Genomic DNA, 144,179 nt, shown 5'->3' on the forward strand with positions numbered 1-144,179 from the left:
CTCTTTATTTATTTGAGAGAGAGAGGAAAAGAGTGTGTGTACACACAAAGCTAGGGTAGAGGAAAAGAATTTCGTGCAGACTCCCCCATGAGCCTCATGTAGGGCTTGAGGCAGAGCTCCATCTCAAGACCCTGAAATCATGACCTAAGCCAAAACAAAGAGTTGGATAGTTACCTGAGTCACTTAGGTGCCCTTATTTGTCATTTTTGAAAATTCATTTTCTCCCTCTTGTTTTCTACTATCATCATATCTCTTCCTTAGCCACTGGAGTTTTATATTCTTATTTTTTTCTTTTACTTTTCTCCTCAAAAAAAAGGGGGGGAGTTAATGTGCCTGGAACATATTTAAGTTCTTAATAATAACAAATATAAGAGTAGAAAATGTTCATTATATTGAGTCTATTTTTTCTCCTTATTAATAAAAATTGTGTTTCTCCTTAACCCACAAACATATTAAATTGCCAGCTGGGTAACTTAATTTTTACTTAGACTTGGATATTATAGCTATCTTTCAATAACTCCTTTCCAGCTTCCCTAATTCCTCTTAATTTACTTTATTACTAGTTTGTTTTTGGAGTTGGATTAAGCTCTGAGATATCAAGCTAGGACAAGTTGGTTCCAATTCTAGTGGTTCTGAAATAGGGGTTCTAGGATTATGAGTCCAGATGTTCAGCTGCCTGATCTGAAGAATGAAAGGGAAAGACCAAACAATCCCCAATGCCACTCACAGTTTCAAAGATTTGTGTGTCAGTGAACTCATTTAAAAAAAATACAACATTGGATGCATGGCAACTTATTTGTGGTTTAGGGACACAGCATTTTATATCATCTATCTATCTATCTATCTATCTATCTATCTATCTATCTATCTATCTATCATCTATCATCACCTGGCTCATAGGCTCTACTTAAATCAATAACCTAAAGTATACCTAAAAAAACACTTCTGATCAGCTTCATGAAATCCTGAGAAACCACCACTAGCCAGAGAGGCAGGGTGGTAAGCTGAAAATCAAGCTGGGCCCAGTGAGTGGCAATTCCTGTTTGATTCTTCTTATTAATATTCCAGTATTATTAACATCCTAATTATCCACAACATATTACTTAAGCTCATCTGTAAAGCAAAGATGACATATAGCTTTCAGGGTTTTTGTAAGACTGAGAGAGATAATGTATGTGACAGCAGAGGCAGCGTTCAATCACTAAGTATTAGCATCCCTTTAGTCTTTTGACAGCTAAAAGTAAAAAGAGCTATGTAACAGACAGATCAAAGTTTTATCGGGGGGGTCTAAAGTTAAAAAGATACTAGTTTTAGTGGAGGTATGACTACTCTTTCCAGAGTCATAAAGAATAACATGAATTAATCGATTTGTTAGTAGACAGTGCAAAGGCTGACTGAGAAGCTGGGAACACACTTTGGTCTGAATGACATGGTAACTCCCTATTATGTGGCACAATGTGGAGCCCTACCTCATGGCTGCCCAGCACATGTCAAAGCACTGGCAAGGTGTCTAAGACTTCCCAAAAGGACTTGAAAATTGGCATGGGGATAGTAAGCTTTAATGTGCCTAAATAAGACTGATATCTATTTTTTAAAGCAGTTCAAGATATGATTATAAGGGCAACTGAAGTTCTTCATCAAAATGAAAGCTAACAGTTTAAGACTTAAGATGCAATTTGTTTTCACTTACTTCACAAATGCAAATAACCTGAAAAAGAAATCTTACAGATTACAAATGAGCATTTGATGAAGGAATGTACTTTGTACTTTACAGATTTCTTTGGAAATGAATAAGTAGCTCATGGATTAAATCTAAATCTGTTGAACAAAAATATTTTTGAAGGGTTTTCAGTTGTCTGATTGATGTTGAATGAAATAATGGCTCAGATGTCTTGAAATAGCAAAGATAAAACACAAGACAAGACAAACATCCTTTTTCTAAAACTCAGTATCATAGTTTGAGAGAACATGCAACAGGAACTTTCCACTGCTATGTGTACAGTACTGCCTAATAAAAAGTATATATGGCTACACCACTTGCCAACCTTTCTGTTGCAATTAACACTCCAGTCAAGTCAACTTGTCTTTACAAATAAGGCAATTCTCTGGCCTATTTTACTAAAAGTCCATAGGCTTCGAATTTGATCTCTTGGCTCAACAGCATCACCAAAAGCCTTGTTTCTCTTTCCTCATTTATCCTCTGATTTCTTGGTGGTGGCTCTGTTCTTAGCCTAGGTCTCCCTTATGGTACAAAGTATCTTCCAGAGTCTTCTAATATTAAGTACTTACTATTCATTTCAGTGGATAATGAGAAAGTTTACTTCTCAGGTACCTCAATCCCAAATCCCAGAATTGTATCATCCTAGCCCTCACTTGCCTGGCTTCTGTTAAAAGCCTATTCATGAATGAATTATAGGTGGATGCGGACTATAAAGGTTGGTCTAACTCAGGAATTGAGAGAATTTGGGATATGGTAAATCCCTAGCAAAACACATGGTTAAGAAACTCAAAGTGAAGTTAGGAAGGGGGGAAGGGGAAAATATGAGGAGAAACAACAAATAAATATCCACCATATTGATTCCCTCAAGCTCCTTACAGTCAGATAAGGACAATGACAGAAAAAACCAAAACAAAACAAAACAAAAAACCCACAAGACAACTAATAACACCACACCCTTTTTCATTGCAAAATGAATAATTCCTTAGCCATCCTGGTTAGAAGACACACTTTGAATTTGGATATTGTTATCATTCAAGTGGAATTTAAGACAAAGATCCCCTGGATCTCCCTTGCTTACTTTATGTATCACAGGTTTCTCAGGCCATGGGATACCTAGGTTCTGACTCTGTACTGCATGACCACCACCCATCCAATTAGTCACCCTGCTGGGGGGACAGCAGGGTGGAAGTAATCACTCAAGTAATTACTTGAGTAATTGAGTAAGTACATTTTGAGTGATATGAACACATTACCTGCAAACTCAAACTTTCACCATGTAGGTGGCCTTTCTGTTATTCATGCACAATAAATAAAAATATAACCTGTGAAGTTCCTTTCCTCATAATTTTAAAAAAGATCTTATTGCACCCTTAAATGTAATTAATTGCTTTTTAGAAAATGACTGATATGATTTACTCACTTTAAACGTTCTTTCATTAATTCACTCAACAGATACTCTGAGTACAGAGGATGCTCCAGTACCAGAATTATACCAAAGTTTATTGCTGCTATATTCTGTTCCTCCGGCCTACCCCCAAAAGAAAGAGTGAGGCACAGAGGGGTTGTGTCTGTTATTAAAGCATTTATACTGTTCAAATCCAGTGGGTTCTAAGGTGAAAAAAATACAAAGAATGTTGAGGGGGTGAGGAGGATGCTTTCAATCAGGCATTTATTTGACCTCAGAGCCAAGTATCTCTTCAGTTCTCTTCATTATTCACTGCAAATACATTACTAAATAAATCAAATTTTTTCATCTTAAAAGCTTTTTTATTATATTTTACAAAAGGTTTCACATTAATATTTTCTGTTCCCATCCTCCCATAGCATTTTAGAGTTTCAGAGAGGAAAGAGGATTATGTAAAGAAATGGCAGTGGATCAATTTATAAAAGTGAGGAAACCACATTTGTTGAGTCAGGCTTGACTTCTTTCTGAAATAATCAGCGAGATGTAAGCTGTGAGTGACACGATTCTCTACGAGACTAGCCAAATTAGTTTCAGAAAATAGCTATGGACTTCTTTTTGTATTCAGTGACATTGTATCTCTCAGTCCATCAAACCTTCCATCCTAGATGATCCTGGGCTAAGCTGCCCATACTATTATTATTAAAGATGTTAAGGAGACAGACAGCAAGATTCAAAATTGACGAATAGACTCCCCTACTAGCTGACCCAACTTGAGCAAGTTACTGCACAATTCTAAACCTTGGTGCTCCGAAGTGACAATGACGATAAAGAGTCCACAGAGGTTTTGTGATGAAAGAATGAAGTAATGCACACAAGGAGCTCAGCATGATGCCCGGTATAGAGGAAGAGCCTACTGACATATTAGCTACTATTGTGAGGTCCTTTTATCTCTAAAGCATTCTTCTAGAGAAGCTCTCCAGTTTCATTTTGGTGGTGAACAAAAGCCCTGCATAACTTAAATCTTGAAAACTCATTAACTATTGTTCCAGAAAAATATGGAGGGTATGATTATGGTCTTTAGCATAATTTGTAACAAATTATGCTGTTTTTTTGTTAATTCTAATACCCCACTGCCTTGTGAGGTCTAAACAGCTATTAAGTGAAGTCAGTATTTGTCTGTGAAGCCTGATAGAGTAATTCAGGACAGCTGGTTGTCTCCACTGGTGCAAGGAAATGAGCAATTGCCAAGTGTCTGCTTAACTTTCTGCAGTATAGACAGAGAATCAATGTTTGCACATCCTAGAAATATGCTGTGTCTAACAGCAGCAAAGCAAGGAATTTTTAGTTAGCTCTTGGAGGGATAGAGGGAATCTTCAAACCCAGAATAGATAGGATTATTTTAGTATGGAAAATTCTGACTAATGTGAATGGACTTCTATTACTCTTTGCTTGTAGAGCTACTAATCTTTTTCCCAACTAATGACATAATTTGGCTGTTAAAGAGGGTTCTTGAGATGCCTTGATATCTTATTTCCTCACACCCAATTCTACTCATCTTTCACACAAGTTGATGATGTTCACAGAGGAAGGGGGGGATGAGTAGGGTGAATGAATTTGTGCCTGTGTCCCCATTCTTATTTTTTCTTAAAGATTTATTTATTCATTTGAGACAGAGGGAGAGAGGGAGAGAATATGAGCGGGGGGAGAGGCAGAGCAAGAGGGAGAAGCAGACTTCCCACTAAGCAGGGAGCCCCATACAGGGCTTGATCCCAGGACCCTGAAATCATGACCTGAGCCAAAGGCAGATGCTTAACAATCTGAGCCACCCAGGCACCCCTGTGTACCCATTCTTAAAAGGAGAGAGAACACGAACTTAAGAACATGAATAGTTCCCAGACTATCACTTTGCAATAATCTATAAAAGGCTGGAAATCCCTTGGAAATATGGTTCTTGCTTCTCCTTTCAAACTGAACTAAAGGAAAGAAGATATAATACTAAGGAAATGGATATAACATTTACTCAAGCCAAACAGCCATTCAGAGTTCACAGCAATTAAAGGTTGTCTGTGGAAGTAGGGGTGTATTTACTCTTTTTAAAGAACCTTTTCTTCTTCTGTTACCTAGGAATTAACTTCCTCAAAAGCACTCAGAATAAGGAAATATAATAGTGTACAAATTATTTAAAGAACATACTTGTTTTGGTTTCTAGGTTTAAATACAAGCTTCCCTTCTGGAATCTTCTAGTATTAAACAGATTTTTTAAAATGATAATTTACTGGCAGCCAGAGACTAATATCATAATGGTGTTAATTAAGAAAATACGATAAAAAGCTGTTGTGGCAGCTGTTTTCAAGATGTCAAAACTTAGAGGATGGTGTCACTTTCCTTTAAAAGTGCATTGATTATCTTTCCTAGTAAATTCTGCCATTCTTAAACATCCTTTATAACAATAAATAGAATATTGAAGGTTTCTGTTTTTAAATATTAGGGCTCACTTAACACCTCCAGAGTTGTGAATTACGGATTTAACCTTCCCTCTGCTACATATTTCATTTCCATTGTGATCACTGTGCTACACATTTTCTGCACCTTAGTAAACTATTGCTCAACCAGACTAGAGATTTCCAAAACCTTAGATGATCCTTCTAGTTAGGAGGTATATTCCGGTTTCTCGCAGTAATTTTCCAATCTTGCCAAGGATGAGGGAGTAGATTGTTCACATGTAAACACTTGTGGAGATGATTTGCAGCTTGAGTGATGATTTAATAACGATCTCTCTCTAATACAGTGCCTCAAGGGGCCCCTTAGCACCTGAAAGAATTCCTGCACCTCTAACACTGACCAGCTTGCATCTGGCAGACGCCCAGGATCTGTGAAGACTCATGTTAGAATACTTAGTGTCATTGAAATTAGTGAGTTTGATTCCTCAATATGGAGGTCTATTGATGGACCTTCATTGCCATGTTAGCTGGGGTTCTTTACTGACCAAGATCTTTCCCAAAATAATATCAGAGTATCATATAATAGCAATCAATATGAATCACATGACATTATAGATGTCTGTGTTTGTTATGACAATTTTCCAACATGTCAGTAAAAGATCTTCTTCTGACATATCACAATATCAAACAATTACCATAATTACATGGCATTGTGACAACTGCCCAACAATGAAATTTAAGTGTTTTACAGTAGATGAGCCTTTTCTTAATTCACACAAAGGAGCCATATAGAGCCACATAGGTTCAAGGTCTTCCTGTTCCTATCCTTCCTATTCACCAAATGCCAGTCCCACAAGTCCCTCCAACACATAAACTCAAGTCTATTCTTGCAAATTTGCCTTACTGTTCACTGTGCTGAGATTGCTGGGATTTTCCAGATTTTTTCCTGGTCCCTTCTCATTATTCATAACTCATCTCAACTGTCACTGCCTAAAAGTGGTATCTCCTGACCAACCCATCCAAAGGAGTCCCTGCTTATATCATTATCCCACTGAATATCTGTCTCAACATTATTACTATCATTCCCTAAGATAAATTTTCTTTGTTTACTTTTTAACTGTTTTCCACATTCTTACTAGGATTTAAGATACACAAAAACAGAGATTTTTGTCTATTTTGTTACATCCTCAGCACCAGGAACAATGGTTGGCACACAGCCAGTGCTTGACATTTTTTTTTCTGTTAAACAAATGCATGAATGGATATTTACAAAGAATTTATCTTAAGGCTAAGCAGTCAGTAAACTACAACATAACCTTGAATTCTGTAAGATCACCAGTGATTTGTGTTCTCAAATAAAATCTTAGGATTCTACTCATGGACCTTTGCTTTGGAGGAACTTCCTGGATCTACTTTAAGGGACATTATTACAACAGTTTTGTGGAGGCCTTTGTTACATTCAAACAAGAATAATATTGAAGATACTGTTCTCATCGTTAATACGTTGTCTTTATGAAGACAAAGAGACAAAAATTCTCATAATTCTCTGTACCGGAATAAGAGATAGTTTTTCCTGAGTTGTTTTCAACATTGAAACTCTCATATGATTAATCCTGTTTCACTTCTTAGCTTGTTTGCTAGGAAATTCAGAGCCAAATTTGTGGCTCACTTCTAGTAAGCATGTAGCACACATTTCATGTATTAAGCTTATTTCTTGTTTTCCAACCCTTATTTTCCATTCAATTTCCATTAAATTTTCTACCCAATTTCTTCTCTCAGAGTTCTTACTTATTTCCTTTATAATAATTGAATGATTCTTTGTAATAATATTGTTTGGAACAAGACAAGGTGGAAATACACTTTAAAGTGAGATTATGTTCCAAAAAAGGACTGTGTTATTTTTGGATCTAATATTTTGAGAATGGAGGTAGAGCTCTGAGTGACACAGAGCCCTTGGGATACGAGCAGGTGTGCTGTAGAGATAAATTGAAGGACTTTCCTTTAGTGACTTGTTTTTTTGGCCTCAGTATTTAAGATGCTCCATATGCTTGGACAAAATCATCTTCCTAAGAAAAACATAAAAGTCCCTTTTTGGACATTCAAGGAGGTGAAAGAAAAATCCAGATTGCTTTGAAGGACGAGCCTGCAGTGCAGAATGGTATAAACACAACCCCAGATACCAGATGTTTGAGCATAGCAATGTGACGAAATACTCCCCTTTCTTTATTTACACATTACAGCAAATATTTTGCAAGGAGAAAGCAAAGAATGTTGATGTACCACCAGTTAAGCTTCAAGCATAACAAAGTCCCAAGTTCCAAAATGCAGCCTTCCTTGTGGTGTCCTTTGAATCTCTGTGTAGTGATAAGCATCTGGCATTCAATTTTCTTGGGTTCAGAAATGATGATTACTAGTACCAAAGAAGAAGAAAAGCCTACAACTTCTAGCCCTTTTCTAAGTTGCAAGGAGCTACATGAAATGACATCATTGTTACTTTGTTTAACCAGGGGAAGGATTTACTAACTTGTGTGCCTGCACACACACACATACACATATACGTATATATACAGATAATAACCACTTTGCCTGCTGGCTGAACACTTAGACTTTTTTTCAACTGGTATTATTAGATCATAGAACCATTTTCAAATTGGGACATAGGTTTGATGCTGAGAAAACACTCTAGGTGGAGGTCTCGCTACTCTGAAAACTAATACATTTAAAACAATTCCTTAAAAGTGACCATTTGGGTTTTGTTACCAACCTAAGGTTCTTCCTTCTTATTCTTGTTAGTAAATCAAAGGAAGACATAGTAAATCATACACTTAATAAAACATCAAAGACAGACACGGCTGGAAGTGACTCCCAGTACCAGTTCCATCACATCCGTCAGGAGGGTCTGATGCTTGGATAGTAAATGTGAATAGGCTGGGAGACACTGGGGGAGAAGGGGGCTTCATGAATCTCATATCATAGAGATTTATTCTCTTGTGTACTCAGCAAGCATGGGAAGATGATATGAGTGGGTTCTCCACACAATTCATGACAGAGATGGATATATTATTTTTTCTTTGAGAACAGATGATCAGACTCAATTATATATTGGAGACCCTGATGCCCTTTGCTCTTAAAAAATTGCCCCCTTCCTTCCCAACTCCAGAAAGTAGGGAATTCGGTTTAATAAAAGACCAAAGAAAAAGTAAGGTGCTGGGTTGTTACAGACCGACTTATCAAAGGAGGACCTTCTAATAAAAGATCAAAGAAATCAAGCCTTAACAGGAATCTGTAGTCCACACAGATGGAAAGATGAGAAGATCCTCTAAGTCACACCAAAGTTTTGTCACTGCCCTCCAGGTGAGAAGATAATCTGATCTTATCTCATGAATAATGAAGGCCATAGCAGGAGTCTAGGGGCCCGACTCTTGAAAAGATTACAGAAATATGAAGCAGGCCCAACAGGAGGTCTTATCTGGAGAAGTAAAGCTAATGAAAACAACTGGAAGAAAGAGGAAGTTCGAATGGGTTTTTGAGATTATTGGAATATTTATCTTCTACTTTGTACTTTGTTTGCAGGGTGTGAAGACGACCCTACAGCAAACTGAGATTAAACCTTTTCAAGTTTGGAGTTTCTCAGTATGCCCCACAAAGCATTTGTGCTTCTGGATGAACACATCATCTTACACCATCTTTTAATCATTAGGCTGATATTTTTGAAGTGATCTACCACCATTAGGACTGATCCTTCACCCCACTTTCTTCCCTAGCACTCACTTCCCTTAACTTTGACCACTGGTCCCGCCAATATCGAGCATTTGCGAGCTGACAACCCAAGTCTCAATTAGGTAAACATGTATTAAAGCAGTTAACAGGCCCACATGAGAACTAACCCAGTACCTTGATTTTATTCCACCAGACTCTAAACAATCCATTAACAAGTCATACGAAGGATAAACACAGAGCCACATGACTTCATTTGCACCTTTACAGTTTTGTTTAGTTTTTTGTTGAGAGATGAGGTAGTTTGACCATCATTAAAACTAGGATGAGATTAAATCCATAACTATAATTAGTAGGTTTTTAAATAACACAGAACTGATAGTTATACCAACTTCACATATCATCTGGATGAATTTTCCTCTACTGGGTTATTCTTATCTTTTTTTATTGTTAAACTTCTGGTTCAAGCATCTGTTTTCAACAGCACAGGTGTTTAGTGAGAAGTAAATGAAGATTAGTGTTCTTTTAGTCTGCCTCTGTCCCTCACAAAAGGGGGGCACAACCCCTACATCAGTCAGGGATTGGCTGACTATGATAATGTCTTTAATATTAAATGCTCCTCTTTCTGAGTAACATCAAGTAGGTGGGAAGAAAACATGGCTTTTAAAGCTGATTCTCGTGGTTACTTTATCTTGTACAATGACTGCTTCCTTTGAGTCTCTATGCCAGCAATGTGTCTTGCTCTTTCAATGATCTCATCTCATTTAATTGTCATTGTACTTATGAGGTAGGTGCTATTATTCTCATTTTACAGATGGGGAAAATGAAGCACAGAGATATTAAGTAACTCACCCAAGATTATGCAACCACAAAGTTGCTTAAATTCTTCCCTACTATTCTTATGGGCTTTGATTAATTCACCCACACCTCTACTCTCCAAATAAAATGCTCCCTAAATATTTGTAATTCAAATAATGAGTTTATCAATTGGCAAAGGTTACTACTCATTATCATCTTATTTGAGTACTTTAAAAAATGCATTCTAAGTAGCCACAATGCTGTGTTAACACATCTCAGGTTATTTATTCTTTTCTGGATTGCTTTGTTCTTGAATTATTTGTTGGATTTATTTTTGGAAAGGTTTGTTATTTACTGGGGAAGAAATAGACAACATTCAATATCTATCCTTCAACACTTTCTACATTTTGTAAAAGAAATCACTTGTAATATATAATATATTCTTATAAATTAGTCACTATCTTTCTTACTCTCATTTCATTTCCATGATGTAAATATATCTCTTCTAGTTAGCTCTTTCTTTTTTACTCTCATGGTCAGAAATTTTGGGGAAAGAAGGTGACCTTCCAATCTCACTATTTAGCAGGTATTTACCTGTCTTTGCCTTTCTTGTTTGTAACAACTTCTACCTATGTTCTGTTTTTATTTTGATCAAACTTTTATTTAAAAAAAAAAGATTTATTTATTTCTTTGAGACAGAGAGGGAGAGGGAGCACAAGCAGGAGGGGCAGAGGGAGAAGGAGAGAGAATCTTAAATTGGACATGAAGCCCAATGCGAGGCTCAATCTCAGGACCCCAGATCATGACCCAAGCCGAAACCAAGAATCGGAGGCCCAACTGATTGTACAACCCAGGCGCCCCTTCATCAAACATTTACCATACTCCATTTTATAATCTGCTAATTGCCACAACTAGACTGATTTGTCCTTTTTTATTCCAAGATTGAATATCTACATTTGTTTGGCCTACCAAATCATAAATCTTACCTGGTAATATTTTCTTTTAGGAGGATTTGTAATCTTTGCTCAGAATATGCTGGACAATATTGCTTATTTTATAACTGTGTTTTCTTGAGGACAGTCCCATGAATTTATTCCTCAGGAGATTAAATTAAGCACATAATTTCAAGAAGGCATGTCATTATTTATAGAATTGAAATTAAAAGTAAGTTTTAGTAGAATAAAAGTTGTTTATATAATATTGTTGGAGCCATGTAAAAAAAGCAAACAGAAACATATTCATTACCCTAAAGACTGGGAAAAATACACCAATTATAATGGAACTAGTGTGTGGTCCCAAGAATAATTTTTTAACTCTTAACTTTTTTGTACTTTCTAGATTCCCTTTAATAAACATAACTAATTTTGTAAGACATTAACTTTACGTTGGGAAATACATATCTTTTATTTTTTTATTTTTTATTTTTTTTAAGATTTTATTTATTTATTCATGAGAGACACACAGAGAGAGGCAGAGACACAGGCCGAGGGGAGAAGCAGGCTCCATGCAGGGAGCCCAATGTGGGACTCATTCCTGGCCCTCCAGGATTAGGCCCTGGGGCTGAAGGCGGCACTAAACCACTGAGCCACCTGGGCTGCCCAATACATATCTTTTAAAGAGCAGATTTAGAAATTTGCATTTCATCTACTGTGTCCCATCATGTGGGCCTGCTCATGACATAGAAATGCATACTCAGAGGTCCTCTCTGCAATTCTTTTTTTTTTTTTTTTTTGTCACTGAGACTTTTCCTACCTAATGCTAGCTCAGCAAACTGAGATTAAATTGCAGCAGAGGCAGGAGCTCACAAGCCACCAGTGTTGACGTTCTTGGGGTCAGTCCAAAAAGGAGAGAATTTCTCCACTTCATTCAGAGCATCTCTGAAATCTAGACTCTGACCTGGAGATGGAAACTCTTTGGAGCTCAGGGGCAGATATCACAGTTGGGGCTGCACAGAATTTTCTACATTTTATAGAATTGTTTTAATGCATTCATAGAGAAGAAGCACTCTTGTTTATATTGGTAGAATTTCAAACACTTTTGTTTCAGGGCCTCTTTATTGTATTTGGAAAGCAATAACCCACTCCCTGGGGTCAGTCATTTAGGAATGACATATCTCAGCCTATTATATGCAGTGATTGTTAATATTGTCCGCATCTGAGACGGGTAAGCATCTTCACAAACTCAAATTGTTTCTATGATTAGAATTACAGAACCAAAGATTAAAGGCTATGTCCACCTTTTTCTGTATTTATGGTAACAAGGGACTGAACACAATGAAGATGATTTGTTCAAAATCAGAATGAGAACCTGAAGCAACTCTGTCATGCCACAAAAGTCAGGCAGACCTGAGCTTCTGTCCCATTTCATCCCTTCCTGGTCACGTGGCTTGGCTTCTTTTTTCTTGCCACTGTTCTCAGGAGCTCTCGTGGGGATTATATGAGATCATGCAGGTTAGGCTCCCCAAGCCCACCTGTGCCCAAAGTTTCTCCCGAGTCCTCTCAGAAACTCTTATTTGTTGGTCCTTCTGTTCCACAAGGAAAAGATGGCTGAATCCAAAATGAAGGGAAAACATGCACACTGACTTCGAATAATGTCAACTTTTGCCCCCCGCCACGATTAAAATTCTTCAGTGTGTCCTTTTGCTAAAACTTGGGTGAAATCCAAGCTCTTGCAGACAGCCCACGAGGAACTCCAGGATTTAGCCTCTGTCTCCTCAAAGACTTCTCTTTCCACTCCCTCCACAAGCCTCATCTCTTGCCATGCTTTTGCGGAGCTTCTGGGAGGAAAAAACCTCCCACCACAAAATCCAGCTCGCAACACGCACTTCATGTCCCCTCCTCTATGAATTCCTCACTGCCCTCATTTCTCCTCCCCATTTTTTTAAATGCCTACATTCTGCAAAAGCAGGGACTCTATTTTATTCACTTTTGTGGCCCCTGACTCGATCCCAGAACCAAAGTGGACACTATTAAATCTGTTTTAAAATTGTTAGGCATTACAGTTTGGCAGTTAGGAACACAGACTCCAGGCCTAGATTCCTTGAGTGTAAATATTGGCTCTACTATTTGCCAGTTTCTGTGGCTTTGGAAAAGTTAATTAAGTTGTTCGCCCATAGTTCCCTCATACATAAAACAGGAATCATCATGATGCCCGCATCGTGAACTGTATTGGGAGTTAATATATTTGAAATAAATAAGACAATGCTTGATACATGGTTAGTACAATGATTACTTATCTATTATTACTAAGTATTATTGCTCTTATTATTTTTATTGTATAAGCTAGTGTGAAATAGGGACATTGTGTTTTCAACATAATTTATTAAACTCTAAATAGCTACTACAGAGGAAGGCATTTTTATATAACACAAGGAAACATAAGCTAATCGAATTCTCATAAAAGATTCTATTCAACAAATATTTAGGCTTCCTGCTAATGTAAAACACACTAGGTTATGTTCTGGGAGATATAGCTGGGAATAAATCAAGAGCCTAGTTTCCAAGTTCACAATGCAATGGAAAACACAGACACAGGACGCCTGGGTGGCTCAGTGGTTGAGCGTCTGCCTTTGGCTCAGGGTGTGATCCCAGGGTCCTGTGGATCGAGTCCCACATCGGGCTCCTGCAGGGAGCCTGCTTCTCCATCTGTCTATGTCTCTGCCTCTCTCTGTGTGTGTCTCTCATGAATAAATAGATAAAAATCTTAGAAAAAAAGAAAAGAAAACACACATACACGCAGAATCCTAACACTTGTGCAACTAAGTGAAACTCAACCAAATGAGAAGAAGCCAAGGATGTTTATTCAGAGCCGAGTAGACCAAGAGGGTCAGCCACTGTCACTTGCATTTGGTAGATATTTAAACGCAGGCAAAGGAGAGGAAGATCTTTAGGGGAAGAAAACAGAAGGTTCTGTGTGCCTTGACTGGAGGTTGTTGGCTGTTGGCATATGGCAATCTGTGGGCTAACCAGAGCTGGTGTCTTCTGTGATTGATTAGGGTTATGTATTTGGCTTTGTCTGACTGGGCCTCAGTTGGAAATGAGGACAGAATTAGGAAAGCTGTCAGTTATTAATCAAGTCCTGGACATTTTGGATTGCTCATTATCATGATTACTGTTTGGCCTCTGGTACTGGTTACTAGAGACAGCAGTCGGACTTGCCACAAGTCTGACCTACTGATGGCCTGCTGCCTCCTATCGCTACATATTGGGTTGGTTTCCTGAGTGGGTGGCTGCAGGTTGGGGTGAAAGTTCTACTTTGATACATGTTTTCACGATTATTTGCTTGTATATTTAGTGTTTCACTCTAATTTCAATAGGGATCATTTTGCTGCTGAAGATGTCGGTAAGTTCAGCTTCAACCCTTCCTCCTGGTTTTGAGGAGTTCATTTCCCAAGATGTATGCCAGTTTCTAAGAGTTGATATTTCTCCCAGCTACTACTGACCCCACTTTCTAGCACTGTCTAAATTCTCTCCTTTGCATTGTGTTTCACCTCTTTAGCTCACAGCACTCTGATGAGGAGTGCAGGCTCTGCTGCCTTGTTTCAAACCCCAGCTCAGCCTTCTAGGAATTGTACAACCTTGGGCAAGTTACTGAAGATTTAATGGCCTCAAGTTCCTCCGCTATGAATATGAATGGATAGCCATACCAACCTGGGATGGAGGCAAAGGCTATTGTGAGGATTTTCCAGGGAAGCTTCTATGAGATTGTAGTGTTCAGTGAATTTTAACCTTTATTTCTCTTTTAATTTCAGTATGGTAAATGCCTCAGAGGTGACAGGGCCTCTCCTTAAATTCCCTGCCACTTTCCCTCTCCCCACCACCCAGATGTGGCCATATACAAGAGAGCTTACACTTGAGTCATTTACAACACACCTGTTCTTAAGAAAAATAACTATAAATATAGGGCATCATAGAATAATTATACAGCTACTCTGCTCACATCTATGCTAATAAATTCAAAGACCTGAATGAACAGATGGATTTCTCAGAAAATCAACATTTCCCAAACTGAAGTCATCCAAAAAGTTAAAAAAAATTAAAATCTATAAATTATCATGCTGGAAATACAAAACATTATTAAGGGAAAATCTCGAGAAAAAAAAGTATGCACCAAGTCTAATTTCAAAGGTAAATTTACTTAGTTGCAAGAAGCAAATAATTTCAAATGCTACTTAAACAATTTTTAAGAGAGACAAATTTCCTCTTTCCTATGCCAACACAACAGAAACTAGTAAGAAGTAACACAGAAAATAAAACACTAGTAGACTCCCTATCAATATCAACACAAAGACCTTTGTATTAATAAATAAAGTCTACCAGAATATTTACAGAATTTTTCACATTGCCTAACTGGTGGTTATCTCAGGAATAAAATGATTGGAAATCATTAATTAAATTCACAAAATTAATAGATCAAATAAGAAAAAGTATATGTTCCTTCTTGTAGATGACAAAAATCATTCATTCATATGAAATGCTCTTGATTAAGTACCATATATGAAAATCTTAACATAATAAATATACCTTACTCAAAAAAGTAGCATAATATTTTGTGTAACATTGTAATCATTCACATTAAAATAAAAAACATGGAAGAATGCTACAATTTAAAGTCTACATTTCACACGTTTCAGTTCCGAAGGAAGTACTGCTATCGAGGGCTTGGAATGTTATTCCCTCAGATTCACCGTGTGGAAAGCACTGGGAAACAGAGCTGGCAGACGTGGACCCTACCCTCCGGCCCAGCCAGCTCTCTGTCTCACACTTTAAGAGCCTGTGTGATGTATACCGAAAAATGTGTGATGAAGACCCACACCTCTTTGCTTACAATTTCAGAGAAGAACTCAAGCAAAATAAAAGCAAAAATCAGGAAGAGGAGGATGACAAGGAGAGAAATGGACTATAAGCAGCATATCAAATGTAGATTTCCACAACGTTGAGCTGCTCAGATGTGTACTTTTGTCTTCTACCGAAGGATAATAAAAATACGATTACCAAAAAAAAAAAAAAAGATTTTTTTTACGATTACCAATACGATTACCAAAAATAAAATAAAATAAAATAAAATAAAATAAAATAAAATAAAATCAAGACAGATAAAATTTCCAAGGGGAAACTTTATCTGTCTTGATCCGTGAACAAATCTCAAGAACTAGAACATAGTGGATTCTCATTAAATATCTGTTGAATGAATGACGTCAACTACTACTAACATAATTTAAAAATGTTCTAGAAGCACCAACCAAATCAAGTAACAAGAAGAAGACATGAAGTGCTGGAAATAAGACAATGATATAGCATTAAAAGAAAGAGGTGATCTGATTTTAGATTCAAAGTCCACAATGACCAACCTAAAAAATTTTTAAAGACTAAGAGTTTAATAAGTTAGATGATCACAAATTAATAAGCAAAAAGTATTTTCCTTCATAATAAAAGAACCAATTATTAGTTTGAATAATAATTGAAATTGCGAAAATTCCTGTTTTTTACAAAATAAAGTTGATTTCATCAACTTTATTAGATTTCATCTAATTCTACTTAATGGAAAATAAAATGGAGAAAAGATCCAACCACAAAGATATACTACCTAAACATGTACAGAACATTTAAGGAAACAGAAAATTTAAGTGATAAATTTTTTTAAAATATTTTATTTATTCACTTTAGAGACCGAGTGAAGAGGGGCTGAGGGGAGGGAGGGAGAGGGAGAATCCTAAGCACACTCTGCATCAAGTCCTGAGCCTGACACAGGGCTCTATCCCATGACCTCAAGATCACTATGGGAACTGAAATCAAGAGCTGGTTGCCCATTGACTGAGCTACCCAGCATCCCAACTGATTAATAATTTAAAAAACACTTGAGTAATGAAAAGTTGTATTCTGTTTTAAATATATATTTTTAATTATTTATTTATTTATGATAGTCACACACAGAGAGAGAGAGAGAGGCAGAGACACAGGCAGAGGGAGAAGTAGGCTCCATGCACTGGGAGCCCGATGTGGAATTCGATCCCGGGTCTCCAGGATCGTGCCCTGGGCCAAAGGCAGGCACTAAACCGCTGTGCCACCCAGAGATCCCATATTCTGTTTTAATTAGGAAGTGCAATGCTATAAAGATACCCATTTTTTTCTTAATCTAAACATAGGATGTAATTTCAACTTTTTTTTTTTTTAATTTTTATTTATTTATGATAGTCACACAGAGAGAGAGAGAGAGGCAGAGACACAGGCAGAGGGAGAAGCAGGCTCCATGCACTGGGAGCCCGACGTGGGATTCGATCCCGGGTCTCCAGGATCGCACCCTGGGCCAAAGGCAGGCGCCAAACTGCTGCGCCACCCAGGGATCCCAATTTCAACTTTTTAAAAAGCAAATGTTTATATTGTTCCTTACATGGAGGTTTCATTTGGACAGTTCATTTCCCCCCTTTAGACAAGTTCATTCTGACATTGGTTCAGAAAAGTAAACATGTAAATATGGCAAAAAAAAAAAAAAAGTCTCAAAAACAAGAGAAACAGATCTTTAAAAACAAGAGAAAGGTAGGAGACTTGCTCACCCAGGTATAAGAATACATATAAAACTGCAGAAAAAGAATGCTTCTAAACCATAGAATCATTAGAGAGGAAGCACAATAGAAGAGATTTTTAAAATACAGAAATAGATCTAGGTAACTAAGCAAATTGAATGTACTCTATCTTTGCAAACTGGTGGATAAAATTTAGTAAATCACATAGGGATAACTGTCCAATCATATACTTAAAAACTTCAATTAAACTTCAACCTGAATTTTAAATATATTACAAATGAGTTCCAAGTTTTAAACATAAAGAATGAAATTTCCAAAAATAATAGAAAAAAATATATGAGTGGTTTTGTTTTCATCTTGGGAAAGGTCTTTTTTTTTTTCCTTCAAGTTTTTATATTTTCATTTGAGAGAGAGAGAGAGCATGAGAGAGCATGAGAGAGAGCATGAGAGAGAGATCACAAGCAGGAGGGAGGTGTAGAGGGAGAAGCAGGCTCTCTGCCAGCAGGGGGCCTGAGGTAGGGCTCAATTCCAGGACCCAGGGATCATGTCCTAAGCAGAAGGCAGACATTTAACCCACTGAGCCACCCAGGTGCCCCAGGGAAAAGTCTTTGTAAGCAAGATATACATTAGGATAACCAAAAAGTAAAGATTGATAAATGACTACACATATTGAGATTTTACACAAGGCCAAAAATTGTCATAAACCAAAAGGTGAGTGAATAATTGGAGAAAAAAAGAACATTTACAACACGTCAGCACTCTATTATTTCACTTAGAGATGAAAGTACTACTTTACTTAGTAAATAAATATACTATTTTAGGTAAAAGTCAATAATGGAGGGATCCCTGGGCGGCGCAGCTGTTTGGCGCCTGCCTTTGGCCCAGGGCGTGATCCTGGAGACCCGGGATCGAATCCCACGTCGGGCTCCCGGTGCATGGAGCCTGCTTCTCTCTCAGCTTGTGTCTCTGCCTCTCACTCTCTCTCTGTGTGTGACTATCATAAATAAATAAAAATTAAAAAAAAAATCAATAATGGAGAGTCGCCTGGGTGACTCAGCAATGAAGTGTCTGCCTTTGGCTGAGGGCGTGATCCTGGAATCCCGGGATCGAGTCCCACATCAGGCTCTCTGCATGGAGCCTGCTTCTTCCTCTGCCTGTGTCTCTGCCTTCCTCTCTCTGTGTCTCTCATGAATAAATAAATAAAATCTTTTAAAAAACCAATAAAGGAAAGCTAACAGCTTAGTAGAAAAATAAGCTCATCAGGAGATAGTTAATATGAAAAAATTACTATGCTTTACAATTATATTAAAAGATGCTCATTTTCACATAGTCAAATATATACAAATTAAAAAGCTAATGATGTAAATATTTTTCACTTTTGCTGAGAAAATTAAAACATTTTTAGAAGTTTGTTGAGATATAATTCACATACCATTCAATTCACCCATTTACAATATGGTCACGAAGTTGAGCAACCATCACATAACCAACTTTAAATGCTTTCATCATTCCAAAAAGAAATTGTGTACTCCTTAGCAATCACCTGATTCCTCTCAACCCTACACATTAGCCCCAGGTAACCATTCATCTAATATCCATCTTGGATGGATTTCCTTGCTCTATACATTTCATATAAATGGAATCACACTCATACAAACGGTCATAAAATGACCCTTGGTGACCAGCTTCTTTCACTCTTAGGGTTCATCCATTTTATAACATCTATCAGTATTTTATTTTATTGTCTTATATTCCATTTTATTTATCTATTCATTAATATATGGACATTTGAGTTGTTTATATTTTTTGGCTATTAGGAGTAGTGATGCTATGAACATTCTTTTTTTTTTCTTTCTTTATTTTTTTTTAATTAATTTTTATTGGTGTTCAATTTACCAACATACAGAAAAACACCCAGTGCTCATACCGTCAAGTGTCCACCTCAGTGCCCGTCACCCATTCCCCTCCAACACCCGCCCTCTGCCCCTTCCACCACCCCTAGTTCGTTTCCCCGAGTTAGGAGTCTTTATGTTCTGTCTCCCTTCCTGATATTTCCCAACATTTCTTTTCCCTTCCTTTATATTCCCTTTCACTATTATTTATATTCCCCAAATGAATGAGAACATACACTGTTTGTCCTTCTCCGATTGACTTATTTCACTCAGCATAATACCCTCCAGTTCCATCCACGTAGAAGCAAATGGTGGGTATTTGTCGTGCTATGAACATTCTTAAACAGTTTTTGAATATATATATTTTATTATAGCTATTTTTGTGAAATGTCTGTTAAAATCCATTGCCATTTTTTTAATTAGACTGTCTTTTTGTTGTTGAGTTTACAGTTATTTATCTTCATGATATAAGCCCCCATCAGATAAATAGTTTGCAAGTATTTCCTATTTTATGAATTGTCTTTCCATGTTCTTTCAAGCACCAAAGTTATTAATAATGGGATGGAATCTTATTTCCTTATTTTTCTTCTATTGTGCTTTTGTGTCTAAGAAAGCTCTGCTTAACACAAGATTACAATGAGATTTACTATGTTTTTGTCTAAGAGTGTATAGTTTACGATCTCTTTGAATTAATTCATGTTTATGGTCTAAGGAAGAAGTCAGATTTCATTATTTTTATGTGAATACTCAGGTTCTCCAGTGCCGTTTTTTGGAAAGACAATCCTTTGTCAATTGAATTGTCTTGGCACCCTTGTTGAAAATCAACTGACCATAAAATGTAAGGGTTTATTTCTAGACTCTAAATTCCATTGCATTGATATATATGTCTACTCTTAAGCCAGTACCATGATGCCTTTATCATTATAGTTTATGGTAGGTTGAAATCAGAAAGTATGGTTTTTCCACCTTTTTTCTTTTCAGGATTGCTTTAGCTATTGTTGGTCCCTTGTATTTCCATATACATTTTAGGATTAGCTCTATTACTACAAATACTCAAATGGGATCTGGAACAGGACTGTGTTAAATCTCTAGATCATTTGTGGGTCATGCCATGAAACAACATAGTTTTCTTATCCATAAGAATTAGATGTCTTTTCATTTAATTACATCTTCTTTAATTTCTTTTCTTACTTTCTTTTTTTTTTTTAAGTCTTCTTTAATTTCTTTCAGCCAGGTGTTGTAGTGTTTGGTTTGTAAATCAGACACTTATTTGATTAAATATACTTCTAAGTATTTTATTCTTTTTGATGACATTGTAAAGTACATAGTCTTTTTAATTTCATTTTTGGAATTTTATTGCTGGTATATAGGAATGCAATGGTTTTTTTGTACATTGGTTTTATATCCTGCAACCTCATTTATTAGTTCTTCTAGGTTCTTTTACTAGACTCCTTAGGATTTTCTCTATATAACATCATGTAATGTGTAAATACAGACAATTTTACTTCTTTCCCTCCAATCTGGAAGCTCTTTAATTTGCTTTCTTGTCTTACTGATCCAGGCTAGGATTCCCAGTCATAAGAGTGGTTATTCTTGTCTTGTTCTTCATCTTATTTTTTTTAAGGTTTTATTTATTTATTCATGAGAGACACACACAGAAAGAGTGAGAGGCAGAGACACAGGCAGAGGAAGAAGCAGGCTCCATGCAGGGAGCCTGATGTGGGACTCGATCCTGGGACTCCAGGATCATGCCGTGGGCTGAAGGCAGGCGCTAAACTTCTGAGCCACCCAGGGATCCCCTTGTTCTTCATCTTAGGAGAGAAAACTTTCCAGCCTTCATCATAAGCTATGATACTAGGATTGGGTTTTTATAAATATCCTTTATCAGGTTGAGGACTTTTCCTTCTATTCCTAGTTTGTGGAGTGTTTATATATATATATATATATATATATATATATATATATATATAATGAAAAGGTGTTGGATTTTAGTCATTTTTTCCCCTTGTCTTTTGAGATGATCCCATGGTCCTTGTCCTTTATAATGTCCTGATACAGTACATTGCATTAATTGATTTTCAGATACAAACCAACCTTACATTCCTGAGATAAATTCCACTTGTTTGCAGTATATAATTCTTTTAAAATGGTGTCTGATTTGGTTTGCTAGCATTGTGTTAAGGATTTTTGCATCTATAATCACAAGAGATATTGATCCATAGATTTTTTTTCTTTCCTTGTAATGTCTTTGTCTGCTTCCGGTATCTGAGTAATACTGACCTTGTAGATTGAATTGAGAAGTTTTCCCTTCCCTGCTATATTTTAGAAGGAATTTTTAAGGAATTTTAAATTCTTCTATAAACATTTAATAAAATTCACCAGTGAAAACATTGGGTGTGAGCATCTCTTTTGAGAAGTTTTAAATTTCCCAATTTATCCCCTTACTTGTTATTGATCTATTGTGATTTTCTATTTCTTCTTGAATCAGTTTTGATAGCTCATGTCTTTTCAGAAATTTGTCCATTCCATCCACATCATCTCAGTTTTCAGCACACAGTTGTTCATAGCATTCTCTTATAGTTCTTTTTATTTCTGTAAGGCTAGAAGAAACGTTCCTGCTAAAGACATTTCTAGGACACAGTGTTGACAGTGCTGCAGAGAAGAGTTTGTGTACTTTATGGTAGGGATTGTGAATTGAAACCTAGTAAAATCTTCTTGAGGACACTTTAGCAGTTCGATTCAAAAGAACATAGTGGGAAATTAAATGTAGGCAATAGTAAGGAGGAATCAAATACAGCCCTGAATTTCTGAGTGTGAGTGAAAGGAGACTACCTTCACATACATAAATAAAGGGAAATTAAGAAGGAAATCAGATTTAAGGGGAAAGCAATGAATTTAATTAATTGTCATTTATGATAGTTATATGGGTTTATAGGTAAAAATGTAACCAGCCAGCCAGAAATTCAGAATTAGCTATCCAGAAGAGAATAATTAGAGTGTCTGTGTTGAAACAATAGCCTCTTAAAACTACAAGAAAAGATGAAGATACTTTTAGTTTTGTTTGGTTTTGGTTTGGTTTTTGAGAATGCACATAAGAGACAGACAGACAAAAAAATGGCAGAATATAAAAGCATATCTAAAATTATGGAGTAAAAATAGAGAAGGAAACTAATACCAGAGGCTGAGCAGGCACGTGCACAGAGATAGACGGGAAAGTAGGAGTGACATTACAGAAACAAAGGAGAGAGACGCTGTAATGGAAGGAAGAAATAAGAGTGCCATGATCTTTGAGATCAGGTAGGGTGATGACTGGGAAGAGGCTACTGGGTTCAACAAATAGGATGTCAATTTGGCTTTTGAAAGAATAGTTGGGTCTACCAGAAATTTGTTAGAATTTTTTCCCTAGAGTTACTTATTTCAAACTATATTGGCTCCTAAAATGGACTAAGCAGAAATATTTTCAACTACTTAAGTGCACAATACTTTTAAGTCCTCACATATCATCATTCTTACATCTCATAAATATAATTTCCATTAACTGTATTTCTGTGCTGAAAGAGAAATCTAATATTTTTTGCAGTAGGTCAAGGAAATTGTTTAGACACTTTGCCAGATATCTATAACTCAACTTAAAGGTTAGTGAACCACTACCAGAAAATATAAGAAAACCAAATGGATCCCTAAAACCAAGATAAAATGTTTCCGACTGAAAGGTAACATTGGGGGCTAAAATTTATCTTGGCCCTGTGAGTAGAGAGTACTAAACTCAGACTCCTACTCTCTCGTGAAAAATTTAAAAAGGCTACATTATCCCCTAAATAGTAACTGTCTGGATGCCTGACCAGAATGTATTCCATCTGGTCCTTGGTTTAGGCAAGTAGAGATGTAATGTAAGTTATAGCAAATTAGGAACATTAAGCCACATAAAAATGTCATTTTGAAACTGTTAGGACATTCTCAGAAAAGCGTGATTCAGTGAAATATGATGTGGAAAGCACTCACTCTGCCCTGTAGGATAAGAGAACCATAGCTTCCTCACTCTGCCCTGGAGGATAAGAGAACCATAGCTTCCTGCTCAGGAGGCATACACACCGACTGCAGTCTTGCTTTGACTCTTTCTGTCTCAGGTTGGGATATGATCACCAACGAGGCAGCCATCTGCCTCTCAGCAGACCCAAGCACCTGGGGATGCTCAGGCAAGGACAGATCCCCATGCAGCCCTTAGCCTGAGCAGGACTTCCCTGTATTACTGAAATTCAATCCTACTGATTGCTTCAAGAGGCCACAGATAGGGTTAACGGCCCTGGTCTTCAGAGATGAATGGGACCTTGAAAAGTCTCAACTGTAAAACAAGTTGTATGCACCAGGAGGTTAACTTTCAAATTCCACTGCAAGTTTAAGCTAGACAACAGAGAAAAGTTTCTTTTGCTAAAAATTAATGAGCACTTTGTTGTTTCATGGTATCTTCATTAGAATTAGCCATGTTTTATGTTTTCCTAAGACTAACTTGCAGGTGAATGACTATAGCCGTTCTAGTCTGACTTGTTTTAATTTTAGAAATGGAAGTTGTGAGCAGCCCGGGTGGCTCTGCAGTTTAGCGCCGCCTTCAGCCCAGGTGGTGGTCCTGGAGACCCAGGATTGAGTCCCACGTCAGGCACCCTGCATGGAGCCTCCTTCTCCCTCTGCCTGTGTCTCTACCTCTCTCTCTCTCTCTCTCTCTCTCTTTCTGTGTGTGTCTCTCATGAATAAATAAATGAAATAAAAAAAAAGAAATGGAAGTTGCAAGGCTCAAAAGCAAAAATAAACTATAAGGACTACATAAAAATAAAAGCTTCTGTACAACTAAAGAAACAATCAATAGAATAAAAGACAATCTACTGAATGGGAGAAGATATTTGCAAAAGACTAACCTGATTAAAAGTTAGTATCCAAAATATATAAAGAACTTACACAACTCAACCCCTCACATACACACAGAAATCAAATTAAAAATGGGCAGAAGACATGAACAGACATTTCTCCAAAGAAGACATACAGATGGCCAGCTGACACATAAAAATGTATTCAACATCACTCATCACCAGGGAAATGCAAATCAAAACCGCAATGAGATATCACCTCACACCTGTCAGAATGGCTAAAACCAAAAATTCAAGGAACAACAAGTATCGGCAAGACAATAAAGAAAAGGTACCATCTTGCACTATTGGTAGGAATGTAAACTGGTATAACCGCTGTGGAAAACAGTGTGGAGGGTTTTCAGAGAACTCAGAATAGAACTACTCTATGATCCAGTAATTATACCACTGGTAATTTACTCAAAGAATAGGAAAACACTGTGCATCCCTATGTTTTCTGCAGCATTATTTACAATAGCCAAACTATGGAAGCAACCCAAGTATCCGATGACTTGTGAATGGATAAAGAATATCCTTATATTATATATACATATATACATATATGTATATACATACACACATATACATGCACACACAGTGGAATATTATTCAGCCATAAAAAATGAAAATTTGCCATTTGCAACAACATGGATGTATCTAGAGAGTATAATGCTAAATAAAATAAGCCAGTCAGAGAAAGACAAAGACCAAACGAGTCCACCCATATGTGGAATTTATAAAGCAAAACAAAAAAGAGAAATTAAAACAGACTCTTAACGATAGAGAACAAACAGATGGTTGCCAGAGGGGAGGTCGGTGGAGGGATCGGGGAAATAAGTGAAGGGGATTAAGAGTACACTTACCTGATGAGCACTGATGTATGGAACTGCTGGATCACTCTATTGTATACCTGAAACTAATGTAACACTGTATGTTTACTAGAATTAAAATTAAACATTAAATTAAATTAAGAAATGAATGTTGTATGGTTAAAAGGGCTGAAGAAGTTCCATTATTTTTGACTGTTTGTTTACCCACCCAGGCAAAGCTTTCCATAATAGAACTGCTTGAGAAAAAAAATTAGGAACATATTTTATACCTCAGGTTAACCCCCTCCATCCAATTGCTCCCAGACTCAGAAAATCGGGTCTATAGCAAAATGAAAGCCTGCTTTTCTGAGCAAACCACAACACTGAAGTCTGGACAGACCCTTCCATCACTTGCCCTCCTCATCATCTCTTCTATACTAAATCATCTTTCTCTCTTCAATCAGAGCAGCTGAGGAGAGTAGGCAGGGACCTGTGAGGGGCGTGGTGTTAATGAAATTTATCAAACCCTGAAACTGGAAAGAAAATTCTAATTTGCTGTTTCTCTTCTAAGCACTAGGCAAGTAATGTCTTGCCTGGAAGGCTTTCTAGTGTAACTGGCAGGACAGACAGCTACGGCCAAATAAGGAAATGGAGAGACAAGGAGAGGATATTCTATGCCTGCTTGAGAAAGAACAATATCATACAAATATTTCTCATTTTGTGCCATTATTGATTAGATCTCCCAAATGTATCATCAGTACCTGAATTTAGTATCTCCTTAACAAGTCATTTTTTTAGTTTCATCAAATTGTCTTTATGGAGTCAGGACAAATCTTTAAAAACAATTTTTAAGCAGTTAGTTTAGATCAAGATCTGAAAGCTTTTAATGTCAATGAAAGCTCAGATTATCATCATCATTTGACTAATAGAGGACATTGCTCATAACTTCTTTATCTCTAGTCCTTAACTACTTGAAACCTCAATTTTGAATTGGAAAAAAGGGACTTCACTACAGGAGCCCTGGAAAAGCAGAAAGAAAAGCCTCTGCACATAAAGTATCTGTTATTCTCCTTCAATTCAAAGAGTAAAATATACTAAGATTTGTTGGACAGCTTTATTGATAATCTATTTTATCCCTATAGACTTAATTGAAAATCCCGAGTCTGCAACTCATCCCAGGTTTGTGGCTTGTGCCTACCTCTAGCTGTTATTCTGGTAAATTTGCATGTTAACAACTTTTTAAATACAATTTGTGCAACTACATTTTTAATTGCATCAGTAGATTCTAGGAAGAACAAGAATTGAAGAATGGTAGGAAATGAGTAAGTAAAGGGAAACTGATTTTGTGCATCTCTTATACTTAGAAATGATCTTTTAAAAGTCATTTCTAGGGATCCCTGGGTGGTGCAGCGGTTTGGCGCCTGCCTTTGGCCCGGGGCGCGATCCTGGAGACCCGGGATCAAGTCCCGCATCGGGCTCCCGGTGCGTGGAGCCTGCTTCTCCCTCTGCCTGTGTCTCTGCCTCTCTCTCTCACTGTGTGCCTATCATAAATAAATAATAAAAAAAATAAATAAAAGTCATTTCTAAATAAATCTGAAGTCTGGCACCATAACTATTGGCCATGTTGAAATGTTAGGCTCTATAAAAGAAAATGTAAAAAGGGTGAGTGTGGGTGGCCATGAATATAATCTTCACTTGTTATTGATTCTTATTATCAGGTAATATATTAATAAGAACTAGCAGTGCCAGTAAAATGGAAGAAAATGTTTCCTTTTCTCTTTCAAAGTGTATAGGAATCAATAGATGAAAATATGTTCTGTGAATATCTAGCCAAAGAAAGAATTTTGTATCTCTTCTAAAATATTTTTCTTTTGGGCTTGCCTACCTACCCCAAGGCCAGGAAGCTTACGAGTATCTTTTCTTTATCTCAGAAAAAATTCTCGAAATTGTTCAAGAAATATTTTTGATATGAGAAATTTAATTAGGAATGTCTTGACTTCTAAGATTTGAATTTGGGGCTTACTCTGTAATACATGAGAAAAGCATTCCGACCTCTTTAAAATGCTGTTTGATGAAAAGATGTTGCTTTCATTTTGTAATCCCAGATCAATTTTAATTCTCTTAGCATATTTGAGAAGTGAGAATATATTAATTATAATTAATATCCCATCTTAAAGAATACAAGGTTAATTCTTCAAGCATTTACAGGACTCTTCAGTTCCTGATCTTAGAGCAAGAAAAATTTAAAGTGACATTAGGTGTCCCCACCTCTGAAGAACAGCAGTAACCTGACAGGTTTAACTGCTTCCTTGTAATCTAGTTGAAAAAACTGAGCAAAAGACCTGAATACATATTTTTCTAAAAATGGCACACGAATGGTGCACAAATACATGAAAAAGATTCCAACATCACTAATTATCAGGGAAATGCAGATCAAAACCACAATGAAATGCCATCTCACACCTGTTAGAATAGCTGTGATCAAAAAGAAAAGAGGTAACAAGTATTGGTGAGGATGTAGAGAAAAGGAAATTCTCCTGTTGGCAAGAATGTAAACTGTGTAGCAACTATAGTAAAGAGTACGGATGTTCCTAAAGAAATTATAAACAGAGCTATCAGATGACCCAGCAATCTCATTTTTGGGTGTATATCCAACAGGGAAAAAAATCATTATTTCAAAGAGGTAGTTGTATTCCCATGATCATTGCAGCATTAGTCACTCAACAGCTAAGGTATGGAAACTACCTAAATATCCATCAGGGGGTGAATAGACAAAGAAAATGTGGTGTAGGGAATCTCTGGGTGGCTCAGCAGTTTAGCGCCTGCCTTTGGCCCAGGGCGCGATCCTGGAGTCCCGGGATCGAGTCCCACGTCGGGCTCCCGGCATGGAGCCTGCTTCTCCCTCTGCCTGTGTCTCTGCCTCTCTCTCTCTCTCTCTCTTTGTCTATCATAAATAAATAAATAAATATTTAAAAAAAGAATATGTGGTGTATATATACAATGGAATATTATACAATATTTAAAAAGAAAGAAATCTTGCCATTCATGGCAACATAGATGGAACTGGAGGGAAATAAGCCATACACAGAGGAAGACAAATACTGCATGGTATCACTTACATGTGCAATCTAAAAAAAAAAAAAAATCAAACTCACAGAAATAGAGAGTAGAATGGTGGTTGCCAGAGGCTAATGGGTGGAGGAAATAGCAAGAGGTTGGTAAAAGGGCACTAAATTTTTGCTGTAAGATGAATAAGGTCTGAGGAACTAATGTATTATATACCAATGTATAATTGAAATTTGTTGAGAGATTAGATCTTAACCATTTTTATAAAAAAATGTAAAAAACTATCCTTGAATTAATCACTGAATTATATTATTAAAATTTTATAACTATTAAATATAATTTAAGACTCAAAATTATCTCTGAGTCTACCACCATTTACAATGTCAATAAATCTATACTACTAGATGTTTTACAACATTTAATTCACATTGCTGTTGGGGTTAAGGATGGCCATCTTTTTTTTTTTTTTTTTTAATTTTTTATCCTGGCATTTTACCCTGACATGTTCAGACTTTCTGTATTTTATTTATAATATTGTCATAATTATAATTCACCATTGCTTATGGTCTTTCTACCATTTAAGCATCATAAGCCCAATTGATCTGAATTCCTCATTTCTCAACCCTCAATCCACCTTGACTCCTGTAATCTCACAGGAGCTTACATTTTCATGATCTTTTGGGAATCTCTGTTTTTTATCCACATTGATGCCCAAATAAGCACAAAGTCTTCTACTAGATAATGTTATGATCATTAGAATCATTCACAATGATGTTTCTAAAAATAACCATACAATAAGAAACAGCTGTTTCAGCCACCAAGAACAGGATTTCGATAGCAATGGTTAGTGAATTTTATATCTGAAGAGCTCCAAATACAGAGATTTCCTTTTTTTTTTTGTTGTTGAATTTATTTTTTTTTAATTAATTTTTATTGGTGTTCAATTTACCAACATACAGAAAAACACCCAGTGCTCATCCCGTCAAGTGTCCACCTCAGTGCCCGTCACCCCTTCCCCTCCAACACCCGCCCTCCTCCCCTTCCACCACCCCTAGTTCGTTTCCCCGAGTTAGGAGTCTTTATGTTCTGTCTCCCTTCCTGATATTTCCCAACATTTCTTCTCCCTTCCTTTATATTCCCTTTCACCATTATTCATATTCCCCAAATGAATGAGAACATACACTGTTTGTCCTTTTCCGATTGACTTATTTCACTCAGCATAATACCCTCCAGTTCCATCCACGTTGAAGCAAATGGTGGGTATTTGTCGTTTCTAATTGCTGAGTAATATTCCATTGTATACATAAACCACATCTTCTTTATCCATTCATCTTTCGATGGACACCGAGGCTCCTTCCACAGTTTGGCTATTGTGGCCATTGCTGCTAGAAACATCGGGGTGCAGGTGTCCCGACGTTTCATTGCATCTGAATCTTTGGGGTAAATCCCCAACAGTGCAATTGCTGGGTCGTAGGGCAGGTCTATTTTTAACTCTTTGAGGAACCTCCACACAGTTTTCCAGAGTGGCTGCACCAGTTCACATTCCCACCAACAGTGTAAGAGGGTTCCCTTTTCTCTGCATCCTCTCCAACATTTGTGGTTTCCTGCCTTGTTAATTTTCCCCATTCTCACTGGTGTGAGGTGGTATCTCATTGTGGTTTTGATTTGTATTTCCCTGATGGCAAGTGATGCAGAGCATTTTCTCATGTGCATGTTGGCCATGTCCATGTCTTCCTCTGTGAGATTTCTCTTCATGTCTTTTGCCCATTTCATGATTGGATTGTTTGTTTCTTTGGTGTTGAGTTTAATAAGTTCTTTATAGATTTTGGAAACTAGCCCTTTATCTGATATGTCATTTGCAAATATCTTCTCCCATTCTGTAGGTTGTCTTTTAGTTTTGTTGACTGTATCCTTTGCTGTGCAAAAGCTTCTTATCTTGATGAAGTCCCAATAGTTCATTTTTGCTTTTGTTTCTTTTGCCTTTGTGGATGTATCTTGCAAGAAGTTACTGTGGCCAAGTTCAAAAAGGGTGTTGCCTGTGTTCTCCTCTAGGATTTTGATGGAATCTTGTCTCACATTTAGATCTTTCATCCATTTTGAGTTTATCTTTGTGTATGGTGAAAGAGAATGGTCCAGTTTCATTCTTCTGCATGTGGATGTCCAATTTTCCCAGCACCATTTATTGAAGAGACTGTCTTTCTTCCAATGGATAGTCTTTCCTCCTTTATCGAATATTAGATGACCGTACATTTCAGGGTCCACTTCTGGGTTCTCTATTCTGTTCCATTGATCTATGTGTCTGTTTTTGTGCCAGTACCACACTGTCTTGATGACCACAGCTTTGTAGTACAACCTGAAATCTGGCATTGTGATGCCCCCAGATATTGTTTTCTTTTTTAAAATTCCCCTGGCTATTCGGGGTCTTTTCTGATTCCACACAAATCTTAAAATAATTTGTTCTAACTCTCTGAAGAAAGTCCATGGTATTTTGATAGGGATTGCATTAAACGTATAAATTGCCCTGGGTAACATTGACATTTTTACAATATTAATTCTGCCAATCCATGAGCATGGAATATTTTTCCATCTCTTTGTGTCTTCCTCAATTTCTTTCAGAAGTGTTCTATAGTTTTTAGGGTATAGATCTTTTACCTCTTTGGTTAGGTTTATTCCTAGGTATCTTATGCTTTTGGGTGCAATTGTAAATGGGATTGACTCCTTAATTTCTCTTTCTTCAGTCTCATTGTTAGTGTATAGAAATGCCATTGATTTCTGGGCATTGATTTTGTATCCTGCCACGCTACCAAATTTCTGTATGAGTTCTAGCAATCTTGGGGTGGAGTCTTTTGGGTTTTCTATGTAGAGTATCATGTCATCGGCGAAGAGGGAGAGTTTGACTTCTTCTTTGCCAATTTGAATGCCTTTAATGTCTTTTTGTTGTCTGATTGCTGAGGCGAGGACTTCCAGAACGATGTTGAACAGCAATGGTGAGAGTGGACATCCCTGTCTTGTTCCTGATCTTAGGGGAAAGGCTCCCAGTGCTTCCCCATTGAGAATGATATTTGCTGTGGGCTTTTCGTAAATGGCTTTTAAGATGTCGAGGAAAGTTCCCTCTATCCCAACACTCTGAAGGGTTTTGATCAGGAATGGATGCTGTATTTTGTCAAATGCTTTCTCTGCATCTAATGAGAGGATCATATGGTTCTTGGTTTTTCTCTTGCTGATATGATGAATCACATTGATGGTTTTACGAGTGTTGAACCAGCCTTGTGTCCCAGGGATAAATCCTACTTGGTCATGGTGAATAATTTTCTTAATGTGTTGTTGGATCCTATTGGCTAGTATCTTGTTGAGAATTTTTGCATCCATGTTCATCAGGGATATTGGTCTGTAATTCTCCTTTTTGGTGGGGTCTTTGTCTGGTTTCAGAATTAAGGTGATGCTGGCCTCATAGAACGAATTTGGAAGTACTCCATCTCTTTCTATCTTTCCAAACAGCTTTAGTAGAATAGGTATGATTTCTTCTTTAAACGTTTGATAGAATTCCCCTGGGAAGCCATCTGGCCCTGGACTCTTGTGTCTTGGGAGGTTTTTGATGACTGCTTCAATTTCCTCCCTGGTTATTGGCCTGTTCAGGTTTTCTATTTCTTCCTGCTCCAGTTTTGGTAGTTTGTGGCTTTCCAGGAATGCGTCCATTTCTTCTAGATTGCCTAATTTATTGGCGTACAGCTGTTCATAATATGTTTTTAAAATCGTTTGTATTTCCTTGGTGTTGGTAGTGATCTCTCCTTTCTCATTCATGATTTTATTAATTTGAGTCTTCTCTCTCTTCTTTTTAATAAGGCTGCCTAATGGTTTATCTATCTTATTAATTCTTTCAAAGAACCAACTCCTGGTTCTGTTGATCTGTTCCACAGTTCTTTTGGTCTCGATATCATTGAGTTCTGCTCGAATTTTAATTAACTCTCTTCTTCTGCTGGGGGTGGGGTCTATTTGTTGCTTTTTCTCTAGTTCCTTTATGTGTAAGGTGAGCTTTTGAATTTGAGTTCTTTCCAGTTTTTGAATGGATGCTTGTATTGCGATGTATTTCCCCCTCAGGACTGCTTTTGCTGCATCCCAAAGATTTTGAACGGTTGTATCTTCATTCTCATTAGTTTCCATGAATCTTTTTAATTCTTCCTTAATTTCCTGGTTGACCTTTTCATCTTTTAGCAGGATGGTCCTTAACCTCCATGTGTTTGTGGTCCTTCCATACTTCTTGTTGTGATTAAGTTCTAATTTCAAGGCATTATGGTCTGAGAATATACAAGGGACTATCCCGATCTTTTGGTATCGGTTCAGACCCGATTTGTGACCCAGTATGTGGTCTATTCTGGAGAAAGTTCCATGTGCACTTGAGAAGAATGTGTATTCAGTTGAGTTTGGATGTAAAGTTCTGTAGATATCTGTGAAATCCATCTGGTCCAGTGTATCATTTAAAGCTCTCGTTTCTTTGGAGATGTTGTGCTTAGAAGACCTATCCAGGGTAGAAAGAGCTAGATTGAAGTCACCAAGTATAAGTGTATTATTATCAAGGTATTTCTTGAGTTTGGTTATTAATTGGTTTAAATATTTGGCAGCTCCCACATTCGGGGCATATATATTGAGGATTGTTAAGTCCTCTTGTTGGATAGATCCTTTGAGTATGAGATAGTGTCCCTCTTCATCTCTCACTATAGTCTTTGGGGTAAATTTTAATTTATCTGATATAAGGATGGCAACCGCTGCTTTCTTTTGAGGACCATTTGAATGGTAAATGGTTCTCCAACCTTTTATTTTCAGGTTGTAGGTGTCCTTCTGTCTAAAATGAGTCTCTTGTAGACAGCAAATAGACGGGTCCTGCTTTTTTATCCAGTCTGAAACCCTGCGCCTTTTGATGGGGTCATTAAGCCCGTTCACGTTCAGAGTTACTATTGATAGATATGAGTTTAGTGTCATCATATCTATTCAGTCCTTGTTTTTGTGGATTGTTCCACTGAACTTCTTCTTAAAGGGGAATTTTAAGAGGCCCCCTTAAAATTTCTTGCAGAGCTGGTTTGGAGGTTACATATTCTTTCAGTTCCTGCCTGTCTTGGAAGCTCTTTATCTCTCCTTCCATTTTGAATGAAAGCCTTGCGGGGTAAAGTATTCTTGGTTGCATGTTCTTTTCATTTAGGACCCTGAATATATCCTGCCAGCCCTTTCTGGCCTGCCAGGTCTCTGTGGAGAGGTCTGCTGTTACCCTAATATTCCTCCCCATAAAAGTCAGGGACTTTTTTTCTCTTGCTGCTTTAAGGATCTTCTCCTTATCTTTGCAATTTGCAAGCTTCACTATTAAATGTCGAGGTGTCGAACGGTTTTTGTTGATTATAGGGGGGGATCTCTCTATTTCCTGGATCTGAATGCCTGTTTCCCTTCCCAGATTAGGAAAGTTTTCAGCTAGGATTTGTTCAAATACATATTCTGGCCCTCTGTCCCTTTCGGCACCCTCAGGAACCCCAATTAAACGTAGGTTTTTCTTCCTCAGGCTGTCATTTATTTCCCTTAATCTATCCTCATGGTCTTTTAATTGCCTGTCTCTTTTTTCCTCAGTTTCCCTCTTTGCCATCAACTTGTCTTCTATGTCAGTCACTCGTTCTTCCACCTCGTTAACCCTCGTCGTTAGGACTTCTAGCTTGGATTGCATCTCATTTAATTGATTTTTAATTTCTGCCTGATTGGATCTAAATTCTGCAGTCATGAAGTCTCTTGAGTCCTTTATGGTTTTTTCTAGAGCCACCAGTAGCTGTAAAATAGTGCTTCTGAATTGGCTTTCTGACATTGAATTGTAATCCATATTTTGTAACTCTGTGGGAGAGTGGGCTGTTTCTGATTCTTTTTTTTGAGGAGAGGTTTTCCTTCTAGTCATTTTGCTCAGTGCAGAGTGGCCAAAAACAAGTTGTATTGGGAAAAGGAGAAAAAGAGAGAGAAGGAAAGAAAAGAGAAAAAGAAAAAAGAGAAAGAAGAAAAAAAAGGGGGGGGGGAAGAGAAGAAAAAGAAAGAAAAAGAAAGAAAGGGGAAAAAAGAAAATAAAAGGGTGGGGTGGGGTGGGGGAAGCAATCAGAAATCAAGAAGAAAGAAAGAAAAAAAAGCACAAAACAAAACAAACAAACAAAAAACACGGGGGAGTATCTTCCGATTCTGTGTACTTTAAGTCCCTTGACTTCCCTTGGAACTGGTCCGTCTCCTTGGTCTTCTGGGGGAGGGGCCTGCTGTGCTGATTCTCAGGTGTTAGCACTTGGGGGAGCTGCTCTGCCCCTGCCTGGTGCAGGGCTCAGTGGGGGGTGTTCACCCCGTGAGGCCCCGGGAGGAAGCCCCAGTGGCGGGGGCAGCTCTGGGACCCTGGAGTCAGCTCCCGCAGTAGCTCCAGGGCTCTCCGTCTGCAGGGCCCGGGGGCTCCCGGGCGGGGCCGCTGATCTGCTCAGCTCCAGGCAGGAGCGTCCTTGCTGTCCTGGGCCCTCCCGGCCTCTGCCTGTCCCGGGGGAGGCCGGATCCTGGGCTGTGTCCCGGCGCCCTGTGCTCCGGCGCCTGCGCTGTTGGATTCGAGCTCCCGCCCCGCAGCCCCCTCCGCGGAGCCACAGACCGAATCACTCCGAGCTGTTCCCGGAGCCGCGCCGCCCCCTCCGTGGAGCTTCTTCCTCCGCCCGAGCCGCCGCCGCCGAGCTGCTCCCAGAGCCCCGCAGCCCCCTCCGCGGAGCCGCCGCCCGAGCCCCTCCGAGCTGTTCCCGGAGCCAGGCCGCCCCCTCCGCGGAGCTTCTTCCTCCGCCCGAGCCCCTCCGAGCTGTTCCCGGAGCCCCGCAGCCCCCTCCGCGGAGCCGCCGCCCGAGCCCCTCCGAGCTGCTCCGGGTCCCGCCGAGCGCTGCAGCCCTTAGGGAGCTCGGCGCATCTCCCGGGCGCAGTTCCTCTGTTACTGTCCCAGGGTGTTACTGTCCCAGGGAGCCCGAGGGCATCCCCGCCTTTCTGGGGATCCTGCTCCAATTCCCCGGGAGGCCTTTCCGCGGGGAAGGTTGGTGCAGCTCCTGCTCCTCCGGGACGGGGCTCTCCTGTCCTGGGGACACTCGCCCCGGCCTCGTCCGGGCTCCTCGCGGGCCCCTCCCCCTCGGAGGCCTTTTGTGTCTTTATTTCTTTTTCCCCGTCTTCCTACCTTGATAGAAGCGCGAACTCTTCTCACTGTAGCATTCCAGCTGGTCTCTCTTTAAATCTCAGGCCGAATTCGTAGGTTTTCAGGATGACTGGATGGTTTTCTAGGTAATTTGTTGAGGACAGGTGACCTGGGGACCCTGCTCTGCCGCCATCTTGCCTCCCTCCCCAATACAGAGATTTCCATTGCAAAACAATCAATGTAATTTATCAAGGCTTAGCTAATGCTATATTCCTTAGGAGCTATGAAATAGCAGAACATACCTCAATGTAAGGCCTCCTATTCTTTTATGATTTGCTTCTTTCACCCAACATTATGTTTTTAATGTTCTATGTTAATGCATATATGTGTTGCTTGTTTATTTCCATTTCTCACTGCTATAAAACATGGATTTTTAAAGACTATACCAAATTTACTTATCCATTCTACTACTGATGAATATTTCAATTTTTTTCAGTGCTTAGCTATTACAGCACAATGCTGCTACTGTATCCTGGTTAATGTAAACCATGCTTATGTGTATTTACTAGATAAATTACCCACTAGTAGAATGACTGGGTTATACTTTATACATATTTTCATATTCATAGGTAACGCCAAACTATCTTTGAGTTAATTATGCCAATTTATATTTTCACATTTTGAGCGTTAAATTTTCTTTGATATTTTTATTCCACTTGTAACATTTATTTCAAGAAATTTCTTTTGGTTATTTTTTTTCCTTTTTTTATGATTTTAGTTATTTGTTCATGAGAGACACGGAGAGAGAGACAGGCAGAGGGACAGGCAGAGAGAGAAGCAGGTTCCATGCAGAAGCCTGATGTGGGACCATGGATCATGCCCTGGGCCGAAGAGAGGTGCTCAACTGCTGACCATCCAGGCGTCCCTGGTTATTTTTCAAAGCTACTTGGTCATTTGTTTTAGTTCCTTATCCTACACATATTTTCAAATATGGCTTTTATTTCTTATAAGAGATCAAACATATTTTGTAAATGGCATCTGATATTTTATTGTCCCCAAAATTCTTGAGAGTCTGTTTCTGCTGGTTCTTCCTCATGGTGTCTGTTTAGTTATTTTTGATTGTAGGCTTCCCAATTGCCTTAGGATTTATTATGGAAATTCACTGAGGACTGGCATGGTGATCGGTTCTTGCAGACATTTGCATTTGCTTCTGCCAGGTGGTCTTTGGCACATCAATAATTTGGGATCACTGTAAATTAAATTCTCAGCTTGAGGTTTTTGACCACCCAAGCGCTGTGTATTTAGGCTTCAAGTGCATGTTAGGATTGGTTTGTGGTTATAAATTCTCAAAAGTTTTGTTTTCCCTCCCATTCAGCACCTACTGGAGAAGGTTGATTTTCCTTTTGTGGGGATGCAATTTTCCCATACTACTTCTGCATTGAGGATGTTGTCATTTAGAGTCTCAGTTATATGGTTATATGGAGAGGGTGAGTTTATCTATCAGACTTCTCACAAGGTAGAATTTTGACTTTGTCTCTTCTAAAGACAAAAAGAAAGACTTCTTAGTCATATAACACCGTGAAAATCAAAGTTCATTTTAATGTAGTTGAACAAATATCCTCAGAGTAAAATCTACCTATCGTGGTCCACAGAGTACTCAGTCTCTACACTGAGAATTCCTTACTCTCTCATCAACTTATTGATCCTTTTAAGAGTATTCTATCTTATCCAAAAAGTTTAGTTGTTTTTAGTACCAGAAACAAAATTGCATTGGTTTTCTTTAATTTCTTTTTTCCTAGTGGGCTTATTCCATATCTGAAGAATTATCTCACCTTATCCATTTCCATGTGGGGATGAATGAATGAATGAATGAAGCACAGCGGTTGTAAGCTAAGGGATGCCATGGATTTCTGGAAAGCCAGCACTTGATCTCAGCTCAAGCCTTGATCTCAGGGTTTTGAGTTCAAGCCATGCATTGGACTCTAGGCTCGGTGTGGATGGAGCATACTCAAAAATAAATAAATAAATAAATAAATAAATAAATAAATAAATAAATAGGTATAGCCTTGGCAGCATTTACTTGAGACCTGAGTTAGATTAGGAATTAACAAGGCAAAAATGGAGAAGGAATTAGAGTAAGAAGTACATTTCAGACAGAAGGACAACATGTGCAAAGGCTCAGTGCATAGGTGGAGCATAGTGCCCTTGAGGAACTGAAGGACGGCCAGGATGTAGAGTATAGAAAGCAAAGGGACTGTGGTGCACAATGAGGCTCAAAGTGGCCAGTTGTAGGGTATCATATGGGGTTTTGCAGAGCATGTTGAGGCAAGACTTTAAAGTGATTTCTATGTATGCCCAGGACAGTTGGAGGTCAGAGGAAAACTCTGGCAGAGCTGCAAGTCTGTGAGTGATCCAAAGATTGTTGGATACAGAATCCAAGGGCTCACCTACCCAGAGCACAAAGACTGAGAAGACAGGAGGTTTGGAGACCAGCAGAAACTGATGCTCAGAGAATTTTAGCAGCTTGACCAATATTACAGACTCATCACACCTCTTAACACATCATCTTTATGACAGGAGGGCCCTGTTTAAAAATGATGCCTGGGTGGCTCAACAGTTGAGTTTCTGCCTTTGGCTCAGGTTGTGATCCCGGAGTCCTGGAATCGAGTCCCTGCAGGGAGCTTGCTTCTCCCTCTGCCTATGTCTCTGCCTCTCTCTCTCTGTGTCTCTCATGAATAAATAAATAAAGCCTTTTTAAAAAAATAAAAACAGTTGTGTTATATTGATACGAAGCCCTGAGTTTTCCACAGAAGAAAAAGCTAGGTCTTTGTTTTTTTGTTGTTGTTTTTGTTTGTTTTCTATATTAATATTATTTATTGAAATATAATAATAATATATAATAATAATAAATTAATATTATTTATTGAAATCATCACATCATACACTATAATGTATACTTGAAAGTAATAAAACACTGTTTTAAATATATGTATTTCTCAAAAGTTAGCTCTTTTTTTTTTTTTTAAAAGAGATTGGAAATCTCAGTTTTTTTTTTTTAATTTTTAATTTATTTATTTATGATAGTCACAGAGAGAGAGAGAGAGAGAGAGGCAGAGACACAGGCGGAGGGAGAAGCAGGCTCCATGCACCGGGAGCCCGATGTGGGATTCGATCCCGGGTCTCCAGGATCGCGCCCTGGGCCAAAGGCAGGCGCCAAACCACTGCGCCACCCAGGGATCCCAAAGTTAGCTCTTTTAATAAGAATTTCCCCCAAGTACAATCAAATGGTATTACAAAGCACAGTAAAGGCCTTTCCTCACAAGAAGAAGAAAGAAATCATCACGGACTGGGTACGCACATCCCTAAGAAGACAAGTAGCATTTTCTGTTGCTGAGTTTGAAAAGTCAAGGTCAAGACTGAAGGTATTGAAGAAAGAAGTCTGGGATGTATTATGCTGTCAGAAGTAGGTAGCTCACAAACAGAAAATGCACTCAATATACCCTCGAGGCAGGATGTGTAAACTAAAAAACTGCCCTCTTGACACCTGAAGGCAGCATGTATCAGCAACTTGCAAAAAACATACTGAGAAGCCAGTATAATTAAATACTGATAAATAGTAGTTGAATTTAATGAGAAGCACATCACAGGTTAAGATAGCCAAAGTCACTCTCTATTTTGTATTACCTTGCCATTCTGTAAACATCATGAATACAGGTACAATTATTTTAATAAATACTGCAAATTTTTAAAAGATTTTATTTATTTATTCATGATAGTCACACAGAGAGAGACAGAGAGGCAGAGACACAGGCAGAGGGAGAAGCAGGCTCCATGCAGGGAGCCCAATGTGGGATTCGATCCCAGGTCTCCAGGATCGTGCCCCGGGCCAAAGGCAGGCGCCAAACCGCTGCACCACCCAGGGATCCCAATACTGCAATTTTTTAATGAAAATTTCCTATTACCAAATTTTGTGCTCTAACTCATCTCTTAAAATTTTTCATACCTGGAACTTACTGACTTCCATAGCTTTTGGCAGGCACTGCCATTCTCTGGGAAGCATCTGTTCCCCAGTCTTTCAGAAAAACTTGCATGAAGGCCACATTCCTCTCCCCCTACAGATCCATTTCTGCTTTTCTATATGGCAAAATGAGAGGACTGCAATCTCTCTGATAACAACCAACCTCCTATTCATTCCTTATCATGCTGCACTCAGGCTTTTGCCCCCACTGCCTTGTTAAATGGGATGTTTTCAAGAACACCAATGACCCAATGATCCCCTTGCTGCTAAATCTAGTAGCCAATTCTCATTTCTGGTCTCACTTGACCTGAGCTGCATTTATCACAGATAATCATACCCTTAAGCCATGTAACACCCTCTCACCTTGACTTCCAGGACACTACACACTTGTGTGTTTTCTTCTCCTTCCCTCACTGGTCAGTTCAACCTCTAAAGTTTAAATGCTTTAATCTTTATCTTGTATTTCTTTTCTCTGTCTTCATTCATCTTCTTGGTGATCTTATCTAATTCTATGACTTTAAATTCTACCTATATGGCTGGACAACTCCTAAATGTATATCTGTACCCAAATATTGCTCCAGAATTTCAGACTCATGTGATCAGCCACTTAGTTTACATCTAAAACAAGAAAGTAGGGATGCTTGGGTGGCTTAGTGGTTGAGCATCTGTCTTTGGCTCAGGTCATGATTTAGGGACCCGGGATTGAGTCCCACATCAGGCTCCCCACAGCAAGTCTGCTTCTCCCTCTGCCTATGTCTCTGCCTCTCTGTGTCTCTCATGAATAAATAAATAAAATCTTTTAAAAATCAATCAATGAGTCAAGAAAGTAGAACACTTGGCAGCTTAAAAGGTGACAGAGGTATTTAAAATTTAACAGTGGACTAGCAGAAAAAATGTAAGATATCACCTAGAAAAGAGAACAAAAAGTCAAAGTGGTAAAAATGTCAAGAAAGTATTAAAAATTTGACAATCTGGACGCTGAGAAGATGGCGGAGGAGTAGGGGTCCTCAACTCACCTGGCCCCACAAATTTACCTAAATTACTTTAAATTTGACAATCTACTCAAGAAAGTCAATATTCTACTATTAAAAATTTTAGGAAAATAATTTGAAGATATAGAGAAGGAGTAATTTACCAAAAGTATATATAATAATTTTCCATAATAAAGAAACTCACCTAGATCTGTATATTTAAAAAAAAAAAACTCTGAATGCATAATAGAACAAATTTTTAAAACATCTCTGCCAATGCACATCTCTTTGCAGTATCACATCTCTGGAGATAAAGAGGAAATCCTAAAAGTTCTAAAAAGAGAAACAGGGTACCATATGAAGGAGTAATCATGAGGATGGCACATGGTGTTGAACTTTTCAAAATAGCAGCATTGTAAGCTAGAAAATAATCCATTAAACAATGATTTGCTGAGTGCTTATTCTCCACTAGGCTCTATGCTCAGTGTTAACCTCAGAGGGATGCCTTTGAAATTGAGAGCAAATTATTTCCAACCTAAAATAAGATACTCTATTCAGGCAGACAAAAGTGCATAAGCATCATCATCAACAACTGTACCTCTTATGAGCTCCTGCTCAACATTCTGGAGCATGTGGACTAGAATAGAGTCTAGAATAGAGTTTGTAAGCCAAGAAAGAGGACTTCAGGATTCAGGGATAGGGGGATGGATGTGAATGCACAGACTTGCCAACGTGACCAGAAAGGATGTCCCAGGACAAAAATTGAGCTCAGACTCACAAAGGGATATTGTGAGGAGGGGGAGAGACAACTCTCTGATTACCTATTGTGCTTTAAATATTTTGAGAAGAGTTTCAGAATCCCATTAATTCTAAAAATCCAAATGAAAAGTTATGCAAGTTGTAGTCTCTGATAGTGAGACTTGAAATGGAGTACTTTTATCACTACAAGTGATATAAAAAATATTTCAATGATCATTCATTACTTACTAAGAATGATAAACACTTTTAAAAGAACTGAACAAAACTACCCTAGTTAAGGCAAAAAGAAAACAGGTTTTTTTTTCTTAAACCTGTTTTAACACACACACACACACACACACACAGTAGAACATTAGCCAGCCACGAAGAAGAATGAAATCTTGCCGTTTGTAATAACATGCATGGATCTAGAGGATATAACGCTAAGTGGAATAAGTCAGTCAGAGAAAGATGAATATGATCTCACTCATATGTGGAATTTAAGAAACAAAACAAATGAGCAAAGGGAAAGAAAACAGAGAGTCAAACAAAGAAACAGATTCTTAAAAAAAATTTTTTTAAGTAGGATCCATGGCCAATATGGGGCTTGAACTCATGACCCTGAGATCAAGACTCAGAGAAACAGACTCTTAATTTTAGAGAACAAACTGATGGTTAATGGAGGAGAGGTGGGTGGGAAATGGGTGAAACAGGTGATGGGGATTAAGGAGTGCCTTTGTCATGATGAGCATCCGGTGAGATATGGGAGCTTTGAGTCACTATAATGTACACCTGAAAGTAATAAAACACTGTTTATTAACTATATTGGAATTAAATTTTAAAAAGCACATTTCTTAATGTGTACACACACACACACACACACACACACGCACACACACAATGAAATTACTCAGCCATAAAAAAGAATGAAATTTTCCATCTGCAACAACATGGGTGGAGCTAGAGATGATAAGTGAAATAAGTCAGAGAAAGATGAATACTATATGATTTCACTCATATGTGGGATTTTGAAAACAAAACAAATGAACAAAGAAAAAAGAGACAAACAACAACAACAAAAAACATATTGTTAAATGCAGAGAACAAACTGGTAGTTACCAGAGAGGAGGTGGGTGGGAGGTGGGTGAAATGGTGAAGGGGATGAAAAATATAGTCACTGTGATGAGCACTGAGTTAGGTATACATTTGTTGAATCACTATATTGTATACCTGAAACTGATACAACACTGCATATTAACTACATCAGCATTTAAAACACAAATTTGTTGCTTTGCTTTCAAATAAATGTGATTCTTTGTTTTCTAGTATCACTGCTTCTGTTCCTCTTAGGATATTTTGAATAGAAGAACATCAGTTTTTCACCAGTTAAAAAAAAGCATATTGTGCAAGGGAAGGACTTAAATGAAGTTTATGGCCTCCATAAACAAGTGCATCATGTTATGCAGCATGTATTTGCTTCAGAAGGAAGACAACCTTCTTTTTTATCAAAGCAAAACAGAACAGGCTATAAATTAGACAATGTCTGTCTCCTGGTTCAGAGGAAACTACAATCCATCTGGAACCAACTAGGAATGGAGTTCCATAAAAAGTTCTCTAAGTCAATGTAAATCTTAGAGAGAAGAATGTTTCCACCTTGGTGCACCCATCGTTCTGGTCAATTCCTTTCTTATACTTTCATATGGATGGCAGCCAACTGGCTACCAGATACTTGGAACATTTTTATATTTACTTGCCAGTAAATAAAATTCAGTGGAAATAATAAGAGCCATGGTGAAAATTGGTGACTTTGATCAATTTTGTTAAAATGCTTCTGCCAGAGTGCAAATTTCCCAGTGTGCATATACTGAAAATCCAGTGTCTGTAACATTAATGTGATGGTAAGAACATAAAAAGTTGGAAGTATTAATATATTCAGAATGTGAATAACCTTTTCACCCCAAGAAACCTGAATTCAAATATGGTTAACCACAGAAGTGAAAATCTCTTGGGTGGTCCTACTCTATACATTTGTTCTTCGTGTATTTGGCCCCAGAACAAAACCACCAAGGAGTCTGGTATGATGGATGGTGTCTTCCTATAAGATGCTTGGGATTAAGCAGGTTGTTTTAAGTCAGACACGGGTGGAGTAATTGTGGCAAGAAGCTAGTGGAGAGGTTTATCATTTGCCAGGTCATAACCAGCCCTTTTTCCTTGAGGATGTCATTAATAGAAGCCAGCCTCCTTCCACATTCTACTTTTCCTTTATTCCTCCTACCAAGTAAAAAAACTAAAACCAAAAATTCTGGACATTATATATAAAACATACTAAGACGAATGTGAAAAGCAGAGACAGGAAAGCAGACCAGCTGGGGACCTGAGGGCACAGTAGCCTTATCTAGCCCAGACTGGGGGCTGAAGGAGATGGCCACCTGCAGACACCAATGGGTACAGACCAGAAAAAAGCTCCAAGAAAAGCTGCCTCTCTCTCCAGACAAAGTACCAGGAAATAGGTAGCGTAGCATGACAGGAGACCTTTCAGTAATAACTGTTCTACTACTGCCAAATGCCACAAGAATAAAAACAAAACAAAACTGTGATTCTATCCTTCCCCACACCCTCAGAGGCTGAGGGGAAAGCTTAGAATTCCATCCTGATCAAGTGGTAACAAGATGTCCCATTCCTGTTCTTCCACAGCTCTAGTGCCAGGGTAGTGACAGAGATAGCTGAGTAGGAAGCTGGGACTTTTTAAAAAATGATTTTATTTGTTAATTCAGGAGGGACACAAAGAGAGAGCCAGAGACATAGGCAGATGGAGAAGCAGGGTCCATGCACGGAGCCCGATGCAGGACTCAATCCTAGGACCCCGGGATCATGACCTGAGCCAAAGGCAGACGCTCAATCACTGAGCCACCCAGGTGCCCCAGGAAGCTGGGACTTTTATATGCCATAGAAGTCCCTTCTCCCCACCCCCCCCCCCCACCACCAGGTGGTGTCAGGAACAGCCAAGTGGGCCGCGGTAGGAGTGGCCTCATCCAACACACTTAAATTTTTCCAGCTAGAAAGCTATCATTGGAGGCCTAATGGGGAGTTGTAACTCCCATTCCTGCCCAGTGGTAATGAGGAGTCCACTACCTTGGGTCTGAAGTAGAGCAAATGGGAATCTGGACTTTTACTCTCACCTAGCTGTAAGAAGGCAGTGTGCCCCACCTCCCATCTCCATTTCCCCTGCTAAAGCTATATTAGAAAATATCAACTAAAATAGAAGGCTTAAATAAGATCTAGAGGCTCATAAAAAGATATCTTAAATATCCAGGTTTCAGTCAAAAATCACTCATCATAGCAAAACTAGAAAGATAGTGAACTAAATGAAAACAGATAATCCAGGAGTATATGCACCAGTCAACAAAGCTACAAAATTTGTGACTCAAAAAGTGGCAGAACTAAAAAGAGACATAGGCAAATGTACAATTATACTTGGAGGCTTCAACCTTATTCTCTTAACATTGATAGAACAACTAGACAGGAAATTAACAAGGATATGTAACTCAACACCATCATCTAATAGGATCTAATCAACATTCATAGATCACTCAACGGCAGAATATTCCTCTTCTTGAGTGCCTATAGAATATATAGCAAGACCATATTCTGAGTCACAAAACAAACCTCAACAAATTTAAAGTAGCTGAAGTTATATGACCTGAGTTCTCCAATCACAATGGGATGGAATTAGAAAAGAAAAATAGAAAGATAAGAGGAAGATCTCCAAATGTTTGGATGCTAAACAACACACCTACAAATAATACATGGGTAAAATTGGAAGTCTGAAGAGAAATTTAAAAATACAATGAACTGCATGAAAATTAAAGTGCAACATATCAAAATTCATGGAACACAGTGAAGGCAGTGCTAAATGGAAATTTATAGCACTAAATGCATACATTAGAAAATAGGAAAAAAAACTCAGATCAATAATAATGACATGATTGTCTATACAGAAAATCCCAACGTAACTCCAAAATACTCTCAGAACTAATAAGTGAATTCAGGAAGGTCACAGGATATAAAATATATGTAAAAAATCAACTGTATCTTTATATACTAGCAATAAGCCACTGGACAAAAAAATTTAAAATACAATGCCATTTATAATTGAGAGAAAGAGACAGAGTGAGAGAGGGAAGGAAAGAGAGAAAGAGAGAGAGAGAATAGCAAGGCACAGAAAAGGACAGACATAGGTATAAATCCAACAAAACATGCAGAAGACTGATAAGCTGAAAACTACCAAATGCCCATAAAATAAATCAAAGATCTAAATGGATGGACACAGTGCTTAGTAAAGATATCAATTTTTATAGGAAAGATATCCAATCAAAAGATTGGAAGTTCACTATACTAAAGATATCAATCCTCCACAAATTGATAAAACAGTTTCAATGCTGTTTCTATGAAAATCTCAGCAAGATTTGTGTAGATATAAATAGAATTAACTTAAAATTTATACTAAAAGGAGCAAGAACTAAAAGAGCTAAAAACGATGTTTAAATAAGAATAAAGTGGTAGAGAGCAATGTATCTATTTCCAAGACTTAGTAAACAGCTACAGGAAACAAAACTGTTCATTGGCAGAGAGGTAAGCATATAAATCAATAAAACAGAACAGAGAACCCGGAAATAGATCCACACAAATGCCCCAGTGGTTTTTGGCAAAGGTGCAGGAATAATTCAATGGAGGAAATAGAGCCTTTTCAACATTAGGCCTCAATGGGGATAAAATGAACTTGGACCTAAGTCTCACAACCTATACAAAAATAGCCTCCACCTGAATCATGGACTTGAACTTAAATGTAAAATGCTACACTATAGAACCTTTAGAAAAAAAAATAAAAAATAAAAAAAGAAAGTCTTCAAAATCTAAGGGTAGGCAAAAAGTTCTTAGATTGACACCAAGAGTATGATCAAAAATGGGAAAAATTGAAAAACTGGACTTCATCAAAATATAATGCTTTCCCTTTGTTTGTTTCCTCATTCCCCACAATCCTCACATTGACTCACGTTTTAGAAGTGATATTAACGTTCAGTGTATATGCTCAGTGGTGTGTGCATTAAACAGGCTCCATTTAAATCATCTTTCTCTCCAGCTATTTATGCCACACTATCCCTCTGTAGTTGGCCTTATAAGACATTGGGCATTTCATCAGGTCATAAATTATTATCCTTCATCTACCGACCTTCAAACCTTCTACCGACAGTACCTTTATCTTTAATAACCCAACTTTTTAAAAAAAATATTTATTTATTCATGAGAGACACACAGAGAGAAAGAGGCAGAGACACAGGCAGAGGGAGAAGCAGGCTCCATGCAGGGAGCCCAACGTGGGACTTGATCCCCAGTCCCCGGGATCACACCCTGGGCCAAAGGCTGTGCTAAACTCCACCCGGGCTGCCCTAACCCAACTTTTCTAACCACAAGTTGTTATTTATTTCCCCTTGTGATTACAGTATTTCTCTTATACTGTGAAACTTCTTCCTCCTTTCTTAAGATTTTTCTAGTTATTTGCAGCATTTAAAAAATTGTACAAGTAATACATGAATAATATTTGTGATACATAATTCAAAGACCATAGAAGTATTCAGAGAAAAATATGGCATTCACAATTGTCTCACCTTCGGTCCCATTCTCCTCCTCAGAAGTAACAATGTCAACATTTGTCACACATCCTTCCTTATTTACTTATATTTACTTAATTCTTACTTATATTTACTTATATTTTTACTTATTTACTTATATTTTTATAAATAAACAAATGTCTTTTATACTCTATAAATAACATTGCACTCAAGATAGTATTCTGAAATTTCCTCTTCTATTATAGTTTTGGGGATATATTCATGTCAATGCCTATAGGTCTACAGCTCTCTTTTTTTTAAACTACATATTACTCCACAGTATGACACTACCATAATTTACTTAACTACTTCCTCATTGTTGGACAATTACAGTGTTTCCTAATTTTTACCCTAATTGTACCCTTATGCTTATGCACAAATGAGTAATTATTTCTTTAAGCTACATTCCCAGAAGTGGAATTGTTGAGGTAAGGATATGTGCACTTTTAATTTGGAGAAATACTGATCAACTGCCTCCCAAAAGGCAAAGAACTGAATAGAAAAATGATTCAAAATATCTCACTCACAAGTTCTGAAGGATTAAGAAATACATCTCTGTTATGTTAACATTTCCTTCATTGTCAATGAAGCTGAGAAGACATTCATATACTTTTGTAACATTTTATGGCTAATGTTTTTAGATTTTCCTATAATAACATTATGGTTTTGATGAGTCATAGCTTATATATAGTCATTTCAGTTTATGTATGGTGTGAAGTATGGGTTAGAATTAATCTTTTTTTCCAGAGAAAGTCAATTTTCCCAGCACATTAAATGAACGACCTGTTGTTCTTTCCTTGCTGATTTAAAAAAAATTATTTATCATAGATTGAATTACTTTATTAATCTCCTTCTCAACTTCATTGTTTTCCATTTTTCCATCTATGCTTGCCTACTCTAATACCAGACTGCATAAAGCACGTCTTTATAATATGCTTTGATTAGAGCATTTGATTAGAGTAATTGTTCATCTTCAGAATTGCTTTTGTTATTTTATTTTATTTTATTTTTGCTTTTGTTTTTATTCATCTTTTTTCCATTTAAACTTAAGAATAAGCTTGTTATCATATATGAAAAATATTGCTGTGATTTTGAGTGATATACATTTTAATTTGATTATTTTCTTAAAAATTAGCATTTTTTAGTCTTTTCATATAAATCATGATATATGTTTTCTCCATTTGTTTAGGTATATATGAAGAAATCCTTTAGAAGCCATTTATAATTTAATTCATACAGTTTAATACAGTTCCTACTATATCTGTGCTTAAGACATTTATGATTTTGTGAACAGGATGTTGTTTTAGCATAAAATTTTCTAATTGGTTATCACTAATGCATAAGAAAGTTAATAGTTTTCATATGTTGGGTCTTTTATTCAATCAATTTACTTACAAATAACTACCAGTTTTGTCTTTCTTTCATCCAGAAATAGATATTGATGTAGATGCATAATGTCTGAAACATACACCTATCTGACATATGTACGCATTCATTATGAAATATAATTGTGTTTTTCTTGACTCATTGAATCATCGAGGACCTCTAGTGCCATATTAGATTGTGATGGTGACAGTGGGTGTTCTTAATGTTCCCAGAGGTACATTTCATTGGACTTCACAGAAAAATATACTGGTTTCACTCACTAATTTATTTTTATACTGTCTATTTGACTAACCTCTATTTTTAATTTTTAAAATTTATTTCTTTTATTTTCATTGTGCATTTTTTCTTTTAAAATTTTATACTTAGTCTAGTCATTTTATTATATTTTTTGTTTTCTAATGTAAAATTTATATATTATTCAGGTATCTTTTAAAGAGCTACATGTTAGAGATTTTTTATGAGGTAAAATTGACATCTAACATTATATTAGTTTCAGGCATACAACATAATGATTCAATACTTGTGTATAACTGCAAAATGGTCACCACAAATCTAGTTAACATCTGTCACCATACATAGTTACAATTTTTTTCTTGTGATAAAGGACTTTCAAAACCTACTTTCCTAACAACTTTCAGATAAGCAATACAGTATAATTTACCATTGTCACCATGTTCTACATCACATTTATTTTATAACTGGAAGAAATATCTTATTTATGGTAGGGTTGTACTATATTGCTTGCTGCTACTTAATGGGGTTATGACTCACATCAAGTTTTGGGGATGGGGAAGATGATCCTGGACAAATTCTGTGATTCAGGGAACCATAGAAATACACATTATTTTCCATGTTAGTCATGAGTCTAAGTCTGATGAGCTTCACAGAACCCAGTGGTGCCCATGGAATGAATGGACAGAACTTACATTAGGAACTGTTGTCCTTAGCTGAGGGAAAACAAAACAAAATAAAAGTCTATTTCCATTCAAGGATTTTATTATGGTTGCCTTATTCCCAAACTGGCTTCATTTCTAGGTCTACCCTCTCATCGTTAGTTTAAAGGTCAGGAAATTCTTTAGGGATCCTTAAAAAAAAAGAATTTTTTTAAATTAATAAACACACACAAAATAAAAACAGGAGGAAAAAGAATATCAACATGTAGACAAACCAGGCTTTTGTCAACTCCTACTTCAGAGAAAACATAAGCCTAGGGATATTTTGTTCCTGCAATAATTAAAGCAGTCCCCTTAGCATTCAGAAACATTGGAAAAGTTGGTCTCTATGCTATGAAGCATGGAATTTAGGTTTAGATTTGCTTTGGTAATGTCATCATTTTAGAGGATGATTCAAAGGGAATTACAAGAACATAACTTCCGAGCATTCCTATCAGGGAGCTTAAGGTAAGATTCTAAAGCCGTTGGATGATGTGGATGGAACTAGAGGATATTATGCTAAGAAATATAGGTCAATCAGAGAAAGACAATTATATAATCTCACTCAGAGGTGGAATCCAAGAAAAAAACAGAGGACCATAGGGGAAGGGAGAGAGAAATAAAACAAGATGAAATCAGAGAGGGAGATAAACCGCAAGAGACTCTTAATCATAGGAAACAAACTGAGGGTCACTGGAGGGGAGGGGGTGGGGGGAATGGGATAACTGGGTGATGGGCTTTAAGGAGGGCACATGATGTAAGGAGCAGTGGGTGTTCCATAAGACTGATGAATCAGTGACCTCTACCTCTGAAACTAATAATATTCTGTATGTTAATTAAGTGAAATTAAAAAATAAAGCCTGTTGGAGAATTCTTGATGTAAAAATTTTCATTGGCAATGGATGACTGTGCAGTACTTCTCTCTTCTTTTACCTACCATTATACTTAGCTGGGTTTTATTGATGCTGTAACAAAGCAAAAGTTATGTAGATGGATTTCAGGTGAAGGTAGTGCATTCTACCAGAAAGGTTTTCAAAACCCTCAACAATAGCACCTAAATGATTACGGGGGACAAATCACAAGTAAAGTAGAATTCTAAGTAACTCTCTGCTAGACTTCTAAATTTTCTTGCAAGGCATCCTATGTATCAAAAAGTGAACCCTGCATGTGAACTGTTCCAGTCTCCACCACCTTTTGCACCTCAATAATTTTGGGGAGCCTAAACATAGGTCTGCTGCTAATGAAGATGGGAAAGCTTGGATCCCAGAAGACTGGTGCAGAGAGGCATGGAGAGAACTTCCATTTACCCAGAGAAAATTTTAGCTGCAATGTCTAGTCCAAGAACAGAGCCGGACAAGGGTCCTCTCCATGGCAGGGGTGGCTAAAGACAATGAACTGAAAATGGTCAGAAGAATTTTTCCACCTGTACTTAGGAATATTTCTTGTTAAGAGATCTTGAAAGCCCAAAGAGTAAGGCTTCAATCTGAGACTGTTCTTCAGATACCAGGCCTCTGCTACCTCAGCATTCTGAGAAGCCAATAACTTCAGGACACATGGCAACATTTATAAACACCTTTCCCTGTCCCCAGGCCTATTTATATGTAAGAATATAATGACAGAGGGACACACGGACTCTGTTTCACAGCATAGCAAAGCCATAAAATAATGTGACTCTTTCCTAATAGCATTATGAGTGAGTCTTCTCTGACCACTGACTTACATACAACAATGCCTCCTTCTATGAAATGCCTATCCCTATGTAGTTAATGAGTAGTCTAGCTTAAAAGTCTGGTAAGAGCCATGACTCCTCTTACCAGTGGAGGCCAGAAAACTGCAAAGACAATAAACCTTGATGTCTGCTCCAGGCTGACTGGCTATGGCCAAGGCACAGTGCTCATATGTCACCTGGGTTCTTGCCAGGCCATTACTCATTATGTATTCTCCCCCAATGGTGCATTTGAAACAGAGTGGACTCTGAATATACTCAGGGGGAAGAAAGAGAAACACTAGTTCATATTTGGTTGGGTTAAAATTTTTTGGCCCTTCCCTTGCTGGGAAAGTTATACTTAAAACAAAAACTGAAACCCTGGTTAGCCAACCTTCAAAGTCACTTTTCCTGTAAAAACTATGCAGTGGTTATTAACAACCGTTCAAGTATGCAGTGGTTATTAACAACAGAAAAAGATGAAAGCCAAAGGAAATGGAATAGTTAAGGACCAAGATGGCAGATGTCACCAGTAGGACAACCACCTCAAATCATCTGCTTACCTTTTTTCCCCTTCTTACTCATCTCTGTACCTTCAAGAGTCTTTTCCATTAGCCCGTATGCCAATCAACACCATAATATGCTGTCCTATATACTATCTACTGGGTAATTGCCCAGAAAATCTTGGGATTGTATTTTTAAGGACAATATCTTTCTCTAAGTAGTAAACCATAGAGATTAACAGCATCTCTACTCCAGACACAATAATAAAAAACAGCTGACCATTTTTTAAAAAAACTATTTGATCTCCAAACAATGGCTTAACTTGCTTAGCAATTGAGTCAATTAGGTTTAGATATCTACGAAGCTAAAAGCATTCAACTGAGTGTATAAATCAACTGTGTTTATACTGATCATTACAATCACTGCTTCATCAGTAAGTAAAACCAACATACAAATAGGAATCTGCAAACATGGTTTGATGTGATTTTTGTTATATGTGGTAAACACCAATTTTTCAGCTACAAATGACACACATTTCAAACTATGTGTTCATGGAAATAGGAATTCCTTTTGCTAAAAATACAGGGTTGTACTAACTTTAAGCAGAGTAGGAACAGGGACCTGAACAATGCCTTAGTCTAGTTTCTATTTGCAGGTTATTCTCTCCAACAGAAGTGAGCTTTTTGTGAATCGAAAAGATAACCACACCCTAAAAAATTGTCTTAATAATATGAATAGTGCCAGAACTAAGAATACCTGATATTGAGAGAACTTATGCACAATTACACTGTCAGTAATTAGTAGAGCTGGAGTAAAGTTTTTTTATACATTATAGTTCAAAAGATATATGCATATGTTATTAGTTCAAAAAATATCTTGAAACTGATTTAAGTGTGTGGTAAGTAGTTCTTTTCTCTTTATTATTTTGTGCTTTTTAACTTCACATTCTGAAACATTATTAAAACCACTCTTATTTGATACAGACATTTTTGCAACAAAATGGATAGCGTGACATATATCAAATGCTAACCTGGATATATCTCTCCCCAGTGAAAACCATTGAGTGGTTCGGCCTCGATCCTAGAAGTAAGACCAAACTGATTACCTTGGTATGCAGGACTTTCCATAATTCAAGCCATAACTATCTGAACTTCCCACTCAGCCAGAATAATCACAAAATAATAAAATAAAAATAGAAGATGGCCACATATATCTCCTGCGTATGTCATTCTTATAAATTTCAATGCTAGGAAAAAAAAAGAGGCATCCTTTAATCTCTAGCATCCATGTAACACGTCTGTGGGAGGATTCTTAATGAATGCTTTGAGTTACATCTCCTCTTTAAACTAATCCCTATGGACAGAGGAATGGCACTGTTGGTTGGTCCAGCCTGGGTGCGTGCCTAGCCATTTGTTTGTGTGGGAGGAGAATACAGAGTACACGCTGACCTGCCTCAGCCAACCAGCACTAATATCTCTGCCAACACCAAGGCCAATTTTAGCGATGTTTTATACTCTCACTACTCTGATTTTAGACAGATCAGCTCAGACCAAAGATATTCTCTTTCTTGTGGAACCAAGGAGGTTTGTCCAGAAGTTAAATTATTGTTCTCAGGTTATAGGTAGTGTGATAAAGGCAGGGACTCAGGAACTAGAGTAGGAGATGATAAAAAGAGTCTGGAAGAATTGGAAAGGAGAGAACCCAAAGCCCCAAGTTCCTCCTGCCTGGTAACCCTTCTTGACACTGGCAATATTTAAATTCCCTGTGAAGAGCTCTCAATTGGCATTCAGACTAGGACAAGGAGCAGAGTGGTAGGGATGGGAACATCATAAATAGGTGGTAAAGCTCTACTCTGTGTACAGGGAGTTATGGGTTGCTCTTAACAGCGGAGTGATGATAACAGAGGGGAGTGATGGCAGTTGTGATAAAATAGGACATACTGATCATAAAAACCAATCATAACAAGCATGACAAGCTTTTTACCTATACAGGAAGAATGTGGTCTTCCTGTAAGAACTGTTTGGGCCTAGATAAGTAAAGCATTTAGTTCAAGTATATATTATTTGCTTTTTATAAAGTGATGTGCTATGGCTACAAAATCTGGTTGAAGATACTGTGCTAGAGATCTAATTTTACCTTTCAGGATTTCATTTTTCCTAATGAATGCCACTAAGTGACCTCAAAACATAAATAAGTGAAGAGAGAATATCCATATAATTGTATACATCACACATTTTATAGATAAATACTTAGCAACAAGGAGACATATTGGGAGAGATCTAATCCTACACATAAATGGCATTGTTCACTTGATAATTTTCATTATATTACAGATCAAGTAAGATTGTTTAGATATCTTTATCTTAAAATTAGTAAGAATTAATCTGTAATGGAAATTTAAAAAATACACCAACATTCTAATTCTAATAACATCAGAACCTAAATCAAATGCTTTCACAATATGAAGCAGATGTTTAAGCCATGAGGCCATTCCATCTGGGGTGTTCAATGTTATTTGAGACACCAGAATCTCCTTAGGTTTTTCTCTGGAAGGCAACTTAAAAGTTGTGAATTGATACTTTAAAATTTAATATATAGTAAACTTAAAAGGAAGGGATAGGACCAATTGTTATATAGTTTAGCAAATGTTATTCCTTCTCAACAGAAAAAAGGAAATTCACTTTCAGTTTTTCATAAAGAAACATATACATTTTTTCTTCTCTTTTATCAAAGGAATTTATAGTGTTTAGCTGATAACCTCAAAAAATAATAAGTGAAAAAAGAAAAAGCCTGAATTTAGTGTTCTCAAAAAATAACAGGCAGTTTTCATGGAATTCAGCCTCATATAAACCACCTCCCCGTCTCACTCCATTACCTCTGCTTGAGCTCACTTTTCTGCATCACTTTCTCCTTCAAGAATTCATGAATCAAAAAAATTAGTAACAGTATGAATTATTTCATAAGGCAAAAGCCCAAGTGAATATATTTTTGTACTTCTATTTCCTCACTTCAGAAATTTATTTTCTCATATTTTTGCTTTTTTTTCATACTATAGAGTAAAACCTGTATGCTGTGTACTGATTTTTAGTGTGGTATATCTGGTATATTTGGGGAAGTGTATCTGGGTAAGAAGAGTAATAAGTAAACAAACAGCATGAATGTGTAGGAATTATGTTTAATCAACTTCATTCCATTTAAAGTAGATGGAGATTGGGGAATATAAAAAATAGTGAAAGGGAATAAAGGGGAAAGAAGAAAAAATGAGTGGGAAATATCGGAAAGAGAGACAGAACATGAAAGACTCCTAACTCTGGGAAATGAACTAGGGGTGGTGGAAGGGGAGGTGGCCGGGGTGTGGGGGTGACTGGGTGACGGGCACTGAGGTGGGCACTTGACGGGATGAGCACTGGGTGTTATTCTGTATGTTGGCAAATTGAACACCAATAAAAAATAAATTTATAAAAAATAAAAAACAATAAAGTGGACGGAGACATATAAGAAATAGTGAAAGGACTTATACGTGAAAGGGGGGGAACTGAGTGGGAAAAATTAGAGCAGGAGACAAACCATGAGAGACTCCTAACTCTGGGAAACAAACAAAGGGTTGCAGAAGGGGAGGTGGGTGGGAGGATGGGATAGCTGGGTGACGGGCACTGAGGGGGGCACTTGATGTTGCACTGGGTGTTATACTAGATGTTGGCAAATTGAATTGAATTTTAAAAAAATAAATAAAGTGGATGGAGACAGCCTATCTTAAGCTACTGAAACATTTTTATGAGAGTGGGAAAAATATTTAGTAAGTATGTTCCAGCACAAAATATAGAGAATAAGAGAAAAAGGAGTAGAAAGGAAGCTAACTACATCAAAAGAACTACAAAAACAAATTTGCAAACTGAAAAGAAATACAACCGATATTCTTTTTTTCAGTCTTCACAGGATCTTGACTGACTTCCACCCTTTCTTTTAGGCCAGGCTTACTTTCTTTCAAACCTTGAGTTTATGAGTTCAAACCGGTTTTCCTAGTTGTATTTGAGTCCTGTCTCTCTATTCCTTTCTTTCTTTCTCTTTCTCTCTCTCTCTTTATTCTTTTCTCATTTTGTCTGCCTATTTGTTCGGAACGTTTATACTTGGAAACAAGGAATTGAATCCACCAAAAATTTCCCAGGATATGAAAAATATTCCCAAACACACAGGTTAAATATAATGACTCAAAGACAGATACAAGACCATAGAGCTAAATGATTAGATTCAAAATATATAAGTTTACGTGCTCCAAAGTATTTTATTTTAAATGTTTCCAATTTTATTTACTACAAATAAGCAAAAGGATCAATCTAGAATTTAATGACTATACAGACACATAGGTTACGACACGCAGAAGATCCTAATTCCTCAATAAACTTTAACCAGGCCTTCTTTTATTTTCTTTTTTTTAAGAAAATATTTTCTTTTTTATTTTGGGGAAGGGGATTTTAATGAATTAAAATCAGCACTCAAGGGTCTCTTATTAACTCTGGACCATTTGTTCAGCTCCTGCCCTCTGTTAGCCTCTACAAGAGCTTTAGTGGCTCTCAGGGAAGTTTATTCAACTGCTTCTCATCACATCCACCCACACAGATTTACATGCAAAGAGCTCAGGATGTCCAGAACGTGGACTTTAAAAGCAAAAAGGAAGAGAGAAAGACGGGGGTGGGAGGGGGGAGAGGCAGGGTGGTGGTGGTGGTGGAGGGGGTGGGGGTGGGGGTGGGGTGGAAGAGCAAAAAAACGTTTGAAAAGTGTGCCTTCCAAGCCATGTTAGTAACTGCAGCCTTTTGCACAGGCCATTTTACAAAATTATTAGCTGTGAGAAATAAGTTGTGTCGTCATACGTCGAGTATGCTGAGCTCACCAGGATACTTCATGCTTTTCAAAGCAAAAGAGAGCCAGGAAATAACTGCTATTCTTTTTTTCCCCTAAATTTCCTGAAATGTGATAATAATTTAAGGAGACTAAAGGTAGAAAGGAGTCCCAAGTGAGACCGGTCTCTTAGGATATTCCTCAGAGTGGCACTTCTGTGTCACCCACCTTGAAGGGATTCTTGGCACCATTTGTTTGCATCCCCATTCATATCTCAGCCTCATCTTAAATCCACCATTCTTTCCTATTTCAGTCTTTTGATATGAGGAGGGAAAAAACCTTAATGAAAATGTAAGAGAAAATGTATAAAATCAAGAGACGCCAGAGCAGAATCTTTTATCCTTGTGGTATCACCTTGCCTATAGATTTCTTTTGATAGAAAGTCTCACTTCCCCAGTTGCTTCCTTTATAAAGGAAGCCCTTGATAAAGTTTCTTATTTTAAATTTTGACTATGTACATAGCCACTCTGGTAGGAATTACTGCACCAGGGCCAGTAGATGATGGAGAGGAAACTCATCTATTAACAGAGAAGCACACTTAAGGTAGCCCAGCATCAGAACTTAATTCACCAGCTGCCACCCCGAACCCTTCTCAGGAATCAGAGTGGGGAACTCAGAGAGAGAGTCTTTGAGTATAGGAACCCAAAAGCAACATAGGAAACTGAACAGGAAAGATATACAGAAAGGAGAGACAGAAAGAATGGCCAAATTCATATTAACTGCTACAAGAAGGTAACAAGAATAATACTGAAAAAGCAGCCCTAGGCTTCTGAATGATCTTTCATTTATTAAAATGTTTTCTGGATGCCAGTCCTCCTTTGAGGACTGAGCAGGCCTATTTACCATGGCTGAGAAATTTATTTTTTTTCTCTGTAAATCCTTATATTAAAGCCTCCCCACCCCCTGACTAGAATGACTTGGAATGGTTGCTGTTATTTGCAACTAAATGATGTCACTAACACCAGGGGTCAGTAAAGATACTGCAGTTTGAATGAGTGAGAATTGGTAAATTTATGTACAGTGAAACGGATGACTAGGAATCCTGTCCACTAAACTATGGGACAACAAACAATTGAACAACATACTCACAGTCTACAATTTCAGTTTTCCTCTTTACTTTTGAGGATTCATCTACCCGCCCTTACTAAAAATCTGAACTTTATTCCTGATCCTCTTTTCCTCTCATTTTTCAGTCACCCAAACCTGACGCCTCTCCTTTCAAATTCTATTGTAAGACCTTCTACAAGACCTGCAATCCTTCAGCTGACACCAGTGATGCTGACTTCAAGGTTGAAAACCACCCTCTGATGTTTCTGACCTGAATTATTTTCACTCTGCAACACACTCATTCAAATCAGTCGTGTGTTTTAGAAGCTTCCAGCGTCATTCCACTTCTTTTAGAAGGGCAAAATCCCCTAGCATAGCCATCCAGACTCAAATAGTTGGTTTCCAGGGCTATCACTCCACCCATTGACAGTAAATTGCCCCGTTTCTACTTCTCAATTATTAAACTGTTCCCTTTTCAACCTGAAGGTCTTTGGTCCCATCTTCTCTCTTCAGATGAAACATTTCCTCCCATCCAACTACCACTACTCCTATCCCATTCACTTGGCAGTTTTAAAGTCCGTGTTCAAAATTCGCTTCTTCAGAGGAATTTTTCTTGACCCTGCATTATAGATCAGGATGAGTTTCTTCTGTTGTATGATTTGAAAACATCCCATGTTATATTCATCGCATCTGCTACATTTGTGACTATGCAGTCATTTAGGACTTCAGCCACTTAGTCTTGTAGGCTCACCTTCCCTTTAATGTCCATAAATAGAATCGAGTTTCTGACTTTTAACATTATGTGAAAATTGTTAGATATATTCTCTCCGAGTCCCAAGTAGCTTTGAGACAGTTGAGTGTAACATATAGGCTATGTAATATCAAAATTGACTTTGTGGGGCTTCTTTCATAATGAATAATTCAATTCTATAGATTTTGTGACATTTGTACGCACTGTAAAATTTGTATTCTTTGAATTTTGTCATAATGTCATGTGTGTAAGGACTGGTCAGGAAAGAGAGAGTTGGCAGGGGGATATTTAAAATGTTCATAAACTTTGGAAGTGTCTGATATTAATACTACGTTTCCTGTAAATATATAGTAAATACTATCTATGTAGAATATGCCACCATGATGACAGATAAATTTTACTTCCCCATTAGTAAGGCCTTAAATAAGCATTTTGAGACAGATTAAAAGATCACTGGAGAGGGACAAGCATTTGATGATAAGGATAAAGAGGCTCACTCAGAGGCCAACAAATAAAAGCTTCACCTAATTAGAAGCACACAGGCATACACTTTTGAAAGGCAAAGTTTAAGTACCCAGAGAAGGTACCATTGTCCAGCATAATCAAGTACAAATGAAAGTTGGGTCTATTTGAGTGCCAGCTTGGAGGGACATGCCTTTTTAAATGCAGCTGACCCAAGTCCAGCCCAATGAGAATTGACTACCAACATGGGAGACAAATGTCATATGCTTTAAAGCAGAACAAGAGTTTAAATGCGTAACCAAAATTGGTCGTACAAAAATAACCAACATCAGTAGGTGTCTGAAGATTGTTACTACAAGTGACCCTTCTTTGGAAAAAGTAAGCCTCATGTTTCAATAGTAAGATCCTTTTCCACGACTTCGTATACTGTGCTCTAGAATTTCTGACTAGCCAATTTTCCTCTTGAGTGTCTCTCAGCATCTCACCATGTTGCGGGCTCTCTCTCTCACTCTGCCTCTTTTGCTCTCTTAGGTCCCTAAGTTTCTGTTTTCCAATCAACCTTGGAAAATTCAAACTTTTTTGAACTTTAAAAAATTAAGCAATTTATTTCTAACTTTGGGTATACGCAGTTTATCCCAGCCAACCTCCTATCGACACTCTCTTTGACACCTAGAAAAGCTATCAAGGCAATTTCCTAAGTTATCTCCCACAGAGTAACAAGCTTTTCATCAACATTTATGTTTTCTTGTTGCTGTATTTGTAGTATTCTTTGTTGTCGTTATTTTCAGATATCTCTTTTCTCCACCTGCTATAAGCTCTGTGAGGGTAGGAGCCATATCTTTTTTTTTTCTTTTCTGAATCTCTAGTAGTTAGCATGCCAAGAAAACAATAAGAGCTCCATACATATTACTTTGATGAATAAATTAATATGTGTTGGTACATACATCTTAGCACAGTTTGAAAGGTATTGATGACAACTTCCTGGAGAATCACCCACCCCCCCATGCATATTTTAGAATATGAACACTAGCATGTGATGATAATGTTCCTTTTGAGTACAGAGTTTATGGGGACAATGTTTAGAAGTAGTCATCCACTCCCTAGACCCCAGGGCAGTGTGAGAAGTAGCTAAGTGATCAGAGCAAAGCTAGATAATCTGAAAAGCTCACAGTAAAGTAGACAAGACCCACAGTGGTGTAAAGAACACTTCCAAATAATGATATATACAGTTGTCCCTGATTTGCAACTACATGTCAGGACTGCTGGATCTCAGGGCACTCCCTCAATGGTCAACTTGTCAACCAACAAAATCAACCAGCACACATGTGAAAATTCAGTAGTATCATCTCTACTTTACATATGAAGAAACATGACTTGGGAGTTAAGAAACTTATCACAGATCTAGTTGACAACAGGGGGAACTGCTGAATCTGAGCCCCAGTGAGTCTGACCCTATTTCCTTCTACTTCATGCTCTAGACCATGTTTCTACCATGGTCAGAAATATGGAAAGGAATAAATCAATGCGTATAAATGAAGACACTGATTTTTTTCTAGCAGCATCTGTTTGATCAAGGAAATATCGTTAAATATTTCCCTTAAATCAGTCTGGACGGTTTTACCGTGAAGAGGTTTTAATCCAAAAGTTTGTTCACAATCGCATGAATGGACAAAACTGTTCGCTAAATGGTTCTATTTGCTTGCTGCTTTATAGTGTTTTGTAAAATAGAACTGCAGCTCCCCTAAGAAGGTTTCTCATCAAGTATCATCTTCACACTGAAGATACCATGAATTTAAAATAAAATGTGCGTTTCTTAAATTAGAAAATTAAAAATCTGACAAGGATTTATTTGGGTTTTGGCCTAGACACTTGAAATAGGCAGTTGAATGCATTCCAAAAATCATTTAAATATAACTTTATATATAACTTCTCAATTTATCTGAATACTAAGGTACAAGTGTTTCTTGTTATTGCTTGGTTTCTTTGTTTTTTGCTATATCTAGAAATTTTCCCAGCCATCCATTTTATTCTTTGGAACTGACAATGCTTCTTAAAAGTAAACCTTAATAAACATGCTTTCAAAACAGAACAAGTGATTAAAATTTAAAAAACTTTGTGGCCAGTGTTATTGTATCTGTTTGTATCCAGACAGTCACGTATGTTTCCCCCATATTAGGAATGACCTCTCAGGTGTATTGTTGTGGTTTGTTTTTAATTCTATCCAAGTTTTCTAAGCATGTTATTTACCTTGTTTCAAATGTCACTGGTATAATGACAGAAAATGTACAATATTGGCAATTACAGGTTAGGTTCAAATATGAATAACACATGACTTCCAACAAGCCTTGTATTTCATTTCACGTGGGCAGTATTTCCTCTCTTCTGTTTTCACTGGACACTTGCCTGCTTTCACAGTACCATACACCACACATCCTGTTTATTAGTTTAAAAGAGTTTAACAAGGGGATTTATTTTATGTTTTTCTCTGTCCACCAAAGTGTAATTTACTACTCTTACAAAATGTGCTTTCCCCAGTGTATTCACATTGGACCTCATTATGAATTCTTCTATAACATTGAATTTGATATTCAAACAGTCACCTTTCTTACCATCTTCCTATGTTAACTTTCTTTTCATGAATATTACCCAGTAGCAATTTACTTGCCAATTTGATTTACAGCTTAAAAAACTGTTCTCTCCACTTCTTGAGAATTCAAAGTATTTTTCAATTGTACATTTTGTTTGTCATGTTCTTCAAAAGAACCCACTTGTAACGAAATTCTATTTGAATGTATTACTTTGTATCCACGGTAAGAACTCTTATTTTGGATTTACATCTCTTAGCAAAATGGAGGGAACACATCTTGCTTTAATGTAATTTCAACATAGTCCCTAGCAGGGCTGCTTGAACAAACTAAATACCATTACACTGATGTTCTATTTACAGAAAAGGTCTTATTATTTAGCATTTATGTAAACTGCTTGCCTAGTTCCCTTAGAGACCTACCAATCCAAACTAAAAATATGCCCTATCATTTCCCCTGATGTTACCACTACCAAGCCTCTCCCTAATGGTCCTGACACATGCCTTGGTGTAAAGAGCAAAGAACTAAAAGTGCCAGCCCTTGTGACAGCGCACATGGCTAATGCACCTCCCTGGAGCTTAGGGGTTTTATTTTTTCTCTCCTGGAGCCAATCATACTCTCTGACATAGTGGCAATACTGTTAAATTTTTCATCCAAGTGTCTTCATCCCTTCAAATGTTTCACAACTATGATTCCTGGCCCAAGACCATGTCCCCAAGAAGCAAATAATCTCTCTTAATCAAAATTAAAAAGCCCTGTCTTCAAACTCTTCAACTTCCCCACTTCATACTAGAAGAATAGCTTCATTTGGCTCGCCACATGGAATGTTGTTTTTCTGGCTCCAAATATCATGAACACTAAATTCAATTACATAATGAACCATATGATGTGGATACTGCTGGAACACTATGTGGGTCAGTGGGACTAAGCACAAATAGAATAATGAAAACCACAGTTAGTGCGCAATGCTCATTTGGGCTTGTTAGGAAGGCAGTCATGGGAGCTGTGGATACTATTAGTTTAAATCACAGTGATCTATTGTGATCCTATAAATGAACTCTTGTAGAGTGTAAAGAATGATGTACTCACTTTCTCTAGGATGCAAAGAATCTATAGGGATGCAAAGAAACAGGAAATCTTGTGCAGAGATCTCCTTCTAGATGTCTGGCCCCTTTGGCACGGGCCCTCACGCTCCTTGAACCAGGTTTTACCAGGAAGTCAAGGTTAAGAGTAACACTTTATGGTGACTATAGAGAGGAGTTTCTGTCAACAGCCTTCCCGAAAGGGGGACATTGTAACACAGAAGCAGTGTGGTGTAGCAGCTGAATAATACAATTTGTTTGCCTGGGTTAAAATCCTACGTTTAGCAATTACTATCTGTGTGATTTTGGGCATATACCTTGCCTGTCTAAACACGACGTTCCTTTTCTGTATAATGAAAGTAAAATTGATACTATAATTCTGTACAATGAAAGTAAAAACAAATTAAAGATTTTATTCATTTATACATAAGAGACACACAGAGAGAGGAGGAGACACAGGCAGAAGGAGAAGCAGGCTCCCTGCAGGGAGCCTGATGTGGGACTGGATCCCAAGACCCTGGGATCACACCCTGAGCCGAAGGCAGACGCTCAACTGCTGAGCCACCCAGGCATCCTGAAAGTAAAAATAATACTACTTCCCTCAAAGTGTTCTTATGAAGACATCGACATAAGGCACTTCATTTGCTGGGTTTTAGACTCAGAAGTAAAGTGCTGTTGTTTTTCCAGTGTCCCTGAATATCCTATTTCTACAGAGGTGCAGAAACCACCTCAGTTGGGACCAATCATACTGGTTTGTCAAGATTAGGAGGTTTCCCGGGCATTGGACTCAGAGGCTGAATCTGAGGATGATGTGGGCAAACCAGAGTGAGTCCTCACTGAAATCAGAAGTAATCACACTGCCATGAAAGTTGCTTTTTTTCCAATGAAAGTACTATCTCTATGACTTGTGTTCTTGGCACTTCCTCGCAAAAAGGGGATTGGGAATGCAGTTGTAAGGAATATCACCAACTGGGAAGAAATTAAAACAAAAGTATTCAAAGAATAGGTTTAAAAATTCCATGGATGCAGAGTCCTTTTTTCAGTGATGAGAACTCTTAAGAAAGAGATAGTGACTGATTTCTTTTTTTTCTGTACTTACTAGATTTTTTGCAATTGTCCTTTTGTTTCACTATTAAGAGAATGGTTGCTAATACAATCCCTCTGATAGAAACAGAAATAAGTGCTGATGGGGCTGCTATTACTCTCTGCTACTCAACCATATCTGCAGGGAAAACCACTCATGAGTGTCTTTCTCCTATAGGTGGCCACAGGAGTAAAAATATGTACATATTATCTGCTCTGGAATGGAAGGTGGGAGTGAGAGAAGGAAGTGCTGCAAAAAACATTTGTCTAAGGCTGATCTTTGGGGAAATTGGGGGAATGTGTTCTCTGTTTCTGTTTTGTTTTTGTTTCCTACCATTGCATTTTATACATTATTAAAGTGTTTGTTAGGATTGCGACACCCACAAAAAGCAATTTCATGAAAAGATTTGGGCATACAATATAAAGAATATCCCTTTCTTTCTGTTTGTCAGAAAGAAAGATTTCCTAGTTTCTCTCTCCAGTCAACCCTTGGCTACTGGAAAGGCCCCTGAATCCCCCACATTCAGCCCTGATAGAGCCTAAGATATAAACCACAACGGTTACCTCTTAATGGTGTGTGAACAGAACTCGCTTACAAAGCTGGAAAGACATTGAGTTCTTTCTTGCAGATGGCCAAATGCCGTTTTTCAGACATTAATAATTCTATTTGTTGTATCATTATGTCAGACATTGATGTGTTAATGAAATTGAAAATAGCTCTTAAGCAAGGAGTTCTCTTTCTTAATGGGCATGCGACATTTTTCACCTTAAAAATATTTAGCAAGTAACTTGTAGTAATAATTTTAACTATGGACTGACCATGTTGCAGACACTGGGAGAATTGCTTTTCATATAGGATCTCATATTACCTCGTGTATTCCTCACAACTATCCAGAAGGTTTTCGAAACTTTTCCAGACAGATGAGAAAACAGGAGCCACAAAGAAAAAGTAATTTGCCCAGGCCTCACTGATGGAAATTGTCAGAATCTGGCTTTGAATTCAAATTTGACTGCTTCTGACACACAAGCTTATCCACACATTATATTTTCCTGCTACTTAAAAGCATCTGTGCTAGATGTAGTCATAGATAACACAAATAACATGTTCTGGGGACACCTAGGTGGCTCACTGCTGGAAAGTCTGCCTTTGGCTCAGGTTGTGATCCCAGAGTCCAGAATCGAGTCTCATATCGGGCTCCTTGCATGGAGCCTGCTTCTCCCTCTGCCTATGTCTTTGCCCCTGTGTGTGTGTGTGTGTGTGTGTGTGTGTGTGTGTGTGTCTCATGAATAGATAAATAAAGTCTTAAAAAAAATAAAAAACAATGACAAAAAGCCATCATGTCCTCTATAAGAGTAAAGCCTTTTACCTAGACAAAACACCATCACTGGAAAATAGATGACTTTGGACAAAGAACTTAATATTACTGCACCTTAATATATTTGTTTATATGTTGAGAATAATAATATCCAACGCACAAACTTGTTGTGTGGATGCAATGAGGATGTAGGCAAATTAAGAGATGTTCAAAGCCTATAATGATGCTATCTGTGCCCCATTGTGCCATCCTGGGTACCTCAATATGATCAGTTCATGCAAGTATAGAGCTTCTTCCCATTATTTCAGTAAACAGGAGTGCTCTTCTTCAACTTTCTGGCTGAGGAACATCCTATGGGAATTAATCTTAAAAACTGGACTATGGCAAAGCAAAGATTCTAGGCAACAAGTAAATGTCTACCCCCAGAAAAAGAAAGTAGATAGAGGAGTGGTGTATTGGTGAGGATGTTGATCCAGAAAGATCTCACTCACATAAAGATGGGGCAGGCAGTTGACTCCTGACCACTCTGATCCCAAACTCTCTGACAGTGCCCTGTCTCCACTTTGACTCACTCTTCTCTTTCCTTGAGCAAGGACCCTGGCCCTAAGCCCCCGTTCCCAGTGTGTGGTCCTACACACATACATTACCTTCTTTTTGGTTTCTGCTTCCATCTTTCTCTGTCACCTGTCCAATCCCATTTACCCCCTATGCTCCTTTCTCTTTCCTTCTCATCTAACTTCCCTCTGAACCCATCAGAATGGCCTCCAAAAGTCCTTAAGACATGGGTTCAGGGATGCCTGGGTGGCTCAGTAGTTGAGCATCTGCCTCGGACTCAGGGCGTGATCCCAGGGTCCTGGGATCGACTCCCACATCGGGCTCTCCACAGGGAGCCTGCTTCTCCCTCTGCCTATGTCTCTGCCTCTCTCTCTGTCTCTCATGAGCAAATAAATAAAATCTTAAAAAAAAGACAGGGGTTTGAATTGTGACTATCAGAAAATTAGTTCCCCTTTCCTTATATCCTACCATATATTTCAATGCCCTTTCCTTTTACTCCACTCTCCTCTATTTATCCAACAGGTATAAAATAAATTACATAAATAGAAATTATATAATCCATATTATATAAATCATCTAAGAATTTCCCAAGTCTACCAAAGCCGAAAAACATCTTTGATCCACTGGGATCTACTAGCCTTTTGCATAAAATTTCCTCACAGCATGTAATACTTTTTACTATAATTATTTGTTTATATGTCTTGATCCTTAAGAGAATATAAATGCCTTAAGGAATAAACGATGCCACAGTTAACTTTGTGTCAGCAGTGTCTGCCAAGGGAAAAGCTGGAGGCCTTTCTTTCTTTCTTTCTTTCTTTCTTTCTTTCTTTCTTTCTTTCATTCAAAGACTTTATTTGCTTATTTGAAAGAGAGAGAGAGAGAGTGGGTGGAAGGATTGAAAGAGAGTATGAGCAGGGGGGAGGGGTAGATGGAGATGGACAAACAGTCTCCCTGCTGAGCAGGGAGCCTGACACAGGGCTTGATCCCAGGACCCTAAGATCATGACCCAAGCTGAAGGCAGATGCTTAACAGACTGAGTCACCCAGGCACCCCTCTCCTTCTTTATTTCCATTTCCTTGTTTCTATATTGATTGGTCTCAGAGTAAAAGTAGAAATGCAAATCGGATAGTCAAGAGTCTCAGATGAAAATTTTGCCTATAGTTACCTAGAAAGTAAAAATCAGCAGTAAGAGAATAAGTAGATAAATAAATCGTGATATATCCTTTCTATGAAATACTATAGCATGGAGTTATTAAGTAGAATAATGCAGATATGTGTATATGTTTTAATGTTAAAAGTTATCATATGTTATTAAGTGGAAAAAGCAATCATAGAATAATTGTTTGATCATGGCATACATTGTATAATTTTTAAAAATCCAGATGGGTGCAAGAATAATCTGAATAACTATCTATGTATGTAAGTTATAGTATAAAAAGAATTTGAGGTACACAGTGGATATAATTTTGTGACATCAACAACCAAAAGAGGTGGGATGGAGCTAAAAAGGAGCAGAGCTTTTGTATGCCACTAAATTTAAGCTAGTATAAATTCAAACTAAAGTGTTATAATTCTTAGGATGCTAAATGTAATCCCTGGAGTAACCACAAAGTAAATAACTATAGGATATACACAAAAGGAAATGAGAAAGGAATTTAAATATTTTCACTATAAAAAACTAAACACAAATGAAGATACTAGGAAATGAAGAACAAAAAAGCTATAAGACAAATGGCAAACAACAGCAAGATGGCAGAAATAAATCCTTATCAGTAATTATTTTTTAAAGGTATATTTATTTATTTTTGAGAGAGAGAGACAGAGAGAGAGAGAGAGAGAGGTGAAGGAGAGAGAGAGAGAGATAGGCTTCCAGCTGTGAGATGAACACATCTTGGAAGCACGAGGCACAGCATAAGGAGTAAAGTGGATGATACTGTCCTAGCAATGTAACGGGACTGCCGGGAGTTACACTTGGGGTGAACACAGCATAATGTATGAACTTGTCAAATCACTAACTTGTATACCTGAAACTAATGTAACAACCTGTGCCAACTATACTCAAATAAAAAGAGATTGGCAGAATACATTAAAATTAAAATTTTAAAAAAGACATGATCCAACGTGTACTGTCTATTAAAAACTCACCTGAGATTCAAAGACACAAATAGGCTGAAAGCAAAAGGTTGGAAAAAGATATCACATGCAAATAATAACCAAAGGAGGGGTGGATGGTTAAACTAATATCAGAGAAAATAAATGTTAAATTAAAAGTGCATACAGGAGGGGACGCCTGGGTGGCTCAGTGGTTTAGCACCTGCCTTCAGCCCAGGGCGTGATCCTGGAGTCCCGGGATCGAGTTCCACGTTGGGCTTCCTGCATGGAGCCTGCATCTCCCTCTGCCTGTGTCTCTGCCTCTCTCTCTGTGTCTCTCATGAATAAATAAATAAAATCTCTTTTTAAAAAGTGCATACAGGAAACATAGAAGGACATTATATATTTTTTAACTTTATTTTAAAAAATATTTTATTTATTTACTTGAGAGGAAGAGAGACAGAGAGAACATGAGTGGGGGGGAGGGGCAGGGTGGAAGGAGAAGCAGACTCCCCACTGAGCAAGGGGCTTGATGTGGAATCATGACCTGAGTCGAAGGCAGATGCTTAACTGACTGAGCCATCTAGGCACCCCAATTTTTAAAAGATTTTTAAAAAATTATTTATTCATGAGAGACCTAGAGAAAGAGGCAGAGACATAGGCAGAGGGAGAAGCAGGCTCCCGGTGGGAAGTTTGATGTAGACCTGATCTCAAACCCTGGGATCACAGCCTGAGTGGAAGGCAGATGCTCAACCACTGAGCCACCCAGGCTTCCCAAGGCCCCCCACTTTTTAAACTTTCAATATAGCAAGAAGATATTACAAATGTAAACATTTTCTATAGCAGGCCATCAAAATATATGAACAAAAATTAACAACACTGAAGGCAGAAATCGACAGTTCTACTATAGTAGATAGAGATTTCAATACTGCATTCTCAATTATAGCTAGAACAACCAGACAGAAGATAAATAATAAAAAAAAGGACCTGACAACACAATAAACCACCTAGATCTAACAGACACAGAATAGCCCAAAACAACACAATATAGTCTTCTCAAGTGCACATGAGACATTTTCCAGGATAGACTGTATGTTAGGCTACAAGTTAAGTTTGAACAGGTTTTGATAGATACTATACAAAGAATCTTTTCTGACCAAGATGCAGTTAGAAGTCATCAACAACAGCAACATTAAACCAAAAAATTCACAAAATTGTGAATATTAAAACAGAAAAATTCACAAAATTGTGGAAATTAAGTAACACACTTTCAAATAACCAATATATCAAAGAAGAAATCACAAGGGAAATTAGAAAATTCTTAGAGCTGAATGAAAACAAAAACAACATACCAAACTATGGAATGCAGTGAAAATGGCGCTAAGCTATACAGCTATAAACACTTACATTAAAAAGCAGAAAAATTCTAGAATCAATAACTTAATTTTACAACTTAAGGAACTAGAGAAAGGGGAAAAACTAAACCAAAGCTACTGGAAGGAAGGAAATGAAAAATCAGAGCAGAAATAAATGAACTGGAGAGGAAAAAACAATAGAGTAAGTCCATAAAACCAAAGGTTGGTTCTTTGAAAAGATCACAAAAATTAATGAACCTTTATTTAGATGGAAGAAGAAGAAGGTGCAAAATATTAAAATCAGAAATGAAAGTGAGGAATTTTTGTTGATTTTGTGGAAATAAAAAGGATTATACAGGAGTGCTAGAAGTAATTGCACACCAACAAACTGGGTCATTTAGAAGAAATAGATAAATTGTTAGAAACACAAAACCTCCCAAGACTAAATCACATATTGAAAACATATACATATACCCATAAGTGATGAGGAGATATAATCAGTAAAAAATATATTTCTCTCAAAATAAATAAATAAATATTTAGAAAAAAATAATTTCTGGTAAGGAATATTTCTGTCATTTTGCTGAAAAAAAATTTTACAACAAGTAAAAGACTCGTACTTGATAGCTTCAGTGTGAATTCTATGAAACAGCTAAAGAACCAATACCAGTTCTTTTCAAACTTTTCCCAAAAAATGAAGAAGAGGGAACATTCTTAACTAATTTTTTGAGGCTGGCATTTCTCTGATACCAACATCAAAGATGCCACTAGGAAACTAGACTATTATCCTTCATGAACACTGATGCAAAAAAAAAAAAAAAAAAAAAAAACCTCTGAACGAAATACTAGTAAACCAAATTCAGCAGCATATTAAAAGGATTATTCACCATGAAAAAGAGGAATTTATACTTAGAACATAAAAATGGTTCAATATACAAAATTCAATCAGTACCCATTAACAGAAGCAAGGAAAAAAGTCATACCATCATTTCAATTGATGTAGAAAAACCATTTAGCAAAATTCAATACCAATGCATGACAAATATATACAGCAGACTAGGAATAAAAAGAACCTATCTCCATTTGTAAAAATGTATGAAAAACCTATAGGAAAGAACTATATTCAATAGTGAAGGACAAAGCTATTCATCTGAGATCGGAACAAGGCAAGGATGCCTGTTTTTGTCACATCTTTTCCACATAATACTAGAAGTTCTAGCCAGAGTAATCAGAGAATAAAAAGAAATAAAAGGCATCCAATTTGGAGACAAAGAAATAAAATTATCTGTTTGCAGATGATATAATCTCATATGTAGAAAATTCAAAAGATTCCTCTTAAAAAAAGTGGCAGGATCCAAAGTCAACACACAAAATCACACATTTCTGTACACTAAAGATAAACAATCTAAAAAGGAAATGAACAAATCAAATCTATTTACAACAGCATCATAAAGAATAAAACACTTGAGGATTAACTAAGGGGTGAAAGCCTTGTACAATGAAAACTACAAAACACTTCTGAAAGAAATCAAACATAACAAATGGAAACACATCCCATGTTCATAAATTGGAAAATAGTACGGTAGTTCCTCATAAAGTTAAACGATGAAAAATTAAATATAATACAGCAATTCCCCTCTGAGTATAGATTCCCCAAAATTGAAAGCAGTGTCTTGAAGAGATATTTATACACAGATGTTCACAGCAGCACCATTCACAAGAGCTAAAATGTGGAAGCAACCAAAATGTCCACCAGTGGATGAATGGGTAAGCAAAATGAGTATATATATTTATAATGGAATGTTATTGAACCTTTCAAAAAAAAAGGAAATTTTACACATGCTAACATAAGGATAAACCTTGAGGATATTATACAAAGTAACATAAGGTAGTCATAAAAAGAAAAATACTGCATGATTCTATTTATATGAAGTACTTAGAGTAGTCAAAATCATAGAGATAGAAAAGAAAATGGTAAAAAAAAAAAAAAAAAGAAAAAGAAAAGAAAATGGTGGTTTCCAGGGGCTAGTAGAAGAGGGGAAGAGGGGGTTTTATGGGTATAGAGTTGCAGTTTTGCTAAATGAAGAGTCCTAGAGACAGATGGTGGTTGATGGTAGCACAGCACTCATGTATTTAATACCACTGAACTGTATACTTAAAAATGATTAAGATGGTAAATTTATGTTTTTGTATTGTATCAAAATAGAATATAGACACTCAAAAATTTAGGATCCACCTTTCTCAAACTGTCACAAATAATTTCTCATACGTCTTTCCATAAATGTGCAGTGAATACAAGCAGATAGTGTAGGTTTCCCATTTTATAAGGGAAATGCAAATTAAATGAACAAATCACATTCTTAACAGTTATCTCACCAATTGGCAATTACCTGTGTATCATCAGAAATTAGAATTTAAAACTATCAATGGATTGGATGTCCCAGTGAGACTAAAGAATTGCTGGATATCTTGTGAACTAGTGTATATTATTTATTGAAATTTAGGAGATAGTGTTGAATAATGAAATGCTAAAACTGAGTTTTAGAGGAGGTATGATTATTTCTAAGAGCAACTTCTAGGATATGATGAGGAAATCCTGGACTTGGGAGTAAGTTGGTAGTTTCGTTTAAGGATCCTGAGGGTATTTTCAGGGGGTATGTGAAGAATTGTGGCTTCGGATAATCGAAGAGAGATTTTATAAGTGAAAAAATATTCATAAAACAGTGATCTGAAGGGTTGAGAGTGCAATGGGGGCCATGGGATCCAGGATTTGGCAGGGGTCAGACTGGGTCAAACTCACTACCAGATCTCGATGGGAAACCTTTTTCTTTTTTAATTTTTATTTATTTATGATAGTCACAGAGAGAGAGAGAGAGAGAGGCAGAGACACAGGCAGAGGGAGAAACAGGCTCCATGCACTGGGAGCCCGATGTGGGATTCCATCCTGGGTCTCCAGGATCGCGCCCTGGGTCAAAGGCAGGCGCCAAACCGCTGCGCCACCCAGGGATCCCGGAAACCTTTTTCAGTATTAGCAACTGAATACTAGGCAAAGGAAAAGATCCAAGATTTGCCATGGCCATTGGTTGTTTTTGTAAATACAGAATCAATACAGTTTTGCAACAGGGACAGCATGAAATAAACAAGAGCATTGATCACCTAAAAGAAGGAAGGCTGCACGCTCTGTGCTAGAAGGAACTTGAAAACTGTTCAAGGCAAATTCTGGCACCATCAGCAATGACAGGGACCTTCCCTATGTTGCAAAGAAGTGCTTCTGGTTGGTGTCTCACACATGGTTGCTAAAGTTTGCAAGTGGGAGTGTTTTTATTTTTGTTTTTTCCTGTAGCTTCTTTCAGCAGTGGTGATCCAAAAGTGATTAATTAGACAACATAATACTGACAATTGTTTACATGTGTCATTCATCAAGCACTAAACAAAAAGCTTAATATTCTTGATGTTGCTTTATTTTTATGGTAGCCAAAGGACATGGAGAGTCTTGTCACTTTCCATTGTACAGAAAGGGAGGCTGAGGTTGAGAGATGCTAAGTGATTTTCTCCATTCATATAACTATTCAGAGGCAGAACTTGAACATGAAATCCAACATATTTGACTCCCATGCTCTTTACCTTCACCTCTGTTCTTTATTGCCAAGCTCTCCAAAAAATAAGGTGAAAGCAACTAGGAAGCCAAAAGACTCACAAAGCCAGAATTGGCGTGTTTATGAAGCAACAATTTACACTTCCTTTGTGCTTAATCAAAATAAAGACCAGGTACCGAGTAGATAAAACAGTCCCTACAAAATTACAAGGCAATAGGTCCTAAAATAACTCTCCCACATTTAAGTCTAGATTTCGAAAAATCAAAATGAACATTCTAAATAGGATTATCTTCTGAGGCAATTTTGGCTGGTCATGTAAGGTGTTACTCTCATTTCTCCTCAGATAGCAGGAACATGTAACCCTTCATCAAGAGCTACACAGGATATATGGCAAAAAGATTTGGATGATTCATTAAATGCAAAGCTTTGGCAGCACATATGGGGAAGTGTTTATAAAGCAGTTTGGGAAACAAGGCTGCAACAAATTCAGGTTAATATTCTTCCCAGAACCTGCTGGTCCCCATCCAGATAGGGTTATAGACAGATACTTTATTTTGGAAATGCTGAAAAGGCAGAGCCGTTACTCTTTGTTACTTCAGCTTGGTTCTGATCTTTACTTAAAGCAGGAAGCCCAATTCCTTTGTATCAACAGTAGGTCTTTGGATGGGTAATTCTAGAACATAGCACGTTATCAACAAAACAATAATACGTATTTTATTTTAAGCTACGCAGCCAGTATTTTGAAGAGGGAATAAATAGTGCCCACCCTCAGGCCATGAAGAAAATTGCCAAGACAGAATTACTGACTGAAGGGGTATGAGGTAGAATTGTTTTTACAAGGCAGAGCCTGGAGTCCTCACTGGTTCTTGACCAATAACGTTTGCCAAAGAATCAACTTTACTTCTCATTTTTCCTCCAAATTTTACCTCATGTTATATGGGAGATTGTTATTTAAATTATACAAGCTACTCCAGATTTGCCAGGAGTTCTTTGCCACTCTCTTCATAGAAGAACTAGCTGAATGTTGGTCAAATTTTAATGGGGAAAAAAGAAAGGGAGAAAAAATACTTATGTCTCTCTAGGTCATTGGGGTAAAGAGAATTTGGGGACGACAGGGAAACACTGGATCTAACACTCACAGGCCGACCAGTCCTGCTTAGTTTTGAACCTCGTTAACTTCTCTTGGTTTGTCCCCTGAACCAGGCTGGCCCAAGTGGGTTCCAGCAAAATCTAAGGAATGTCAGGTGATGCCTCCAGTCAGCAATCAGCAGGAGCCCTGGCGGCCAGCCACACCAACCTACTTTGGCACCGGTGAAGCATCTGGTCATGGGACTAGACATCACTCACAAGGTTCTTGGAAGAAAGAGAAGTTTCTTCTGGCCTCCAAGGTGGCTGCCATGGGAGGCAGAGGGCATTTCTGGGGAAGCCGTTTGCCCCCCTGCCCTTCTAGAATTGGCGGCTACTCTGATTCCAGTCTCGTAGGGATTGTGGTAAGAAACCGCCACCTCTGCTGTCAAGTAAGCTATGCAAGTGCAGAGGGCTACATAGCCCTGCCGCTCTGCTGTCATGTTCCATCCACTCCCTGCGAGGGAATCTGTCCCTGTGTGTCACACGTAATCATGAACCAAGAAGAATAGATGGATTGGAAGGTGAGGGGGGCACCACAGGCATGAGATCTCACAACAGGAACTTTAAAATCGCCACCACCGCAACCCAGTTATTGAGTTCTTAGATTAGGCCAAGCTTTGCGCTAAGTGTTTTGTACCAATTACTTAACCAAAGCCTCATGATAACCTTAAAAGGCAGGTATCATGAGCCACATATGACAGCCCCATTGGTCACGTGTTAAAGTTAGCAGGCTTTTGAAAAACAGCTTGACTTGAATCTGGCTGGTGAGACTGCTCTTCTGTTAACCAAAACTCTATTTGCTGGAGTCCTGCACAGACATTTCAGGATTTCCAGGAGCACAGTCCCTGTGCGAGCCAGCTGGCCCCAGAGGCAGCCAACATTCTTTGGGCTGCACACCCGTGATGGGAAGCTGGAGTCCAGCCTTCTGCACAGCTGGCTTATGAGCAAGCCTCTATTTTCCCCCTGGAACTCCTTCTGTCTGCAGGTTTATGATGCTCAGGCCCTTTGTTAAATCAGGCTGGACTGCAAATGAGAATAATACTTTGCACTTCTATCAGGCCTGTTATCTAAAGTTTTAAAGGACTTTACAAATTATGGCAGTAAACCACCACTTCCCCCTTATACAGACACTTCCACCATTCTTGAAATGAGTAATAAGCAATGCAGATATACTCATCAATTTGAGGGTTTCCCTAATCACTTAATCAATTAACAAATGAAACATTGATGGTTTTTGCTGAGGGGATCCATGGCAGTACCATTCATTTGTAGACATTATACAAGCTTTAACAAAGCAATGTTTCCTTTGTCTACCATGTCAAAATCTGTGGCTCTTGTGCGTTAAGACAGCAATCGTTATTGCCTGTGACCTGAAAAGTTTCCTCTCATCATTCACTTTGCATGAAAATGACTGTATTAGTTTTTCTTCTCACGTGGGTCAGATAACTCTACATGAAAATTCTGTCTTCACATCAACTCCAAGGATGTTAGGAAACAGACTATAGAGCAGAACTACCTGGATTCAAATCTCAACTCTAAAATTTACTATCTTTATGTCTTAGACAAGTTCCTTAATCTCTCTATGCCTCAGTTTCCCCATCCATAAGTAGGGGCAATAAAACAGTTCCTATCTTAGAAGTCTGTCAGTGAGGATCAAATGAATTAATATACTAAAATTTCTGAGAGCTGTACCTGGCATAATAGCAAGCTCTATATAAACGTTGGCTACTATTATAATAATGAATATTAATGTCACAAATCTGTACAAGAAGTAAACCATACTGTAGCTTCAGTACTGTTTGTTCCCTTTCCGCATGATTCCAAGCAAACATTCTATTTCCATGTGGATATTCTCATTTACAACTGAACCAGGGAGAAAATAACTCACCCAAGTGAGCAGATGCACACTCTTATGTTATTTGTATAGATTATCTTCTCAAAATCATGATGTGAATTCACCTTCTGTAGAAAACGTGATTTACCATGGTTACATATACAATTTAATCTTCATTTGTTTGCCTCTTTCTTAGATTGATAAATTTCTCTATCCTCATTTCCCTTACATCTTTTTCTGATTAAAATACCTTTTCAATTTTTCAGACATCTCTTTCTTATGTTCGAGCAGTTTATTTTAGACCAGAATTTCATTTTCTCTGCTTCTCTTCTCAAAGCACACCACTTTATGTTACCATCAGCATTGCATTTTCTCTTGATTCATCCAGCCCCATAGTCACTAACCTTCCCACTTTCCCAAGCTTTGGTTCTTATATCTGGCCTCACAACCCCACTTTCTTTCTCTCTTTTACTTGCCCTTTCTGTGCTCACATTATCTGGCTCCTTTTCACTGAATTTCAGCCCTATTTTGTTTCTCTACCAGAAACATTTTCCCCTGCAAATTCTGACATAAACCCCCAAAACTTTAATTTCTATTAGTGGTCATTCCATACATCCCCACCATCCCCCTCCATCCCGTAAACCTCTGGGGGAAAAAAAGTCTTCATCTTGGCTTCTATTGGATGTGTAACACTCTAAGACCATCTCAGGAAAAAAATCTACATTTTAAGGACAATTCAACCAACAGCACAGCTCTTCCAGCTATCTTAAATACAGCACTGGGAATACTCCCATTTGAGCCATATAAATCCCAATCTTTAATGAGGAGTTTCCTTATTCATTTCAAATAGACACCGACAAGTACAATAAATTCCTCAGAATGAAATGTGACTGACAGATAAATAGTACTCAGGAGGATGAACAAAAAAAAAAAAAAAAGAAAGAAAGAAAGAAAGAAAAGAAAACCCTATGGCCTCCACATATTCTGGCCAACCCATACAACATTTTCTGAACAGTTCTAGCCATCAGTGGGTCAGCACAGTTAGCAGAGCAGGCTGCCAGAGAGCCAGATGTTGCCGTTGGAAATGCATCAGCAACACCTCGTGCACAGAGCCATAGGTCTACAGAGGAGAGACTAGATGGCACATAAACTTTTATCCTTTTAGGACAGTCAGTCAAATGACAATTGCTAGAAAACATCATGCCTTTGAACTTTTTTTTCTCTGGGAGAATCTGCATTAGACAATGGAGGTTAGAAACAAAGAGATGTTCATTCTTGATAAAATGGGAGAGAAAGAGACCAACTTTCACTATACAAGGAACACGCTTTTTGTTCCCTCTGAGAATGAAATACATCGTGTTCCATATTTGAGCTCAGTAATGATCCGGAGCCAATGCAACTCCAGTCTCCATTGGGAACATTTTCCTTGGCATCGGTCTGCACATTTTGGATTAAATACTGTTCTCTCTGAACTGACAAAGAACTTAGGTAATGTCTTTTTTTGTAAGAACTTTACAAATACATTGGCAACAAAGCCAATCACACTTAGAAAGCTCCCTTTTTCTAGTAATCACACAACAACCGATACCATACACAACTGGAAGGAGCACCTTTGCGCTATGGTTTGCTTTACCCACTGTTAAGGTATATCCATCTGTTGAAACCATTTACTGGTACTTGGAAATACAAACTAGCATTTTAGGACATTTAGTGAAGAAACATGATGTGTCTGACTCATAACAAAAGGAGATCTGTCTCAAAGAGGGACTATGCGTGAAATTAGGGACTGGGTCAGCACCAACAGCAGTGAGTTGCCCTTAGGGATGGCAGTGGTGTCTTTTCCACCTTCATCACCTGCCACCACATCAGGCCTCTTCTCCATCATTTGGTAAAAGTCTTTACAGATAATTGGAAATGTCACTGACAAGGAACATTCCCTCCAGTACCATCTCTGTTGACCTCAAGAAGTTTGCTACCATTACCACTACCTGCAGCATCCTCACTATAGCTGTCTACACCATTATCACTACTAGGCCATAGTCACCCTCACCACCACCAGCCCCCAAAACAACAACACCCCTATTACCCCCATCACCATCACCATCACACCCATCACTGCACCACTACCATTATCAGCACCTCTACCCTCACCATCCCATCATCAGCAACACTACATCATGACTACTACAACCAACACCATTCCTGCCACTATCAACACCCTCTACAACCTCTACATCACCACTGCTTCCACTGCCCCCATATCAACATTGTCATGACCACTCTCACCACCAAAATTTCCACCCTTCCCACCATTAACACCATCAAATATTTTTCAGGACTTTGTTTCTCCTTTTTGTTTTATTTTGCAGGTATATGATGTGCTTCTTATGCTCAGTTCCAGTTCTATTTTCTATAATAGTCTAGCTAGCCAGAAATGGTTATGACTTCTTTACTCTTAGCTGCTTTGGTAACTTAATAATAGTACAAGCTCTTGGATATTTTCTTTTACAATATTTTTTTCCTCTCATTGTCCCTTTAGAATATAATCACTTATTTTCTCATCATAGACACTCTATAAAAAGGTGATAAAAATTAAATGAGTAAAATAGAAAAAAAATTACCCTTGTGTCTCTCTTCATCTCCCCACCCCGTTAGAATGCCTAAAATCAATCAAATGGTGAGACAGCTGAGCAATGAAAGAGAAACAAGGCATATGATTATACAACACAAGGACTTTAGCCATGAAATAAGCAAGACTTGATTGTATTTATTTATATATAACTTGTGCATCTTTCCTTATTTTTAAATTCTGTGGACCTCTACCTGAAAAAAAATCTGAAAAATGACATGCACTCTCCAGTAAAAAACACTGCTAACAGATGGGACAGTAGGAGTAAGTGCAAACTGATATCAGCAACAAATTCTTGCTTAGACTTTTGCCACTTGCCCTAGCACCGACTTCCTCACTAGAAGGACCAGAATAGGATTATAATTGCTCGTGTTTCCTTATATAGCATATACCAGATCCCACAGCAAATTAAAAGGAGATTTAGGAAAGTTACAGAGTTGTTTTTCTCAGGGACTCTCTGGCTTTATTTATTATTATTTTTTATTTAGTCTATCGCTCTGTTTATTTTTATAAAACCTTTTCTTTGCATGCAATTTATATGGAATGGGCAAGAATTTGATAATTTCAAAGTCCCTTACTACCCCGCTGCAACACTAGAATTTTCTATCATTTGTGGACAGGATCTGTTTTTACAGATCCCTTGAAATATGAATCACAATTCTAGCTGCAGAAAAGAAACATTCCTGAAAGTACTTCATCTCAGCCATGGCCTCAAGGCTTCCCTTGCAAAGTTTGTGAAATCTAATGGGATTACTGGGGCAAAATGGAGAGACTGTCAGCATCTCTCACATGAGATAATAGCAATAATTCTAAAAATGCTTTTGTCTTGTTGCAACAACTGTCATCAGAGAGGCTCACATTTTCCTCACAGCAGCAGCATCTTTACAGATGAGAATCACTCCAGAGAGCAGGAGGAGAAGGGAGAGGAGAAGGTTTATATGTTGCAGCCTGAATAGCTTAATCACCAAGGACATATAGTTTGATGGTCGCCTGGTTTCGGGGATTAAGGAGGAGGCTATTTGTTCCACTGCCAACTCTTTCCTAATAAACTTCTCCAACTGGGGTCCATCCATCCACTCATTATCTGTTCAAACTGTTAAGATTAATTTCTTAGTCTATGCAATCAGAAAAGAAGTCTTGCAATGTGCTTCTTGGTTAATGTTGTGCCAGAAACATCAGGATCTAATGAATGGAGTTCTGGCCCGAAATGCAAAACTGATCTGATTCTTTTGCCAAGTCCATCCCTGACTGACTCAATCACTATTCTTGATGAAATGGGCTTAGCAGTGAGTGTCTTAGATCCTCGAATAAGTAATTAAACTGCCCTGACCTGAAATTCCTTATCTCTAAAATGAAAGGATTTCTTATGTTATTGTGAAGCTATAAGCTCCCGACAGACCAATCCCTCCCTGGTGGGAATGGAAGAAATCTGTGAGTTAAGTCACCTTGTCCATACCACATATGGTGAAGGCATAATTAGCCTTTTGCCTTGATATACCTTTCATTTATTCAACAAGCATTTTTTAAAAAAGATTTTATTTATTTATTTATTCATGAGAGACACACAGAGAGAGGCAGAGACATAGGTAGAGGGAGAAGCAGGCTCCCTATGGGGAGCCTGATGGGGACTCAATCCTGGGACCCTGGGATCATGACTTGAGCAAAAGGCAGACGCTCAACCACTGAGCCACCCAGTCATCCCTATTAGCAAGTATTGATTGAGTTTCTACATTGTGTTAAGTGCCAAAATACTGTGATGATCAATCACAGATTAATCACAAGGCAAAATACTTGCCTTATGAAATCTATAATCTAAGGTGGGAGCCATATATGAATAAAATGACCACACAAATATACTGTTACAATTTTGATAAATATAAGGAAGAAAAAAATGTGATGCCATGTAGAACCTCTCCTCCCTGACAGACACTCAGGCCAAATGTGACAGTGAGGCTGGTGGAGGTGGAAGGGAATCAGAGAGAGTTTGCCATGACTTGTAGAAGGTCTACAGTAGTCAAGCCACAGTCAATGTTGTGGACACTCAGAGGTATAAAATTGAAACTACAACATCACAGGAACTACAGAATCCTTGCTCATGAACAACGATGTATGACACACAGTATAGTGAACAGATCTCTCAGAAAAGAGGTGGCCGTTGTGTCATCATGTACCAAACAGCCACTAAACATTGTCTCTTGTGTGTCTAACATGCCACCAGGTAGGACTAAAGCCCTGCACATCAAGAACTGAAGGCAGTTTGAGTGAGAACACCAAGGATAGCTGAAGTTTATCCTATTTTCTGTGTGATTTGTGGTGAGTAGAATGTATGAAAAAAAAGTATTGCCTTTACTAGAATTATCTTTATTCAGAATCTAATTTCTGGTTTTTCTTTGCAGTTTCATAATATCTGAATATGGTAAGAGGTGATTTTGTATGAAATTATGGGTTTAATTTGTATGAAATTATGGGTTTTTTTATCAATACCTGTGATGTGTACAACTATTAGTCTCTAAGCTGAAATGCAGACGTCAGACTCCATTAAGCCATCAGTTTGCTTGCCCTCTGTCAGCCGGCAGATGTGGGCATGCCGCTGGGTATAGCCATGGCTCCAGATCATGCATATCACTAAAAATTGGCTTCCCATGTTTCAAATGAGATTAATTTGGTTTATGATCTCACATGTATTATTTTGTCTGGACTTTACACACCCACTTCCCTGTTCCCTTCGCTCCCATCTACCCTCCAAAGAACCAATGACTTGTCCATCAATTCACAGAGGAACAGAAATACAAAAAGAGAATACTAAATGCTTTCTCTGCCCTCATTTCTGAGGATCTGAAGTAATGTGCCAGGAGCAAAAAGTTCTATCACTCTGATTCCCAATGTACTGCCTCTTTGTCCATTCCCCATTTAATGTCTGGCTTGACTCCTATCTACTCCCAACTGCCTCCACTCATGCTTAGTCCACCCCTTCCTGGAATCATTTCTGGCTGCAGCTGTCACATCCAGCTCTGCTGCCATTGGTGAAGGCTGGCTCTGCTTTCCTGGTGTCTGCCTACAGCTCCCTGATCTCATCATGCTCATGCCTTTCTTCTCCCTCTGTCTCAAGGCAGAACATCATTCCACAGCAGTTCAACTTTTTTCCCACACTTTGCAGAGATTCAAAAGATGTTTCTATTTTCTTGCTTCACAGGTTTTCAGCCTCTTAAAAATGTTACATTGTTTATAGAAGAAGGACACTATTAAAACACTAAAATCAGTTGAAAAGATACAAAACAGAACTATACAATAACCCTAAATCATACCACTCAGGATAAAGCAAGGTTTAACATATTGATGAGCATCCTTCAGACATATCTTTCTCTCTGCAAAAGTGCTTCCATGATTTAGGAAAACAGTTTTACATACATCAGACCACACGGAACAGGATGATTGATAATCTACATGCTTCACTGGCCAAATGCCAGTAAATCCAGATCTAATGCCACCTGATAAAAGGGTGTGTAAGACTTCCATTCCCACCCGCCCCATGTGTGTGTATGTGTGTGTGTTTGTTAATTATTTACTGAAAGGCATTTAGACTCTTTGGAACTCCTGAATGTAGCCATCTAGGAAATTGTGGAGGGTAGGTAAATCATTTTGGATTCCCTTTTCTTAAGTAACCCCTTTGTATTCTAAAGCTGCACACTTGTCTGTCTTTCCACTGGAATGGAGCATATGGAATGCGGAATCATGATCCCAGAGGATGTCCATATTCTAATCCCCAAATTCAGACATATGTTACCTTACATGGCAAATGGGACTTTACAGATATGATTAAGGTAAGGATTCTGAGATGTTCCCATCTCAAGATATCCCTATCTCATATGCTGGATTATCTGTGTGTACCCAATGTAATCACAAAAATTCCTTATAAGGCAAAAAGGGAGGCAGGGGACATGATGACAGAAGCACAGGTTAGAGAGGGAAAGAGACTTGGAAATGCACCTTGCTGGCATGGAAGGGGGAGGAGAAATCATGGACCAAGTAATGCAGGTAGTCTCCAGAAGCTGCAAAAGGCAATGCAACAGATTCAACACTAGAACTTCCAGAAAAAAATAACACCTTAATTTTAGAACTCATCATCTCCAAAACTATATAAAATAGTAGCTTTGTCTTGTCTTAATTGCTTAGTGTCTGGTAATTTGTTACAGCAGCAATAAGAAACAAATAGAGAGCCAGTCCCCAACTCTTCCCTTAATACTCTCTAGATTCTGTGAAGCCATTATTACTGATTTGGGGGACTCTGGCCCAAATATAAAGAACTTGATCATGAGCCTGAAATTCTCCTTCACAAACTCTCTTGGAGTTCTGTAGATCATTAACCTGAATCACCTTAAATTCAAGAAAATGTTCTCTCTGAGAGGTTGATAAGGGGGAAAAAAGGGCACCAGCTTCTTAGTTATATCAGGCAAAGCTACCACATCAGCCCATGGCAGATGTAACATCCCCAACTATACTCATATGTAGGGAGTATCGGTGTGCCTCAGTGCTGCCTGACTCCTACCTTCTCTACGGACAGCAGGAAAAACAGACTCTGAACAGTGGCTACGTTGGAACATTACAGCTCTTTTCAAAATCTTGGTACAAATTAAAAACTTTCCAGTGCTAGACTGCACAGATGTCTTTCTTTACAAGGTAAAGCAAGAGTCAAAGGTTCAAACATTTGAAAGAGTAAAAGGAATTAGCAAGCCCAGGGTGCATGCTGGAGTATATCAACTACAACTGTTTGGTTATATAATCCACTCCTTAAATTTAAGAAGATGAGGCAAAACGATCACTCAGCCTGTGAGGAGAATTGCAATCCACTGCCCAGATGAAGACCACAATGAGCCATTGTATTATATCAGCTCGTGGGTTCTTTGGTTGCAAGCAACTAATACAGATGCTGGCTAACTTATGAAAACAGAGATTTTATTGCAAGGGTATGAACCAGCCCTTGAAATCCATGGGAAGCTGAAGATCGAGGCTTGGAAAGGTCAGCAAGCAGGGCAGCTCTGGAGACCCGAGTAGCAGGAACTAACAGACAGACTCATTAGGGCACTGCCCTTGGGATGGCAAAGCTAAAAGATTTAAAGTCTTGGCAAAGAGTCATGTGTCCAGTCCTTAGACAGCTGGGGAGAGGAGATTGACAATCCTTAAAATAGAGCTCCCAAAGGAGAGAAATTATTAAATAATATTAATAATAGTAATAGCAAACAGTTCTGTAGTGTCTCACTATGGGCAGATACCACCACAAGTGCTTTATAGATGTCAACTCACTTAATGCTCAGAGACTCTATCAGGCTGCTTGGTTTCATTGTTGCCACCACTTTACTTGGGAGGAAATTGAGTTACTGAAAAGTGAGTTGTCTTGACCAAAGTCAAAGAACTGTTCAGGGTCGCCTGGTTGGCTCAGTGGTTGAGCATCTGCCTTCAGCTCAGAGTGTGATTCTGGGGTCCTGGAATTGAGTCCCCTATGGGGAGCCTGCTTTTCCCTCTGCCTATGTCTCTGTCTGTCTCTCTCTCTGTATGTCTCTCATGAATAAATAAATAAAATCTTTTTTTTAAAGAGCTGATTAATAGCCACACCAGGATTTCAATGCAGGCAGTCTTGACTGTATAAACTAATACTTCACTGCTATATCATGAGGTCTCTCTGAGCATCTCCCAAGAAAAATTTAGGGTATTGATACCAGGATAATGTGGAAGGGCTGTGAGTGGGGAAAAGCCACAGTGAGGGGCCAGACTACCATTAGCACTTATTGGACATTCATTCACTACATGTCATAATATAAAACAGAAGGAGCCCCTACCCTTGTACAGAAGACTCTATCATAATACTATTATAATATAAAGCAATATAATGAATACAAGCTCCATGAGAACAAAAATTTTGATGTCTTATTCAACACTACATCCTGAGCCCTGAACATGGTCTGGCCACAGAGTTGGGAATACAATAAATATTTGTTGAATAAGAGAATACAACAAATACATCTAAAATGTATCTAAATATTTTTAAAAATAGAGTCACATATGACAATCATAGTATATTTGTGAAAGGGATGCCAAGTCAGGACGGGAAGAGACCAGAAATCATGGGAAACTTCTAGAGTTATGGCTTTGGCCATCAGATGTTAGAATTTGTGATAACTACCAGTATGCAAGTGGTAGGGAGAACAATATAGCAATCTTCACTACTAGTTCATTTGGAAGACTTTTCTAATAGTAATAAAAGATTATTACTTTCATAACGCTTAAAGTAAGGTGGGTAGGATCTGAAAATAAATGTTTGATTGTGTTTTGCATGTGGCTCTAGAATCTGAAGAGATTCCCAAATCTGAACGTGTTGATAGGGGAGGAAGATAATGAAAGAGAAGGAGATAGACAACATAAAAAGTATATTTTAAAATCTGATTTTCTTTTTTGGCTGTGAAATGGGCTAAAGTATGGGGAGAGGGTTATAGTTTTTCCCTTTTATAAAACTGGAGATAGAACTGCATATTTCTAATTTTTCAAAGAGCTGAAAATCAAAGACTCCAGATAAAACCTTCTACAGAAGTCGTGTCCCTTTACTTCATCCTGTGGTTACCCAGTGTGCATGTCAGAGACATTTAGGCCATCCCAGCCATTCAAGGCCATTGTCTGTCTGAAGTGGTAGGTGCCCACATTGCACCAACTGTCAAATATTTTTGAAGAAAGCTCCGTGATGGGTGTTCAATCTAAAGAAGGGGATGGAGCTGAAACCACAGTGGAGATGCTTTTCATGAAGAGGATATTGATTTATGAAGAGAAAGCAAAGGATTGAAATAAATAAATGCTTCCTTGGGTGACTGATGTCTTCAAGGGCAAGTACTGAAACTCATTTCATTTAATTTTCACAGATGACTGACAAGGGGCAATACTTAGGATAATCTCTAAAGTTCTGAACTACACCTACATGTCATAAGTACCCAGCACTCAGACTAATGACTTAAGACCAAAGGGAGTCCTTGGAACCTCTATTAACAAAAAGCCAAACAAGATATATTCCTTATCCATCACAGCCCAAAAAAGGGATCTGAAGCCACTATGGGAATGCTTTGAGAACATATGCATAACATGCAGATGTGTACTTCACATAATTAAAAATAGAAGAGAGAGGACAGTTTCTCCAGGCAGACTAAGAAAGTTGAGATGAGTAAATTGAAAAAAAAGCAGAAGCTGAGAGACAACATGGTGAAAATCTACAAAATCACCAGAGAACTGATAAAACAGGATTGTTTACATCATGATGACTAAAAGAAGGAGGCATTTTTGGCATGGATTAAATAAATATAAAACTAATCTTTAAGGTTTTTCTTTCTACAGTTCAAGTTAAGGGGTCTCTAGAGGATACGGATTGGTCTTATTCTTTGCTATGTACTCATTTCCCACTATGCAACCTAGAAATAATAGGTGCTCATTAAATGTTTCTTAGATAGATAGATAGATAGATAGATAGATAGATAGATAGATGATAGATAGATAAGTGGGAAGATAAATAAAGAACTGCAGGGATCTATTATTTTGAGTTCCAGTTTACTTTAAAATTTTACGTGTGAGAAAGAGGGAGCAAGAGGTTTCATGGATAGAGGATAAGTCACTTGAAGATGGTAGCAAATAAAAATATCATATGGTCTCTCATGATGACCTTTGTATTTCCCCAATACAATTCACTTCTTATCTCCCCAGCCATTCATACTCTAAAGTCTAATTTTTAAAATAACTGCTAGTGATGTGATCCACTAAGCTGGTTTAGTGACCATTGAGTGTTCATGGCAAGAGAATGGTCTTTCCTTACCTCCTCAGCATTTTCATGACAGAAACCATCTGGCTTGCAAAGCCTAAGGTATTCACTATCTGGCCCTTTCCAAAAAAAGTGCCACACTGCTTAGTAATCACTCAGCTCTGCCACTGTGGCATGAAAACAGCCATAGACAGTATACAATGACTAGGCATAGTGGAGTTTGACCTGTAGGGCATTGTTTGGAGAGCCCTGGTATAGAGGAAAAAGTCCTGATTCTACCTCAGGAATTCAAGGATGTGAACAAATATCACTGCATAAAGTGATAGGTGCCAGAGTCTGGAAGGAAGAGGAGGTGTTAGCAAAGCTGAGGAGCACAGGGGAGTGCATTCTGGCAGGGGCAACCGCACAGATACTGAAGTGAGAGAAGCCTGGGGTAGTCAGCAATCTGGAGCCCTCTGGTGTATCCAGAACACGTGTTGCACGTGAACAGTGTTCACAGATGGGTGGAAAGATGAATTCCCTTCCGTATGGAAGTGTCTACACTGTCTACTTCCTTCTCCATGCCTGTCAGGTAGCAGAGGTGCCACAGAGATTAATGTACTCAGAATGAAAGATAGGCAGGGTCTCGACCAGCAAGTGACTTGTTGAATTTTTGTTTTTATAAGTACAAGAGAAAGAGAAACCAACAGCGATATGTCACTGAAATATTAGGACCTGGCCACTTAGGACCTGCCACTGTGAGCCATTTCCTCACTTTCTCGTGGTCTCTAAAGCTTCATTTTCTCAACCGTCATACAGCCAGGGTGCATCTTTGCCTTAGAGTATCGTTACCAGTATTAAATGAAATGTGCTTTGAGGAGACTGCCTGGTACAAGGCCTGGCACCTAGAGATAGCAATTATCGTGAGTCTGTGTTCCTGCTGAGTTTGGCAGCATCTCAGTGTTTGATATTATATCTCATCTGGCAGGGAAAACTGAAATGGAGCTGAAGACCGTGATGGTGAAAGCAGTGCACTGCGATTCTGTTCTGGTTTCGGCCAGGATTGTTTGTTCAGTCCTAACAGCTAGCACGGGTCCTCCTCTGGGACCTTGAGAAATCACCAGCCACACGGTAACCAAAAGGCAGGCAGAAACCTGAGCAGCCAGGAGGGAGGCAGAGACAGCCTTTGTGGAGAAAACATTTGTTCCCCTTAAAGAAATAGGATGTTTGAAAAGAAAACATGCAACATTGGAGATGCGAACTCCAGCACATACATACATTTCAGCTACCACTCCCTCCAGATGGGCTAGAAGATCAAGCCAGCTATGATATAGTCCCTTGCCAGGAACAAAACTCATTACAGAGAATGCTGTGTTCTCACACAAAATAATTTTTGTGCTATATTGACCTAGAGTGGTTTGCAATGGCCATTTTCCAGAAAGGAGGCAACCCCTCTATAATTTCCTTAAATTCATGATGCACCCAAAAGTCAGGAAATCCATAATCAATTTGTGGTCCGGCGGGTTGTTGACTATGCCCAAAAGAGTGCCCTGGAGTCGTTCCAGGCTTCAGAAACGCAGAACAAAATGAGTAAAATGCATCTCCTTGTGTTTTACACTTCTTAAAGTGGTCTAGACTGGAATTGGGAAGAGTGTCTTGGCATGGGAAGAATCTACAACCAAATTTAACCTGACCAGCCTCACTCTAAAGGGAGCATGGAATAATACAGCTCTGAAGAGGAGACAAGTAACTATGTAGGCCAAGCCCAAATCCAAAACAAAGAGTTCAGGAAGCCCAAGCAAAGCCGTAGAAGACCTCCTTGGATCATCCTGTCTACCCTCTTGCAAACTTTTCTCTCTGCAAAGTGAATTCTGGAACAACCCACTCATGCTCCCCACTCGATGAACACTTCTTTTCCTCCTTACTTGCCTTCCTGACATCAGTGACATTCATCCAAATTAACCAGCTTCCTAAATAAAATATAATTCCGGCTTAGGAGTTGCCTTTAACGGCACCCATTAAAAGCATTGGGAGATACTGTTTTATATTTATCTTGTTTTTCTTTATAAATCTTTTCTTATAAGTTTTTTGGTCTCTTACGCAAATCCCCAAATTGATTATCATTTAAACCAACTTTTGTCATCAATAATAATACATTTTAGGGACTTATTGGATTTAGAAAATGTTTAATATATTTTTTAAAGATTTTATTTATTTATTCATGAGAGACACAGAGAGAGGCAGAGACACAGACAGAGGGAGAAGCAGGCTTCCACACAAGAATCGTGGGACTCAATCCCAGGTCTCCAGGATCACACCCTGGCCTGAAGGCGGTGCCAAACTGCTGAGCCACCTAGGCTGTCCAATGTTTAATATTCTTAAAATATAAAACTTCATGTGCATACACATATATATATTTACAAAACTGATCAATGTTTTAAAGATCACAAGTTATATGAGGTTTCCTTTAATTTTTGTGTACTCACAGGAGATTTGTTTGTGTTTATTTTTGCCCCTTTTCCCAAACATCTCTAGCTCTACTACTGAAAGCTATGTGTAATTACATATCTGGAAGAAATTCTCCATCACTGAACAAGAGTTCCCCATGTAATGGTCTAGAATAAAGTAATGAAAGGAAAACATAAAAGTGGTACATTTCTACTATTTATAAGTTAAATCATCTTGGTGATAAATTGGCTATCTGCAAGCCAGAACATCTGCACAAAGTTTTTTTCAGAGAATGGTTACGTGTGTGATGCATGAACGGCTGTCTGGCCTACTGCCTTTATGAGTTATTCTTTCCCCATTTGGTCTCATTATAAAGATTATCCCCATTTGTGAGGCAGGATAGAAACACACTTAAACATACAGACTCCAGAACCAGACAGGGTTCTAATTCCTGCTCTGTGCCTCACCACTGTGTCCACAGGCATGTCTTAAAACTCTGTGGCACAGCTACTTCATTCATACAATGAAGCAGTAGTTGTAGTTACCTCAAACTTAGGAAACCCTTTAAGATTTCCATGGTTCACAGTAAGCATTCACTGAATGTTAGATCGGATTTACTTTCCCTTCATCTTCTTCTGCTACTTCCTTTTCCATGAAATCCTCCTTCACCAAGTCTATACTAACTGGCTTATCAATACTCTCAATATTATTACAATTTAGAAATACTGTTACCCTATAGGCCAATACTTATGGAACCATTATCCTTGTGTTTCATGACATTGTGGAAACTAGAATGATCACAACTACATGAAGCTGCCATCATTTCCCTGATGCAAAAACAGACTATCATAGAACATCTACCTTTGTAAAATTTCAGCATTTATTTTGTGAGATCACAAGGCAGGTCCAGCTCAAAATATAACACCAAAATTTCCTATTAGATCTACATTTTATAGTGCTCCATTGCCTCCTTCCCTCCCTTCCTCTCTCCCTCCCTCCTTCCCTCCCCTCCACCAACACACACACACACACACATTACACTGAGATAACTATGAACATCATTACTTCAATAACCGAAATAATTAATCCTGCAGTCAGTTCACAAACACAGGCTCTAAGAATGTTTGCAGACCCTTCCCCACACTGCTTAGCATTTTCTAGAATTTTCTCTAAACACAAATAGGCTTACTTCAGAAATCAGGAATTACTAGAGGTCAGTGGCTCCGTTGGCACATCACAGATAAACTTATCTTTTAGAAGCTGATATTCACATACATAATAGAGTTTTGCATGTGAAACAAACCTTTCAGTTTCAGCATAATTTTTAAAAAATATTTAAAAAAATTTTAAGTGATCTCTACACCCGAAATGGGGCTCGAACTCACAATATTGAGATCAAGAGTTGCGTGCTCTATTGACTGAGCCAGTTAGATGCTCAGAGTGATGTATGTAAATGCTCACAAGGTGGGGAATATCCTTGGCTGCCTGTGTTTTTCTTCCTGTGTTATTCCCTTAAATAAGGATCGTTTTGGTTCTTGGTGATATCCTCAAGTTCGAAACAATTCCTGCTGTTAAATGTCTGTGTGTGTGTGCACGCCATTTTCTGCCCCTTATTCTGGGTTATCCCTTTTCTTGCAGTCTCTGTATTTCCATTTTTAAATCTGGAAACAAAAATGCCTCAATAACTATCTATCATCTATCTATCTATCTATCTATCTATCTATCTATCTATCTATCTATCTATCATCTATCTATCTCTATCATCTATTTATGTCCTTTTTCAAATATGAAAGTTTCTTTTTAAGATAAATCTATTAAGTAATGTTTCTGGCTTAAGGATTTTATGCATTTTTCAGTACTGAAGTCAGAAGTGCCTTTTGGAGATGGACCTGCTTTTTCGTGCCATCTTGGTCACTTTGTACCTTTCTTTCTGCAATAATCACTGTATAAAGTCATAATTTTATATTATTTCTTAAACGTGTTGAACTAAAGTGTATTTCTTAATGGAACATTTTATGCTTTTAAAAAATCCTACAATTTTGTTAATTTAGTTTTTTGAATTAAGATACAATTGACATATTATATTAGTTTCAGGTGTACAATGTGATGATTCAATATATATATATCACATGATGATCTCTGCACTAAGTCTACTTAACATCCATTACCACACATAGTCACAAGTTTTTTTCTTTCCATGAGTACTTTTAAGATCTGGGTTAACTTAGTTTTTAAAACTAAAATTGAATTTTCACTTATAGGTCACCAATACTTATCTTTTTCCCATAGAATCATTGGCCATAAGAGTCTCTTAGGATACTTGAGTATCCTTTCAATTTGTATTTAATTAAATAAATAATGCATGATGATACATTTTGGAAATCTTATACCTTTAAATGATTTTTTATGATTTTGAAAATAATAAATCATAATTATTTCCCCATTAATGAACATTTAGTTCTTTCCATTTTTAAATCTATGAACAAAAAGGCCTCAATAACAATTTCCCTCTCTCTATCTCATATATATATGAAAATTTCTTTTTAATATAGACCTATTAAGTAATATTTCTGGCTTGAGGATTTTATGCATTTTCAATATTGAAGTGAGAAGTGCTTTCTAAGATGGACTTGCTTACCTAAATATTAAAATTTTCTAAATGGAAAAATACCATAAGATATTTAAAGAAAGCTCTGTCTTCCTATTTAATAAAAGTTTTATCAGGAATGGGTGTTGGGGGATGCCTGGATGGCTCAGTGGTGGGCGCCTGTCTTAGGGTCAGGTCGTGATCCCAGGATCTGGGTCAAGTCCCACATCCGGCTCCCTGCGAGTAGCCTACTTCTTCCTCTGCCTGTGTCTCTGCCTCTCTCTCTCTCTCTGTCTCTCATGAATAAATAAATAAATCCTTTTCTTTTTTGTTTTTAAGGAATGGGTGTTGGATTTTATTAGGTTTTTTTCACTCACCATCTGGGGAAATTATCAGGTTTTTTTTTTTTTCCTCATGATTATAATATAGTGGTGGTAAGTGTTATTTGCCAATATTTTATTTAGGATGTTTGCACAAATATTCACGAAAGAGCTAGATCTTTGGTTTTCCTCTTTTGTATTCCCTTGGTCAGATTTAGTATTATTGCTATGCTGACACTCTTTATAGAAATAATTTCGATCTCTCTATGTTTTAGAATAGTTTAAATGTGGTTGGACTTGTCCATTCCATAGTGCATTCAGCTATTCAACAGTTTCATTCTGATGCTTCGGGGAAAAGAATTGTACTCTAAAAACATTCTCTACTTACTCTAGTTAATTTTTATCATAAAAAGTTCTACCTTTTATGGGGGGGTGGTCTTGGTTTCTTAGAAAATCAACATTTTGAGCCTGGGTGGCTCAGTTGTTGAGTGTCTGCCTTTGGGTCTGGGTGTGATTCTGGAGTTCCAGAATGGAGTCTGACATCAGGGTCCCTGGATGGAGCCTGCTTCTCCCTCTGCCTGTGTCTCTGCCTCTCTCTTTTCTGTGTCTCTCATGAATAAATAAATAAAATCTTAAAAATAAATAAATAAATAAATAAATAAATAAATAAATAAATAAATAAATTTTTTAAAAAGAAAAACATTTCATCCAAGTTTTCTTTTTTCCCTTCTTAAAAAAGATTTTATTTATTTATTTGAGAGAGTGAATGAGAGAGAGAGAGCATGAGCAAGGGGAGGGGCAGGGGGAGAGGGAGAAGCAGGCTCCCTGCTGAGCAGGGATCCTGAAGCAAAGCAAGCAACTCCCAACTCAAGGCTTGATCCCAGGACACTGGAATCCTAGCCTGAGCTGAAGGCAGACGTTTAACGGACTGAGCCATCCAGGCATGCCTCATCAAGTTTTCAAATTTATTTGCATAGAGTTGAATAAAACGTTTTCTAAATCTTAACATATTTCTCTATTTCCTCATTTTATTTTTAAATTTTATATATGTGCCTTCTTTTCCCTTTGATTAGATTAATTTTGCGCATGTATTAATTTGTTTCATCTTTTGATGAATGAATACAAAGCATACTATTTTGTATTTTTGTCAAACTTCAGAAATGTAATGCTTTATTAATGTTTTTATAAATCTTTTCTTCACCACTGATTTATTTTTTAGCTCTATAAATTTTCCTTTGAGCACTATACTATGTAGTATCTTATCTTTGTTATTTTATTTATTTTTTTTAAATTTTTATTTATTTATGATAGTCACAGAGAGATAGAGAGGCAGAGACACAGGCAGAGGGAGAAGCAGGCTCCATGCACCAGGAGCCCGATGTGGGATTCGATCCCGGGTCTCCAGGATCGCGCCCTGGGCCAAAGGCAGGCGCCAAACCGCTGCGCCACCCAGGGATCCCTTATCTTTGTTATTTTAAAGATACTGGGAAATTTTCTTCTTAATTTAATAAAACTCAATGTGGCTTAAGGCAGTATTTTTACATTTACACGTGGTAAGACTTTTGGTATTTTATTATTTATTTCTTTTTATTCTTTTGAGGGAAGAGAATATATTTGAATATATTGTATACCACTTCTACTATTTTAGACTACACAGGTTATCTTTTAAAGTTTAAAAATAGGGACTCCTGGGTGGCTCAATGGTTGAGCATTTGCCTTCAGCTCAGGGTATGATCCTGGGGTCCTGGGATCAAGTCCTGCATTGGGCTCCCTGCAGGGAGCCTGCCTCTCTCTCTGCTGTGTTTCTGCCTCTCTCTCTGCATCCCTCATGAATAAATGAATAAAATCTTTTTTTAAAAAATAAAGTTTAATATATAATAAAATTTATAAATATTTCATGAGTACTGCCATAGATGATGTGTGTGTCTGTTTCTGTAGATGCATGCATACACATTTGAAAAAATGAAAGAGATCTTCCATATTAATTATTCGGTTCATTAGATATCCTTAATTATTTTGTCCTAATCTGCTGGGAGATTTCTATTAAAGCCTCTAGATTTCAGTCCACAATACTATACTAATGTGTATTATTAATCTTCCCTTGAAGAAGGAGCCCTTCAGTTTTACTTTGCATTTGGCTCTGCAATAATGTAGCTGACCTCATACCTTACAGTGGATCTTATGAAAATGTTTGTATACCTCAGAGTGGAATTATTAGACCATCAGGTGAGTATAAATATTTAGCTCTCTGTAGTAGGTAAACCAAAGTATTTCAACATGGTTGTAACAATTGGCAATCTCTCTTGCAATATTTGAGAATTCCCATTGTCAAATCTTACCAATTCTTCAAATTTCTGCCTTTTAATTTTGTTTATTCTACTATGTTAATTGCCTTTCTCTCATGACTAAGAAAGTTGAACATCTTTTTATATTTTTCAGCCATTTGGTTATCTTCTTTGATGAAGTGCCAGATACAGTCATTGTGCCCATTTGTCTATTGCTTTTCTTCTGTTTCTTACTATTTATAGAAGTTCCACTGAAGTCTAAAAAAATTTTTTTTTAGTTTTATAATTTTCTTCGTATTTCTAGAACCCTAAAACACCTTAATTCCATTTTTCTCTTTGCATTATTGTAATAGCATCTTTTGGTAGGTATTTTTGATGCCCCCTCCCTAAAATTTACTATTGCTATCACTGTTGTGTATGGTCAATAGGCAAACAATATTCATTTCTCCTATACAACTATTTATTCTTCTGATTTTTCTTTATTCTTATTTGAATTTTTGAATTTCCTTCTGGGGTTATTTTCCTTCTGCCTGAAGAGCTCCCTTTATTTTATTTTATTTTATTTTTTAAAAGATTTTATTTATTTATTCATGAGAGACACAGAGACACAGAGAGAGAGGCAGAGACACAGGCAGAGGGAGAAGGAGGCTCCATGCAAGGAGCCTGATGCGGGACTGGATCCTGGGACTCCAGGATCACGCCCTGAGCTGAAGGCAGACGCTCAACCGCTGAGCCACCCAGGTGTCCCTATTTTATGTTTTCTTGAAACAAATTCTCTTTCTCTCTCTCTCTCTCTCTTCCTTGAGAATACCTTTGTTTATCTTCATTTTTTTTGAAAGACATTTTTGCTGGGTATATACACAACAGCTGGAAGTTATTCTAGTATTTTAAGAATGTCATTTTGCTGGGGTGCCTGGATAGTTCACTCAGTTAAGCATTTGACTCTTGGGTTCAGCTCACGTCATGACTTCAGGGTCATGGAATCAAGCCTTTGCACTGGGCTCTGGATTTGGGCTCTGTGCTCAGTAAGGAGTCTGCTTCTCTGCCTCTTACTATTTGCCTTTTGCTCCACCCCTCACTTGCTCTCTTTCTCTAAAAGTAAATAAATAAATCTTTTTTTTTAATGCCATTTTGTTTCCCATAACTTCCACGATAAACTCAGTGGGAAGTCTTAGCATTGTTTCTTCTTCTTCCTTATTCTTAGATGTCTTTTACAAAAAGAGCCAATTCCTCCCTAACAACCCATAGCCTCTTAAACCCTGATGTTGTGTCATGCTTAGAACCCTATTCCTATCAAATCTCTTCTAGGAAAGAAAAATCTCTCTCAAAAGGAATTACCCTACTAGCTGCTTAAGAGACTGATATTTTCCCCCCTCATATCACTGTGCATGTTTTATCCTCCCTGAGATTTATTGTTTTTTACTCTCCCTTTGCATAGTTGAAGCACTCTGCTTTTCCTTGAACAGTATTTCAGAGTTGGCTAATTCTTATGCAGGACAAGGTAAGTGCTTTAATTTCCCAGTATCATTGATTTTTATATACTTAAGAACATTTTAACTACATTTTTGAATACTGATTCTGTTCTATTTTGTATTCTCTAATATAGAACATTATTTCGTCTTCAACATGTGACCTCTAAAGTCTCATATGTTGGGATCCCTGGGTGGCACAGCGGTTTGGCGCCTGCCTTTGGCCCAGGGCACTATCCTGGAGACCCGGGATCGAATCCCACGTCGGGCTCCCGGTGCATGGAGCGTGCTTCTCCCTCTGCCTGTGTCTCTGCCTCTCTCTCTCTCTCTCTCTCTCTCTCTCTGTGTGTGTGACTATCATAAATAAATAAAAATTAAGAAAAATAAAGTCTCATATGTCATAACTTCTCCCACATTGTTTCTAATGCCTAATCTGAATTTTTCATTAGCAGAATTTAATCTCTTATGTCCTTGTTTATAGCTGTTTGTTTTACATTCCCTCTCTAAATGGCCAAAAATTCTTACCTAAAAATCTGTTATGTACAGTCTATTTTAGAGACTGGTTATATTATTTCTGAAATTTTCTTTATGTTCTACAACTTTCTCAAGAGATTGATACAGCTTAATGTGTGTATAGCTTTCTTCACACTTTCTTATGTTTCCTTGTAATTTGCTAAACATTAGAGACCTAGTCTCATGACAGCTGGTTTTTTTTTTTTAAGTTGGGATATAAATACACACTGTAAAACTCACAGTTTAGGCAAACGCATACATTCACATAACCAACAGCCAGTAGAGAAATAAAAGATTGTCATGCCTCTAGAAAGTATGACCCTATGTCCCCTTTTCATTCGATCTCTTTCCTAGCAGAAGGAACCATTTTTCTGATTTCTTTTCTTATAGATTCATTTCTGCATGTTTTTGAACTTGATATAATGGAATCATTTGTACAAACATTTTTATGTTTGGCTTCTTTCACTCACTGTTTTTGAGAGCAACTAATGTTGTATTTATTACAACACTGTATTTATCAGTAATTCATTCCTCTTTGCTGTTGACTAGGATTCAATTAGGCTGTGACTAATGTCACAATCTGTCTTTCCAGTTTCTTGCTGACGGATATTTGGGTTGCTTTGGAGTTCAAGTTAGATTTTACTGCTTTTGTGTAATGTTGCTCCATCACTTTGGTGGGAGGAGAGATACATGAAAACATGTGCTAAATTTTGGAATATTTTTAGTCTTGCCATTTGCTTAAGAAAGGTTTGTGGGTTTTCTTATTTTCTTCTTTTGATAATTACATTAAAATTTTATTTATTTATGTATTTATTTATATTTAAGATTTTTATTATTTATTTGAGAGAGAGACAGCACAAGCAGGGAGAAAGGGCAGAGGAAGAGGGAGAAGCAGACTCCCCATTGAGCAGGGAACTCGACATGAGGCTGGGTCCCAGGACTCTGAGATCATGATCTGAGCCAAAGGCAAACATTTAACTGACTGAGCCACCCATGTACCCCTAAAATTTAATTTTAAAAAGTGATAGAGAATCTTCAGAAAGTTCCCCTACTCTGTCATCTTATTTGCACTATTAGGGTCCTATGAATTAAATATATCTTAAGTAAGCACTAAGGGCTTTAGAACTTAGAACATTTAAATGTGTCTTAGCTAAACATAATTGAAATAAAATTGCAGAGGGATGCCTGGCTGTCTCAGTTGGTTGAGTGTCCAACTCTTGGTTTGGCTCATGTCATGATCTCATGGTTGTAAGATCAAGTCCCATATCCCATGTATGGCTCCACACTCAGTGCAGACTCTGCTTTGGATTTTCTCTTCCTTTCCCTTCCCCTCTGCTTCTCCCCCCAACTTGCATGCATATACCCTTTCTTTCTTCCTCTCTCTCTATAAAATAAACAAGCAAACAAATAAATAAAATCTTTAAAAAAGAAATACAATTGCAGAATTAGCTGCACACAGGTATTATTTGGGCTATTTTTCACTTTTATTGAGATATAATTTAGAGTCCATAAATCTCACTGATTTGAGTGCACAGTTTAGTGAATTTTGGTAAGTATATAAAGGTATATGACCATTGCCCAAATTAAAATATAAAATAGATCCCTCACCATAAAACGTTTCCCTTTGCTTCTTTGTAGTCCACCTCATTCGTCGACCTTCAGCCTCAGGTATCCACTGATATACATTCTGTAACTATAGTTCAACTTTTTCTAGAATTTCATATAAATGGAATCACATACTATGTAGTTATATTGTGTCAATTCAGCATTTAATAATTAAAAAAACTTTATAGTGGCATATTTTATACATCATAAAACTCACCTATTTCAAGTGCATAATTCAATGATTTTTAATATATTTACCAACTTGTGCAACCATCACCATAAATGTTGTAGAATATTTTCATCACTCCAATGAGATCCTTCATGCCCATTTACTATTCATCCAATTCCCACCCTCTGCCCCAAGCAGCAACAAATTCACCTGCTGTCTCTATGCATTTGTCTTTTGTGGACATTTCATATAAATGAAATCATATAATATACGGTTTCATGTGTCAACTCCCTTGACTTTGCGTACTATGTTTGAAATCCATCCGTGTTGTTGAGTGTATTAATATTTTGCTCGTTTTCCCTACTTATTTTATCAAAATACACGGTATTACTTAATTCACTTATTCATTCAATTTTTGACAGACATTTCCAAGTTTAGAGCTATTATAAATAATGTTTTCATGAACATTTTCAACCCTGTGCGTGAAATATATTTTCATATTTGGGGGTAAATACATAGGAGTGAGATTGCTGGGTCCCATGGTAAGTATAACTCCATAGTACACTATTCTACCAGTTTCAAACATGGCTGTACCATTTTACATTCCTCAAGCAATGTATAATAGCTATAGTTGTGCCATATCTTTACCAACACTGTCAATCTTATAAATTTTAGAAATTTCATTGAGCATGCAATGGGATCTCTATAGCTATAGATATGTATATATAGATAGATAGATATAGATATATATAGATATGTCTAAATGTCAATACAATCTGAACCAAAATCCTAGATGGCCTTTTAAGAAATTAACAAGCTGATTATAAAATATATTTATAGAGGCAATGGAACTAGAAAAGCAAAACAATCTTGGAAAAGAAGGACAAAATTGAAAGACTTATGGTATCTGATTTCAAGACTTACTGTACAGATTTACCACAAGACTGTGCGCTGTTGCCTAAAGATACACATGGATCAATGAAGCCAAATAGAGGGCCAGGAAATAGACCACATTTACTTGGTCATTGATTTTCACCATTAAAGGTATTTGAATATTCATTCATTCATTCATTCATTCATTCATTCAATGTATACTCACGGGGCATCTCCTATACACCAGGCACTATGAAAGGCACTAGGGATATGATCATTAACGAAGCACTCCAAAACTCTGTACTTTCATGTAGCTTGTATTTTGGTAGGGGGAGAAAGAAATAATCAAAATACAATTTTAAAAGTAAACAACATGTTAAATAATTCTAAGTCTTTTGGGAAAAATAAAGGAGAAAAAAAGGGAGGGGGAATTATAGGGATATGTTTGAAATGTTACAGCTGAGATGGAAAGCTAACTATGTAACATTCTAAGGAGAGGAAGCAGCATGTGCAGATTTCCCTCCAAAAGAACAAGACATTTTAAGGAGGGAAAGCAGCTTGTGTGAATTCCCTGAGGTAGGCTTTGAAGGAGAGTGCACCGTGAAACACTCTACACAAAGACAGGGGCCTGGGCTCAGGGAAACAGCCTGGCCCAGCTCACAAGTTTAGCTTGGACTGCCTAAGACAGGAAGCCACTGAGGATTTGGAGTGGAGAGGTAGCATCATAGGATTAAATGCTTTCAGCAAGTGACTATGACTGATATAGTGAGATTGGAAGCCTAAAACAGAAGAAGGGAGGGCAGGGGGATGTGAGAGGTAAGCCTAATCAAAGATGAATCCAGGAGCAACAGGACATAACACAGAGAGATTGTAGCATGACCACCAGCAATAACGAAGATAAAAGATACAGATAAGCAGGTGCTAAAGCGAGAGGAGGTCAAGTGATCACAGTATAAAAGGAAAGAAAAACTAAAAGAGGTGAAGGGAGGACTGTTTTTCAAAACGCAGAACGGGAGTGTGTCAAATGCTACAGAGAGGACAAGCAGTATGAGGCTGGGAAAAGATCTGTGAATTTTAAGCATAGAGGGTAATTTGGTGAACTTCCATAGCATAGTCTCAGGACTGCGGTGGGGACTTCAGCAGCTTTGAATAAACGGAGGCACGGGTACAAATCACTTAAGAAATCTGCCAATGGAAAGAGGGACAATAGCACAAGCTAGAAGACAGTGGGGACGAATGTTGATTTTAGGATTGGCTAGACCACAATGGTTTGCAGGCTGAGAAGAAAGATCCAATGAGCTGCGGGTAACTGAGAATGACAGAGAGAAAGCAGAGATTGGAAGAGGGCTGGAAGGGGTGGAGAGTCGGGGAATTGCTAGGGAGTAAGCTTCCTGGACTCTCCTAGCCAATTCCCCCAATTGCCTTGAAGGTGCTGTCTCGTTTTATATTTTGCCATGTTTGTTGTATCCTCCTCAAGTACTGCTTTCAAAAATGTACCATTCCCACCCACATTTCTCCCAGGGGACATAACGGGTCATCTCAACTAGGTTATCCTCATCTGCTTTCCTCTTAGCTGAGCTCTCCTTCTGCTTGGAAATCTGAACAGGATATGAACATTCCAGGAGGACACACATAGGTCTTGCAGAACACATCTGCTAGTGCTGCCTGACTGAGATCTGCTCTGTACTGGGTTCTGTACCTTACTTAGTGCTGTGAATGGTCTCAGCCTGGTACTGTCTGAACACCTCATCTGTGAGCCCACGGAAGGGCTGTTCTGCTCCCTGATCCACAACATCCGTGCCTTGCAGGGCAGCCTGGTTTCTAAGTAGGAGGTAGGCAGGAACAGCTGAGAAAGACTTGGGAATTTCACCCCCCACATACACATCCTTCTTTAATTTTTCCTTAAAAGGCTCACACCCAGTTTCATTTTCACACACAAAGAGGTCCTTTGTATTTCATCACGACCAAGTCACAAAAAGTAAATGTTTTCCTTTGAAAAGAAAGTGGGTGTGGATGATGGTCGCTTGGGTGGAATGTGAACAAGGACTTTTCCCCCAGCAAACAGAACTCCAAAGGCAAATGGGATATTGAGCTCCCAATTTGGTCACAATGCTTTCATTTTGATTTTTTGTTTGTTATTTTGTTACTTCGTGCTCTGTAAGGAATTTTGGAAATATTTTAAATTTAACCATGTTAGCTAGAAAGAATTCTTAAGCCTCTGAAATGAGTTATGCTGCTGAATAAAGCAAAGTCTTCTCCATTCTCCTTTCTTTCAGAAGTGGAAGCTCAATTGAAATTTTCAAGGATGTCTGAATATCACTGTAATATATGGAATGTACTTTCTACATAACAACTAAAAGCAAGTGACCGAGCAATGAAGAAAATAAAATAAAGTGACCTAACCAGATATAGCTCAATGAGACCAGAGCAGATGGGTTTCTAAAACTAAATACACACTTTGGTTTCCTTACCACCAACTACTCTTTTCTGACTGAACACACGAAGCTCTTGCAGATTGTGAAGTAGACAAATATTTGGAGTGAGCTAGCTCAACACGCGCAGGGCTCTTTCCATTCTTCAGCCCTGCTGACAATTTTGGGTGGAATCAGCACAAACTTTCTTTTCTTGTCAACAGAGACTCTCTAGTACCTTTGAAAAGACACATCAGCATCTTCCAACTCTGAACAGTCTGCCGTAGGGGAAGACCTGTAGACAAGCATTTCCATTTGAAAAATAAAAGCCCTGAATTCAACAAACGTTTTTTTTGAACCTACTTTCCTGAGGCTTTAATTTTATTTTCTCCCCGAGGCTCACATTTTATATCATGACCCAGCACACACACACACACACACACACACACAGACATGCACAAGCACACACACACATTCTGACTTCGGAAAGAAGTGCATTTTCATTAAAAAGTACTTCTCTCACCCTATGCAACACACTCTGATATTTTCTATTCTACTGAATTTATTTCATGCTCATCACATCTCACAAATGCACATGTCACGACTCACTTTTAAAAAGCAGTGTGAGACTCCTGGGACCCTGTGTTAGGCACTGAGGATACAGGCCTCCTTTCAATCATTCATGTGTTTGCAGTCCAGAGTGGGAGCTTTTTGAGAAGTAAATCATTATAATTTGTGATACATTATCTGGAAGTAACCAAGATGGAAGTCTGAAAAAAGTAGGAAATGTAACTTGGAAAGAGTAGCCAGAGAAGAGCTCTTTGAAGAGGAAAGTAAGTTGAGATCCAAAGAACAAAAAAGAGACAGACATACCTAGGGCAGGGGGAACAGCATTCCAGGGAGAGGCGACCACATTCCAGGAGGCTGGAAGGAGCCTTTTGAAGAACTGGCAGGAGGCCAGTGTGTCTCCCTGTAGTGAGAGGAAAGGGGGTTAGGAAATGAGGTTGGAAAGAGGCAGGGGCGGTCACAGCACACAAGGATTTGGAGGCAATAGTGAAGAGTTTGGATTTAATTCTAAGTGTAGAGGGTAGCTCCTGAAAGATTTTTGAATCAAATCAGGTTATGTAGCTTGAAGTTATTGTAAATCATTCCGCATTGTGACCTCCATTGTTGAAAATTCCATACTGCATTTTCTGAAGCCTGCCAAGTTGCAGAAGAACTCATTGGCTCCCTGATGATTCTGGAGGCACCATGTGTGAGTTGCACTCCTGTAGCCAATGAATAAATGGAAGCATTCCCTCTGGGAATGGAAATGTCAATAGTGGCAAAATATATATGTATATATATATTGTCTCCACTCAAATTCAAGTACACTTGAGACACTCCCATTCAAAGGCACAGTTTTTTTTAATAGCTCCATAAAATTGTTCGTATTGAATCTTTCCAAAGTGGCACACAGTTTGCAACTCACAAATTTCCATCTCCCCAATCTGTATATGGACAGCTGTGCCTAGAAAAATAGGTGAAAGATTACATTTGCCAGTTCTCTTGGTATTCCCATTTTATGGCTTTTGTGGGAATGCAGTTCAAGCTTGCCTGCTATTTTATTTAATACGACTCCTTGTAAATTCCAGCTCTTGACCATGTAATTAATCCCTGTATGGAAAAAATATTGGCATTTGTTCCTGCAATACCTGAGCTGCATCCCAACAGAATTACATTCATCATAGCCCTTGCCATTACTCTACAGTTGTTCCTCAGAACTGTTTTTACGGACCATACAATTAATATACACCAGGACCCTGTTCCCAAATTTGATGAAGTTACTCAACCATGACTTTATTTTTCTTGATCTCTCACTGAAATCTACGATTTTTTTAATTAAAGTTTGATACACAACATATAGTGTAATACCCGGTGCTCATCCCATCAAGTGCCTCCTCAGTGCCCGTCAGCCAGTTACCCCATCCACCTGCCCACCTCCCCTTCCACTACTCTCTGTTCGTTTCCCAGAGTTAGGGGTCTCTCATTTTTTGTCACCCTCTCTAATATTTCCCATTTTCTCTCCTTTCCCCTATAGTCCCTTTCACTATTTCTTATATTCCCCGTATGAGTGAAACCATATGATGATTGTCTTTCTCTGATTGACTTACTTCACTCAGCATGATACCCTCCAGCTCCATCAATGTCAAAGCAAATGGTGAGTATTCACCTTTCTAATGGCTGAGTAACATTCCATTGTGTGTGTGTGTGTGTGTGTGTGTATATATATATATCACATCTTCTTTATCCATTCATCTATCAAAGGATATCAAGGTTCCTTCCATAGTTCGGCTATTGTAGACATTGCTGCTATAAACATTGGGGTGCAGGTGTCTCGGTCTTTCATTGCATCTATATCTTTGGGGTAAATCCCCAGCAGTGCAACAGTGCAACAGTGCAACAGTGCAATTGCTGGGTCATAGGGTAGTTCTATTTTTAACTCTTTGAGGAACCTCCACACAGGTTTCCAGAGTGACTGCACCAGTTCACATTCCCAACAGTGCAAGAGGGTTCCCCTTTCTCCACATCCTCTCCAACATTTGTTGTTTCCTGCCTTGTTAATTTTCACCATTCTCACTGGTGTGAGGTGGTATCTCGTTGTTTCATTTGTATTTCCCTGATGGCAAGTGATGCAGAGCATTTTCTCATGTGCTTGTTGGCCATGTGTATGTCTTCTTTGGGGAAATTTCTGTTTATGTCTTTTACCCATTTCATGATGGAATTGTTTGTTCTTGGGTGTTGAGTTTACTAAGTTCTTTATAGATCCTGGATACTAGCCCTTTATCTGATGTTATTTGCAAATATCTTCTCCCATTCTGTAAGTTGTCTTTTAGTTTTGTTGACTGTTTCTTTTGCTGTACAAAACTTTTTATCCTGATTTAAGTCCCAATAGTTCATTTTTGTTTTTGTTTCCCTTGCCTTCATAGATGTATCTTGCAAGAAGTTGCTGTGACCAAGTTCAAAAAGGGTGTTTCCTGTGCTCTCCTCTAGGGTTTTGCTGGATTCTTGTCTCACATTTAGATTTTTCACCCATTTTGAGTTTATCTTTGTGTATGGTGTTAAAGAATGGTCTAGTTTCATTTTTCTGCATGTGGCTGAACAATTTTTCCAGCACCATTTATATTGAAACGACTGTCCTTTTTCCAGTGGGTAGTCTTTCCTGCTTTGTCGAATATTAGTTGACCATAGAATTGAGAGCCCATTTCTGAGTTCTCTATTATGTTCCATTGATCTATGTGTCTGTTTTTGTGCCAGTACCACAGTGTGTTGATTTTGTAGTACAACTTGAAATCCGACATTGTGAAGCCCCTGGCTTTGGTTTTCTTTTTCAGTATTCCTCTGAGTTTTCAGGGTCTTTTCTGATTCCACACAAATCTTAAGATTATTTGTTCCAACTCTGTGAAGAAAGTCTATGGTGTTTAGATAGGGATTGCACTGAATGTGTAAATTGACCTAGGTAGCATAGACATTTTCACAATATTAATTCTTCCAATCCATGAGCATGGAATATTTTTCCATCATTTTGTGTCTTCTTCAATTTTTTTCAGAAATGTTCTGTAGTTTTTGCAGGTATAGATCCTTTAGCTCTTTGGTTAGTTTTATTCCTAAGTACCTTATGGTTTCAGGTGCAATTTTAAATGGGATTTACTCCTTAATTTATCTTTCTTCAGTCTCATTGTTAGTGTATAGAAATGCCATTGATTTCTGGGCATTGATTTTGTATCCTGTCACATTGCTGAATTATTGTACGAGTTCTAAGACTCTTGGGGTGGAGTCTTTGGGGTTTTCTATATAGAGTATCATGTCACCTGGGAAGAGGGAGAGTTTGACTGCTTCTTGGTCAGTTTGAATGCCTTTCATTTCTTCTTTCATTTCTTCTGTTCCAGTTTTGGTAATTTGTGGTTTTCCAGAAATGCATCCATTTCTTCTAGATCGTCTAATTTGTTGGCATAGAGCTGCTCATAATACGTTTTTAAAACTGTTACTATTTCCTTGGTATTGGTTCTGGTATCTCCTCTTTCATTCATGATTTATTAATTTGAGTCTTTTCTTTTTAATTACGCTATTGACTTATCTATCTTATTAATTCTTTCAAAGAACCAACTCCTGGTTTTGTTGATCTGTTCTACAGTTCTTCTTGTCTCTATTGCATTCAGTTCTTCTAGAATCTTTATTACCTTCTTCTTCTTCCTGGTGTAGGTTTTACTTGCTGTTCTTTCTCCAGTTCCTTTAGGTGCAAGGTTAGCTTGTGCATTTCAGTTTTTTCCAATTTTTTAAGAGAGGCTTGTATCTGCAATATATTTCTCTCCTAGGACCACTTTTTGCTGTATCCAAAAAATTTTGAATGATTGTATCTTCATTTTCATTAGTTTCCATGAATCTTTTTAATTCTTCTCTAATTTCCTGGTTGACCCATTAATCTTTTAGTAGGATGCTCTTTAACCTCCATGTGTTTGAGTTTCTTCCAAATTTCTTCTTGTGGTTGAGTTCTAGTTTCAAAGCACTGTGGTCTGAAAATATGCAGGGGACAATGCCAGTCATTTGGTATCAGTTGAGACCTGAATTGTGACCCTGTGTGTGGTCTATTCTGGAGAAAGTTCCATGTGCACTAGAGACGAATGTGTATTCAGTTGCATTTGGATGGAAAGTTCTGTCTATATCTGTGAAATCCTTGTGATCCACTGTGTCATTTAAAACCCTTTTTCTGTGGTGATGTTCTGCTTAGAATATCTGTCATTTGCAGTAAGTTCTGTGTTGATGTCTCCTATAGTGTATTATTATCTAAGTATGCCTTTACTTTGGTTATTAATTTATTGATATACTTGGCAGCTCTAACATTAGGGTCATCAATATTCATGATTGTTAGATCTTCTTGTTGGATAGACACTTTAAGTATGATATAGTGTCCCTCTTCATCTCTTTGGGATACAGTCTTTGGGATAAACTTTATTTTTTCTGATATGAGGATTGCTACCCCAGCTTTCTTTTGAGGACCATTTGAATGGTAAATAGTCCTCTACCCTTTAATTTTCAGGCTGGAGGTGTCCTTAGGTCTAAAATGAGTCTCTTGTAGACAGCAAATAGATGGGTCTTGCTTTTTTATCCAGTCCAATACCCTGTGTCTTTTGATGGGATCATTTAGTCCATTCATATTCAGAGTAAATATTGAAAGATATGAATTCTGGGGATCCCTGGGTGGCTCAGCAGTTTAGTGTCTGCCTTTGGCCCAGGGTATGATCCTGGAGTCCCAGGATTGAGTCCCATATCAGGCTCTCTGCATAAGCCTGTTTCTCCCTCTGCCTGTGTCTCTGCCTCTTTTTCTGTGTGTTTCTCATGAATGAATAAATAAATTCTTAAAAAAATATGAACTCAGTGTCATCAAAATACCTATTCAGTCCTTGTTTTTGTGGATTCTTTCTTTGGGATTCCTCTTTCTTTTACAGGGTCCCCCTTAATATTTCTTGCAGAGCTGATTTGGTGGTCACATATTCTTTCAGTTTCTGCCTATCTCAGAAGATCTTTATCTTTCCTTCTATTCTGAATGACAGCTTTCCTGGATAAAGTATTCTTGGCTGCATGTTCTTCTCATTTAGGATCCTGAATATATCCTGCCAGCCCTTTCTGGCCTGCCAGGTCTCTGTGGAGAGGTCTGCTATTAATCTGATATTTCTCCCCATATAGATTAAAAATCTCTTGTCTCTCACTGCTTTAAGGACTTTCTCTTTATCTTTGGAAAATGCAAGTTTCACTATTAAATGTCAAGGTGTTGAACGGTTTTTATTGATTTTTGGGTGAACCTCTCTATCTCCTTGATCTGAATGCCTGTTTCTCTCCCCAAATTAGGGAATTCTCAGCTATGATTTGTCAAATGTATTTTGTGGCCCTCTCTTCCTCTTGACGTCTTCTGGAACCCCAATTATACATAGATTCTTCCTTCTCAGGCTATCATTTATTTCCCTTAGCATTTCCTCATGTTCTCTTAATTGTTTTTCTCTTTTTTTCCTCAGCTTCCTTCCTTACCATCAACTTGTCTTCTATATCACTCACTCTTTCTTAGACCTCATTAACCCTGGTTGTTAGGATATCCAGTTTGGATTGCATCTCAATTTATTTTTAATTTTGGCCTGATTAGATCTAAATTCTGCAGTAACAAAGTCTCTAGAGTCCTTTATGCTTTTTTCCAGAGCCATCAGTAGCTTTATAATTGTGCTTCTGAATTGGCTTTCTGACATCGAATTTAAATCCATATTCTGTAACTCTGTGGCAGACAGTAGTGTTTCTGATTCTTTCTATTGTGGTGAATCTTCCTTCCAGTCATTTTGCTCAGTGCAGAGTGGTTGTATGAGCAAGCTGAGTCAAAAATATCAACCACAACTTAAGTAAATTCCACCCTAGATGATTCTGATGAGGTTGGAGACGAGAAAATGAAAAAGAAGATCAGAACAAAATAAAACAAAATGATCTCTAAAGCGAAAAACAAATTTTAAAACAAAGTAGAAAAAATAAAAGGCCAAAAACCCCAAAGAAGAAGGGGAAAGAATAAATGAAAAAAAAAAAAGGTAAAGAGGAAAAAGAGGGAAAAAAAGTGGGGGATGGGGACTGGGGAACTGGAGGATGGTTGTGGTAAAGAAGTGATAGTGGAGGGAGAATGTAGTCTGCCTGAGGGGTCCTAGACCTAGAAGGTGATCCTCTTGGTTCTGAGTGTATTTTGTTCTGAATGTTAGAAGATGCTCAATCCCAAATTTATGTAAACCAGCAATATTTGTAGAAAGCCGCAACACTGACCACCAAAACATATACAAGATAAAAAAGGGGGGAAGAATGGGAATGAAGAGAGAATATAATCTCACAGAATGAGCCAGCAAGGTATTCCACTTGGTTCTGGGTGCATGCTGGTCATGTTTTAGAAGGTATTAACTTCTGTCATTGTAGAACAAAACGAGGCAGAGAAAACAAAAAACACAAATCAAAAACCCATATCTCATATATCTCCCCAAATTAAATTGCATATGTTGAAGAGAATCCAGATGTGAAAAAATATATCTAAGACATGTAATTGTCGAAATATGAGAGTCAAAAAGGAAGAAACTTAAAAATGAAGAGCTGGTAAAATACTGTAGTTAAGAGAAAGAATATTGGAAATTTTAGTCTGATATAAAAACGAGTTGTAATGGAAAAAGGAAAAAAATTTTTAAAAAAGGGGAGACCCTCTATTTCTATATCCTATGTTCCCTCGATTTTCCCTTGGTCCTGGAGCTTCCCAGCGCCGCGTGGTCCAGAACTTGCTCCTCCCCGTCCTTCCAGCTGGTCTTCCGGGGGCGGGGCCTGCCACGCTGACTCTCAGGTGCGTGCACCTGGGGGAGACGCCCCGCCCCCCGCCAGGTGCCGGGCTCCGCCTGCGCTGCTCCCCCGCGAGGCCTCTGTCCCCCGGGCACCCCCTCCCGGGCTCAGGGGAACGAGGAGGAACCAGCAGGATGGCGGCGGCCGGCTCTCCAGCCCTGGAGTCAGCTCCGCGGGCAGCACCGCCTCCCCCCCGGCCCCCGCCCAGGCGGAGGTTCTCCCGGGGCGGCGGGGGCGCTGCTCGGTGCAGCTCGGGGCGCCCGGTAGCAGGAGAGGCCGTGCTGCCCTGGGCCCTCCCCGCCTCCCCCGCAGCCACCCGCCTGCCCCCCCCTCCCCAGATGCCCCAGGGCTGTGGCGCTCCAGCCCCTCCCCGAGGTCGGCCCGCGGGGAGCGGGGAGCTCTCCCTGGGCACCCCCCCTCCTGGGGACCCCGGGAGCCTGGAGGCTTCCCCACCCTCCTGCGGCCCCTCTGGCCTCCCCGCCCCGCGCTTGTCCGTCCGGGGAGCTCCGCGCCCGCCGGGTCCCGAGGTCCCGCTTCTCGGACGGGGCTTTCCCGCCAGGAGGCTCTAGCGCTGGGCTTTCCCGGCTCTGGGGATGAGGGCTGGCCCACCCTGACTTTATTCTTATTTATTTGTTTATTTTTCCCACCTTCCTACCTTGTTAGAAGCCAAAGCTCTTCTCTCTGTAGAGTCCCGGCTGTTCTCTCTTTAAATCTCGGGTGGAAATCGTAGGCGTTTAAGAGGTTTTGAATCTTATCTAGGGAAGGTGGTGGGAGCCTGTGAGTTGAGGACTCACACTCTTCTGCCATCTTGCCTCCGCCTCCCTGAAATCTAGGATTTTAGATAACAAGCATGTTTTATGTTACTACTCAAAAGGGTTACTATTTGACTTTTTAATTTAGAGAGTGGCCACTAGAGTAAATATGATGGTTAGATTTTGACAGCTATCACTGATACAAGAGCTAGTCTTTGACAGTTATCGTTGGCCACCGAACCCTCTTGCTAAGTTCTTTGTAGCTCTTCATGCCATACCTTGTGTAGTCATTTGGTCTTAGTGGTTACTTCATAGATGTATAGAAACTTGTTTTCCTTTGTTACACCAACATCAAAATGGCTGAGAATTTTAAGCACTACCTTTACAGGAGTTTTTGCCTCTTCACAGGGAGAAATTTTGAAGATAAAAGAAAATGTACCTGCTTTTTGTCCAAAAAATGTCCAGTGGACAAAGCTCTATAATGTCTGCTTGCAATTAGATCTTTACTACACATACATAAGGCCAACTTTGCTCATTACAACATGGTATATGGAATGAGGGTAACACCAACACTATTGGTATTGATTTGATTGCAAAGCAAATCATCATTTTTAAAAATTCACATTTGTATAAGGAAATTGATGAAAGATCATCAGCTTTGCAATAATATCTGGAAATCAGTGTGTTTTGTTTTTTGTTTTGTTTTTTGTTTTTTTAATTAAAAAGCTCAAAGAGGAAAGGACTTTTTAAAATTATTACTCTCTGGAAATTTACCCTAGGATCTGGCAAATACATACACTAATGAAGAACAGCTGTATTTGGGGCAAAATTATGAAAGTAAATCACACATTTGACTGGTTATGTTTTCTTTAGGATAGAGATCAAGAAGATACATTGCCAACTCACATGTGGATGGATTTTAATATGTTTTTGTAATATATAAAGTTAAGGGTAGCTTTGTAAAAGCTTATAATTATTTATCAAATTAAATCTATTTGTCAAATGGGAAAGAATTTGGAGTGAATATATTTTCTGGATTGAAAGAGAGTAGAAAATTCTATGAAGTACACCTGAGTACAACGTTTGAAGAAGAAAAATGGTGATGAAAATTTCTTAAGGATTTTCTAGTTTGTCATTTCCTGTAGGGTATTTTAAGGTCCTGAGAATGGCTCTGTTAGCCATAACACAAACACATAAAAGGAAGCAGATAATTGTATAAGGATAAATTTATTTCTTCAACTAGCATTATTTGATAATTTACTATACATACAATCATGGGAGGTATAAAGTAAATTTGACGTGTAATATGTCTTAGAAGAGTCTGTTTTTATAGAGAAGAAAATATAAATAAGTATGAAAGACTTAATCAAGAATGATGAGTTAATTAAATCTATACACTGCAATGCATTTATTATGGATAAAATAAAATTATCACCATCATAGAAAGATTCCTTATTAGTTTTAGAGAATTACCAGAAATATACAAAGTTAATATATGTCAAAAAACTATTTTTTTCCAGACACTATGATAGCATCTTTGCTCTTGTGTTGTGAATTGTTTTACATTTTTCATATTGGAATAGGACTACATTTTTATAAATGTTTTCCTTCAAAATATAATATAAAAATTATAATCATTTTAATATATTTTAAACCCTGAAAACAAGTTAGAGCAGGTTTAAAAATTGGACATCTGGAGGACAGCTTTAGAACAAAGTCTATCCCAAATGTTATCTCATCTATATAGAAACCCATCAACATTCTTGCCATAGTGAAGGCATGGCCCATGGGGCAGACAGCCAGCTTAAGTAAGGCTTTGGTGTATCAGGTTTTTCAAAGCTTATCCAACCAAGATGTATGTGCATGTGTATGTAAAAATTTTTATGTTAAATATGGCTACTGCACACTGCTGCTGATTCAATAAAGGTTCCTACTCCTCCTAAATCTCTTCCTAAACATTCCATAAACCTGCATTCTTCCCTTCCATGAATAAAGAATAGGAAGGGAATCTATTCTTGCAGGCTGATTCTTACCCCAAAATATTCCTCATTTTAAAGCATCTGGGTTTAGAGTTACTTAATAGAAGCTTATTTACCTTTATGTAATACAGGGGGGTGGGACTCATAAAAAAAAACAAAAAACAAACCTAGAGGGGATGCCTGAGTGGCTCAGGAGTTAAGCATCCGCCTTTGGCTCATGTTGTGATCTCGGGATTTGGTATCAAGGGCCATCAGTCTCCTTGCGGGGAGCCTGCTTCTCCCTATGCCTATGCCTATGTCTTTGCCATTCTCTACCCCCCACCCCCCGTGTGTGTGTCTTTCGTGAATAAATAAATAAAATATTTTAAAAATAACCCTAGAAAATTATTTCCTCAAAAATAATCAATAAATTACTGGTGTCAGAGGTTATCTACCTCACTCTGGACCCACCTTCTTACTGGACCTGGTCAGTCCTTTACTGACCCACCCATAAGCATCAGCTCCAGGACTAACGCTCCCAAGAATTGGGCAGAAGGAAGAAGTGAGCACTTGGATGACCTCGAGAATACTACCATCTGCTCACTTTCTCTATACCAGTCATTATTCCCTTTGCTGGTAATCAATCTACCAGGAAGGAGTAGATATATTCCTCTTCTTCGAAATAAGAATGCTTTGCCGTGAAAAGAATGTTTCACTGGGTGGTTGGTAGAAGTTGAAACCCTTTTTTAAAAAGTGGAACTATAATTACGTACATTAAATTGCATTATGGTTTGTGGTAAAATGCTTTCTGAGTAACAAACAGCTAATTCACAATGGAATTTCTGGAATACAATTCAAAATAATAGGCATGAAAATGCTTTTCTGCACCCATCAAAGAGCCTGTGTTAGTTTGCTTATGATCTGATTATCCTCAAGCGAGATGACAACTACGGCATTTGTAGTTTGCACCCCCCTTCAATGCCACAGCAATCACCAAGAACACATTTTCCAGTAAGGTACACTAAGAGTGACCTGCCTCCTCAGACCCAACATGGGTTTGTTTCCCTGTTCTGGGAAGGTGGTACTGTACAGGCATGACATTTCACCACTTTACATCCTCCCTTTTATTTCAATCTGCTTCTCTAAGACCAATGGCCACTGTTGAGGGCAAAATCTTCCAAATTTATATTACTAGAAGTGGGTTGTGCCTGAAGCAGTTATCTAACATTCAATTTTATGCTGTCAAGAAAATGGAGAAGTAATATTAAAATGTTCATTTTCCCTAGACTAAAGCAGATATGCACCTCTTCTGCTTTCTCTGCAGTAGAATTTTGATCTGATGAAACCATAAAAGCCAAACACTTCTGGGGACAGTACTGGCATAATCATGTTCTGACTTTAATATCATTTATTTTCTTGATTCTATGTCTACTTCCAGAAATCCCTGCTGGCTCTTTGTGACTCACATTTCTTTTTCTTGCTTGTAGTTGAATCTATGTCATTCTGACCTCATAGCTTTTTGACTGTCTGTTAAGAGATATTTCTCAATCATCATTAAAATTTTTCCATGTATGATTGAGTTCTTGGTCTCCAAAATATAATAAACAAACAAACAAAAAAACTTCCAAAATGAGAAAGACTCAATATAATTGGCTAAATACAAATAACCAAAAGAAAAGATTCACATGTGGGAAGAGAAATAACAATGGAAGGCATAGGAAATAAACCCAAAGTTTGGGTGATACATTTCTAGAAGATGGTTGCTCAAAAGATGTGTACATGTGGGTTTGGTCAGAGAACAAAGAAGGCAAAGATGGCAAGATTCTTTCTCACTTGAGAATTCTGAAGGAATAGAAGGAAAACCATTAGAAATTCTGAAAATTTAGAGGAATTTTTCACTTTTACAATCAAGGAATGAGGTTGAGGGACAAAAGGGACCTGAGAAGTGGGAGTCCTCAGGGGTTTGGGCTTTCCAATCTTTCTGTGTTTTCATCTGGAATACATTATTCCAAGATCCTTCCACACTAAATCCAGAATCTCTTTTCTGAGCTTTAAACTATATCTACTTTATACTAAGAAAACTACTGTAAAGTTTTCAATTAATTTTAAAGAACTGTAGTTTCATGTTACTTGGAGAAATTGTTTTTTATTGGAGACAGACTAGTAGAAAGTCTACATATATCTAAAATACACATGTGCATAAATCATGTATGAACACCGAAAGGAAAGTGAACAAACTGATTGGATGGAATGCCAAGATCAGGCAAGACCTTCAGTTCTATTAGTGTTATTTTACAGATTTTAGGCAATAAATCAGAATTTTGAAAAGGAATTCTCTAACATTGTTTCCATACCACTATGGTTGCTTTGTTAATTCAAGTCTTTAAAGTATCTTCTTTCTGTCTATTTTTTCTCCACAGGCTACTTAGGGTTTAGCCACTATACTTGCTTTCTTGGAGGACTCACCATTTACCCTAATTCCTTTCAATTCTTGTCCATGCCTGAACCAGAATGAATTTTTCAAACAGAACAAAACAAGAACAACAAAAATGTTATCCTGGTGTCAGTAATATCCTACTGATCTTAAAATAGAGCAGAATTCTTCACAATGCCTCACACATGATCCCATTCTGGCCTGATCTCCTGCACCTCACTCTCTTCTTCCATACAGTGCTGTAACCTCTCTGGCCAACTGACCTCCTCTTCCTTTCTCCCTGGTCTGACGTCTCCAACAGTCTGAAGAACACTTTTCACCAATGCCTCTTCTCATCACATTACCTCTTACTCATTTGTCAGATCTCAATTCAAGTATCACTTTCTCTCAGGGAAACAATTTCTCAGCACCTCTCAGATTATATCAGAAACCCTTGAAGTATATCATACCTCTCTGTTTTTCCCCTTCATATTAATTCCAGTTTATCCTTGTGAGTGACCTAAGAAGGTGAGCTCTTACACTGTACATGCGCAAGAAACAGAGGAACCTCTTTAAAGCCTTTTCCACCTCTGCCTGTTTTCACTGCCTTTTCCTTACCTTGATTCTAGGTATTCTTTTTTTTTTTTTTTTTGATTCTAGGTATTCTTTAAGGATATTTTTAAACTTTGATTACGATAAATAAAAGTATTTTTAAACATTATAATAGTTTTTTCTTATATACAAAGAAAATGCCCAAAGGAAAAGCAAAATATTTATAGAAGAATTATAAATCATAAATCAGAAAAATCCAAAACTATAATTTATTTATTTTTTAAATTTTTAAAAAAGATTTTTATTTATTCATTCATGAGAGACACACACACACACACACACAGAGAGGCAGAGACACAGGCAGAGGGAGAAGCAGGCTCCATGCAGGGAGCCCAACAGGGGACTCGATCCTGGGACTCCAAGATCATGACCTGCGCCAAAGGCAGGCGCCAAACTTCTGAGCCACCGAGGGATCCCCAAAACTATAATTTAGATATGCAAACTATCTTTTCCCTGTACCCATCCCACCTTTTATAGTTATAATTTCCACTAATAACTTCATCTTACCAATTATCTAAGCAAGAAACAGAGAAGTATCTTACTCTTGACTCAACCATATCCAGTCCATCAACATGTGATACTTAGCTTGTAGTCTACATATTGTTCTGTTGATTGCCTTCTTACTTCTTACTTCATATTACCTAGCATATATCCCTTACTAAAATTTCACCTCACAAAGATTCATCTGACCACGACACCCCACTTCTTCAAACTCCCCACTACTATCTGTTCTCCTAATGTTTTCAACATATCTTAATTGTATCTCTGACTTTTCCAAGTCCCTCATAGTCTTCATCTATAAAATGGAGGTTATAAAGGGATTTCAGTCATTAGGTTGTATAAATGTTAAATGAGAGTGCTTGAAAAGTTGTCATCATTTTGTATTATAATTATTTCTTTTATTTTTTAAATTTATTTATTTTATTTTTTTAATAATTATTTCTTATATACTCAAGTTCCTCCAACACTTTGGCTTTTGTTGATGGTGGGGATTATGTTATCTTCATCTTTGCATCCCAAATGCCTGCCTCATTAACTGATGCACAGGAAGCTCTCAGCAAAGGTGCTGAATAGATGAATAATAGATGAATAATAATGGTGTGAAATATGATCACACACATAAGTAATAAAAGTTCCACAAACCTCTTACACATAAACATAATTAGACATTGGATACTTTTTAAAAATTTCTGTTTTTTTCCTTTAAAAAAAACACCAAAAGGAAACCAACATTCACCATAACTACATAGAATACCACAGATGTCAGGAAATGTATAAATTAGAATTGTTATAATAAACTCAAATTCACCCACATTGCACATAATGTCTATTGAGGTACCCTATTTAATAGTGTAGCTAGTAATTACAAAAATTATATATATGCAATGTGGGTGAAGTATAGTTATTATGAGAGCTATACCTCATATATTTCTGGACATTTTTTTCTTTTTGGATGGAACTATTTCTGCACATTAATAAAACATTTAATATATTTTCAAGGAATTTCTCTAAGAAAGTGCAATTTAAATGTTAGAGTCTTTTGTAAAGACACAAACCTATTCTTCCACTTCTATTCACAGGTATAGATCTTTCAGGAATATACAAACCAGTCACCTAGGACTCCTTGGCTGAAGAGCTTAAAGTCTTCAATGTGCAAAACCTCAGGACTGGGGATCCCTGAATGCCTCAGCAGTTTAGCGCCTGCCTTCCACCTGGGGCATGATCCTGGGGTCCCAGGATCGAGTCCCACGTCAGGCTCCCTGTGTGGAGCCTGCTTCTCCCTCTGCCTGTGTCTCTGCCTCTCTCTCTTTCTCTGTGTCTCTCATGCACAAATAAATAAAATCTTTAAAAAACAAAAACAAAAACCTCAGGTCTATTGTTAAAATTCCAGACAAACTAAAGATCATTTGAGCCAGAAATTACACAATTGTATACAGACCTCCAAACCAGTGGTTCTTCCCTAGAGCACTTTTAATCACTTTAGGAGATAATAGTTTTATTGTAAAAAGCTTAAAAGTTGGAAGTATACAGTGTTGGGGCAAAAGGCTGACAAAGTGATCTTGCAAAGTGAACCCCTCCCCTACAAGTGCTCACCACAGACAAAGCTTCCAGAAATCTTTGAAGTCTATAAATTGAAAAATCTGGAATCATCGGTACCAGAAATATGCAGTGCCTTCCGTAAAGACTAGTTTTATATAATTATTATTTTTGGCTTTGAATCAGAAAAGCCTCTGTTTTTAAGCAGTTAGGAACTTCAAGAACTGAGATGTGAACACTCAATCTGACCATCTTAGTTCAAATGTCTTATAAAAAAAGTTCAGGAAAATAACGAAAATGCTGAAAGTATTTTTTTCTGGGACTTGAAATTTTTATTCTAATGTTAATATAGAAAAATAAATAATATCCAGGAAAAGTCTGAAAAAGAACACTGATAGAGGATTATTCCCAATAGGTACTAAGGCATACTATAAAATATCAACAATTAAAATGGTATTACTGTATTGGGGTGGCCCAGCTGGCTCAGTTGGTGGAGGCTGTGACAATCTCAGGGTCGTGAATTTGAGTCCATATCAGGGGCAAAGTTTACTGAAAAATAAGTAAATAAAATCTCTTTTAAAAATGGTATTATATTGAGTAGAAATAACCAGGTAGACTAATAGATCAGGATAGAATTTCCGGAAATAGACTAAAATATATATGGAAAATAAGAATATCACAAATCTGGTTGTTCATATCAACAGGCTGCTGTCGAACTTTTTAACAGTTGGCACTGATTGGATTGATGGATAAACACTTGGAGCAAGGTAAAGTTGGATACCTCATTACATACTCCAGGAAAAACTCCAAGAAATAGTGAGGATACAAATTTTTTAAAGAAAACCACATTAAATATAATGTGAGTGAATTTCTATATTATCTTCAACTAAAGAAGGCTTCCTAAATGTGATATAAAAGCCAAAAAAAAAGAGTAAAGATAGACAAATGAAAACACATAAAATTAAGCATGTCAAGAGTGTGGGGAGAAACATGATAAGAAAATTGTAAGACAATGCACTGAGAAAAAACTTGCAACTACTATCACAGACAAAAGTAAATGTTGCTAAATGTGAAAAAATGACCAGAAATTAAGAAAAAAAGCAAAAATCCTGATAGACCTACCAGAGAAAGATATGAGAATTCATGGGGAAATAAATGTTCCTTTAACGCATGAAATGATGCTTCATCTCAGTCATATTAAATGTAAAATAAAACTATACACCAAGTATCATTTCTTTCTTCTCGACTTTACAAAAATCTAAAAGTTCATATTGCTGGTGGGGAAAAAAATGGCCCCATTCTTATGCAGGATAACTTGGACATCTCTAACAAAATTTCAGATAGATCTGTGACCCAGAAGCCCCACTTCCTAGAATTTATCTGACTGACACACCCACACAAGTATGTAATCACATAGGCACAAGGATATTCACTGCAACAACGTTCATAAGAACAAAAGATTGGAAAGAAGCCCAAGTGTCCAGCAGTAAATAATTAGTTGAATAAACTATGATACAGCCATTCAACACAATATTATGTGGTTTTTAAAAAAGGAGACCTCTGTGCACTGATGCAGATTATCCACATACACTTTTAAGCAAATATATCCAAGTGCAGAGGAGTGTCCATCCTATGTACAAATTGTGTAAGGAAGAGAGAAAATGTGTACATATGTATGCTTGCAAAATAAAACAATGGAAAGATAAACAAGAAATGAATAACTGTTTACCTATAAGGATAGGGTTATGGAGTAATATAGAAAAGGATAAATATGACATAAACTAATCAATAACTGTAGTTACCTATAGAGGGTAGGGGAATAGGCTGGAGGGTGCAGGAATAGAAGGATGTGTACACATTTCTTTATAATTTCAACTTTGAATCATGAAAATTATAGTATTACCTGAAAAATTATAAACTAATTATTAAGTAGTTCCCTACAATTGAAATTAATTATCTACTGATAGCCTAAAAGCAATGTTGGGTTAGTAGCAATGAGTACTGATAGCATCCAGATTTGATTTGATTTTATATTAGATTATTTTATTTTTTTTATTTTATATTATTTTATTAAGATTATATTTATTTATCCATGAGAGACACACAGAGAGAGAGGCCAAGACAGGCAGAGGGAGAACCAGGTTCCATGCAGGAAGCTCGATGTGGGACTTGATCCTGGGACCCCAAGATCATGCCCTGAGCCAAAGGCAGATGCTCAACCTCTGAGTGACCCAGGCATCCCAGCATCCAGATTTTAATCTCTTATTTTCACCCTGTAAAACACCAGCCTCTTTGGAGAAATATTAATTTCAAAACTGAGATAAAGAAGTAGTAATGTAAGCCTGGGACACATTTTGTGCTGGTAACAAAGAAGCTTTCTGGAATCAGTGGGGTCATGTAAAAAGCACACAGGAGCCAGTTTGAAGGTGTCGCACTAGCCAATATTGTGGATATAATGAGTCATAAAATGATGATTTGATGGAATAGGAGGAGAGTGACTATGGAAGGCCCTTAGGAAAAGTTGGCTTTTAAGTAAAGAACTACAAGAGGGACACATGAACAAACGTCTGGGAGAAGAGCACTCTAAACCCAGAGTTAATAACAAATGCAAATGCTCTAAATACAGGGCAGAGAGAACCACAAGATGGCCATAGTGGCTGGACTATTATCAGTTATGGGGGATATAATGAATGAAAGATGATGTTGGAGCCACAATGGGTCCAGATCACAACACATGCCAGAAACATATGGCATCCTTTTAATGGCCAAGTGAGAATAACATATTGGGACACTACAAAGATACAGACCCTTGCTATGCAGGGACAAAGTATCTCAATAACTTACATCTTCTAGTACTTGTAAAGCCAAATGACTATCTCTGAACCTTTCACCCTGGGTGAGAAAGTCAGAAAAATGTTAGAGGTTGACTTTCACTAGACGTGTGCAGAATATTCCACAAGGAAGAAATAAGCTCAGGCAAGAACTCGTTTGAGCAGTAACAAGGGGAATATGGATTTGAGGCCTCAAAATGCTTATTAGCTTCACTGCTACCAACTCCAAACTTAAGAAATAAGAGCAAAAAAACCCTGAACAACAAAGCCCCATTAAGACTCAGTCCTTTGGCAACAGTCAGGTTAAGGTGTGGCTTTCCCTCTAAAATCATTGACTTCACAGTTGGTGCCATTCTGTTGAGAGAGAGGCCTGGAGGCACAGAAGCAAAGACACCAGGCTTTAGCTTTCTGTCCCGGGGAAAGGATACGGGTGTGTTTACTGACACATAAAACTAACGAAAGCAAATAAATCCAAAGCCTACTATATTTTCACAGGGATTGTATTGACAAAGAAATGACAAACTTCAATTGAAAAAGGCTTTGAATGTCTCGGCCACAAAACAATTCTTGGGGTCCCAAATCTGTGCCAGAATGGAGTGGGCTACAAAAGCTTTACAGCCCCAGAAGTCACACTCCCCTAAATCCACTCCAGTTGTGACCATGGAAGATAATAGGCAAGCACAAACCTCCCAGAAAGTGGAACTAGAGGACACAAAGAACTATGAACAAAAGCGATCTTGCCGCAGAGCAGAGGTAGGTCTCATCAAGGAACTCGTTCACCCAGGGCAGAAGGCTTTGACAATGCTCACCCCTCAGGCTTTTATCATTGTTATGAATTTCCCTTTTCAAAGGGCAAATGTGAATTGTAATGATCTTGTCCCTGCTCCACTATTGGGTAGTGTGTGTGCTGGGGGATGGATTGGAAGGGTAAGGTGCCATAAATCTGTCTTTCGTTTATAGGTCTCAGGAGCCATATATAAACCTGACGAATAGTGCTATACAGAACAGCACCTAGGGATCCCGGCCTGTGTAATGGATGCAGTAAATGAACAGGACGTTGGGTTACTTCCTTCCAGGAGGATGAGTGTGTAGGAAGAATGAGTATGTGGGAAGATAGCTGGTGCCAAAAGAAGAGACTAGTAAGCCATTCACTAACTCGTTTCCTTCCTCCGAGGCACTCTCATCCGCACTACCTTTCTCAGTTCCCTTTGTCTGACTCAGAAAAACCTTTTCCATGATTCTATTTGTAGAGGATGCTTTTAGGCAAACAGGCTTGAGTGATGGAATTCAGACTGGCCCATCAAGTGACCCGCCTCGAAATATCCAGAGGCCCTAAGTGACCAATGGGCTTACAACTAGGAACAGTTACCAAAAGAGGGAAGATTCCATACATCACCTATGTCTTCATCTCCCCCTTTTAGAAACAGCCCCCACACACTACCTCATTGCAGACAACCTCTCCTCTGCTGTCCTGCCCACCTCTCCCTGGTGTTCAATAAACTTTTCTCTCCTTTGTTCTGCCTCCAGTGAATTCACCTCCCATGCCACTGCTTCCACCTAATCATCACCTTGTTTTTTGAGGCCTCCATCTGGTCAGACAGACACTCCCTTTAGATGCCACACTATTCTCTCTCTTTTCTACCTGACACTAAGATTGCGACCATGAAGATAACCTTGGAAGTTGGGTGGTAAAGATGGCAGAGCCTCCATCAGCCTGAATACTTGAATGATCCCATGGAGCAGGCCCTCCCTCTTCTCTTCTCCACCATCTCACAATTAACCCTGAATAAAAAATAAGCCGCTGAGATTTCCTTTACATTTATAGGAACTGTAGACCATTAGCGAGCAGCTAAAATTTTCAAGGAATGAACAGATATGTTCCTATGAAAGAAATAGTAGATAATTGCACTTAGTTCAAGCAGTAAAAGATTTATTTATTTATTTTTAAAGATTTTATTTATTTAGTTGACAGAGAGTAGGTGCATGAGCATGCGGGAGAGGGTCAAGCAGACTCCCCACTGAGCAGGGAGCCCTACATGGTATTCTATCCCAGGATCCTGGGATCAGGACCTGGGCTGCAGGCAGAAGCTTAACCAACTGAGCCATTCAGGTGCTTCACAGCAAATGATTTAAACTGATGATCTGTGGGACAAACTGAGAGGTTCAGATGGTTAAGCTGAAGAGCTCAGGTCATGATCCCAGGCTCCTCGGGTGGAGTCCCACATAGGGCTCCCTGCTCAGCAGGGAGTCTGCTTCTCCCTCTGCCTCTCCCCCTGCTTGTGCTCTCTCTCCATGTGTCTCTCTTTATCTCAGATAAACAAATAAAATCTTTTAAAAACCCCTGATGATCTGTGATTTAAAAATAGGTCTGTGTATGAAAAAGAAAGAATAATTTGGAAGTATCAGTGATGATCTAAAAAGATACCAAACAACCATTGATATGAAGAGTCCGGTGATAGGAAGAGTGTGGAAATGAAAAAGAAGCAAGATCATGTGGAATAGCCAGGATTTAGTTAAAGCAAGAAGATGAGGGGAATGGTTACAGAAGAGGTGGAGGCTTCAGAAAATAAGCAGCAATTCGAAAAGGCAACATACGAAGTCATATGGGAATTATAATCTAGCAGGTGAGAATAGCCTTTCAATTCTTGTTTTTTGTTGTGGCTGACATGACCAGAAATGGAAGGCTAAATACCATTAAGCCCAAGGATACCAAGGTAAACAGGCTATGATACAGAAGCTGCAAGTATTGAGGGTCCCACAGGGGGTCAGTTCTTGCTGGTAGCAACTCTTGCCTGTGGAGGTGCAGACTCCTCCCAGGTGATGTCACTTGAAAGCGTGGGCAGTGTCCTGCCCCTTGCAATGATGGTTTGTAGAGGCTTGTCTGTCTTCAGGTTCTGCAGAGGGCGATTCTACTCCAAGCAACCATTCACTAACTCATTTCCTTCCTCCTGGGCACTCTCATCCACACTACCTTTCTCAGTTCCCTTTTTGTGCCTCATAAAAACCTTTTCCATGATCCTGTTTGTAGAGGATCAAGTATTCCATTGCCTCTTCCTCTTCCACACTTTATTTCCATTTCAACTACAGTGTTCTCTAGAATCCCCTAGAAATTTTATCTAGCATATTTCACTTGCATACTTATCTTTTGCATATTGCAATGTTAGGTATGTTTTATCTTCCTGTCAAAAAGTAAGAGGATCTCAGAATCCTTTAACTCCTATCACTTCATATATAATTATATGCCATTATTATCCGCTATTTTATCACATGATTAAGAAACTGTTTACATATTCGTAGACAATCCATATTTGTTTAGATTTACTCTTTTTTGACCCATTTGCTTTGCTCAGCCTTACTTACTGCATCTCAGACCTTTCTTCTGGGATCATTTGTTCTCCCTGAGTACACCCTTTAGAGGAACTTTCAGCAAAGAGTCCATTGGATTGTCAGAATTTTTTTTAAAGATTTTATTTATTTATTCATGAGAGACACAGACAGAGAGAGAGGCAGAGACACAGGCCGAGGGAGAAGTAGGCTCCGTGCAGGGATCCTGATGTGGGACTCGATTCCGGGTCTCCAGGATTACACCCTGGGCCAAAGGCAGTGCTAAACCACTGAGCCAACCCGGCTGCCCCGGGTATTAAAAAAACAAAAACAAAAACACAACAAACAAACAAAAAAACAGTCTCACTCATTCTTTCTAATTGTTCCTCCAAGAACTGTGATCAGATGGGGGCACCTGAGTGGCTCAATGGTTGAGCGTCTGCTTTTGGCTCAGGGTGTGATCCTGGGGTCTTGGGGTCCAGTCCTATATCAGGTTCCCTTTGGGGAGCCTGCTTCTCCCTCTGCCTATGTCTCTGCCTCTCTCTCTGTGTTATGAATAAATAAATAAAATCTTAAAAAAAGAACTGTGATTAGATGTGCAGTGAATTTTCTTGCTTTGTCTATCATATCTCTCAACAATTCTTTCATAGAATTTCTTTAGTTTTTCTTTCTATCCTATATCCTGGATACTCTTAGGTAGGTCTTCCAGTTGACAGTTTATATTTAGCTGTGTCAGATCTGCCCATTAGCCATTCCAATAAGTTTCTAGTTTAAATTATTTCATTATTTGGAAATTTTATGAGATTTCTAAACATGACTACTTAATTTTTATATTCCTTTGTTCCCTAATTATACTTTTAATTTCTTTCTTTATTCATTTAAACATAGTGAGCACACATTATGTCCTTTACCTTTAATATATCAATTCTTGCAAATCTGATTTCTATGCTTTGTTGTTTCTATGACTCTCACTCTTAATAATTTGTTTTTTGTGAATTAGTGACTTTTTAAATGATGAGATAATGTACTTGATGGTAGCAAGAATTCTGACCAGCCCAAATGAGCAAGAGAACTGGGATTAGGAATATTCCAGGAAAGTTGTTTTCCTCATTCTATTCTATGCGGAGCTAAGGTATATGTCATCACTTTTAGTCTCCATGGACCTAGTGTGTTTGTTTCTTTGTTGTGAGGCAGGTAAATCAATTAGTGAAGATGGTGCCCTTTGGAGTATTTGGTTTTATATAGAAAATTTTTACTTAACCTCTAGTCTTGCTTTGATACCAGGCTTTGTCTTGTGTCCATTTCTCATCTATAACTCAGACTTTGGGCTTTAAAAGACAGGCATATCATTTGAGGAGAAACTTCCTTATAGATGCTTTTGATTTTTTTCCAGCTCAGACATACATTAAAGATTTTCTTTAATAATCCACGAGCGTTTTTATTTGTGTAATGCTTGGGAGTCTCAATATTCACCATTCTTTGATATTATTTAAATAACAGTACCTAGTAAAATTTACCACCAACAAGAACAATGAATTATTATGTACTAGACACTTTCCTAGACACTTTTTATATGGAAGTAAACCAAGATAAACCAAAACAAAACAGCATACAACCTAATGGAGCTTGTAGTATTGTTAACAAAAAAGTAATTGAAAAAAAGGTTATTAAACAAAATGTGATCAGTGTGGTGAGTTATGACATTTGCATATAGATTGTTATGACAAGTCCATATCACTGATCTAGAAATCTTTATATTAGGTAAATATGTACATTTAAGTACCTAGAAGCTATCTGAAACCATAGGCAGATGATGATTCCAGCAAATGTCAATGAATCTAGAATGGTTGACCACATACCACCTAAGGAATCTTGATATATATCTTTTAAAAAATGCTTCCTTTAAGAAGTGTGCTAAGAAATCTTAATACATAACTTTAAAAAAAGAGGGGTACCTGGTTGACTCAGCCAGAAGAATACGTGACTCTTGATCGTGATTTGAGCCCAACGTTGGGTATAGAAGTTACTTAAATGAATAAATAAACTTTTTTAAAAAGTTGCATTTAAGGGGAAGTGAAGCAATTAATAGAAGAGAAAGGCAATTTTTTTTTTTTTTGGTGCTATTTGAGATGGTTCAATGGGACAAATATAAAGTGGGAGCAGTGGCAGCACTCAAAAGGGTACCAGAAAAGGGGAAGGGAAGCAGAGGCCCCAAGCCAGATGACACTAATTATCAATGTGGAATATATATGTCACCCATTTAGTGCCAGGAAGGAAAGAAGCAAGACCATAAAGAGCCTGTAAAGGAATCCTGTGGAATTATAGTTGAAACTCCCCTGGCAACTGCTTCCAGCCAAAAGCTGCAACCACCAGATGTCCACTTTCTAAAGGGAGAATTTGTGTGAGCCGGGCCCCAGGGATTTCCCACCACTGATATTTGAGCTTAGTTGATATAATTCTATCCAAGGACTCTCAAACATCCAGGGTGTCTCCATTTCTTTTTAACTTTCTTTCTCCAAACTATTCTTAGTATATAATATCAAAATCTTAATAAGCACCTGAATCTAAGAAAGGGTTTTGAGAAGTGTAGTTTGTTTGTTGCAAAAAGAAATCTAAAGGGCTTTCATTCCTTTTTTTGGTCCTGTTTTGTGGTGATGCTTTTCAGTTATTTTGGGACTTAAAAGTGAAAGGTGATGTGCAGCATATTTAATAAAATGAAAATTCTCTATGGCTGAATGGAGAACAGATATGGTGTGACACAAGAGGTACTCTCATATTTTAAAAATTGTTACAAAACATTCCTTGAATTCCAAAAACATTCCAATGTATATTTTCTGATAACACAGTTTACAATACCATGAAAAGGGGGGAAAAAAGGCAAGTCTGTGAAGGTCAGTAATACATGAATTGCTTAGGGCAACTCATATAAGTTTAAGTAACTCTGTAGCTGCAATGAGATTATTATTTGAAAAAAGTCATTTATATAGCATGTATAATACTAAAAGGCAACAAAAGATAACATCTAGAATAAAGATAATACAGTTGGGATAAATTCTCAAGTCATGCACTGTATTTAAGCGTTTTCAATTTAAGTTTTCAGAATTTGAAACCCTCTTAGAAATTATCTATTTTTATTCTATATTCTATTCCTCTTATTTTATCAATGAAAACAGTCTCATGAATTGATTTTATAGAGGTTGCATTGAAATTCTATTTAAAAAGTTGTTTAAATATACAAACAACTCACTCAAAGATGTAGTGGCTAGAATGTAGGGGAGTATTTGGCTGCTCTATTGAAAACAAAAAGTTCTCTTCTTGATCAGGAGTTCCGTACTGACACTGACACATGGCCTGGAACAGGTACCGTCTTGGGGGACCAAAGGTGAAAGAATGTTAATACCAAAAAGGAACTTGGGCAACAGTTTCAAACCCATGTTTAAACATCCGTTGATCCAAACGCAAGTACCTAAGGCCACAGGGATTGAATTCCAACTGGATATGTAGTTAGGTATAATGCAACAGGAAAAAAAAAAAAAGATCTCAGAAAGAAAAAAGAAAAAAGAGGACACACTTCTAGACTTCACAGATGTGGGCTTTTCTTGCCAAGAACATGACTTGCAACAATAGGATAAGGCTTGTGATGCTTGTCTTCATGGTAATCACTTGAAATTAACTTATCAGCTGAGCCAACAAGGGGAATTAGATCAAACAAATTTTGATACAGCATTCATCAGATAGCTTAATTGCATTCAAAATGACACTATTATCTTTGTTTGCCAAACTAGCACTGAAGAAATTAAAATAAGATTAAGAGCATGCATTTTGTAATTATATTCTTAATGAAAGATATAATGAAACTATAAATGTTTTATCTGTGATCCATGGTGGGAATTTAAACTGTTGGTCCTATAAAAATCCTGGACAAAAATAAAAAACCTAATTTCTATCACTGAACCTTTCCTTTCTCGGGCCACCTGAAAGGAATAACATTCATTTAAAAAAAAAAAAGTTCTAATTTTCCTCTTCTTTCCATTTATCTTTGACATGTAGATTTCCCGTTGAAAAAGCTGAGATCTCTATTATTTAAAAACCAATAAGTTTTGAAAGACATGGTTCATGGGATCTTGATTTGTGACTGACTGATTACTAGGTGAGTTTCCTGACTTTTTAAGTATAATTAAAAAGAAATAAATCTGAAATAGTCATTATGGAGGCCATTATTTCAATCTTGAATGATTTACCAAAATGTTTTTTTTCTTTACAACCTAAAGACACCAAATACTTGTTATATTAGCAAAAAAGTATATATTTGAGGATTATGCTTCATTATTCTTAATAATGGGGAAGGCAGCCCATCACAAATAAAAGAAACAAAATCAAAACCTCCTGTTTGGTCATTCATCTCTAAAATATCTTTCTACAATTAGGCCCAAATCTAAAATTATTCTGCTCTCTTGTTTTTGCCCTTCTAGTAGCCATTCCTAGAAGTCATGATATGCTGAGCCATGTTAGAGTGGTGCTAAGAACAGCTTGTTATATGACTCATGTTATCACAGCTCAATGACACTGAAGAGAAGTGATAGCCCTAAGGGTGCTTTGAAGTTCAGTGAGTGCACAGCTGGTTTAAAACATGGAAAAGGAGGACACCTGTGTGGCTCAGTCAGTTAAGTGTCCAACTCTTGGTTTCAGCCTAGGTCGTGATCTCTGATCATGGGATTGAACCCCAACCTAGACTTTATGCTCACAGCTCTGGATTCTCTCTCTCTTCCTCTCCCTCTGCCCCTCCACCCTGCTTGTGTGCTTTCTCTATAAAATAAATAAATAAAATATATTTTAAAAAATGGAAAAGCAATGTTGATAGCTCTTGTTGCAGAGCCACTGATGTGCTACTATGTCATACTTGCTCCTACACCAAATCTTAACAAGACAGAAAATATATCCACATCACCTGAGAACCACCCAGCTTTGCCCCAAGCAAATCTTACAGGAGATAGCCTCAGACTCTTTCCTAGACAGTGTTTATTTCCAGAATTTCCTTTGCTTCCCACTCAGGCCGACTTGAAAGTTCTATAGTCATACTCCACCAGGTAGTCCAGTTTTCCTCTATTCTTACTTTTGTCCAGACTTTGATCTTGAACTGAATTAACCTTGAGAAAACTTTCTAGGGGTCTTACATTGTGTTTCTGTAAAATATTCCTTAGTTGTTAATTTTGAAATCGGATGATTTTGCATATCCCCCACAAGCAATTATTATTAATTACAAAGCCAAAAAAAATCCAAAAAACCTTTATAGTGGAAAAATCTAGGAAATGCCACCTTATGCAGGTAATCAAGACTGACATCACCAGAAAAAAGACTTATCAACATAGTATCAGAGGTTATATTCTAGGATTTAGCAGAAGGCCAATCTGAAGATAAGCCTTTCTTTGGAATTTGTAAGGTTTCAGCAACTCTGGCCTTGTGAGATAATATTTTCTTTCACAGTAGAAACACTAAGGATATCTAAATAAATCTATAGTTTATAGTATTGGACCAATGTTAATTTTTCAAGTGTTAATTATACCATGGTTGTATAAAATTCTAAAATTAAGGGAATCTGGATGTAATTAGTTGAACAGTCACCCTCAAAAAAGATGGATCCATGTTCTAACTCTACTTATAAATGTGACTCTATCTAAGAAATAAGATAAGGTCATTACGTAGAGTTGGGCACACTTCTCTCTGAGCAAGCTGCAGAAAATAGCAATCTCCTAACCCCAATTTCTCTAGTGTCTGTCCTCTTATGGGAGGTGGCATTACCAGGGCCCACTCCTACCTTCTGCTTGGCCTGCCTTCAGCTTCTGAGAATTGACTGATATACCTCCAACATGAGACTTGGAACATGTTAGTTGCTCATGCCCACCTCAAGTATCCTACCTGTGGAAGGCAATAGCATCATATGAAGTGACATCTTTATTCACGTACTAGAGGAAGTTGGTTTCTATAAACAGTTCACTAAGATACAAAAAGATCTCCCCATACATATTTTTTCATACTTTGCTTAAACTTTTAAAAAGTGTGTGTTTATTCTTCAGAATAATGCAACTACTATATATTCTTCTATATACTAATCTTTTAAGAAATTGAGCATATACTTTTATAGTAACTATGAATGTGTGATAGGTATTAATACATTAGTGGTCTGCATTTAGTAAAATAATCTTGCAAAATTTTGTAAGAAAGGGAATGAAAAGAATAGAAGAAATATTCTTAGCCACAGTGGAATCTAAAGATCTCCCCAAATATATGCTTTTCAGAAAGGCCTTTCCTGGAGATTTATTGATTTCATGCTTTCAGAAATTTCAATAGGAATTAACAAAACTTAACACCATTGCTGCTTGCTAAAAGAAATGAATCTCCTTTCCAGGAAAATTTACGAATGTGTGTTTGAGGGATAAATGAAACAGGAAAGGAGAGACAGAGAGATGTGTAAAAATCAAATACACAGGTTTAACAAAAAAACAAACACACACGCAGGCTGTCATCTTCAGTAAATGTGTATCTGGATGACTTTGTTTTTATCATAGTTACCAAGTTATTGCAAAGGGCAGAAAAAAGGCATTTTTCCATTTTTCCTCTTTTTAGGTGGTCCCTTTTATCATCTGTCTTTGGCCACAGGTGCAATGAAGGTGTTTGTGAAGAATGTAGTTTGATGAAAGTTGAACACTTGCTCAAAAGCCCCATAGGTTAAAAAAAAGAAAACAAAACAAAACCATAAGTAGATACAACTCCTTATGGACATTTGTATCAATGAAAAAAATTCGTTGATCTATTAAACAAATATTTATTGAATTCTAAACAAATATTTATTGAATTTATTGAATTCACTCTTCTAAACATTAATACCACAATCAAAGGTCCTTGCTTGCTAATTAGGGAGAGTACTTTAAATAAAGAGGGGAGGGTGATAGGAAGATGGGCAAAATGGGTGAAGGAGAGTGGGACATACAGGCTTCTAGTTAAGGAATGAATAAGTCGCAGGAATAAAAGTCACAACAAAAAAAAAATTAAAAAAAAAATAAAAGTCACAACATAGGGAATATAGTCACTGGTATTGTAATAGCATGGAGACAGATAGTAGCTACCTTGTGGTGAGCACAGCATAATGTGTAGAATTGTTGAATCACTATGATGTCTTGAAACCAATGTAACATTGTATGTGAACTATACTCAAATAAGAAAACAGTAAAGGAAGGAAGGAAGGAAGGAAGGAAGGAAGGAGGGAGGGAGGGAAGGAAGGAAAGAATGGTGGGAGGAAGAATCAAGATAGCGAATGGAGAGGGAGCTTATTATTTACTGTATTTAATCATGGAAGTTTCCCTGAGGAGAAAACATTCAAGCAAAGTTCTGAAAGATGGGGAGAAATTAATCACTTAAGAAACAAAACAGGGATCCCTGGGTGGTGCAGCGGTTTGGCGCCTGCCTTTGGCCCAGGGCGCGATCCTGGAGACCCGGGATCGAATCCCACATCGGGCTCCCGGTGCATGGAGCCTGCTTCTCCCTCTGCCTGTGTCTCTGCCTCTCTCTCTCTCTCTCTGTAACTATCATAAATAAATAATAAAAAAAAAAAAAAAAAGAAACAAAACAAACGGAAAACAGAAGAAAAGATAATAAAAAATTGGGCAATCAAGAGATAATATTAATAATTATAACAAGAATAGCTAATATTGAGTAAATACCAAGTATTCTGATACAGACATTACACATATATCTTTCCAAATAATTCTGTACAAGTATTATCCCAGTTTTAAGTAAGTTTATTCCACATATGTAAATCAACCAAGATTACAGAGGACGTAATTCACAGGGTTGGAATTTGAACCCAGATCTGTCCACTTGCAAACATTGCCCAGAATCTATCTGACTCTAGTTTGTAATAAAATTTCACTGACCACTGAAAACACTGTATACATTTCCACTGTCTAGAATTATCTCTTCCTCTATATTTATCTAATCCTACTCAACCTCCAAACTCAGCTCAAGTACAACCTTCTCTGCCCTTCAATAATAATAATAATAATAATAATAATAATAGCAATAATAAATGATAAATTAGCTGCCATGTACAGACCTGATCATTATATAAAATTTAATCTCTGGAATAACACATAGCCAGGATCCTTAGATGCAGGTTACACATTTTACACCACCTACACACACACACACAAATATCCCTTGAATGGGATGTTAACATAAAAATGGCTGTTCTCATTTCCACAGTTTCTGACTAGGTGGGTATAGAAGAGGGCCTGAGAATTGGCATTTCTAATGAGTTCAAAGTGATGCTGATGCTTTGAGAATCCCTGTATTAAGTAACTAGGGCCAAATGTACTCAGCCAATAAATGGCAGTCAGCTGGGATTTGTATTTCGGTAAATGAGCATTCAAAACTTACATTCTTCATTAGTACACTAGTTCTAATATAGTCTGTGCCAATAGAGTTTTTGGCAAATACCAAGTATTTGGCACTTAGCATACTTCTTACTGTTTATTGGCTTATTTTCCATCCCTGGAATCAGAACACAGTATAATAATCTCCTCTTGGTACTTCAGCAATGTTCTATGTAACCAAGATGTTCTGTGAGCATTGTCTGTTTTCTTCTCCCTTCCTGCTTGGTGTAGGTTACTTTGCGAGCATTTACAACTTGCTCAGGTTAGCTTTTGCAGTGGTGGTTTGTTATAAGGATATGTGTGACAATTAGAATTTTCACCGGAGTCTAAGCCTGGACTCATTGACACTGGATCTGATGGTGTTTTGGACTCTAGGCAGCTTTGGGTATGTTGGCCATGTTATCATTTCAAAGCTATTCTGAATATGTCTGTTTTCCTTTGTATCAATCTACTTTCATTCCTATTGCTGTCTAGCAGATTGTTTTCATTTTCTCAGGCCGATTCCTGAGAGAAAAGCACCTGATAGGTTGAGATGATTACTATTATCCCTATCTGGGGGACAGTAGCGCCTTTCATGCATGATGGAGTAATGGGCTTCCACACCATCTATATATCAGCAGGCCTTGGGTCAGATGCCCATCCCTAGTGCAGTCAGCTGTGGTCATCTGGGAAGGATCTCCAGGAGCAGAGCATAGTTAGCTAGGCCTGCACTCAACAAGGTGTGGGCACAGTCCCTGTGATTGACATGTCTGGTACAAAAATTACTTTCTATCAGGTCTTCTCCTTTTATTATTTCTAATCATATAAAGTATTCTGGTAAATGACATGAAGACTTTATAAATATATTCTGTGGTTCACAGAGTTTTCTTTTCTTACCTCTTTTTGTTCATTAATTCTTTGATGCGATTTCTCCTGTAGTTTTACATGTAATAGTATATTCTCAATGGAACATTGTAATAGAGCTATAAAGAATGAGAAATAACAGTGGAGAACTATTAATCCCTTATCCCAGAATGTGAGAATAGCATCTTAATCCCATATCTCAGAGGGTGAGAAGAGATAGGGGAAGGAAGTTCTGTTTTAGGTAAAATGACACTGACAGGCTCATAAATTCAACTGTCTGCTTGTGTTTGCTCTCTTGGCAGAGCCAGAGTGTAATAATTGAAACCTTTTATTCTTCAAACGAAACCTATATTTTCAGAAAAACTTGGACACAGATTTTGTTTTACCTTGGATAGTTTATACATTCTTTTAATTTTTTTCTTTTTTTCCTTCAAATAGAATATCATATATTAAGTTTCCAGAGTCAGTTAGGCAAACATATAAAATTTAAACCAAGCTTACATTTCTAAAAGATTTTTATCTTAAGAATTGCTACCATTATTAACCCGCTAAAAAAATCCAGACTTTTTTTTTTTTAAAGCAAGGGTCCCAGCTGTGATTTTATTTGCTAGCTGCTGCCCTGAAATTCATGAAGACCTATCTCAAATTTCAGAATTTCATTCATCCATAAAACAAGGGTTCAGAATGACTTGTCTCCTGAAGTCAGTTACTAAACTAATATACTTTATTGACTTTCCTGTTCAAATTCCTCTCCCAATGTAGGTGTGTCCTGCTTTGGGGATTATCTCTATCCTACCCTCTTGATTTTCAGGGACTGCTTAGAGCTTACTCATTCTTCTTTTATTTATTGGGCTTGAATTTCCACAGGTTAGAGTCTGGGTACTTTACCCTGGAAATGATAAGAATTTCGTTTTTAAAACTTCCTGTGTATACATTTTTTTAATGTTATAGATATGGGGCAAGATCCACTTTTTCATTCAGTTGTTTCCCAGCAAGGGTAGGGTCATATGAGGAAATAGTGCATGATGCTGGAGAATTATTAAATATATATGGATTTAATGAATGTTCTTATTCATCACCATAAGCATTTCATAAATGAATTCTTAAAATACCTGTTTTAAAGTTGGAAAACTTCAGGAGAAGTTGCCTCTTTCAACTCTGAGACACAATTTTCTGAAATTAGTCAAGAAAAAAATAATTTCCATAGTGTTAAATTAAGTCACACCAACAAAACTGTCTCCTTCCGTCTCTCATCTGATGCTGGTAACTGTCCTGACAATTACCTTTGTCTAAAAGGCCAGCAGAACAGAGCACTGTGTCCCTATGACTAGTCAGAGGCACAAACAGGACAGCCTTGAAAAGCAATGAATTGTCTCAAATACAAGTCATTCTTAAATGACATCATATGGAGAGAGCGTCTCTATGAGAACATACAGAATCTAGTCAGCCCTGAAAGATATGCTTTTCATCCGCTATTTGAAACAAAACATAGAAATCTAATTTAATGTTACCTGTAAAAGTTTCCTCTCTTTTAGGAGGCATATTATGACCAGCAACAAATTCCATGAAACCCTTTATAGGAGATGGGAGCCAGGGTGAACATCTGGATTCCCTCTGTATCATCAAAACGCCCTGGGCTCAGCCTCTTAGGAACTTATTTATTCATTTTTCCAGTCAACCATGGGATGAGAGAGAGGTGAAAAAGGGTGAGAAAAATGACTTTAATATGATTAAAATTTATTTCTGTAAGAATGAATAATTATAATGAAGTAAAAATAAAGAAGAGAACAGGGAAGCGATCTTGGGATGCTGTGGAAAGACAATTAACAAGAACAATTTCTTCAATTATACAATGAAGTTGCTCCTTGGCCTTTCTTTCTTTGGAAACATACATCTAAGTCAGAATAGAGTATAAAAATCATTCTGTTTACCAAGAGCTGGATGATTAGTGGATCCCCCCCACCCCCCACCACAATCTGTTCCTAGCTCTTCTTCACTGGGCTTGAAACAAGAACTCTAAGGAAAGGTGACCTGTTTTAAATTGTAGAGAATTAATTATATCATGTCACCTTCTTTATGACCTAGCTGAACTTTAATTCCTAGGCTCTGCAATTCTCAAAGCTGGCATGTAGAATAATGCATTATAGAGAGCGGGGAACATTTCCTAGGAGTCTCCACGTCTAACTTTGCACTGTGTAATTTAGCTTCAATTAACTTCAGGGGGCTAACAGAACAGAAGAGGCAAGCTCTATAATTTCCAACGCAGTTTCAAAATAAAGATCACATTCAGAAAACCTTTTTGTCTAATAGTTTTGCCCCCTCCTAAGGCTGCCAAGCTAGTACTAATCCTTTTTTGTTGTTTTCTCCATTGGAATATTAAGAATTTCCAAGGCTAAAGGAAGAGTCAAATTTGCTTTCCCTGCAGCTGACCTGACAGAGACAAGTAACTAGGAATAACTAAAGGAATAACTCCAGTGACTACAACTCAGAATTATGGGTGAATTCAGGGTGAAAGTGGATGAAAACCACTTATTCTACAGAGGAGTATGCATTAAACTACTGCCATTTTAGGAATAGTAGAATTTCCTTTCTGTCAAAGCCTCTTTCGATATATAAATCAGATCTGAACACAAGAAAAGCCAAACAGTCCTGGTTTTCATGTAAGGAGAGTGTCCTCAGTGTTGCAGGTTCTACTGAGCACTTGACAAAAACCACTCTGCAACCTATGCATTATTGGTTTTTCCAGATGGGGATATTGAGGCTGAGGAATGAAGGAAGTTTCTCATGATCATCACGCTGGGCACAGGACTAAGGCCCATGACCACTTCACTACAAAGCTGAACTGCTTGTCTGTTCTTGCTTCAAAAAACATTAGCATATGACATCAATAACCAAATAAGAGTAATTTACGTTGGTGGTTAAGCCAATCTTGATGGAGCTGGGGGTAGAATTTCCATTCACTTTCAAACCATGTGGAATAATACAACCTTTATTTTCTTAATATAGTCCTTGCAGGAGATTAGATTATATCCTCATTACTAGAGGTTAAACCTGCTTTTAGGAAAGATGCAATTCACTCTCGAAAAACTACAGCATACAGAGAAACTTAAGCTTTGCTTTCAAAGACCCATTCAACTCTGCATGTGCAATTTAGGTTCCAATATTTGACATCGTTCTCTTTCCAATCTATCCTCAAAACTTTCTTTTACCCTAATTCCTCACCCATCTCACCATATTTTAGAAACTGCTTAGGCTTTTAGGCAAAGTAAATTCCCTTTAGACTATGCAAAACTTCCATTATTCTGCCTAGACCTTTTTTCTGTCCATAACAAGAATAAAACAGCAGGAATTTAATTCCTGTTCAGTTTGGCCTGTGTCCAAGTTGGTGATATTCCACCTCCCCCTTTCCATTGTTGTTAAATGCAATAGGCTCTTACAGAACCAGACTTTGGCGGGACAGCACCACTTCCAATCTGAAACAGCTGCAGCAATGTTAGCAAAATTCTATTTCTAGTGATTAATAGCAAGTTTCTGAAAAGATAAAAGATTAGCCAACAAATCCCTACAATTTTTTTGGGTCCCCCGAATTCAACATTATCCGAATTCTGTATTTTCTCCTAATACCCTTCTAGGCATGTATGTTACAAACAAAACATAACAACACATTACATTCTCCTTTAACCTATGTTAAATTTTTATGACTTATTTATAATTTATAAATCTGTACATTATAGGAATTGGACTCTTACTGATGAAAATATATTCAAAATTATTCTGTAGAAACTCTCAGTGGCTAGAACCTTGATAGTCTATCATTCTTTAAATGAACCATTTGTTTCAGTCTATCAATCTGTGCAAGAATCAAAAGGGATATAGTGGTATTAACTCTTTAAAATAGAAGAGAACACACTGTATTTTCACTCTAATTCACCAAGTTTACAGAGAAATCATTCCACTGCCATACCTATATCTAATACATAAGGATATTATGTAAAATAATTCATATGTAAACATATTATAATACTGCCTAACAGGTCACTAAAACATACCAAGATCTTTTTAACTCTATTCATTAAAAGAATTTTATGAGCAGGGATTGTGCAAGAATCAAGTGCCTCTAAGTTAACACATGAAGATTTTGAGACTTAGAGAGTTTAAATAACTTATCCAATGACACAGAGCTACTCAGTAACAGACCTAGGATTTAATTCCTATTCTGACTCCAAATCTTATCCTTTTAACGTCTAGTGAAGGCGTGTATATAACTCATTATAATAGAAGGCAGAAAATAAACATTACGAGAGTCATGCAAAATCAGAGAAGGAAAAGGTCACATTAAATTGGAAAATAGAATGGATGTAGTAGGTGGTGAGCTGGACCACGTAGGATGGAAAGCACTAAGAAGTTATGAGAAGAGTCCATGTACAGGGCAATCCAAAGAAATGGCGAAAAAAAAAAAAAGAAGAAAGCATGAAAGGAAATTTAATCCCGGTGGGACATGGCTTGGGATGAAGTTCTTGCCACCTATTATGCTCTGCCAATAGAGGGCACAAGAGAGGGACTGCAAGGCTGATGGAGAGAAAAGGGATTTTTCCTTCCTGTATTTTTTTTTTCTGAGCTTGTCAGGGTAACCCCAACAATGTCTCTTCAGTAGTTGACAGCTATTTGCTCCTGGATGAGCAGCAAAATCATTTCTTTCGACCTCATTACACTTTTTTGCAGATGACTGGGGCCAAGGTCCGCATACACTCTCTTCATGTCTAAGCTCAGTAATTCCAACCTTTTCTTTTCGCTTCATCCTGCAGTTATTTCTTGTCTGGTCCCTGAATATTCCATTTTTGCCTTTCCCGTTCTTCAATATCTGGTTAATCAGTACATTAAAACTGTTAAAATCACTGATATAGTTGCTGTCTCCTGAAAATATCCTGACTAAATAGGGCACATTATCAGGTGCAAATACCCAAACCAACCAATGGTGGGAAAAATAGAATTACCATAATGTGCTTATTATTAATAAACATTTAACTTTGCAAATAGAGAGGGGCTCATGGAGTGCATATGTGACCAGTATCTGAGTAAAATGGTGGGATAGAATTCTGTTAGCAAAGAGGAAGAGGAAAGGGCTTGTTGGGAGACAAGTAGCAGGGACACACATGGTGAGTAAGAGGTACTGAGGTAAAGAAAGAAAGAAAAACATTCTGGGAAAGAAAAGTAATTGATGTGGGAGGAACCAGAGATGGGAGAGACCAAGATTTATTCAAGAAACTAAGGGAACTGGGCACCTGGGTGGTTCAGTGGTTAAGCATCTGCCTTTGGCTCAGGTCTTGATCTGAGGGTCCTGAGATTGAGTCCCGCATCAGGCTCCCCACAGGGAGCCTCTGCCTATGTCTCAATCTCTCTCTCTGTGTTTCTCATGAATAAATAAAGTCTTTTAAAAAAAAGAAAAAGAAAAGAAACTAAGAGAATTGCCATCCGGCTGGAGTGGGGAAAAGGACAGAGAAAGGCAAGTCAGATGAAGCTGAAGAGGTCAGATCCAGGAAGGAAAGGAGTAGACTCCAGAGCTAAAAACCTGGTCTTGAAATTTATATAAATAGGAATGTTAGGAAAAGAGAAGAAAAGTAAGATAGATGTTACATTTAATAGAAGGAGTTTTTCTGCAGGACCATATAACTTTGAACTTGATATGAGAAATTTTGATCTGGGTCATCAGCTTCAAGGCAATGAGGAAGCCACTAGAACAGAAAATAAAGTGGAGATAAGATGAAAACTTAGGGCATACCTTGGAGAATAACTATATTTTCGTAGTGTGGGAAAGTAGATGGTAGTCAGGGACTAGAAATGGAGAGGACACTGGCTACTTCCTAAGAATGACTAGGTCAAGGATAAATCTTACTGATGAATGGTTATAGAGACAAGTGGAGAGACATCAACTAGAATTAAGGAGGTTGGATAACTGGAAAGACAGAGTGTTGAAGGGGTTAAGAATTTGATATCAAAGTCACTGATGATAAGGGACAGAAAGGAAAACTAGAAACTAAAGTTTATGGGAAAGTGAGGAGGGTTTCCCTGAAGGCAGCAGCTGGTTAAGATGAGAACATGATGTGCAGTTTGAGGTCTGCTGAATAGTCATGGAATGGTGACCAATCAGTGGTAGGGAGGATCAAGGAGTATGTGGTTTACTCTTCACCCAAAACACCTATGGTTAACCAACAACAGTTTATTTTATTTTTTGAAGATTTTATTTATTTATTCATGAGAGACACAGAGAAAGAGGCAGAGACATAGGCAGAGGCTGTTTGTGGGGAGCCTGATGAGGAACTTGATCCCAGGACCCCGGGATCACATCCTGAGCCAAAGGCAGATGCTCAACCACTGAGCCACCCAACTGACTACAGTTTAAAAGAACCCAGAGTTCACTGTGACTCTTAAGCCTAAAGAGTAGAGATGGGAAAAAGAAACAATAGATATTTCGGTAAACATTGCAGCTGGAGATTTTGCTGAGTGTTTAATATGTAATTCAATAGCACTTCTTTCACTGTTTCTTCTTTGAGTGTTTCCGATACTGTTCTTGTTTTCTCATGCTGGGTAAAATAAATAAATAAATAAATAAATAAATAAATAAATAAATAAGTAAGTAAGTAAGTAAATAAATAAATATTTAAAAACTGCTCTAAAACTTAGAGGCTACAATAACCACTTCATTTTATGTCATGATTCTCTGTGATAGAAATCCAAGCAGGACTCAACTGTTGACTCTGCTCTATTTGTCATCATCTGAGAGCAGGGCAGAGCTGGAGAATCTCAGATGCCATTTTGGTGGGGATGGCCAGATGGCAGGGCTCAGCTGGGCACTTCTCCCTTATCAGGTGGCCTCAATTTCTCCACATGGTTTCTTCAAAGTAGTTTGACTTAGGATTAAGTTTTATCCAGGCCTATATGATCAAGATTGAGAAGAACAAGGGAAAAGAGACCACACACAATGGAGTGAATATAACTATGTTCCATGAACTCTAAAATGAGTAGGAACAGAAATCAGAACATGAGAAGATGCAGTGAGAAACAGAGAAATGTAGGTCCTGGAGGGAGTTAAAGAACTGTTGATGTTGTTATTTATCTAGGATTGGGTTCTCCCTAAAAGAGACCTTGAGACAAGGGCATGCATGCAGAAAAGTGTATTTGTGAGAAAATTCCAGGAAGCACCAAGTGAGGAAATGAGGAAGTAGAGTAGAAAGAAAAAAAAAAAAAGAATGTAAAACCAGGTAACCTGGGAAACTGGGTGAGTTCAGACTCACAGGGGCCAACCCAAAAATCATATAGGATATGCCTCAGAACTGTCCTATCAGAGACAGGGAAAGTGGGATGTTATTCACTATCTCCATTGACTGAGTGTTTCCCATAGTGATATTATATGCAATCCCTCTAAATTTTTGAAATGTGACTACATATAGTGAAGGAAATTTCTATGAGAAGTTCTTTTTTCCTGAGAAAGTCCTCAGAAAATAAGAGAGAGGACAAAAGTCACAAGTGACTGAAATGGAATGCTATCAGTATGCTAGGAACTGTAATTTCAGGTAAACACAGTTGGGCCAAAGGGATACAGATGGAAACAAACAATCTTTGCTTGGGATACCTGGGTGGCTCAGTGGTTGAGCATCTGTCCTCAGCTCAGGGAGTGATCCCAGTCTGAGGATCAAGTCCCGCATCGGTCTCCCTGAGAGGAGCCTGCTCTCCCTCCGTCTGTCTCTCTGCGTCTCTCTCTGTGTCTCTCATGAATAAATAAATAAAATCTTTTAAAAAAACAATCTTTGTTTTAGGATTCTAGAGAAAATAAATGAGAAATGAGGAGGTAGTTGTGTGTGAGTAGGGTGCTTAGCAATGATACTATAAATCCTGGCAGTTATTACTAATAACAGGGCTAAGGGTATGACCATGAAACCAAAAGCCAAGGTACAGTAGGTGACAAGACCAATGGAGGAGAGAGATGAAGAAACTTCTAGCCCAGAATTTTGGAAATATTGTCTATAAGAATATTTAACTCACCAGAAATTATAATGAATGGTGTTGGAGAAAGTGGTAGTAAGTCAAGAACTGAAAACTTTTGTAAACTATGAAAGAGTGTTCAAGGGAACTATAGATGAAAACAACAAAGAGGAAAAACATCTGATATGATATGATAATGATATGAGAATCAAAGTGATTTTAAGAAGCAAGGTGAGAAGAATGGTCATGAAACATTGATGAGGGTGCAAAGAGGCCCTTATACCATTTCCAGGCACAGTTATAAAGACCATGAAAGACAGAACAGCCTCCCCTGAGATAAGACCCAGGTTTCAGCAATAAGATGAGGGCAGGGGGAATCTTCACTTAAAGCATTTAAGTATGTAAAGAATTTTACTGATAACTAACGTTGATATTTTGAGGGCCCCTACAGCAGATTTCAGGAACTAGAGATGGATGGTAAAGAAAGTCAGAAAGGCAGATACATGGATCCAATGGAGATGGAATCAGAGAATGTACAATCCTGAGTTTCTTGTGGTTTGGGCTTTATATTTCAAAAATTGTAATGTATATAAAAAGCCAAAGCAAGGTAATTTCTCTAATTTGCCATTTTAATTTTTCTTCAATTCAATAATTATGTCAAAGTGATTATCTACTTACAAAACTAAATGTACACTGTCAGAATAGTGGGATAATGTTATGAGCACCATTAATTATAAATTTGAAAACTTAGATGAGATGGGAAAATTCCTAGAAAATAGAACTTGAAAAAATGAATTCAAGAAGATATACTGTAGAAAGCTTAAAATTTTTAAATTTTAAAATTAAGTTTTAAAATTATTAAATAAAATGAGTATATAGTTTACAATTTTCCCACAAAGATGACTTCAAAGTCAAACGGCTTTCTCAGCAAGTTTTACCAAAAGTCTAAGGAACAAATTCAATTTTTACACAAACCTTTTCAGAGACTAGAAAAGAGAAAGCTTTAAGAAGGTAACATAGGAAGACACCTTAATAAGTATAGCGTAGGGAAAACATCTCAAGTGAGAAAATAAAGCATTATTTTCAAAGAAAATATTGGTATATATAACCACATGAAAATTAAGAATTTTGTTCATCAATGGGCACTCCTGGGCAGCTCAGCGGATTAAGTGACTTGTTCTTGGTTACAGTTCACATCATGGTTTCGGGGCCCTAGGATTCAGCTCTGAGTTGGTCTCCATGCTCAGTAGGGAGTCCGAGCATTCTTTCTCTCTTTCCCTCTCCTTCTGTCTCTACTCCTGGTTCACACACTCGCTCTCTCTCAAATAAATAAATAAATCTTAAAAAAAAAAAAAAGAATTTTTGTTTATCAATGGGAACAAAGGAACTGAAAAATACAAGCACTGAGTTTGTTTTATTTGTTTTGCAGTACTTAAAGCTGATAAAGGACTTCATATATTTTATGAATATATATATATATATAAATATATAAAGAACTCCTACAAATCAAAATGGAAATAAAAAAGATGCCCTTCTCAAATAGATGAAACACTTTAACATCTTAAAGAGGAAACTCAGACAGTGAATAAATAAATGAAAAGTGCCCCAAATTTTCCATACAGAAATGAAATTTAAGGTCACAATGAGGGACACCTGGGTGGCTTAGGGGTTGAGAGCCTGCCTATGGCCCAGGGTATGATCCTGGAGTCCTGGATCCAGTCCCACATCGGGCTCCCTGTGGGGAGCCTACCTCTCCCTCTACTTAAGTCTCTACCTCTCTCTGTGCTGCTCATGAATAAATAAATAAATAAAATATTTTTCAAAAAGATCACAATGAGATACCACTATTTCCACATTATTTCTTCATTAGGCAAATATTAAAATGTCTGGCAAAATCAAATCAGCGGGCGGTTGCGGGCGGAGGCGGGGAAGGCCCATGACAGCGCGGCCTCTCCTGCCGCCGGGCGCCCCGAGCTGCACCGAGCAGCGCCCCTGCCGCCCCGGGAGCACCTCAGCCAGGGCGGGGGGGGGGTGGGGAGGAGCCTGCGGTGCTGCCCGCGGAGCTGACTCCAGAGCTGGAGAGCCGGCCGCTGCCATCCTGCTGGTTCCTCCTCGTTCCCCTGAGCCCGGGAGGGGGTGCCCGGGGGACAGAGGCCTCGCGGGGGAGCAGCGCAGGCGGAGCCCCGCACCTGGCGGGGGGCGGGGCGTCTCCCCCAGGTGCACGCACCTGAGAGTCAGCGTGGCAGGCCCCACCCCCGGAAGACCAGCTGGAAGGACAGGGAAGAGCAAGTTCTGGACCACGTGGCGCTGGGAAGCTCCAGGACCAAGGGAAAATCGAGGGAACATAGTATATAGAAATAGAGGGTTGCCCCTTTAAAAAACTTTTTTTTTCCTTTTTCCATTACAACTCGTTTTTATATAAGACTAAAATTTCCAATATTTTTTCTCTTTTCTTAACTACAGTAATTTACCAGCTCTTCATTTTTAAGTTTCTTTTTTTTTTGACTCTCATATTTCGACAATTACATGTCTTAGATATATTTTTTCACATCTGGATTCTCTTCAACATATTCAACTTAATTTGGGGAGATTTGCGAGATATGGGTTTTTGTTTTTGTGTTTTTTGTTTTCTCTGCCTCGTTTTCTTCTACAATGGCGGAAGTTAATACCTTCTAAAACATGACCAGCATGCACCCAGAACCAAGTGGAATACCTTGTTGGTTCATTCTGTGAGATTATATTCTCTCTTCATTCCCATTCTTCCCCCCTTTTTTATCTTGTATATGTTTTGGTGGTCAGTGTTGCGGCTTTCTACAAATATTGCTGGTTTATATAAATTTGGGATTGAGCATCTTCTAACATTCAGAACAAAATACACTCAGAACCAAGAGGATCACCCTCTAGGACCTCTAAGGCAGACTATATTCTCTACTACTTCTTCACCATCACCGTCCCCCAGTTCCATGCTTTTTTTTCCTCTTTACTTTTTTTTCTTTTGTTTTCTTTTTCCTTCTTCTTTAAAGTTTTGGCCTTTTATTTTTTTCTACTTTGTTTTAAAATTTGTTTTTGATTTCAGTGGTCCTTTTGTTTTATTTTTTTTTCTGATTTTCTTTTTCATTTTCTGGTCTCTGACTTTGTCAGAATCATCTAGGGTGGAATTTACTTAGGTTGCGGTTGATGTTTTTGACTCAGCCCACTCATACAGCCACTCTGCACTGAGCAAAATGACTAGAAGGAAGATTCACCACAAAAGAAAGAATCAGAAACACTACTGTCTGCCACAAAGTTACAGAATATGGATTTCAATTCAATGTCAGAAAGCCATTTCAGAAACACAATTATAAAGCTACTGGTGGCTCTGGAAAAAAGCATAACGGACTTGGTTACTGCAGAATTTAGATCTAATCAGGCCGAAATTAAAAATAAATTGAATGAGATGCAATCCAAACTGGATATCCTAACCACCAGGGTTAATGAGGTCTAAGAAAGAGTGAGTGATATAGAAGACAAGTTGATGGTAAGGAAGAGAGCTGAGGAAAAAAAGAGAAAAACAATTAAGAGACCATGAGGAAAGGCTATGGTAAATAAATGATGGCCTGAGAAGGAAGAATCTATGTATAATTGGGGTTCAGAGACGCCAAGAGGAAGAGAGGGCCACAAAATATATTTGACAAATCATAGCTGAGAACTTCCCTAATTTGGGGAGGGAAACAGGCATTCAGATACAGAAGATAGAGAGGTTCACCCCGAAATCAATAAAAATCCTTCAACACCTTGACATTTAATAGTGAAACTTGCATTTTCCAAAGATAAAGAGAAAATCCTTAAAGCAGTGAGAGACAAGAGATTTTTAATCTATATGGGGAGAAATATCAGATTAACAGCAGACCCCTCCACAGAGACCTGGCAGGCCAGAAAGGGCTGGCAGGATATTCAGCATCCTAAATGAGAAGAACATGCAGCCAAGAATACTTTATCCAGCAAGGTTTTCATTCAGAATAGAAGGAGAGATAAAGAGCTTCCAAGATAGGCAGAAACTGAAAGAATATGTGACCACCAAACCAGCTCTGCAAGAAATATTAAGGGGGACCCTGTAAAAGAAAGAGGAATCCCAAAGAAAGAATCCACAAAAACAAGGACTGAATAGGTATTACAATGACACTGAATTCATATCTTTCAATAGTACTCTGAAGATGAATGGCTTAAATGATCCCATCAAAAGACACAGGGTATTGGACTGGATAAAAAAGCAAGACCCATCTATTTGCTGTCTACAAGAGACTCATTTAAGAACCCTTCCAGCCTAAGAATGAAAGGGTGGAGAACCATTTACCATTCATTTTTTTTCCATTTACCATTCAAATGGTCCTCAAAAGAAAGCAGGGGTAGCAATCCTCATATCAGATAAATTGAAGTTTATCCCAAAGACTGTAGTAAGAGATGAAGAGGGACACTATATCATACTTAAAGGGTCTATTCAAAAAGAAGACCTAACAGTCATGAATATTGATGCCCCTAATGTGGGAGCTGCCAAGTATATCAATAAATTAATAACCAAAGTTAAGACATAGTTAGATAATAATACACTAATATTGGGAGACATCAACACAACACTTTCTGCAAATGACAGATATTCTAAGCAGATATTACGAAAGAAACAAGGGCCTTAAATGAATTAGTGGTCCATTTGGATTTCACAGATATAGACAGAACTTTCCATCTGAATGCAACTGAATACACATTCTTCTCAAGTGCACATGGAACTTTCTCCAGAATAGACCACATACAGGGTCACAATTCAGGTCTCAACCAATACCGAATCATTGGGATTGTTCCCTGCATATTTTCAGACCACAATGCTTTGAAGCTAGGACACAATCACAAGAAGAAATTTAGAAGAAACTCAAACACATGGAGATTAAAGAGCATCCTACTAAAAGATAAATGGGTCAACCAGGAAATTAGAGAAGAATTAAAAAGATTCATGGAAACTAATGAAAATCAAGATATGACTGTTCAAAATCTTTGGGATACAGCAAAAACAGTCCTAAGAGGGAAATACATCGCAACACAAACCTCCCTCAAAAAATTGGAAAAAAAACTGAAATACACAAGCTAATCTTGCACCTAAAGGAACTGGAGAAGAGAAGCAAGTAAAACCTATACCAGGAAGAAGAAGAGAGACAATAAAGATTTGAGCAGAATTTAATTAAATAGATACCAGAAGTGTCGAACATATCAACAAAACCAGGAGTTGGTTCTTTGAAAGAATTAATAAGATAGATAAACATCAGCCAGCCTTATTGAAAAGAAGAATCAAATTAATAAGTCATTTTTGAAAGAGGAGAGACCATAACCAGTACCAAGGAAATACAAACAATTTTAAAAATGTATTATGAAGAGCTATAT

Source organism: Vulpes lagopus, chromosome 7 (assembly GCF_018345385.1).
Source record: "Vulpes lagopus strain Blue_001 chromosome 7, ASM1834538v1, whole genome shotgun sequence".
In the NCBI taxonomy this organism is placed as follows: domain Eukaryota; kingdom Metazoa; phylum Chordata; class Mammalia; order Carnivora; family Canidae; genus Vulpes; species Vulpes lagopus.